Below are 127,548 nucleotides of genomic sequence, written 5' to 3' on the forward strand. Positions count from 1 at the left end.
AATCAACAAACTTTCGTACAAATTTCCAGCTTTGTAACTCGATTTTTTCAAAGATTTTCAATATGCAGTTTTAAACTGTAAGTTTGAGGTAGCTAGATTTTTGGCATTTTATTTTTTATTTTTCTGGTGAGGTTATGCATTTTCTTCCATACAAAGTATGTATGTATGTATGTATGACGATATTTTTATACGGAAGAATGTGCACAACAACGTCAGTTGTTATCATTATGAGTGCCACAATAAGTAAACATCTTTGTTGGCTTTGTTTGGCCCGCTGCCAACCATTAAAAATAATCAAAGGAATTGCTTTCATTTCGCTTCGTATTCGCATGCATATAAAGACGATCATTTATTTAATCTTCCACAGCCCAAACAAAATAAAGTATTCATTTTATTTACATAGACGTACATCTAGCGAGTATAAATATACCGATTATTTGTAAATTAGTTAAAATTCCACAAAGGAAAAAGCCGCATCTGTGCATTTTATCTGCCATCTCAATTTGAGTTGTTCCATAGATTTTATATGTTTTTTAATGTTTATTGCAGTGGCTTTTTCCTAAGAAACAAATATTTGGCAATAGCAGCAGAGCAGAGTCCACCTCCCTCCCAGTAGCCCACTTCCCACAAATCATTCAAATAATCTCAGATCAATTCAGTGCATCAGCTTGCATTGCACGTACCGCTACACGGCTACAACATAAACGCTTATCTACATTGAAATGCAAATGTATGCATTAAAACACACACATACATATTTATGTATGTATGTATGTACATATGTATATGCAAAGGTATGTACATTTGCATGCATTTATGTAGGTATGAATATACCCTGCAGAAAAAAATTATCAATAGATGAAAATAACCAACTTATAGTTAGCCTTTTTGCGGGATTTCGATAAATAACCAACTTTTTATTAGCTATGACAAAACTAACTTTAAGTGAGTTGTAAAGTCGTGCAGGAATCTTGCAGACGTTATCGAGAGTTTTTTTTTTCTTTACAAGTTTCTATTTAAATATACTCCTACAAAAAAGTTCTTTCAATACACTTTTCTTCTGCATTTCACAGATTCTTTTTCGTATTCAGGACGAATAAAATAAAGGACGAAATTTTATGCTATCATTTTGATGTTATGTCTGATGGAAGTCAAATGTGGGAACACCTAAAAGAGAACATGTAAATAAATAAACAAATATGTAATGTTAAAAAAAAAAAATAAATAAAAATATAAAAAAATTGAAGAAATATTTTTTTTTATTGATAATTTATGTCCAAAAGTAGATAGCTACAAGTCAGTTGACATCTAATGAAGAGGAAATCAGAGATCACGGTTAGTTATGGCCAAAGGAAATAGTTAATAAATAGTCTCCACTAGTCGACTGCTAGTTAGTTTATAGTTTAGCTACAAATTAGTCCCATTTCCTGCCGGGTATGTCTAACAAGTCCAAACGTAGCGGTGTGCCTTTGCCAAATATGACCATTCCAACAAGTTATTGTTGTTTGCCGTTGTCAACATAGAAATTTCAAAGAAAGCTAAGTTGTAAATAATGAAAATGTTGGATATAAATTATTTGCAAATATAAAGTAAGCCAACACCAAGAGCCAACTGACGACGATGGGCCAGCGCTGGCGATAGGAACGGGCGGCCGGGTGGCTTTGTTACAGTTGGCCGGCAATTTGATTCCCAGCGACGACGACGCAAAAGCGCAAGCGCAAGCGCAAGCGCCAGCTCCACTGCCCATATTAGCGTTTGTTCATTTTGGTAGCCGCTTATTCAATTGGCCCCCCCATTTGGTTGTGCTGCGCGCGCTAATTGGGCCTGCCGGCCTGTCTGGGGGACCATCGCGTCACTTGGCAGCACAATTTCTTTCGATTAAACGATTACACAATTTTGCGTTTAACTTTTTTCTTCGGCCGCATTTTGGCTTAACTATATCAACCGTGCTTGTGGTTTTTTGTTGTATATTTTACTAGTAAACAATGTTTTAAATTTCGAATTTGAGTCACTAAATGTACGTGTTATATTTAGTTACATAGTTACATGTATTTAAGTGTATGTTGTTTTGGCAAAAACATATTTACAACAAGTGTATGGGCAGTGGTTTATTGACTCACCCTAGGCCGTAGATACATACATATATATGTACATATTTACATATTTTGAATTTGACCTGCATACAAAATTTAGAGGAAAACATTGCTTTTCGAGGTACAACATTTGAAAAAAAACGCATATTTCCGCGTTTAGCCAATTTAGGCTGTCAATGTGTTGGGATGAATTTTAAATTCAAATAGGTGAATTTCCATACTACATGAAGTAATTACGTGTTTTGTTTGTTTTTTAAATACATTTATGTAACCTAGTATGACTCTTTTCACACATCGATATTTCAAAACAAATAAGCGAAGGAAAAAAATTATACCTACATACCTAGCCACATGTTTAAAAATACGTATATACATACAAATACAGTAGAGACTTAATACCAGATTCATTTTCCTCGCTGCAACCTTTTGCCAATGTAATACCCTACTCGGCTCCGTTCAAAGTTACAGTCCCTCGACCATACTCAATCCTGACTCTTGCGTGCCGTGCAGTAGGTATGGCTACAAGCGGGCGCCTTTAAAGCCCCTACAAGTAGTAAATTGTACGCTGGGCTTGGAGCCGGTCATTTGAAAAAGAATTCCAGTGAACAGGCCTCGGTGCCGCAGCTGTCGTGCCTCATAGCTTTCGCAGCATAGAGAAGGAACCTTAAGAGGTTGTTCTATAGGTAAACGAAGACAATATAAGTACCATCGGCAACACACAAAGTGTCTTACCATCACAGTGTCACTGTTTACAGTTAAAATTTTGAAATAGTGAAGGACTTCGACTACTTAGGATCCAGCATAAGCACCATCAATAATTCTAACCTGGAGTACAACCGCAGAATAACTCTTGGCTATAGGTGTTACATATGTTTGTATGTATGTCGTGGAAACATAGACGATGCCGAATAAATATGAGAAGGCCTAGAGGCCTGTCAAGGACACATTTCTTCGATGATGGTTAAGTAAAAATAGCCTTCAATAGGCATCCATGGGTGGACAAAGAACTTCATATGCTTTTAACGCTTCTATTTTTAAAGCGCGGATAGAGTTCAATATTCTCTAAAATTCTCTAGCCATCATCGATTTTTTTTTTGGTCTCCTATGTATGATCTCAAATTACGTTAAATGAAGTGACATCATCTATGTTGAAGTAGTCTGTAAGTAATTTTGTTGATATACATATGGAGATTTCTATTTGATAATTAAATATAATGGAAAGATAGATAAGGTTAAAAATGACCTCTCTCCACTTCGTGAATTTGGGATAAGAAAAAAAGAAGAAAATTATATTCATTTGAAAATAATTATTAATTGATTTTTATTTTTTCGCCCAAAGATAATAATTATTATTGACTTTTATTTTCTCTTTTAAAAATAATTATTATTCAAAACAACTCAAAACCTATATTCCCTACAAAAAAGGAATAAGTTCCAAAATTTTCAAGTTAAAATTTCAGTAAGTTGCGGCTGTATGGCCGAAAAAATAAAAATCATAAAGTAATCTTTATTTGTGACAAAAAATAAAAGTCAAATAATTGATTCCGTTGAGCGAACAACTAAAATTCAATAATAATTATTTTGTTTTTAAGCGAAAACAATAAAAATCATAAAATAATGATTAAATGCTGATTTAAATAATTTTACTCATAACGATTACCGTCCCTGGTTAATTCGTTTGAGAATTGTACATTGTACATTAAAGAATTATTCATATTTCCTTTTTCTAATTATATTTATGAGAAAATTGATTTTTTCTGAACCGCATATCGTAAATTTGTAGATACACATGAATTTGTTTGCATCTTGAAGCATTTTGACTTTAACAAAGTACAATGAGTATTCGCTAGAATAATCAACTAAAAAATGTAAATAAAAATGACTGCGCTCAAATTGGTTAAGATATTTCAAGCTGGAGGCGGCTTAAAATTAATTTAATTCTCATTGAAATTTTACTCCATATCAGCACATTATTTACTGATTACTTATGGAATTGAGGTGTGGTAAAGTCTGTAGGTTCTAAACTTTTTTTGTGTTCACCAATCAGCAAATTATTCATCGACATTTTTAGCCTGTAATTCTATCCGAATTGCTAGCTTTTACACACCCGGTTAAGCGGAACTTTTCTCCACATTAACTTGATTAATGACACTTTATTTTGTTAGACGTGCGCGGCCCACACTACTTTTACCATAAAAAGCTACTTATAAAAATTACAAAAAAAAAAAAAAAAAATCATTAAATAAATTAAGCCGAAGTTAGACATCGAAGACATAAATTTCGCAGTGAATTTGCGAACTAAGGCAAAAAGACTGAGGGAGTGACAAATACTGTTCGGTCTCTCCACACTGCAGACAATTAGCACCGAGCGGAGCAAATGGTCACCCACAAGCCGGTGGCGGCTAGTACGCCAGCCTACACCGGCAGCACAGCGATGGCGCCATAGATAGAAAGGACAGTCAGTTATCGCCGAAAGCAAATACGATTGACACACATGGCATTGATAGCTCTCTGAACACTGTACAAAAAAATAATGAGTACATATATACATAAAGTAGTTTTACATGAGGATTAATAAATAAACCTTTTCATTGTTGTATACAAATTATGTTTGTATTTGTGCGAGTTGGTACATAAAACTTAATGACGTCAAAGAATGAATGGATTTATTGGCGTACATTTTCTACATCTCTGTGTCTGCACGTATGTATGTGTGTGTGTGTATGTACATTACACGGTATCACGATGTGCTTTTGAGTCGAAAAAGAGTAAATTTTTCAACGCAATTTAGAGCACTAGGAGAGTATTTCAGGAAAGCAAAAAATTTTTTTCGTCACCCCGTTTTTTTATAACCTCCATATTTGATGTCCGATTTCTGTCTAAGGATACATCGTTGTAAATGTTTAAAAACAGTTTTGTGTATGTACATATATAACTATTATTATGTCTCATAAATTTTGAAAGCTATGTTCATTTGTCTGAAGACGACACCCTGTATGCAATGTTATGTATCAGAAAAATAATCTCCATGTAAAATTATAATCTTTCTGTTAATAAAATACTACTTATATTTTATTAAAAAGCAGTAAAAGTTCACATGTGTGTAATAATATCAAGTAAATATTTAATGCAGGACTCGTTTAGTAGTTTTTACAGGGTGCCGCCAAAAAAATGTTTATACTCTTGAAATACTCTCGTAATATCGTAAGTGTTCAAAATCAAATTAAACTTTTTTTCAAGCTTTTATTAAGTGGAATCAAATCTTGCGATCAATTTTTAACTAACTTTTCGATGAGCTAGGGCAGTGTTGCCAGAATTTTTTAAGCGATGCAGCTAAATGGATAAAAAAAGAGCTTAAAACAGCTAAATAAAAAATTTTTAAGGCTAGAGAAAAAGCTAAAAGTGTAATAAAGGCAACTATTCAAAGGTTTTATTAGTTTTTCACAAAAACACGGCAAAATAGGTACATATGTATTTCTAACATTCAATAAAAAATTAAAGATTATTTGCATGATACAAAAAAGAAGGTGGTTTCAATAAACAACTTTTTGATTAAAAATCAGATTTTTGACAATTGCTCAATTGTGAAAAATTCTGGATGGAGGCTGCTCATCCGTGGAATTGCTTGAGCTTGTATCGTCTGCCTTGATAATACTCCGTTAGGGTGCGGGCATATCAACTTTCTTGAAATATCAATTGAATAGTAATTAAACCCGATGATAGTACAATATAGGTATTCACCCAATTGAGCAGAGTACCAGGCCACTTACTCATTTTGGTGAATACCCCTAATAAAAAACATGAATTAATCTGCTAGGTGGCGCAGGTGTCGAAATATTTGAAAAATCAATATTTATGTGATATGCTTTATATTTGGAATATATTGAAAAGGAATAACTCCGTGAAATATGGCTGATAGGTGGCGCAGGTATTTAGAGAATCCTCCACAAAAAAATTACTCGTAAGGTGTTGCGGCGGTGGATTTTTTATGTTTTATTTACCAATTATGAAAGCTTGTCTTTTAAAAATTTTATTTAAATTACTTCTTTGTGCCCTTACAGATGCCAATCCAATCACTTGGCCAGTGACCTTGATATCGCTCATTTTTTTGGCGCTTAATCCGCTGCACCATTTTCAGTATGAATATCGATTGCCCAACAAGTGTTTGTTTAGCTAATTTCGCCGTAAATGAGAGCAGTCAATACATACATACATACATAAGTATTTGCTTTAGGCTATAGCGCGCCGCACAGAGTTTGGCCCGCAAGCTTCACTATCGGTGGAAGCAATCTTCCGGTGTAGGCATTTTGTTTAGCCCAAGCGACGGTGCAAAGGTACATATTTGCGTACAATTCACGCCCACGCACTCACTTGGCGTGCAAAGGTCTGAGTTTTAAAAAAATTCAACATTTTACGAGTACTGCAAGCACAGCACAGCAGCTGGCGTCACGCTTCATTATACTCTAAAGCGCTCGGTGAAGCATAGCAATGCGTGCTTGGGAAAAGTCTTTGTTCAAACGCCATCAAAATCGCGTCAACATAAAAAAAAAAATATGTATATAAATATATGATTGATCAGGTGATAATACCTATACATTTGTGTATGTTTATTTAATAAGACGAAGTTTTGGCGCCAAACCGAGTCTGCGCGCACAATTTCAAGGCTAAGTAAGCAAGCAGCAGCTACACAACATCAACAAAAACAGCTGCTGTGAGCGTAAGCACAAAATTCTATGATTCATGATGAAAAAAAAATTAACTAAATTAAAGGTGGATTTGCAGAGACGCCTACATAGCCGCGGCGGTGCAAGAGACAGTGTTGAGTGAATACCGTTTTAAATTCATTGAATTGGAAAACAACAGTGGATACGAGTATTTCTCATACTTGGCTCTGTGTAATTAAAGCGAAGTGATTCTGCAACAATATAAAAATTTGACAAGTATGTTGGCTGCTTGGAAATATGCAAATGTGAAGTAAATCAATGAAAAATTTATTTTACTAAAATATGTTATACCACCGAGTTACTAGAAGGGGTTGCAAAATGGAAAGCTAAGTGCTCTAAATTCGTTGATGGGAAACAGTTTGCTAAGGGGAAACTTTCCAATAAGGGCATTGGTTAAAGGGAAGGGCACCTCCCACCCATTTTTGGAGAGGGCATGAACCGTCATTGTTTAAAAAAACACTAGAAAACCGGCCCGGAGATCCTTAAATCTAAACATTTGAACTCCCTCGCTCACTCACAAACTTTGAAATTTTTAATATTGAATAGCATGTTGTTGTATCGGAAATTTGTATGTTCGTCACTAAAGTCAATATCGTCTAAAGGTATCGTTACCGTTAGTTTTATATTTCGTTACCGTTAGCGTATTGATATTTGTGTCTGCTTCTCAGATATATTTTATATTTGCCCTACTTAAATAAAATTTATTTCAAAAGTGCAAACTGAAAATTATGGCAATAGGGGTATTCTCGCAGTCTTGCAAAGTCCTTTCACGGTGCACGGATTACACACGGCTGCAAAGCTGTCCCATAGGAAAACCGGTTTTTAGCGTGCAACCCGTGCGCCCCCGTGCAAGGGCATTTGCAAGACTCCGAGAATACCCCTAATAATTTAAAAAAAATATGTTAGGATTAAAAAGCATGCAGTTTTCTGATGAATTTCAATTTTGTAATCTCCGTAGCGTTCATTTTTAAATTTCCGCAAACAATGGAATTGTCCAATGTATGTATCGATCTTCGTTCGTTCTTTATAAAAAATCTAACAATTATTTAAATAGATTTTAATGAGCCGCAGCACTGTTGTTGTTGCTGCATGAGGATGGAGGAGAAAGCCCGTTCCCGTACGGCAACCATCAACGAAAAGGCGCATTACGGGCACCAGCTGTGCGCATAGAAATGGCAAACAAAAAAAACTCCCACATTCCCGTCTAGATGTGTGATTATGTGGAGTATTGGATTTCGCACTGACTGTGTTTGCTGCTGCTGCTGCTGCTGCGCTGCTGCCGCCCGCGATCAATTCATTGTTGGCAAGTTTTCAGTTTTAAACTCAAAATGGTTTAGCTCAGCTTTTAGTGGCGTTTCAGCCAGCTTCGTTGACGGACGTGTGAATGCAATAATCTCGGCGCCGAGCTGTGTGGTGTAGCAAACAAAAGCGCAAACTACGCGAATATCGAATCACAGACGCGTTTTGTGGCAACCAGCAAGTGACGTACACGCTTGAGTAGTGCCCGCAAGTGCAGTGAGTGGAAAAGCGAACAAAAACGTAAAGGAGACCGAGCGACCGAGCGAGCGACCAACTTAAAGAGCGCGAACTAGCGAGCTGGTGATTTGCCGCCGCCAAGCGAGTGTTGAGCGTGCCAGCGTTTTGCTTTTTTAGAGCATTCACAGTGAGGCAAACAAGCGCGCCGGCGTAACATCAACCAAATCGAGTAGCTCAAACCTTTGAATTGGATTAGTTTTTAGAGTTTCGGTTGTGTCACCGCTTTGAAAGATTAAAATAAACGAAAGTGTTTGCATAAAAAGCAGATTACTTAAACTTAAACTTGTTGATCCTTAGATGCTTAGTTGTGGCGCGCATTTGTCTAGCAACTGAACGGAAGCGCAACAGACGAATTTTTGCGATATTGGAAAAACTTCGAAGTAGCAAAAATACTTACTCACATCGTTAGCTGCGTTTTTGCAATTTTCGCTTTTCATGCGAGCCGCGCAATTAAACGTTGCCTCGCGACTGGTGTTGCAAGTTGCGTGCAAGTAGCAGTTTATGCAACGCCTTTGTTGTTTTTGTTTTCCATTTTGATTTTGCTTTGGATTTTGCATCGTTTTATTGCTGCAATCGGCTTGGTTGGCTTTTCGCTATTTCCGCTGTACTTGAAAAGAGTTTTCAATTAAAAAATTCCCAATGCGAAAAGCATAGAAAAGATAATAATAAACTAAAAGAAGAAATAAAATTGTTAAACAAGCAGAAATAAGAAACGAAAAAGCGGAATAGATGTGAAAATTTTAGTCTGCCTTCAATAAACAAATAAAGGAAGAACAAATAAAAGCGGAAAATATTTAGAGAAAAGGCATCAAGTGAAAATAAAGGCTAAAAACTAAAACAATGTGGATGTATTGTTGGATTTTAACAGTGTGTGCGGTGAGTATTAACTCTGTTAATTTTCAAAACTAAAAATATCCTTAAAATGGAAAGATTGCGAGCTTGCTGGGAGAACGAGTCCTTCTTTTATGTTTTGAAAAAAAAAAACAAAATCTCAACGACGTCTATCAAATGTGTCTTATAAGTAGGAAATTTTTCTCTTTTTAGCCGAATTCATAAAAAGAAGAGGGTCGACGTAATATTTTTTTTTACTTTGGACCACGTTAACCGATTTCTATAATTCTTTTTTTTTTAAGGAAAGGTGGTACCCTTAGAGGTGGTCCCATATTAATTTGATTTAAATCTGATCATTGGATCATGAAGAAATTAAAGATAATCTTAAATTTTTATATAAGACTTGAAGTCGGTTTTGTTGTTTACTTAAAAATTACACTCAGAAAAAAAAATTTCTTGATGCTAGGAAAAAAGTATATTATTCTAGGGAAATATTACCTTGAAATAATAATATGAGTAAACGATTTGACTCAGTTTAAGGAAAACACAATTCCTTAATTTTTAGTAAAAATTTACTTGCCACCCGTGAAAGGAATAAGTATGTAATTTTGCTTGCGACGCTCAAACAGTGGCAATGGCCGACAGAGCAAAGCTCTGGAGTGCTAGTCGACAGATGCAAGGTTCGAGTCCCAGAGCAGGATTTTTTTAAATTTTCTTTTTTAATTTTTTTAATTGTCATTTTTTAAATTGTATTTAAATAACAAATTTATTTTTTATATTATTTGAGTATTTAGGTTTTTCCATATATGAAATAAATTTTACAATTTGTAATTTATATTTAAATTGAAATAATTGACTTACCTTACTCTAACCACCTCCAACCGGATTCGAACCTGCGATCACAGAACCTAAAGCAGGAAAGCAATTAAATTTGTCTTAACAGCACTGACAAAATTCAAAATTATTTAAGGAAATTATTATTTATATTGATGAAACTATTACTTATTTTGAGTAAATTTACTTCTTCAAATTAATGACGCCCTATTTTTAAATTAAGGAAAAATTTCTGAAATTGAGTAAATTTTTCGTAATATTAAGCAAAATACAGTAACTCTAAAATAAGGATTTAATTGATTTAAGGAAATGCTTTTTTCTGAGTGTACTTGTTTCTAGCTTAGAATTCAGCTCTCAAGAAACACTTTGCTTTTGCTATAAATTTTCTTGAAGAAATAAATAAACGAGCATTTTTTCTTGAGAGCTGCAAACTGATTTAAGAAATTTCGATAAATTTTAAATTAAAATTTTTTTTTTTATGAAATTTTAAATTAAATTGCTTGCAAATGTCAAGAATTTTAATACCGACCCTCAGCGGTTCTACCTTACCACATTTTTCTCATGAAGTTACCTAAATAAAAGCTCAAAGTATAAAATGATAAAATAGTCTGCGCTGATCCGTTCTCAACCTGATACCTACCCTGTGACGGAATACAATTTTAGTATGGTGTGTAAAAGATAATTACAATGGCGCCTCTACATACACATACATACATATATGTAAATTAAAAGTACCCTTAAACGCTTGAAAAATACGATTGACGATAAAAATAATTGGAAAACAACTTTCCATATCGCTTTAACGCTTCACGTCGATTCCCAAGCGGTTTCAAACAAATTAACAATTATTTATTAATTTTGAGCAAATCCAATTTACAACACAGAACAAATTACACACTTTTAATATCGGTGACCGACCGTCAAAGGTAAATGAGATTCTCATTGGCGTCCTATGCGCATTTGAATAATTTTAAAATTGATTTTCAACCGTATAATTATTCAATGCATAGATGCACAAGTGTGTACTTGAGTGCTTACACAAATACAAACATACAAACAACAACTATGTAATATGCATTAAACATTAACAAACAACAACAATAAAGCGGATGAAACTCGCCTTGCCTTTCTTTGCACATCTTCCTACCGCGGATGTCAACCAACGCTTGAGCGTAGAGAAGGGAGAAACAAAAAAAAAAAAAAACGAAAATTATTCACCTCCATGGGAAGTCACATATTTGTACGTGAAATTAATTACGATTTGCTATTGATTGCGTTCTTTACAAAATCCAATTAACCACACCACGTTCTTTGTATGTATGTATGTATGTAATTAATATCGATTCTATTCGCATTGCAAGTGTTCACATTTTACTATGCCAAGTACATTTACAATTATTTATTTAGTGTAACGTGCAATCATTGTGCGAACTAAACTCATTGGTCCTATAATTACGCTGACCATCCGTCCTGTATTATACGGGACAGTCCTCTTTTTCGACCCATTGTCCTGGTAATTTATTTATTTTATACGGGACGCCAAATGTTCTGTATTTCTTTTAATGTCCTGTATTTGTCCCGTATTCGGCGCTCCGAAGCCTTAACAGCTCATTAAAATGGCTTGCCTATGAACGAGTTTTAAGTGATTTTGGTATATAATGGCAATTTTCTTTATAAACAGTTATTATTTTCTAATCTGAATGCCTGTGATTCGAATCGAAGAATACATACAGTGACCAAAATATAAATTGAGACCCGACATTTTAGTAAGTTTTGGCTATTTTTCTTTAGTTTATTTAATGTTTATTATTTATTTTATTAAAGTAAAGCTCTTTTCCTAAGAAAAACTATAAAATTAATTCTGCGATGTTTCACCAAAATTTCAAACTTTTTAAATAGAATGTTTAGAAAAAAAATTGGGTTGCAGTTTTGGAACTCATTAAAATTGAGTTTAATAAAGTGCGAATGGAAAGTGCTGCTCATTTGCTTCTCTTTCAAAAAAGAAGGCCGAACATACATAATTTGTATGAAAAAAAGCGTAACACTGTCAACAAAAAAAAACAAAAAAAAATTGCCAACAATTAGTGGTAAGCCTTACCGACTTAAAATTGCACTTTCTGATACTAAAATTTAACGAATTTTTTTAACAAATTTTATGGGGTAAAAATCTCGAGAAAATTATACTACAAATTTGTGATGTTACTATAAGGATACTCTTTAAGGGAAAACAGTGTGGACAAAATTTGCAAAATAATTTTTTGTCCCGTATTCGGCTTTCATAAATATGGTCACCGTACCTATAATTTTTTAATAGAATCCTGAACATAAACAAAATATAAGGAAGCTGGGCTTTGAACTCGAACAGGAAATAGACGAATTGCGTTCTTTATGTATTTAGTACAAAAATTTGTGTGCCATTTTTTGCGCTGAATATTTGTAGTCTCAAGCTGACCATTTGGGGTGTCAGCGCCTAAATTGGTTGCCATTAATAATATTCGGATTAGCAGAAAAAAACAAATAACTTACTTCGTGCATAATTAATTTAGTTTACTACCATTTGTGTTAAAATACATAGACGCAAATAAAATCGAAGTCAACGCTGTTCGACATTTTCGATTGTTGTAGGCCTTTTTTTTTTTTTTTTTTTTTTAATTTTGGGACGGGGGGTTAAAAAATTTTTACGGGGAAAAAAGGAGAAAAAACGAAGAAGAAGAAGCTAGTGATATTTGACCCATATTTGGGTGGCTATTTTGGCGCATTGCCCGAATATTCATTGCCAGATTATGGCTCAGATGACTCAGACGCTCGCTCAAAAGAATAGCAAGCAAATAGTGTATCTAATCGGCTTAAATAATTCAAAGCCAAATTACAAAATATTTCTGTTGCTTTGTTGCTTTGTTGCTTTTGTTCATGATATGCGCCCCGCAGCGTTTTTGTTTCTCAGTTTGCTAAATTCTTTGAGTTTTTGGAATGTCAGCCAAGCAGAAAAAACAAAAAACGACCTTAACTGTATTAATAATCAGAGATCTCAGCGCAGTGCTTTGATGAATAGATAGATCGATGGATTGATGTATGTATTGTTGTAATTATTTTTTTTTTTTTTGGACCTTCATCGCCTGGCGTTAATGTGTAATTTAAACTATTCGCACTGAGTTCACGTACGCACTGAGTTAGCCGTCTCCCGTTATTTATTTAAGCTCTAAATTTGTTACATCAAAAATCGTGCGGCGATCGTTAGACATACAAACCATCAAATGAGAGAAGTCATCAACTGGATATATTTTTACGGTAATTAATTTTGCCATTTCTAAAATTTTTTTTTTTTTTTTTTTGACATTCGTGGAATGCCATTAAATCAACGCTAGAGTGTCTGTGTCAAGCTGCTCGCGCGTGCGTGCGCATATCTGCAGTGGTTGCTATTAATGTGATGTGAAAGATGGGCTGAAGTTATGAAATGTTGAAAACAAAAATAAAATTTGCATTTTCTAAAAAACAATGCCAAAGTTCAGTGGCTCCGATGTGCATACATACGAATGAACCCCGCGAAGAGTTGAATATTATTATGCGACTGCAAGCGCGAGCTTGTACACGCTTTTGGTGGCATGAAGCTGAAGTCGGCTAGTAGACATTTTTGTCTTTTGTTTGCGTTATTTGATATCACACGATTGTGTTTTTGTTATTTGTTGTTGGTTTGCTTTGGCGCTATGATTATTGTTTGCATTGTTGTTATCGTTGTGTGTTACACGCTGTAATACAATGGCAATCTTCGTAATCGTGGGCACGCGAATGAAAACAAAAAAACCTAAATAAAATAAAAGCAAAAAATGAAACGAAATAAAAAAATTCAAAAAAAAAGAAACCTGATGGCGTTAGTTTCCTCTAAATAGGCCAAATGCGCCATTGCTTTGGCAATTATGTCTCGACGCACAAGGTTAAATCGTAGAAATGATTTACATGATTTAGACATTCGAGAGTGGCAGCCTAGCGAGGGAAACAAAAGACTTTAGCAGCGAACCTGGCCAAAATCATTTGGTATTTATGCAATTTTCGGCCAACAAATGCAAGTCAATGAGGGGATTAATTTTAATGGTGAGAAAATGAATAATTTGGGCTTTCCCAATTCGAATTGAATGAACGCAACGGAGTAATCGGCATTGTACTAATGCGCCACACAAAAGTTGACACCTCTGCTGTTGAATTATTAAACCGTTTTTTTTTTTGCTAATTTTTTGCAGCAATAAATTTGTTATTGAAATAGTAGAAAATGCTATTTTTTCGGCAATATGCCCATTGCATTAGAGAGTCTAGTGGGTGGGAAGGCGATCAACCAGACAATACATCTCGCAAAGATTTGGATTTTTTATCAAAGCAAATTTATTTTAGCATTGGTTTCGTAAAGCCCGCCCTTTCTCCAGCCCTGGTATGTTTCAGTTTTTTAAATCATACTTTTGATCGATATTCTAAATATCTGATTTTTACATTGATTGTTAGTTTTAATTGAAATAGAAATCTAGCTCGTTCCGGCTATGCAGACCTGACTGTCGTGAAAATGATGCGATTCCCGAAGAAATACTTTGAAAAATAAAAATCCTAAAGAAGCAACACAGAGAATTTAGAAATTTTCGTGCTACCATCTCACTTTGTCATTTTCTTTAAATATATTGTTTTTGTTTGTTTTTATCGCTTTTGATGGCCACCCGCTTGCTATTGATTATTTTAGTTTACTATATAAATTTTACATTAATTACAAGTCGAACGCAACCAACATAGAAAGCAATAATAGCGAACACTAAGCTCTAGAAACATACATATGTATGTGTAACGCTACATTGGTTTTTGGCATACCAAAGGAATGACAAAATGAACCTAAACCAAAAATAGCAAAACACAAAATTTGAAATTTGAAATTTTCATAGGCAACTCGAGGAGGAAGCAGCCACACCAAAAAAAAAGCTTGGCCGCAAATATGTGGCTAACTGTTCGTAACAACAGCAAATTTGGGTTAACGCTGCTGGACTGCAATCGATCGGCGAGCGCTCAGCGGTCGATAAGTTCAGCGGTTCAGCGGTTCAAGCGGGCAGCGTGATCAGAGCGCGCGCGCGAACGGCATTCAAACAATAATTGCAAATTTTCGCAGACAGTGAATATCAGAGCGGCGAAACTACAAAAAAAAACGAGTGGTTAAATGGAATTTGTTAAACTTGAAAATCTTTAATTTTTGTTACCACGAAAAATGCGTTAAGGCCTTTTCAACAATTTATTTTGCAACTTGTGGTGAGTTAAAAAATTTTTTATAAATATGTATGCAAATTTAAAACCTGCTAAACAACTGGACCACAAAATGAAGAAATGGCGATTGGCTGAGCCACGTAAAGGAGGAGAGAATTTGGCAATTTTGAACTGTGCGAACAGCTTAATTTATGTATGTAATGGCCGTAATCAAGAGAGCTAAAGATTTGCAATTAAATACAAACATAAATTAATCGTTGATGGACAAGATGTTGCCACTCCTGCATTGGCATTGTTTTACCTCCTCTAATCGTCGTCGTCGTCGAAGCAGTCGAATCGCACATCTCAAGTTCGTACCATTTACTTTAATGCAGCGATAGTATCGGCCGATGGTTCGCGGGCTGGCCATTAAACCGCGAATCACTGACCCATTTTCGATTGCCTTTGGACTGGAGTGTTGCGTAATGCAAGCCGCTAGACTACGTAGCGTGTGACTATGCCGGATCGCGAATTTGCTCGCGAAATATAATCACTAATTGTCAAATGACCTCAAATCCCCTAATGACCCATACCGAACAACTGGTTAATTTTCAGCAAAGTGGAGTGCTGGAATGATTTCAAAATAAAAGCAAAATGCAACCCAAAAACAAATCTAGAGCGAAATTGGAGCAAAAGCGATTATGTAGAGTCAGTTAAGTTCGAATAGAGAGAATATTCAGCTATAGAAATAATAAACAAAAGCAAAGACAAATGAAAATTAACCACATCCAACTCGGCGTTGGTAAAGCGAACGAAGAAATTCATAACGGCGCATACATTTTAGTTAACAATTTTATGCTCCACTGCTATTGATTGTGACCGCTATTCAAGGCCGTTTCGTGCTTACTTTCTGCGTCTGCGGTTAAAACTCATCACTTCACAAGCGCATTAATTAACCGCTGCTGCTCGTCAGTCAAATAGCTCGTTCGTTCTCATTTATTCACCTTAACACAGTCGTTCATATCATTAATTAAAATTAATTGAGCCATATTAACCATTAAATGTCAGCTATTAAGATTTTGCTACTCCATCTCAGTTGCACTTTAAACTAAGTATACCACAGCGCGCGTGTTGTTTCTTTGACCCCACGTCAGATTTTAATGTGCTGGAAAAAGAAAAAAAAAAAAAACGTATTTGCATGTTCAGTTAATTTAGCAAAAATGGAAAATATGTATACTGCCAGCGCTGCTAAGTGAATTAAATTTTTAATTTGTTGTGGGTCTATTTTATTGCTGTAGACATTTTCAAAGTTTTTAAAAATGTTCTCAAGCATATTTGGTTTACTAGACATGTACATATGTATATACTGACTCGCTTACGCTTGCATAGCCACGGTGTGCACTCGCATCGTTGAGTGTGCATAGTAAAATGATATAGCCACAGAATTTGAAATAACGAGTTAAAAATGCTTATTTGAACAAAGTCATATTGTATATTTCTTTAGGCATAAAGTTTGCGCCTTAAGTCTTTCATTTTTTATGCGAATTTATCTGAGAGGAATCGGCCGTACTGTTCTTAACTCACCACCTGGCGGTTGAGCAGTTGGTGGCTGAGTTTTACCAGGGATTCGCGTATCCGGTGAGTTTTTAAGGCTGAGGTAGCTGCGGTCAGGACTATTTGTTGATCTACGTATGGATTTCGGTTGATAGAGAGTGTACTGCATATTTGCCAAACTCTTCAATGTTGTTGATAAAACTGATTAGATGCTTATTGTCATAAGATCGGTTGGTTTGGTATGAGAGGCCCTATATGAGTCAGTCAATGTCTTCTATATTTTGTTTTTCGCCGACACTGTGACAAAATACCACCACACTATGTACATTCGGGCAGCCTGTGAAGAATTCCTGCAGAGACCGAAGCTATTATCCCCGCTGAAGGTGGCTACATCGAAAAGTATTACCCTTTCCTTCGTTGGATATATGATTAACTGATGTTTATAAGAAAAAAAATAAAGTAGGCAAAACTATAGCTTTTTTAATTGGTACCATTTCGAGTGCCCACCCCTGTGCTTACTATAAATGGCGCTAGACCCATATTATCTTCAAATATGTCATCATTTACTCAACTACTCACTTGGCTGCACTTTTTATGAGCAGTGTGTCCTTCACGCATTTGCACTCCTTAATTTGACAAATACATACATACAATATGTATGAAACAGCCATTTGCTAATACTTATGTAGCTAAAAAAAAAACCCATTTGAGTTTACTTCATCATATTTTTGGATTCCATACCATAACTTTGCTGCACATCGGTGATTTTTGCGCCATCTTCACGCCTCGGCGCGCAATCAGCGATGCAACACCACCTACACGTTCAAACATAGTCATACCTTCTGTTTCTAAGCGACTTAATCGCATTCAGATTCAGATGCGTAGTCAAAATTTCCTGTTTAATGGTGGCTCATTATTACATAATTAATAAAATATATTTGATTTGTTGTCGTCGTCACGCTATGCATAGCCAAAAAAAAAAAAAAACCACCGCTCCAAGTTAAAAGCGAAAGTGTTTATGCTCATTGCCTGTTACGTGCCACTGGTGGTGGCCCTCGCCGTCGTCAGAGTCGCTAATGAAAGGTTTTGTTACTTAATTTTTACTTTTTAGTTAATTACATAATTTTAACGGCAGTTACATAGATAAGTGTATATGTAGTCATTTACATATGGATTTCAAATTGAAGTAAATAAATGTTCAAGGAAATTTTCAATCAATGAGAAATAGATTCTGGCTCACAACACCGAACACGAATTTGCATGCAGCAACACACTCGCTACTGTCGACACACATACATACATACATACATACATATGCACTCGGAGTCTAACTACATAAATGGCTATTGCTTTTATTTTGCATACATAAATTCACACTAAAGATTTTTCTATAATTTTTTATATTTGCATGTATGTGTGTATGTATGCAAATGCAACGCTCCAAAATCGATTCGCAGCTCAGGTAAAACATATGTTGAGCTTCATTTTATATACATACATTGTTGCTATAGCTACGGCATTGGTGTGGTGGCGTCAACTGCTGTTGTGTGTTGTCTGTTTTACAACAACTTGTAGCAAATGTTGGCAACAAGGTGGTACTTGTGCAAAATATTAATTACCTCCACCTGTTTTCGCACCTGTAAATTATAGTTTTCCGAAAAAACAAAATCGTTCCAATGAGTTGCCGCGTGTTTATAGTTCGATTCGATTTGGTGCATTTCCACTTTGTGGACAGGAAATGATGAAAAATATTTTTTTATTTTGCGCTAAGCTCTACTTAATGCCCGCAAGTGTACTTCCTCTTGTCGACAGTACTTTATGCAAGCAAATATGTACATATATGGTATGATTTTAATTTAAGTGTGTTGTGCCTCAGTTATAAGTTTTACGACTTTTGTACATTGGTTTATGAAAATACTCCTATACACACATGAAGACTAATATACTATATACAGTGAAACCTCTCCTAACGGACACCTCTATTAGACGGACACCTCCCTTGGGCGGACATTTTTTCCTATACCAAGTTTTAAGTATAAATTTCGGAACAAATTACTCTCTCTTAAGCGGACACTCTCTTGGCCGGACGCGGACAGTTATTTTGCATAAAATTGACACAAAAACTCTATTGGGCGGACGCGAACCTCTTATCAACGGACATTAAGATTTCTTTTCATAACAAATCAAACAAAAACCTCCGTTGAGCGGACGCGAACTCCTCATAGGCGGACTACTAAATGGAAAAAGGGGACTTCCCGCTCAAAATGTGATTGTTATGCACACATTTAGTTTGGTTTGCGCAGTGGTTTAGGTTCGTTATTTGAATTGTCAGAAACCCTTGGAGACTGATAAAAACATGAAAACTATTGATGAAAAAGGTACTGACACTGAAAAATATTAAAAATAAAATTTACGTCAATCGACAATTTCCCAGTTTTTTATGTAATGAAGCTATGATTTTATGTAGTTTATGGACTAAAATGTAATATTTATTTTTATCTTGTTATTACTTAATATGTACTTACGCACATAAATGAAATGTGCACTTTTGAAAAAATACATGCACATTTTTGTTTGAACGATGTAATATCAATATCTTTTATTCAAATAAGAAATAGTGACTATTCAATTAATTAAAACATTAAAAAGTTCTAAAATAGGCTTCCCCTCCATTAAGCGGACACCTCTCTTGGGCGGACAAAAAATGACTGACGGTGAGTGTCCGCCCAAGGGAGGTTTCACTGTATATATGTATATAAAAATAAACAAATTTTTAAATAGCTCAGGATGGTATATAAATACATATTTAGTTTGTAAATTTGCTGCATAGTAAAGGGTGATCCATACAGACCGTTGTTTTGCCGTTGTTTCACCAGCAATTTAAATGAAGACACATTCTTTATTTTCTGTCAATTTCCATATAAAATTTGAGAAATTAAAGTCATTTTTCACTTAAATGCCTTTCGTGAAATTGGCATTTAAAATCCGAAAAAATAATATCTAAAATTTACTTTTTAAAAATAACTGCATTAAAAGTGTTTTATTTGTTTCCATTTCCATTATGATTTTCCTTCGGATTCATCAAATAGAAATAATGCGTTTAAGCCAATTCATCATAACTCATACTCCAGTGGACTTTAGTCCCTAAAACTGAATTTTTTTTTGCTTAAAAAAAAATAAATAAAAATTGGAAAGAAAAGACGATACTAAAAGGCTTTTGTGTAAACCCGTCGCGGGACGAACTAAATTTCCCCATCTTCTCGTCCTCTAAGAAGAGCTAATAAACACAAAAAATACTAGCAAGATTCTTTCAAAATAAGCTATAAACATGGGGCAGAAATTACAAACTAAGCATTCTCGTGACCCAGCCCAACTTTCATACAACTAATGAGCACACTTTAATACTTTTGTAATTAAACTACTTTTATGGATACCAAATACCCGTATACTTAGTACTTAGACATGCCTAAATGCTAAAATAAAAGACTTAAGTTATTTGAAGTCCTCAATACCTAAGTATTTGAGTATTTGTAAGCCAAATGGTAAAATAATAGAGCGTTTACTAGATTTCTAAACTCTAAAGGTTCTGAGAAAAAAAAAAAAAACAATCCATAACTTCTCCTTTTTATAGATTGGCAATATGATGAATGTATTCGTGATTTTTCTAAACTTCTCTAATAATTTTTTTCGTGGACTCTTCGTGTTTTACTCTTTTTTTTGAAATATTCCGGGATTTACAGGGATGTTGCGGGACTATTTCCTCGTATTTGGTACTTTTTTATTACTTATCGGGGTTACTTTGTTATACAGTACTAGCAAATACCCGGTGTGTTTCACTGCGCCTCAAAAGTATTTTTGTAATGTTACTCCCTCCCAGAACTCGTATGGTCTCAGTCATAACAATTAAAATAGATTTAAAACGTTTTATAAAGTGGGATTTTCAAAAGAGCTTTCGATTTATGAAGCATTTTTTATTTTTCACGAATCGGGGTGTTAGTTAATATATTTTCGAAGATATTTAGAAAGTTGGGAAAGTTTCGACTTTATCCTGGAAATTAAATTTATAGTCTCATTAACCCGTATTGTATTATTTAATTTAAGTTTATAAATTTAATTGAATAAAATTCAATTAAATTTTCAAACAGGCGGCAAACTTCCAAAAAAATATTTTGGGCTGTAAGCCTTCTTAAACCTTTTTCTTTTGACAGTCGTATTGCAATATTTTCTTTATCTTATCAATTTATCATATTAAATCACAAATAATAGGTTGCTTTTTCTCAGAATAATTTTACATAAAAAAATGGCCTCAAGTTCAATAAAAATTGTTTAATCTTATCAATTTACTTAAACTGTAATTTTCATATAGGTGGTAACTCTCTAATTTTTTCTATATTTTAAGTAAGACCTCTGCCAATACAAACATAAATACCGACAGGCAGAATTCTAAGAATTGTTGATTTGGCTTCTGTTGCTCTAATAAAGCCCTTCATATTAATTTTTCTTTAATATCTGTAAAGTACAGACTTCGGCCTGTTAAAATGTTATTATAAGTAAGTATATAAGTATAAGTCTTAGTAGATACCTTTTACTTTGTGATAAGTAATATTTTATTTATATAGGTAGTGAATATTATTATTTAATTAATAAACTATAGAACAGTAATTACTAGACATTTTGCGATAATTTTTATGATCGAAAATGTGAAAAGAAGAAAGAAAATCGTGTCTATTTTGTTTTAAATATTGATTTTTAATTTGGCAAAGAAGGACAAAAAAAGTTTTGGAATCAAACACGTTTTAGTATGTTTCGATCGAAGTTCTGCTAAAGGCGAAAAACATATTGAACCATAGATAGGCACGATGTAGCAGGGACAGCAACCAACAGGGTTGTTGAATTACGTAACAATGATGGTAGCATAAAGTCAAAAGTTAATAGAAAATGTATAAAATGTATTAAGTATTGACACACTTACAAATCGTAATGTTGAAACCAAAACGATGGCATGATTCACCAGGAATAGCTGGTTTATATCGATTTGGAGCTGGTTGAAGAAAAAGTATTGATGTAACTGGAAATATCGAAAATATAATATAGATAACTTACCGACACAATTAAAGCTTCAGAAAATTTTCTTGCAATTTAATGAAAGAAGGCAGAGCAATGTTGCCTACATTATATTTTTATTGCACACCGTCAATTATACTAATCTCACCTCACTTTTATTTCAACGTGATGCACGTGTGATTTGCATAAAGTGTTTGTTGTTTTAATCAGAAGACATTCGAAATATTTCAATGACTGATTCGTATTGATTTTCTGCACGATCGATCTCGAGGTCGCAGTGCTCTATTCCAACAATAAGTTGCAAAAAAGCAAAATTGTTGACAGTCAATATCATCGTAAAATATTTTTTCTCAATAAATACTTTGTGATTAGTTTCCCTTTAAGGTGAGCTGTAATTATTCATTGTGTCATAAAGTCGAATTCCTTTCCACCATAATCAGCAATTGAAGTGAATCAAATGCAAAATGCTTAGCTTAGCGAAATCACAATTCCTATTGAATTACTTCAATAAAATTGATTGTTTATTGTAAAACCGTAAGAAAGGTAAATAATGACAAAAACAACAATAACAATATCCATAGCAATAACAATGCGACACGCAATCAGCCATCGTTTAAACGGTTTATATGTACGTACATACAAATGTACATTAGGGTGGTCCAAGAACAGTAAAGTCGGAATAGTAATGCTCTCACCCCCTAGGATTTTTCTATATCGAAAAAAGTATACCCCAATTTTTTTCATTTTGAAATATAAAATATTTAGTGGTCGCTCAAAGCGCTCAAAGTTTTCCATGTATTTTTATATGGCAAAAATACAATTTTTCTTAGAAATTGTATGGAATTCTTGAAAATCAATATTTTCCGATCGTAAGACTCTGTTTCTCTTCAACAGATTCCCAACAATAATACCCAGTTATTTTTTTAACAATTTTTTCTTAGTAACTATATTTTATAGGTCCGTCAAACCCAACAGAAAATGCCAGAAAATGCAATGGGGGGGATAAATAAAAAATCTTCATTATTAAAAAATGGTTAAATAAATAGTTGAATATTGTTATTGGAGGTCTTCTGAAGAGAACCAGAGTTTTCCGATCGAAAAATATTGATTTTCAAGAATTCCATACCATTTCCACGAAAAGTTGCTTTTTCCCCATACAAAATACATGGAAAACTTTGAGCGCTTTGAGCGATATCTAAATATTTTTTGATTTCAAAAAAAAAAAAAAATGGGGGTATACTTTTTTCGATATAGAACAATCCTAGGTGGTGAGAGCATTAAAATTCCGCCTTTACTTATTTTGGACCACCCTAATGTACATACTTTGTATATTCCAAGAATACAAAATTATTTGATTACCTTAAACGCACAACGCTCATAAACTAAACAACGTTAGGGCGAAAAAAAAGAAGAAAAACACAAATAGAAAACTACCAAATCTCAAGTTTCTAATTTGCTTTGGTTTCAGATAAATCCATTCCTACCCACACAGATCGAATTTCTGTCGCCAGCGCACACTGCTTAAGAGCATTTTCGGCCCAGCTGCCGCCCACGGTGCGTCGCAGTTCTTCAGTTCTGCGCGTACCGATCGTTGATGTTGGTTTAACTACAACACACACCACGGCGGCACCACTAATCTGGCCGACATGAGCCCATGATTTTGCAATGAGGCTCTGATTATGCTCTAATGTTACACTTTTGGCAGCAGCTGTCAGTGGAATCTGATACAGGGGGCGGCGCAGTCTGGCTTTGGCGGCCATTTTTTATATATATCGGTTTATTCTAATGCCGTTAAGTGGCTGGTGGCTGTTGGCTGATGGCTGTTTGCATCGCGAACACTCTTTCAATTAATTTTTGCTTCATATTTTACTTCCTTGTCGATTGGTGGCTTTTGTGCGCGATAATTCCAATGACAATTGATTGAAGTAGCTGTCTGAGCTAAGCCGAGTGCTCTTAAAATGACTCGATTTGAAATACCCACACCAGCCTACAGAAAATCCGTTTATTTACTTATAAGCTGATTTTAATAAAATATTGTTTGTTCTTATTTTCGTGTTGCCTCATTCTACATACTACTTATGTGTATGTATGTATGTACTCGCACATGCAAAAACTCTAAAGCCGCCCACACCGTTTCTCAACTTCGCGCTTGTTTTGCACATTGGCCGCCCCCATTGGCGAAATTGTTCACCTCACTGACAATAGTATTTGGCAAGTCTTAATTAACGACAAAGCGCCGTCAGCGCTACCTGTGTGAGATGGGAGTAAACGGCGGGTGGCGATGCAATTGCTCATACGCCTTAGTAACCCACATTGTAATTTCTATAAATACATCAACGTGAGCGCTTACTACTTACCTAACTTGCACATGCATACATACATATCAATTACAAAATTCTACAAAAAGCAACCTGCAAACGAGCTAAGATCTGGGTGGACGTGTTCGTGTTACAAATACAAAAAAAAAATATGTCATTCGACGGCAGCCGATGGGCGGCAGCTAATAAATTGCGTCACTTCGTAAAGAGTGCAAATAGTTTATGATTATATGAATAAATGTATATACTACATATATGTAGATGTGTGCATGTAAGTTTGTGTGTACCAATGCGCCATATATGTATACATATACTTAAATAATAGCAAAGTTAGTTTTGAAAATTTTATATTCTCCGGGAATCTTATATATATATATATACATACCGCGTTTGTTAGCTAACAAAAAATCCGCAACAGATGAATTGTGCCAACAAATGCGAAATTAAAGTGAATATCGTTGGAATGCAAGGTGTTTTGGTTGATTGAATAAAAGCAATTAAAGATTAAATATTACAACAACAACAAAAAACGCACAAAAAATCTTGACTTTGTAATTTCTTAATTCACTGGAATTCGACATTTATTTTCTTAATCAAATCTTTCTTAATAATAAATAAAAATAATAAATATTTCAAAAAAATCCAACGATAAATCGATGGCCAGTTCGAAAACGCCTTACTTCAGAGTTTGATTTCAGAATTTTATTGAGAAACATCCTCTCTCAAAATTTGCTTGAAGAACGCCACATCTCAGAATTCGGTTCAAAAACGACGTATCTCAAATGAAATTGTATTGAAAATATGCTGAGATAGGGCGTTCTTTAACCAAATTCTGAAAAGACAAAGTTTAACCTCAAGTGGGCGTTGTTTGAGCAAACTAAAATTAAGATTGAATTACAAAAAAAAAAAAAAAATTAGTAGAACAGATGTAATAAATACCACCAGAGATATGATTTCTATTAAAAATTTACACAAAGATACCCATCTACAACGAAAAGGTGTATTTTTAAGTATAGAAAATCAACTAAAATATTTTGAAGTTTCAGTATAATTACACGCGAAACTATGGGTAAATTATAGTAAAACTGCATATTTAGTTTTTCTATCTGACGTCAGGATTTTTTTTAAAAGGATTTAAAATTAAAAAAAAATTGATTATTTCAAAAAATTATTAAAAAAAAAAATGCAGTGCAATGTAGAATAACAATAAAAAATTATATAAAATTCTGCAGAATTATAAGAGAATAAATTTTTTGGTGCATAAGTACGGATGGGTATGGAAAATTCCCTTTACAAATTTTGTCCTTAAATATCCTTGAAAATTTGCAATATTTATTTTTGAAAAAAATTATTGTTTGAGGACTAATATACACACAAGGTCATTTTCAAAACCTATTCGCCCTTGTAAACCAAAAAACTTTATTGTTTTAAATTGTACAGAATTTTCTCTCTCATTTGGTACACATATTTTTATTCTACATTGCACTGATTTTTTTTTAAATAATTTTCTGAATTAATCATTAATCATTAAAATTTCAAAGTCCTTTGAAAAAAAAATCCTGACGCCAGAGTGAAAAGCTAAAAACGCAGCTTTACTATATTTGGCCCATAGTTTCGTGAGTATATCGATTGTTTCGTGTGTTTCGAAATTTTTTTGTTTTTGTCACACGGTGTTATAAATTGATTTCTGAACATTGTCACACCTCACATACAAAACTTTTCAGTCAGGGTTTTGGGGATATCCGTTATCTTAATGAGTTATCTTATTCTACAAATCCGGGAATGAATTTTGTTCACCTAGGTTGTTCCATACGATGCACTGTGCACAGCCCAATTTTGGGACACCCTAATGTATATTGACTCGGTTTTTCCAAACCGGTTTCCATCGGGGTTTTTTTTTTAGATATTTATAGGCGGTTTTTTGAAATTTTAATTTTTCGAGTTTTGAATAAACAGAATTTTTTGATCGAATAAACCGGTTTATTTAATTTCATACAAATCTCGACCTCTCAATAAAAGTTTTGATTTTTTCGAAGTTTTCAAGGCTTTTTCCAGTTTAAGAGAAACCCCTAAATAGTTTTTAAATTATATCCTAGGTGATTTGGGGAAGAACATATATTTGATTCCAATAAATAAAGGTTTGCGACTTAAGCCTTTTGTACGTGCTTGGCCGAACTTCTCCTTCAGTTCGTGCTCTGCTTTTTGATGTTGGGACACAAATGAACCACCTCCGAAGAAGCGTTTTTATGGCGGAAGTACACTCGGAGGTTTGCCATTGCCAAAAATTTAACCATGGACCTCCCGAGTGGCAACAGGTACCTCTAAGCACTTGGCTATGGTGGCAAGAGCACTACTGAAATCCGAAAAAGTCAGACTAAATGCAATAAAAAGTTGAAATACGATCAAACGTGAATTTACTTTTGATGTAAAAAAATTAGAACTTATATAAGTCCACTCTTTTCTAAATAAAAGCTATCCTTACTGTTAATAGTTTTTTTTGTGTTTTTTGGTCATGACTTCATACCAACATAGTCATTTTTACACTATGAAAACTATGTAAAATAAAACCGGTTTATCCGGGTTTTTCTTAATTTCAAAATCGGGAAGCGGTTTTTCTTTAAATAGCAATTTTTCGAACAACTCGAAATACGGTTTGATAAAGGCGAATATTCGAACACCCTAGTACATATATGTATATATAAGCACATGCACGTACACATAAATTGTATGTGCCTTTCTACACGCAAACATAAATCTATCCAGTCATAAATTAAAAAAAATGTGTTTATTACTGCCAGTAGCTGCTTTCCAGCTGTCAAAAAAGACACGGAGCCAAACAAACTAAATTTAAATTAAATTAAATCCTTCACTCAAAAAGTACATGATAATATTTGATGCGTATTAGCACACGAAAAAATGTGCAGAATTTTAATAAATGCTTACCTACGCCGTATTGGTGGTATCTTTTCATACATTTATATAAAAAAAATATTTTGTTATTGAAATTCAGCTCATCCGCAAAAATATATTTATTAACAGTTTCCCAGAATTTGAATTGAACTTGCACACGTACTTAGCTATAAATGTGTTTATTTATGAGGAGATTGATATTTGCCAATAAATCTTTTCCTTCACTCCATATTTGGTTGCAGCATTTTCTACCTACCCACTTTGCAGCTGCAGCCAATCAACAACAATCAAAATAATAAAAGCTGAACGCTAAACATTAAATATTACTTAAACCCGTCAGCCATAAGTCATTGCCAACAATTTCAATTCGTCCGTACATTTTGCGCTGCCACACGGCATTCTTCGTTTATGTTGCACTTTAGCTATTATATAGCTGCGATTGTTGCTTACATATCAGTGAGCTATCGGCATTTTACAATGCGAACAAAACGTGAATTGTGGCAACGGCACACACACACTCCAACACTCCAACAATGCTTAGCGAATATAAATAAAATGAAAGAGTGACACATTTCGACTGCCGGCACAACCCTTCAAGCCCCCTTCGATGAGCCAAATACAAACACACACACATACATACTCGTATATACGGTCACGCAGTACTCCCTACTTTACATTGGTGGTGGTGGCTGGCTTGGCGTTGCAATGAGCTGCTTGATTGCAGCGCCGGTAATTTCCATTGTCTTAGCGCCCCATACATTTGATTTTTATTGAATTTTCTTTCATTTGTTTCAACACATTAATACTGTAAATGTGTTAGTGTGCATTTATAGTTTGTAAAAATGCAGCTTGCGGACAATAAAATATGCCGGCCAAGCCAGCGTGTGAAGGCGAATGTGGCACTTAAACGTGCAACAAGCCGGCGGCGAAGGAGAGACCGAAAAGAGTGAAAGTGCCTCGTGTGCAGCAACGACTACAGCCGGAGCAATTGTGTTTGAGACCTTGTTGTTGTTGTTGTTGGTGGTAGCGAATTTTTCTTTATTTATTTTATTTTTTTTAATTTTGTAATTTGGCATTCTCATATACATACGTATTTTCTAAATTTTTTTTTCTATTTGCCGATTATCTTACATTATCGGTACGTTACGGTGCGATTCTCGTCGGCAAAATTGCATGTACGCATGCAATATGTTGGCAATCTAAGTGCATAAGTATGAAGCCGCAACAACCACAATCGGCCGCTAAAAACGCGCTACGCCAACGCTAACGCTATGACTGGCAACAATGTAACCAACGTATATATGTAAATGCATAAGTGCGAAAAGAAGAGCAAACACATTGTTTTTGTATATGTTTGCATATTTTTTTTAAAGCATTAACCTACCTGAAAAAGGCTGAAAGCTGTGCCAATGTCTACATTAAGTTGCAATTAAACCAAAATTACTTTCAAAGTATTATTGAAAAAATTGCATTGGAACTACGTTTTTGAGAACATTTTGTATTGTTACTAATAGCGTATTTCCATAGAGTCTTAGGTGTAGTTTACACTTAACATCAGCATTCATATAACTGTTGTTGTATAAAAGTGTCTTCACGTTCACTTCAGAACGATGTTGAAGTGGAAGCACACACTGGGTAACATTCGAGACCATATACATATGTACATATATATCTGTGGTCATAAGCAATAACCACCTAAGTCGACTTAAAAAAGAATTGAGTTATATATTCTATCGCATTCTGCAACTACTATTCCATGTGTATGTGAAATTCCCATCTCGCCAGCTAGGTTAGAGTGAAAACTTGCTAAGTCCATTTTTTATGAAAACTCATATTTTGATATAGGAGGCTAGAGAAATTGAATACGCATCGTTTCGAAAATTATAAAGGTACTTGTTTTATTTTTTCCTCTTCATAAGCAATAAAAGGAAAATTTGCTAAGTCCAAGAGAAGCACCACAAATGCAATAAGGCCAAAATAATACGATATCTTTTAATAAATATCGAATCCTTCTGATTCTTATGGAGTTTTGCTTTGCTTTAAACGCGCAAAATGTTTGATTCAAAGTCTTGCGAAATAGTAAAAAAAATGGCTATAGGAAGATTTTTTCCTCTCCTGTAAAATTTTTAAAATGGGACTTAGCAACTTTTCTTTCTAAGCTAGCGATATACATATTTTGGTTTCCCCATAAGGTTAGCATTACAATCCAAATGTCTAAAACGCTTTTTTTCGAATGCAGGTTTTTCGACTTAGGTGGTTATTGCTTATGGCCACAGATATATTGTAAAGGGCATTTTCAAAGCAAATTTTGGGAATGCTCCCCTAAAGATAATAAACACATTTCTTTTAATTTCAGGTGCCATATTGGATCGACCATTTTGGTTTTTGTTATTTTGACTTCAGATTCGAATTCAGCGACCTCAAAAGCCCCTGTAAACCTCAGTATGCCAATTATGGGCACAAAATGGGTATGCAATATTACTGCGCGTAGTTAGGCTTCCCTTTTCTTCTTTAGAATATTTTCTCCGCTCTCAGTAGCAGTGTGACCGCGGACTTGTGAAAAATTGTAGCACAGAGGAGACTTAAAATATTTGCCATATCAGTATCAGTACGTATCAGTTTTTTTATTTTACGTATCAAAGTATAAATATGGAATAAAACCAATAATTTTTGTGAAAAACCATTTTCCAAACTAACTTAATATTTATTGAATGCAAAAAAGGTACACCATTTGTTCTATTTGTTTTGATTAAGTTGAGATCTGAGAAAATGCGCGGTAAAGTAAACATAACAGATTAAAAATAAAAGAAGGTAGTTCGAAGAATAAAGAGATATTTAAGCATTTTTAAGTCAAAACTGTTCTATAAAAATATGACTGGAACGCCATCTGTTTTATTATTGGATTTTAAAAGTTGCCATTGTATTAAAACCTCCCTTTGTCGCTTTCTTTGTGTAAAATAGGAAAATGGTTTAAAACTGTTAAAAATGTCGAATTCACTCTTTCTCTGTGTGACAATGGATCAACACGTGCAAGCTTTTCAAAATTTCACTATTAATATCCAATCTCTTTTTATTTGCAAACAAAGTTCACTACATATAATGTTGCTGGGTATTTTTGTATTGTTAAAATTTGTATCTCACTTGAATGTGCTTTTGATATATAAATATGTCTCTGCTGCAGAAATAATCTATACATCTTTAAGAGGTAAATGATTATCTGGGTTACAAACGTCTATATCAGCTGGGTTGCTTGGCAAACAATTTGGTTTGAAAAAAAAAAAAATCGAAAAGTATCAAAATTTGTACCGTACAAAAGAAAGAAGTGTCCCTCCGAAATAAAATGTATCACTTTTCATCCATTTGGAACAAAACCGTCACACTGCTCAGTAGCACTCGTACGTGTTGCGCTTTATCGTAGCATTACTTTATTCAGTGGCATTCCTCAGCGGTAATTCCATAGTTTGTCCACCTGGCCCATCCCTGGCATTACATGGATGGCGGTGAGGTCAGCCTAAGATTTATCGATAGTTCTTAAGACCCTCGCGTAGTGGTTTCCGAACCAAGCGCACAGCCAGAACCTGTGCCATAATCCGTACTACTTTTTGGCCGCAATTCTGTTGTTAGTTCTGTGTATCAATCGGTTGACTCCTTTACCGGCTTCTATCCGAAAGTAAAATTCCATTGAGTCCCCCAATTAAAACTTGTTATAAAAATGTTTTTAAAAATTTTAGTATTACAAATACATACATGTAGTTATTGCAACTGTTTTATTGCTGAACAATTAAGTGCTTGTAGTTTATGCCACACTTGGGCGCTTTTATTGCGTTTTCGTTTCATATTTGTGTGTTGGGTTTCGCGTGATTGGAACGCGATTAAAATGCAACAGATCGTTTCATAATTGCTGCAGTTTAGGCCTAGACGGTGCCGCTAATACGAAATTAATCGTCGTAATTGTTGATAGCCGTGGGCCGTAGGTGACTGCACAACCAACACAAAAAAACCAAAAAAAAAAAAAACAAACCAAACAACTCGAAAAATGCAAACATTATCTATAAATGACACTAGCAGTTGTGGTGAAGGTGTTGTTGCTGGTGGTGGTGGTGGTGGTGGTGGTGGTGTCGGCAATGACAGTGCACGGACGGACGATTAGTGCGTGAGCGCCAAGCAAATGAACCCGTTTAGTTTATGCACTCAAAGCGCCGCTGACGTTTAACTCCTTTAAAACTCCCCGTCACTTAGTATTTGCTGACAAATGTTCGGTTGGCGCATCGGCGCAGGTGAGAAACTATTTGTAACATATGTACATACATACATACATACATGTATATCGTACTGCACTAAATTGTTTTGTATGTTCGGCGTGGCTGGCGTTAAATGTTAATGACGACAAGCGAAGCGTACAAAGTTCGTTTATGAGGCAGCTTGGCGTAAATATTTGCATTCGGCGCGGCGTCACCATCATCGTTGGTGTAGTTGTTGGAGCAGGGGAAGGGAAGACACGCGTAGAATTGAGTGCCACTCTCGGCAGGCACGTTCGCACCTGAAGTCTTTCGTTTTGACAGCGAACAGCGAATACTGAAGAGCGAACGTGGGCGAATTGCATTGTTTAGCTGCTAGTTGCCCGTTACCGCTTTCTTTTCACTCAAATAACTTCTGTTGTGCTCGTACGCATTAGTCTAGTTTACAATTTCAAATGACTTACTTACATGCTTTTATTTTTATTGCCCATGCATTTATATTTTATTGCATTTAACTAAATAAATGTGCAACCTAACCGGGTTAATGTGTTGTGCATATGCGAGCTGATTGCGGTCAGCCGGACTTTATTTACATATGTAGATACATACATATGTACATGATATACAAGTAAGTGCACGTATGGTGGTGTGTTTGTAAAAAAAATTGTGCAAGTAAGTTGGCAATTATGCAATTCGTAATTTAGTTGCAAATACAAGAGGACGTATGTACGTAACATCAAACGTTTAAAAAAATACAGAATTATTTCAAAATTTAAATTTTGTGGGAAAATGCAATCAAAGTTTGATCAATTCATACAGTTTGTGCATGGTACAATTATTACTGGTATTGGCTTCCCAGAGAGCGCATATTCCGAGCTGTCTTATTTGAAAAATATTATTGTTGCCCACACCAAAAGGTTCACTGCAAGGGAAAATGGATATTTCCATACCACATATACCATATATGTACACTAGGGCGGGTTGATTTGTATGGATGAAAAAAAAAAAATAAAAATCGTATAGCAAAAACGTAATCTACATTAAATTCAAAGAAAATTCTCTGAAGAAACCATGGGTCTAAAATCAAACCCTAATCCGCACCTCTCGACTTTAAAATTTTGTTCCTCTTCTTAGGCTAAAATTATTTTCTCTTTTTGAAATATATTATGTTTTATTATATTATATTATTGTTTATGCAATACAGGTTTTGTTTTGAGACTAATCAAAATATTCAATTATCAAAAAAGCAGTTGAACCCCAATATGCATCTCCTCTGATTTGCGTACTTGGGTGAATATTTTTTTTAATGAAAAAAAATTTTGAGTGTAGAAAGAATATAAATTGCAAAAGAACTACCTTACTAAACAATTTTATTCAGAAAATTCGATTTCTTTTTGGAAAAACCTACTTTTTCTAACATTTATTTTTTTGGCAAAGGCGGCCATATAAATTTTCAAGTCGAGAGGCGCGGATTAGGATTTTATTTAAGATACACGGTTTCTTCGGAGAATTTTCTTAGAAGTTTATGTAGTTTAGGTTTTTGCTATACGATTTAAAAAAATAAATCCACCCGCCCTAATGTACAAGTATTTTTTTAAACAAACGTTTATGCAGAGAAGTTATGTATTTAATTTACAAAAGCCGAAAAATAAACGTTTGCTTAGTAAACAAAAGCAAAACTCTCTGGGTAGACAATACCTGTGAATAATTGTACCATGCAGTTTGTATAAAAAAAGACAGATGGAAAGACACACAAATCTTCGCCATTTTTGGGAAATTCAGTCATTAGTTGGGCTGAACATATTATTCCCTTTCTCGTTTTTCTTAATGGCTGTCGTCCCCCGATAGGCAATTGCACACCTTCTAGTGTACTTCTGCCACAAAAACGCTCTTCATAAGAAACTATTCGGAGGAAATCGGTCAAATTTACTAGCTACGATGCTACTCAATTAACTGAGAGTTATGCAAAGGCTAAACGAGATACCGTAGGACGATATTGGACCTCAAACTGTTGTGAAATTGCATTGTTAAAGAAAGGCAAAAGAAAAAAAAAACGATCAAAGTTCATGCAAAAAAATGCTAACCGTTGCGTGGGCGCTCATGAATTGGCGCTACACTGCAGTAGTTAGATCAATAATACTCTATGGAGCTTTGGGGTGGTAGACAGCGTTGATGAAACAGTATATGTTAAGCCCTTGAAAAATAAAACATATGGCAGCCCTCTGAATGAGGTCACTGATAAAAACTGAACTTGTCGTCGATAGACTTCGAGTTACAGTGAAATCAGCTATACGGTTTGCGACGCCAGATGAATTTAAGCAAATAAACTGCGAGCATAGCTTGGTTGGCAGTAAAATGCAACACGAAACTGTGGACCAAATATAGTAAAACTGCGTTTTTAGTTTTTCTCTCTGACGTCAGGATGTTTTTTAAAATGATTTTGAAGTTTAAAAGATATGATAAATTCCAAACATTATATTAAAAACTCAGTGCAATATAGGATACAAATATAGGTATCAAATGGAGGAGAAAATTTTGCAGAATTAAAAAAAAATTAAAATTTTGGTTTGCAAGGTTGAATAGGTAATGAAAATGCACTTTTAATTAATTAATTTTATTTTTTTAAGTTAATAAAGTTAGAAGGATGAATTTCGAGGATGTGGGTTTTTCAAAAATAATTATAGCAAAATTTCCAGGATATTGAAAGATACAATTTTAAAAGGATATTTTCAATACCTAATCGTTCTTATGCACCAAAATATTGAACCGGCCTTAATTCTACCGAATTTTTGCTTTAATTTGATACTCACACCGTTTTTGTACATTCCGTTGAACCTTTTAAACATTTGTCAGATTTTTTAAATTTCAAAGTCCTTTAAAAAAATCCTGACGTCAGGGAGTTCTTCTATATTTGGCACACAGTTTTGCGAATATATTCATTTTGTTATGTGTAAAATTTACTGTCGCACGGTGTTATCATTTAAGCTGTGGCAAAAAAAGTAGTAATTGAGATCTGATTTAAATAAAATTTTCCATAGAATGAAGAAGTACACATAATGGCATAAATTAACGAAGTGGTAGAAGTTATCTGAATTTATTAATAAGTAACTCATGAGAAATCAAAATACTAATGATATTTTGAATCGCCTACTTAGTTAAAGAATTGACACCTCCATACACAGTTGCACATAAAATATTACACCCCACAAGCCCTGAAACTAGTTGTGATTACAACATCAAAAACTCAGGTTTTACAAAAATGAAACAGCGAGTCTCATTCATACATTTACATATGTATGTACAAACATATCGAGCCCTAACCGCCAAAATAACGTAAGCGATATTTTTTTCCAACATTTTTTTTTGATGCAGAAATGCATCTAGATGCTCTAGGAATATTTCTGCATCAAAAAGAAAATTTTGAAAAAAGTGTCGCTTACGTTATTTTGGCGGTTAGGGCTCGATATGTACAAACATATGTACACATATGAATGTGCATATGTACAGACATACATACATATTTTGAGCTAACTGAAATAAGTTGCTGCATCGCTGTTGTTTGCAATCATTGCAATATTTGCGGCTACAATTTGCTCATAAATAGGTGCACCAATACCAATACATGAAAAATAGCAGTATTTATGAGCAGCGTGGGTATTGCGACGGTAATCGCCAATCGCCTCGCCTGCAGCCACACTTGCGATTATTTTTAAAATATTACATCGGTTTTTGGAGCAAAGTACACACACACACACAATGGTAGACATTGATGGCTGCCAACTGCTTCCGACGACGATTTCGCTTGCTGACCGCTGCCCACTTGGCGTGTACACAGAGTGGAAAAGCCCGTTTGGCCAGTGCACTTTTTGATTTTCGCAGCGCGTTGTTACCATTTGCTTCCACACATCCTGAATTGAGGAAAAAAATAAATGAATACATAATTTTTATGGAGAAAAATATGCGAATCAAATAATCTGGCATCCGAGCATCGACTGTGTGCAATTTGTTGGAGCAATTTTGCAGCTAAAATAAATAATTGTTGTTGCGTGACTTTCGATTACGTAAGCAATGCTATAGTTACATGCAAGCATACATACATACACACATTTTTGTCTACGCTAATCAATGGCGAGTGAAAGATTTTCATAATTTGGTACAATCAACGATCCATTGTTCGAGTTAGCTCTCGACTTTGTGGTCTCTGAAGTCTTTTTGCAGCGAATTTTGGTTGCCCTAAACAAAGCGTTGAACAAGTTAATATTTGATCGAAGCACAAATACCAACAAAGCGATAAAATGTGGTGTAAACTCAATGTGTCAGAACAGCAATTCAGAAAAATGACCTCATAAATTTGATCTGTTTACGCTGGCGGGCATTAAGCAATAAAAACAATGACACAAATTGCCAAAAGACAAAATAACTGGCAAATGACAGACTTCAATATTAATAAGCTAAAATTAAAGAATTAGCAAAATTTAACAAAGGGGAAACAACTCATAAAGCATACAAATAAGGAAACGATTTTTTCACAGCTGTTAGCCAGCGGGCGATTATTAATTAAAAAATGGCAATATTTTGGGTTTATTTATTAAAGGTGCTATACTTTATGAAAATACGAAAATGCAGAATAATATTTGTCTTAGTTTTTAAGAAATAATTGGATAATGGGGAAAGGGAATGTTGTACATATGAATGTAGGCATTCGAAACAACTTTTCAATGACTCAATAGTTGTAGTTGAATGATCTGTTGTTGTTGGATTAATCGCTGGCTTTTTTCCACCTGCCGCCATATAGTCGAAACACTGTGCGCCGCTTTAATAAAGGTGTTCATATTTTGATTTGAGATGGTAGTTGAAATTAAATTTTACCGTACGAAATTAAAATAAAATATCAGACCATCAGTATCGAACAAAAGGTGTTTGAAATGGCTCCCTAATTAATTTCGATTAAATGCAATCGGCAAAAGGAGGCCCCAACACCGATGTTAAGAAATTCACAGTCAAAACAAAACATTACCACCCCCCACTTCACTTTACATACATACATACATACATACATACATCGTAGTTAACAAACTTGATTTATTATAAGTAGCACTTATCGCGGGTAGTCGCTCGTAGCCCCAGCTATTGACCACAACGTCAATTGCCATGGCCACTGTCACTACTTTTTGTGTTGTTGCCCTCCTCTCTCATTCCTCCGGCTGTTGCATAATTGTGCACTACACTCATCGCGCTCGTTTATTACTACTGTTGTTTGTTGTTTGTTGTTGTTATTGTTCGTGTAGTTACCACCATATAGTCGTAGCCAACTGCAACTGGCAAACGCAATCGCTCGGGCTAATCTTCACGACGACGACGAACGGAAATGATTTAATGCAAATAAAGGCAAAATGAAACCACCTTCCATATTCCATACAATGATCGACCGCAGACGATGCGCAGCAACTGGTTTGATTTTTTTTTTTTTTTTTTTTTTATTTGACGCTCGTGCGCCAATCGAGCGTTTCTTGTTTTCCGCTGGCGCCTCGAAGCCACAATGGCCAAAGTCAACAGCAGCAAATCACAGCAACAACAACAAAGAAACAAACCACACTCGCTACAGCAAAGCCATAAAGTCTGCAAGCTTTTTGTTTACATTCGCAACGGCTGCTTCGATCTCCGCCGCTTCTGTCTCTGCACTTGCCATCCCATCTGCCTCTCTGTGTGTTGCCATTTGCAGCTCATCCACTTCGGATTTTTTTTTTGTTTGCTGAAATAGTTTTGTGGAGCTGCCGGTTTTTATTTGTTTACATTTTCGAGCGCTGAAACATTGTGGCTGATATCGACCCTGTGATTGTTGTTGTTGCCATTGGCCGCATCTTCCAAAGCAGCTTATCCACTTGTTGACACGTTGACGTCACACCATAACCAATCAAGATGCCATTGCTTGCGTACAAATATACTCGTTCATACATACATATGTACATATGGAGTATGTGGTCAATAAGTGATGAAGCGTAGCGAAAAGAGGCATGTTTGGATAATTTTTGTGAATGAATGGCCATTTGACGGTAAATTATTTGAGTGGATGAGCGCCGCCGCGTTGATTGAGTGAGTCCTAATGGTGCGTGAATGGCCGATCGAGCATGTTTCATTATACTATATACATATTTTAATTGTGTATGGCTAAATATTTGACGCTTGTTGTCACATCTTGAGTTGCGTAGAGTAATACACGTCGTATGAGTGATTCGCCATTAAACGGACGGATGCAATTGTTTGCATTTGTGTGTGTGGTAGCAAATTGTTTCAACTCGAATGCTTGAAAACAGGCGATAAAATCGTTCACTGTTGGTGGGAAAAAATAAAAACAGATAAAAAAAAAACGATTGTTCAGAGATATAAAATTAATGGTAAATGCTTGGTGGTGCAGCTGATACGCCATAATGGCCGTATTTTTCACATTGGTAGTAGTAGGTAGGAACCACAATACACGTTTTTTTTCAGTTACTGTGGGCGAACAAGAATCCAGTGGCAATTTGCTAATGGCAAATGTTATACAAGTAAATAAATAAGAATATTGAAGTGCATGGCCTTAAAGTAAGGTAAATGAATAAAGTATGTATAGCTGATTCCGCGTTAATATATTTACTTACATATGTACATATTTATGTATCCACTTAAGTTGGTAAAAATATACATATGTATGTACATTTATTCTACATTATAGTTTTATTTGACTCTGAAAATGCTAAAGCGAATGTTTCTATACTTTTCCGAATTTGTTTTAAAATAAAGTTAAAAAATATGGCTTCAACAAGTATAATATATGCATACATACATACATACATACGATATTTACTACAGTACCCTGTCAAACGATTAGAAACAGTACTCAGATGTTTATAGTTTCAGCTGTCACGGGTGGGACACGCTTCACTGTTGAATTATTCTTAACTAACAATGTGAAAACGAAAATGCGATTGTGGTAAACATTTGCAATGAAGTTCTAACATTATGTAACAAACCCCAAACAAAACTTCAACTTTTGTAATTAAATATTAACAATTGTTGGCTTTTTTTGTTACGGGTGGAACAAGACCAATACTGTTTAATAATACTCATAACATAGATAAAATCACTCACACAATTTAATATATAACATAGTGTTATTAAAAGCAGATGAATTCTACTATATAACAAACACTTGAATTATGAATCGGAAATTATTTGACAGTACTTTCAACACAACCTACTCTAAGGTCACTCAAAAAATTTACTTAGAACTTGATTTCAAAACGTAGAAAAGATGATAAAAAATGCATTTAAAGCTTTAATTTGTTTTTTTTTTTTTGTTGATTCAAGATTTTTACATATGCGAAGAAAAATTGGATGAGCAAAGCCTTTTGGTTAAATCTTGCTCCAGTCTATTTCAAAAATTACTCTGGTGAATTTTCACCCTTTTTCTCGCTTCCCTCTGAGCTGCTACTCTTCACTTCGTCCTTTTCATCTTTCTTGCCATAGTCCGAAAATGTGAGATTCACGTCGAACGGGCTATGTCGAAATACGCCAATCGGAGTGTAGTTGTATGGTATGGGCCAAGGTAGCAAATCCGTATCCAACACAACCGGTATGCGATTGTACATAAGTGCACGACGTTGCACGCTGCAGTAGAATCGGCTGCACGCCAGCACAAGTTCAATGCGCTGCACCTCGGGCAGAAGTCTGTTGAATATATTTGCTGGCAAGAGTTCTTCCGCTTCGAGAGTGAGGCGGCTCCCTGGAGCAACTGTAGTACCTTTCAGCGAAGATGTGGCTGGGTGAATAGAGACTTCCAGTTCGTTCTGCACCTTTTCCGCCAGTCCTTCGCATAGCTCGTGCAATTTTTGCTTGATCGTCAAGTGTTGTTGTACCATTAGCTCAATGTCGGTTATTGTGTGGGCTGGAAACTTTTCATTGATGTTAATTTGTGCTGCCCGTCGGCTATGGAACGCTTGAAAATAAGTCTGCAAGAGTCACAATTCTCATTTTCTTTTGTTGGAATGTTGGAATGTTGGTTTGCGTTGGCACTTACCTCTCCGGTGCGATCTTCAGTGAGGAAAACTTTGTTGGCTTGAAAATATTTATCAGCAATTGCACTTAAATGAGCACAGAAGCCGCCGACAATGTCTTCAACGCACTCAAACACGAGTATAGAGTAATCGCCCATGTATATGAAACACCCAGTGGGCTTATCACCCGAAATGCTATCATCGGCAAAGAGCTTTAAAATCCGTTTTAACTCCGCTTGAAGGTATATCTTGAAGTCGGCTTCCTCGACTCGCGACGACGGGGGCTCTACATTCAAATTGTTCTTCGCTAGTATGTAGATGCGTTGGTAGAATAGCCGACGTGATAGTTGCTGTAATTCATCGCGAACGCAGTCGACCAGCGATTTGCGGACGGTGTAGGAGAGTTCCTGTTTCTCTCGGAACACGGGCTCGTTAGCACGCGTACCACGACTGTAGCGCGCCAACTTATAAGAAATTATTGACGCATGGTGAGTGTTGGCAGGCATTTGCGCGTTTACTTGGTAATGCTACGCGTGTGAGAAACTATAAAACGATACAAATTTGTTTTCATTTAAAATTTCTTATTGCTTTTTTGCTAACTGAAGTTTATTGATTCCAAAGGTTCGCTTGGCTTTGTTTATTTTACAAAAGCATTTGTCACTTAGCAATGCTCAAACAAAACCCAGTGGTAGACTGCAGCGTACGATCGAAACAAATATTTATGCTGATATGATTAAATTGTAGGGTACCGTTACATGGCAAGCAGGGGTGGTTTTACCCCAATTTCAAATATTTCTGATAGTATGTTGTATTTATTTTTAAGAGATTGTTATGAGTATCAATTAGCGTTCATAAATTTTGTGTGTTAAGTACAAGTTAATCATTCCGAGTTTGGAACAAATTGAAGGATCGGCTACCGTGATGCATAAATGTGGTCATAAGTAGACCCATTTTGAAAAAATTTGTTATAAACGTATTTTTTGCTAAATTTTTATGGCAAATATCGATTTCGAGTCAAATCGCTTCAGTATTTACTGATTTATCGAAGATTTCGTAATTATCTAAATTACCGTTATATGAGAGGTAGCCGTGGTATCTGTCCTTAACTCAAAAGAAATACAAGTTTCGTTAAGACATCTCAATTTTTGCTCGAGTTATCGTTTGCACAAGTGGACGCACGGACGGATAGTCAGGGCTTAATCTTAACTTTTTAACTTAACTTTTATTTAAAAAATCACTCTTCAACAGTTATTTTTTTACTTTTATTTGATTACTCCTTATTTATAAAAGTCATTCAATATAAATCCGTCACTGACTTTTATTTTTAAAATCATTCTGTTAAAAGTCACTTTTATAAGTCGCAGTAAACTTTTATACTCCAGCACCTTCTTAACTGCGAAAAATGATGATAACTTTTATACGTATGACTTAAAAAATAAAAGTCGGTGACTGATTTTTATTCATAATTTTTATAAAAAAAAAATATATACGACTTATAATATAAAAATCTAAAACAACTGTTATTTACAGATAAAATTCAAAAATAATTGTTATTTTGGATTTATAAAAAAAAAAAAAATAAAATAAAATTGTTCGTTTTTTAATTTTTCATAAAAACTACAAATAAAAATTTATTTTCAAATTTGCTTCTCGATGCAAAAATAAATTGATTGATATGTATCACTTAGTTGTATAACATTTCTTTCTTAGTGAATTTTTTAAGGACAGTTTTCATCAATAACTGTTATGCTCGGTTCCTGGTTTAATCGATTTATTTTTTATTTCTGAGCATTTATGTATGTATACATTTGTCTATGCCTATCCCGATTGTGAACAAGTGCGTTCCGGCATAAAAAGCAACCAAATCGCGCCATGAACGATATTTCAAATAAATGTCTTAACTCCAGCTGCTGGAGTCCAGCGCCATATAGCGGCCATCAAAAGTTTGTGTCATATAAATACTATATATTCTGAGAATTCGCACTGAAAAGTGCAATTATTAAAAAATCTCCGCACTCCCCAGCGAAAGACATTCTGCACTCCTTTTAAGGATGTGGCCATAGATGTTATATTCTGATATCTCCAAATCCGTTATCCAACTTCGAACAGTCTTCTGTTTCCGCGGCTGTCACTTTCGCATTCACCATTTAAAGCGAGGTGTTGGGAAAACGGTCCAATCAGAGCCAGCTTCGGTACGCATTAATCCGAAGATTGCAGAGTTACCACCACACGGTCATCACTTGTTGCACATAAAATCAAAATTTTGAAAATTAGTTAAAAATGGAATAAATATAATTTTAACAGCGCACATTTGTAGCTCCGTGGTTTTATGTATACACAACACTCCACATTTAACAGGCATCCATTAGAACATTCATATTTATTTAGTACTGTAAAAACTATAAGATGATAACGTAATTGCTATTATCTGTTTCAGGTTTCCCTTACTACTGTTGTGGAAGGTTCGTGGGGTTCGCCGGGCGATGGTCAATATCATATACAAACGGATGAAGGACCGGAGCGGTACTTTCGCTTCCAAACGGACAATGGACAATTTCGTAAGGAACGTCGTCTCCAAGACGGTACAGTTGTAGGTACGATCTTATTACGAAAAATGCAAACCCGAGAAACAAAACTTAAGTTCCCTCTTTTATCGTTTACGGTTTCCCCATTTAGGCACCGAAGCTTGGATAGACGCCGCTGGATATCTGCGTCAAAAGGACTACATCGCTGATAAAGATGGTTACCGCATATTAAAATCGAAAACCGTCTTTGTTGGCAATGGCAGACACATCGAGGTTAGTTATATATTTATATAGCAAAACCACAATCTTGGTTCCAAGTGATATATATACTAACATTTCGCTTTCTTGTTGTACCCTCAGGATGCCATCAAAGCAACCAAATCTGTGCCAGCCCAGTCCGGCGTTCTTCTTAATGGTCGCTCTGGACTCCATCCATCGAATAGCGTGACTCATATCGAAAAATCGAAGCAGACCGGCTATGTCTACTCCACCACCACTACAACGCCTTTGCCGCCTACAATCGGTGCGCCCGTAGTGGTTCATGATCCAGCTTCAGAAGCTTACGATGGCAAACTGAACTATCTCTCTCCAGCCGAGGCTGCCAATATTGAGCCATCTGGCAAGCTCGGTTTCGATCACTATCCTGATGAGCTGCCTCGTCTTCTGCATCGTGGACGCGTCCATGCTCAGCATATTCATCCGAGTGTAAACTCCTACGAAACTCCATCTAGCAATTCGATAACAGATTATAATCAAATAACTAATACCGCAGCAGCCGTGGCGGCGCCGTCTCTACCATCGCTCGACATGCAGCCGCCTTTACTCAACAAAGGTGCAACTCGCCAACGCTTGCGTCCGATTGCCGTCTACGATCCCAAACCGGCAGCTATATCGGGCGATGAAGCAACCAGCAGCTACGGATATTCTTCACCCACACCATTTGTACCAGCCACAGCTGGAAGTGGGTCCAACGCGAACGGCGGATATTATTACCAACAATCCGCAACGCAGCCTACACATGCAGACGCAGCGGCTAATGCCTTGGAGATCAATCAGCTCGAAGGTGGACTGCTGCCACCATTACCACCGCCGCCGAGTCGCCGTCACCGGCCGGCAGCACTAAGCAGTGGCGCCAGCGAGCCCGCGGAGTACGATGGAGTCAGTGCAACTGCCAATGGTTTCCGTTATTTCCTACCACGCCAATATCACGAGGAGGAACAATTCGGGGACGACAAGCGAGCCGGTAGCTTTGGCTATGTGGATCCCTTCGGCATTCGGCGAGTTGTTTACTACAATGCATCGCCCGGCCGTGGGTTTGTCCATAGAAACAATAATCGATACGTGGGTCTGGGAGCAACTCCCTACGATGCAGCTGTCTAAGATGAAGCGAAGTCGCAGCTATGCGGAACTGCGAAGCTAAGCAACAGAACTCTCAAACTGCGAAAATATTTTTACAAAAAAACGCCGTCTTAAGTCTAACATCAAACAACCCAGGAACCAATTAACCCAAAGCAGCAATCAACTAGCCAAAGACAAAGGAGAGACTTTGGAGTGATGGCTTAGCAAAATAAAAATGTTTATTTAGAATTACGTTTAATTACTACTGGCAAACAAATTTGCCAAAGAATTGCCAGAGGTGAAGAAAAGAAGTGATGCGAGATTTAAGATGGAATCGGCCGCCAATTATTGCCTGCGAAGGGGTGTGAAAGATGTGCGCCTAAATGCGATGTATTGTTTGTATATTGAGCACACACACACATGTGTAAATATGTGTGTGCGAGTATGTATCTGTAACTGTATTAGTGTGATTTTATTTAAAATATTATTATTTTTTAAACGAAATGCAACAGCTGTGAGCTGACAATGAATAACTGGGGAGTATACTGGGGTGTCGAACGAATACGACGATCGTAATAAATAATTACTTAGTTAATTATGTATGTATGTAGCTAACGGTATCACTTTCATGTATTAATCTTGCCATATTAACAAAAATCAAAGATAAACACAAAGCAGCTAACATATTTAAAGGGGAAACAAAAAAAAATAAAAATAAAAACACATAAAAAGCTAATAATTAAATTTATTAATTAAATAAATAGTACTAGTTGAAATAATTTATCTTAAATTGTAGCTTTAAACTAAACGTTAAAATTAATTTACAAAACTTATTTATGTGTATATGTGTATGTGTATATTATATTTATGTTAATGTAAAGCTAGATGCGATTAACCTGTGGACGCTATCGATTGACAAATGATTGCAAATCGAGTGACAATTTATAGTCTTATAATTTTATTACTAAAAACAAAGCGTGATTAAATATATTTTCTCCACACACACTTCCTGGCCAATAGATGTTTATTGTAATTTAGTCAATTTTCCTTCGGCTTCTAATAACTCTAATATTCGACTAACTCACTAGTGGAAACATTTAATTAAACAACACATTTATTACATATATGTATCTTATTTGTATGTGTACGTATTGGAATATAAATAATGGACATCCGTTGCCAGGAAACCTCCGTTATGAGCAGAAAATGTCAAATCTTGAATGTTGTAATAAATATTGCGAAATTAAAACACAGTAAAATTGCAGTTTTTTCTCTTATTTCCCAGCTGCATGGCATTGAATGGTAATCGTTTTTAAAGAGTGACAAATGCTACAAATGTGTACAGGGTGAGTATCAGAGTTGTAAATTGTGCTTCGACAGATGAATATCTAAAAAATATGTCGGGAAAGCAGGTGTTTTTTTTACATTGCATTCAGCATTAAGAAGGAATTTAAGCGAAGGTTTCTCCGTTTACTTTACTCCTCTGTCACCGACTGTTAAATAATCCTAAACAAGAAGTCGAGATCTTTTGGTGTAGAAATACACTCCGAATGTTTTTTTTGTAGAAGATCCAGATGCCAGTGTTGATCGGGATTAATAACGCGAATCAACAAGTCGCAAGGTCAATGGTTCAATTTCCACGGCCAGTAGAGTTTTCATTGAATTTTTCAATTCATTCAATTATTACTTTTATTTATTTTTTAATGTAATTATAGTTGTTTTTAATAAACTAAGCTTAAAAAAAAGCTGGGCTATGCCATAGGCCTCATACAATTTAGCTGTAATCTACTTATTGCATATTTAATTTTTAGCAAACTTGTTTTCTCTCTTTCTTCCTATTTAGTTATTTCCATTTCATTGAAAAACACCCTATCTCAGAATTCGGTTCGAAAACGCCCTATCTCAGCACATTTTCAATGTATTTTCGTTTGAGATAGGGCGTGTTTGAACCGAATTCTGAGATACGGTGTTTTTCAATAAAATTCTTAAATAGGGCGTTCTTGAAAAGTTTTCTGAGATAGGGTGTTTTCGAACTGGCTGCCGAGATAGGTCGGTCTTCCGGTACAAAGAAACCATTTCGCGTACGTCTGGAACGTAGCGAAATAACTTCGCAGGTGTGGGTAACTTGTCCAATAGCTTCCCTTCTTTTGTGAAGGGCATACAAATTATACAGAAGGGTAGTCAAATAAACATATCTGTAGTTGATTTCGCCAGATAGACGAAACATATTTCTTTTTAAAACGTCAGATCGCAGAACTGGGAGGAAAGTGATTCACCTTAACACAACATAGTTCTGTCTAGCACTGCTCTAAAAGATACTTTTCATGGCCAAATTTGTTGAATGTGAGTATGGTGACGACGGGAAAAGTTATCGCCACATTTTCTTTAAAATATACATACATATAAAAGCACATATTTACTTTTTAAGTACATTTATCTTCTTTCAGGAAAAGTTTTCCGAAAATCAGGTACAATTTAATAATTAAATATTCCATCCCTGATGGAATATCAGCTGTGAAAGAGGATTAGAAACACAAATTTGATTGCTCGCCAAAACTAAATATACTTAGCAGGGTTGAATGAAAAATTTCATTCAATTAGCATTAATAGGGCAATTAATTGGTCACAAAAGTCAACAAAAATGACCTCATGAAAGCATTTATTTTACCAAAATGGCGAAAAGCATCGATTAAATGAAATTAAAATTTTACAAATTTCTTATTTAAAATTTGTTCTCTTTCGAGCCTACATATGTACATACTTTTCGAGTGCGATATTGGATAACCCTGTTTTTACATTATAACTGTGTTAGTAACAACACTGATCTCTTTTTTCGCATAACTGTTGTGTTTGGACGAGTACTGCAAGGCGTGATTCTCGAATTAACTTTAAGTAATTTCACTAACTGACTCTTCATGCCACCGTCGTCAAACTCTTTCTGCAGCTCTTTGTCAGTTAAATCGCGCATTCCCTTTCCCGCTCGCTCACACTCACACTCACAACTTACCAGGCGGTTTCTTATCAATACAAATTAACTCCATAAGCGACCCTCAAAAACCGATAAGATAGGCTCTCTTTATGTTCCACAACCTTCGGCCTATGCTATATCTACTAGACCGCAATCGCCACCAGTAAGTAACAGCACCAAACACCGGCACCGGCATTCATAAACAATTCAGTTGTTCAGCGGATTCCACAAAGTGCATATTTACCGGGCGATTACGCGCATCGCACACACAATGAGATCCACAAATATAGTCAGCCTAATCGTGGCGCTCTTGCATATCGCTGGCATAGCAAATACTGCGAATATTCTTAGTTTAGTGGAGGTGTTAACAACGCCGGATCAACAAATTTGGTATAATTTAGCGAAGTGTGTTATTATTTATAGATTATATTGTAAAATTTCGTAATAGGCACGACGCCATCTACAAGGGCCTCATCGATCGCGGCCATAAACTCACAGTTGTAAGTGGCAGTAGAGGAGTTGCGGTTAAGTCACCAGCCATTGTGCAAATTCATTTGGAGGAAGTAAAGCGAACATTGGATGCTAATGAACCGCCCACATACTTTGCGAACACTTGGCTGAGTGCCTTTGAACGCGTCTTTCACTGGTACGATAAACAGATGAGAATCTGCCAAAGTGTACTTGCCTCCAGCGGACTACAAGAGTTAATCGAATTGTCTAGGGGAGCTGGAGTGGAAGAGCCATTCGATTTGATTTTATTTGATGCAACGTATGGGCGATCATGTCTGCTAGCGGTGGCACAGCTTTTCGGAGAAATTCCGATTGTGGCAATTAGTGCATCGTATATCACACCAGATCTGCTAAAAGTTGCGCGTGGAGCTCAGATTCAACCGGCTACAGTGCCACATTTTACCACCGTTCACGACGAGCGCATGAATTTCTTGGAGCGTCTACACAACACAGCTGTTTACACAACAGCCAATTTGTGAGTCATATGACTCATATCGCTCATATACACATATGTACATGTATTCATACATACACTGACAATCAAAAGTGAGTGCATGGTGTTTTTTTGTTTAATATTTGCAATGTTTCTCAAGTTAAAATTTTTTGTTATTTTTTTTTTTATAAAAATATGGTTCATGCTTTAATTAAAACCACATAAGTAAAGCTTTCAAACTTTATACAGAACTTAGAAAAATTCAACTATTTTTCGTCTAAATTTTGACCTCTTTAATCTGAAATTTTAGAAAATTTTTGAGTACGCAGATAGATCGGGTTTTTAATTCAAGTGAAGCAAGATCAAGTTTTAAGCGGCTAAAAATTGCGTTGAATTTTAATTAATATTTTTCTGACGGATTTTGCGGCTTTATTCATAAACAAGTGCAATTTGTAAAATATAGCGTTAATTTTTTTAATTTTGTTTGCAAACGGTTATGCGCATTTTATTCTTCTATATGGTAAGAGGATCAACAGGCCATCAGCAATAAAAAATCTCTGGTTTTATAAGAATTAAAAAAACCGATCTATCTGCCTAATCAAAATTTTTCTAAAAAATTCAGAATAAAAAGGTCAAAATTTAGACGAAAATTCGTTGAATTTTTCTAAGTTTTGTTTAAAGTTTGAAAGTTTTATTTAGGTGGTTTTAATTAAAGCATGAACCATATTTTTATAAAAAAAATAACAAACAATTTTTAACTTGAAAACCATTGTAAATATTAAATAAAAAACACCATGCACTCACTTTCGATTGCCAGTGTATGTATATATTTATATTTATGAGTGAGCAAACGTTAGCACTTAAACTGTACTCTCACTCACTTGCAGCTTTCGTCACTTCACTTCGGAGCGTGTTCAAGAGGCAATGTTGGCCAAGAGCGCGCAGCTACAGGAAGCGCGCATAGAACCTACGCTGGAAGGCGTTATTGAACGCGTCAAAGTGGTTTTGGTCAACAGTCATCCGGCCATCGACTATATACACGCATTGCCGCCAAATGTTATCGAAGTGGGTGGCTTACACTTCGATAATATCAATCGCCCGCTGTCAGTGGAAATGCAAACCTTCATTGACAACTCGAAGGAGGGTGTCTTCATTGTAACGCTCGGCATCCAAGGGAATTTTAAAGAGCTGACACCCGAACTCATCGAAGCATTATTAAACACGATAGATAGTTTTCCAGAATATGGTTTCATATGGGGAGTAGATAAGAGTGTCATCCTGTCCTGGAGCAGCAGGAAAAATCTCTTTGTGGGCAAATGGTTGAAGAGAAGCAATATCTTGGGTATGCATTATTTATTTCTTGGCCGGAAGCACTTAAACCTTTTGCTATAAAAGTTTTTACTAAAATAATTAACTATCATCCATATCTAATACGCAGCACAACGTAAGGTGAAAGGTCTAATTGCCACTGGCAGTCATATGGAAGTCCAAGCAGCAGCTTATCATGGAGTACCTATTATCAGTGTATCCAATGGATACAATCAGCCAAATGTAAGACCTACTTGCATATAACTTTTTTCGAGTATCATTCCCACTCATCATACGTTCCCTAATATAGACTGCTCGACGCGCTGTGGCATTGGGTTTCGGTGTCAGTGTGGATATCAGTACTGGCTCGGAAACGCTTCGTAATGCCATAAGTGCTATAACTATGGAGTTAACATTTGAAGAGAATGCAAAGTCTCGACAGATTGCCTTTCGCGGTCGGCCGCAGAACCCACTTGATGTGGCATTGTGGTGGATAGAATATGTGCTGGAGCATCCAATCGAAAGTGGATATCTTTTCTCGCAGGCAGCGGCTGAAAGCAGCTTCTTTGCTCTTCATTCTTTAGATGCTGTATCGGTGCTTGTTTTTATGATAGCCATGTTCTTGCTGAACTGTGTTGTTGTACTGAAACAACTAAAGGAAAACTTTGGCGCCAAAGCACCAACTGTTAAGGTAGACAAAAGCTCGGATCCAAAGCGCAAATTGAAAAAGGCAAACGGAAATAAAAAGAAAAGTGAATGAGATTTTTGCTAAGATAAAAGTGTATGAATAGTTGGTTAAGTAAGTGTGTTAGAGCGGCGCGTCTTAAAAGTTCAGTGTTAAAAATTTATTTAATGTAAGCTAAATTATTTGTTTTGGTTATTAAAATAAAGAAAACTTGATTATTATTGAAAGGAAAATTTATTTTCTAATAGAAGTAAATATGTAAAGTTTTTGGCTAAGCTTCATTAAAATAACTCCTGATTCAAATGGAGGCAGACTGTCCATTATGGACTTATTATAGATAGATAATGGTATTAATAATGAACTCCGGAAGAATGAACTCAGTTCCGGAAGGGCGCTTTGATTGTCAACGGACATTTCACCAATCCTTTCCCTGAATGCTCTTAATATCCCCACGCTGAAAGTCTCTGAGAGTCTAGAGAAAATAAATATAAACATACGGACCTATTTACTTGTTTCTCGTAACTGCTTGGCTGAGAGTATTTGGGGGATACTCTTTGTGGAGTACACCTCGTTGTCGTCGCATAAATAAATAAAAGGCCGAGAATTTTACGCTGCCTCCGAATTGTAACTGGTATTTATTAAAAACTTTTTTTAGAAATTCAAAGTTTTTATTTCGAAAAAGTATTCGACCTTATTATGGTTGTCGACCTAGACGTCGATTTAATTTTTTCATAAAAAAATAGCCATCTTGCGTCCAACTCTAGTTACGCTGACCACAGTATTTTACCGGAAAGGTGTTCCTCGCAGAAAGACTATGGTCAGCGTAGCTGGAATTGGACTTACAAGAGCTATTTTTTAATGAAAACATTACATCGACGTAGAAGTCGACAACCATAACAGGACCGATTTTTTAAACAAACTTAAACATAAGGTTGCTTGATCTCACAGAGTGGTATTGTCTAGAAATTTTTATTAAGAATCAGTTCAGATCAATAAAAGATTTCCAAACAACGCCACTCTGTTGTAACTGTGAAAAGTTTGTTTGATCGATCACAGAGTGGTGTTGTCTAGCAATTTTTATACAGAATGAGATCAGCTCAATAAAAAAAAAAATTAACAAACAACACCACCCTGTAACTATCAAAATGTACGAATCTTTAAAACATTTGAAAACCTATTTACAAGTTGTGGCTGTAGTTGAGTGCACAGAGATTATTGCTAATATTTGTTAGCTTTCAGGATGGCGCGGAAAAGATTATTTTTGTCCCAAGTGCGATTTGACGATTGCGGTTGGGTGCGCACAAAAGGAGAACCAGCTTTAACTTTAACTTTCAGATTGATGTACCGTTGGTAGGTTTTTGCAGTGAAGAAGCGAGAATGTTCAAAGAGACATTCGATTGCTTTAAAAGCAAGCACAGGTCATCAATGCCTCTTCCGAAATCCAATATCGAGCAGCCGTCAGCACATGAGAACAATGAAGCCACCCCCGCGGCTGAGAAAGCTTCGAGATGTAGTCGTTAATCATTAGAAAAAGAAATGAAGCCCGCGGGTGTTGTTGCTCACCTATAAAAGACAATAAAGCCGCGGGTTTTATTTCATTTGCGAAATGGCAATAACGCCCTTGGTCTTTATTTCCATAAAAATGAAATAAATTCCATGGGTGTTATTTTCTCTGACTTTTACTGAATCGTAATAATAATAATGGCAATTGTATTTTTATGAAAAGCTTTTTTTCATGGCAGAACTACACTTGGAGGTTTGCCATTGTCTGCCGAGGATCCGCAGTTAAGAAAAAAATATAGTTCTTTGTCAAGAAATCAAATCTGTGAATATGCCTTCCAATATGCACACAAGTAAACGTTTGAGCAGCTGTCACTACCACCAGCCTAAGTGGATGGTAAGCCCAGCCTAAAACGGCACTGAGCTCCACAAATTTTTAAGTGGGACTTAATGTGGATTTCAATCTGTTACACTTATCTCTGTTCTCATCTCTCTCTGTCTCGGGAAACATACATTTCATTAATTTTGAAAGGCCCTAACTCATTTTATTTTCAAATCCAGTATGTATTGTAAAAAATATTACTATTACTCACTAAAAACCTATTGCATTTAAAAAAAACCTACTATAGAATAATTTTAGTTACATTCTTCAGTAAAATCGTTTTTGAACAAAATTCACAGTAAACGGAGTTGATTTGCTATAGACTTTTTTCATCACTCTACAAAGAAAGAAAATTATTAAATAAGGCCTTTCTATATTAAAGTAACGATTTGTATATAGGTATGTATTGTGTATACAATGAACACATACATATATATGTATATATACATATGCACGTAAATCAGTATTTACTCAAATTTTTTTTACTCCTTTGTAATACAAAGCAGCAGATTTGTTAAGCTTTTGATTTTTCTTTAACATTCGTACACATAGACATACGTACGAACGTATTTACGAATCTTCAACTTCGCAATAAAAACTGAAACACCTACATAGAGCGCTTCAATGTTTTTAATAGTCAAAAATCATTTGTCAGCGTTAAGCCGTCTTGATCGGCGGCAGGCTGTAACTCAGCGACGCTTTCGCAGAGCAGCTCAGTATGGCTGTCTTTATCAGCAAATCACTGAGGAAGAGGTGTTTTTCGGCAAATGCAGACCCACCGGCTGCAAATGCATTCGCGAAACCGTTTAACAGCATACCCGGACCACGCGGCCCCTTTGGCCTAGGTGTTCTTTATCAATACTTGCCGCTCATTGGACGCTACTCTTGGCTGGAATTGCATAAGGCGGGTCGCGACAAATACGAGCGGTACGGTTCGATTGTGCGCGAAACAATGATTCCTGGTGAAGACATAGTGTGGCTATACGATCCCAATGATATTGCCACACTACTCAACGAAAGGGAGTTCCCCCAGCGGCGCAGCCATCTGGCGCTGGAGAAGTATCGCAAAGATCGTCCGCACATTTACCGATCGGCCGGACTCTTGCCAACGTGAGTACATAAATACAGAGCTAAACGATTTAATGCAAACAAATTCTGGGTTACCACTAAAGATAGTCACTTCCGATTATAGTAACGGTGCGGAGTGGTGGCATTTACGCTCGGAATTGCAAAAAGAAATAAGCGCACCCAAGAGTGTGCGCAGCTTCCTCGCTGACTTAGATTTGGTGACGCAAGAATTTCTAGAGCACCTACCCTTGCACCAGAGCTTCGATATTCAACCAAAGTTGGCGCGCTTGAATTTGGAACGTAAGTCAGAACTTAAGCGCTTCGATTTGATCGCCTATGTTAATTTATCATAGTTACGTGCCTGATGACCTTCGACGAACGCCTCAACGCCTTCTCACCCGAAGAGCAACTGCCCACATCGCGCTCCACTAGACTAATGCGCGCTGCGGAAACAACAAACAGCAGCATCTTGCCCACCGACCAGGGTTTGCCGCTGTGGCGATACTTTGAAACGCCCATCTATCGACGGCTGCGCAAAGCCCAAGAGTATATGGAGAGCGTGGCCATAGATTTGGTGTCCCAAAAGCTCGCCTACTTCAAGGACAGCAAGGAGGTGAGCGATGGCGCCAACCCTGATGGCGGCACCATGCAGCGCAGTTCGTTGATTGAAGAGTATCTGAAGAACCCTAATCTGGATCTATGCGACGTGGTCGGCATGGCGGCGGATTTACTATTGGCCGGCATCGACACTTCCTCATATACGACCGCATTTGCGGTATACCACATCGCCAAAAACCCCGAAGTGCAACGGAAACTAAGCGAGGAAGCGTGTCGTGTGCTGCCGTCTCGCAAAACGCTCCTAACGCCAGATGCGCTACGCACAGAAGTGCCATACGCCCGTGCTGTGCTCAAAGAAGTCTTTCGCTTGAATCCCATCTCAGTGGGTGTGGGTCGCATACTCAACAAGGATCTGGTGCTAAGTGGATATCATGTGCCGAAAGGAGTAAGTCAAAGTGGAAAACGCATCGTTGTTGTATTATAATTTAAGTAATATATAATTGTTTAATGGACTGGGTAGACAGTGGTAGTGACACAAAATATGATTGCTTGCCGGCTGGAAAAGTATTTTTCCGATGCATTGAAATTCGATCCTGAGCGTTGGCTGCACCGCAAGCAAGCAGTGCATCCCTACCTGGTGCTGCCTTTCGGACACGGCATGCGCGCGTGTATAGCGCGTCGCATGGCCGAGCAGAATATCATCGTCTTGCTGTTGCGCGTAAGTACCGAAGTGAATGCCTGAGTTGAGGTATTTAGCATTGATTTGTACGTCAATGGAATTAAATTTGAATTTGATTTGAATCTCATCTTTTTAAATTTTTGGATGGCAGATGATGCGAAATTTCGAAATTACTTGGACTGGCGACGACGAGAAGATGGGTGTGCGCACACTGCTAATCAATAAGCCCAGCAGACCAGTCAGCATTCAATTGAAACCGAGGGTGGATGGGTGCGGAGATTAACAGATACTTATTTAGGAATCAACTAACGATAAGCTATATAAATGTATCTTTGTGTTTGTATCTTGCCATTGTCGATTTGTAACTAGGTGGAATAAACACAAGTGATTTCAATGGTTTTTTTCGGTTTTCTGGAAAAGAATTAATAAATTTTTTTCTAAAATACATACATATTTATGTGTGTACTTATGTATGTATGTATATTAGGGTCGTCCTTAAATGTAGGAAGAAAATTTTTTCGTGTCGCACTAGGGGCAAAGTTCAGATTCCTCTACAGAGCCTAAAAAAATTTAAATATATTTTTTCCCATCTAATACCCAAAATCCATTTTACCATAGTCGAAGATATCACATATAATTTTTGGTCTCGATTGGAGTCGGTTAAGGCGTATCGCACAAGGGGTCAAACTTCAGATTACCCAATGAAAACGTGTTAACCGACTGCGTCTGGGACCAAAATTTATATGTGATACCTTCGACCTTAGCTGGATTGGTTTTGGGGTATTAAATAAAAAAATAATAATAATTTGTTGAGTCTCCATAGAGGCATCTGTCCTTTGATCCCTATGCGATACGCCTTAGCCGACTCCAATCGGGACCACGATTTTTAAGTGATATCTGTGATCGTGATATTACCGATTGAGCGGCTGAGAATGAAAAAAATCGCTAATTTGATTTTTAAGCACCACCCTAATGTACATATATACCGTTCAGGTAGGTAAAACCTTGAATATCCGCAAAATTTTCAGAATAAATGCATGTGTGTTGTAATAAAGAAATCTGAGTTCGGGTAAAACCGACTTTATATACCTTGTTCATGTATTAACAAAATATATGTAAATTTTTTCTGAAACTCGCCGTTCTATAACATTGGGGAAGACAAAAAAAAACCTACAGTTCGAATATATCATGTTTGATGGCTGTAATAAATACTTTTTATTAAATCATTTCGTGAATCAAATCCCCTCTGGAATCAGATGTTGCGATATTCTACTGGTAAGTCGCATTTAAACAAAAATAAAATTGAAATAAAAAAAAAAACATTCGTATGGTAATCCGCAGGTATTATAAATAATCGAATGAATTTAAGCCACATTTTTGTTTAATTGTGTTAAAGCGTATGCTTTAAACGCCAATGCAGCCAAAGGAAATGCTGCGTGGTTGATATTAAAGAACATTGATTTGCTCCAATTTGAAAAAGCAGGATTGGTATCCGCCCAAAAACTTTGCAAAAAACTGGCTAAAAACGGTTTGGGAAATCAATGCAATCACCCTGGTCTTGGAGTTGTTATTCAGTTCACTGAATGGGTGGGGGCCTTTTTCAGGTAGTTTTGCGAATATACCTATATTTCTCATTCAAAAAGGTACACCCAGCGAAAAAAATCAGGTAAATAAATTTCTATCAATACATGATTTGGCTGTAGTTGCATTATTTGGTTAAAGTTACCAAATCCTGTGTGGAGAAAAATATTTTTAGCTGACTTTTTGCTGTGTGTAATGGATTGCACTGGATTTTTTTTTCAACGATTTGTTAACGAATAGCTTTCCGGCGATTTTCCAACAATCTATTCAAAACACATTTATCAGAAAAGTTCCCTTCAAACATACATGTCAATTACATCTGCATACTTATTTAGTACTTAAGGTAATCTAACCATTCTATTGCCATGACTAGCTATCTGCCCTAGTAAACGTCAGTTAATCTATCATTCCAAATTTTACACTGGGATGCAAACGATCGACAATCTAAATCAAAGGTTCCTAAACTTTTTTTTTTCGTAGACCCCTTTTAAAAAGTTACTGGTTTCGGTGGGCCGCGCGCTTTCTTCTGACACAAATTTTATACCATTTTCTTGGAGCCAAATAACTAAAGATTCCCCAAATTACCAAATTATAATAAAACATAAATAACGAAGCGTAACTTCAACAATTCAAATCAACAAAAATAATATACATAACTTTATATCGAATATACAAGTTTTTACAAGAAAAAGTCGCTGACTTTCTTAAAGCAGAGTTCGTAAAGCCAATAAATACGCTCTCGCTCTGAGGAGTTATAGTATTTTCTGAGCACTTCAATTTTAAAATATTTGTAAAAGAGTTTATTCGTATTGACGGCATCACTTTTAGTTTCATCGCTCTGAGTTTTAAAGTGATACAAAAAATATTTATCACTCCCATTTTTAAAACACAAAACCTAACAGCTTTTTACGCCAAACTTTTATTTCAGAATCTGACAATATAGAAAAGAGCGAATCTGGAAAAATATATGAATAAACAACTAAGCAATGGGCGAATCAAATTTAGAGCACAAATAAAATTATTGCGCTCCCTGCTTCTTTAATAAGTTTGTCAACGATTAAAATTACATACTGAATTGTGTAAGCTAGATGAGCCAAAGAGACAAAACGCTCTTTTGCAAGGAGTTAATTAAACCTCAGCAATGCAAGACTTAGACTTGACTTCACTTAAAAATTGTATATCTGGTAAATGAGCAGCGCGTGTAGTTACCCAAAAAACCAACTTCACTCAGAAACTTGAAGAACTATAGATTTTTGATTTCTAAGCTATGATTATTCTTTCAAATAATAATAGTTTGATATGCTTAAATACATTTATCTCAATTGCGATTTTTATCCTATTTTACCCCAAACAAATTAAACGTTTAAAATTTTGCGTGTACAAATACTGAGGATAATAAAACAGACAGATGACACGCAGAGTAATCGTTTCTAAGCTTCTAGGTAAGTCAAGTCAAGGCTAAGTCTTGCATAACCGGGCTTTAATATATTGAGTGGCATAGGAGCGTGAGGTAAATATTGAGGGAGAAAAACGCTCTTTTAGTTTTAAAGCTGCCTTTACCCACACGAGTCGATTTCCTAGTCGATTTTTGTCGTTTAACCAAAAAATCGCCAGTGTAAAGGGCAATTCAACGGTAAAATGTAAGTATTTATTTTAGAGGAGAAATCTGAAAATAAGAGTCCTAAAGCTTTAAAATGCTTTTTTTTTTAATCACAATGCGACCATTTTTCACTAAAATACAGCCAGTCAAGAATCACAGAAAAATTTTAAATATTTCGTGCTCCCTTAATTTTTTTTTTAAGGTACTATCTGCCTCTATTAAATAGGAAAGCTAAGCCAACATTTTTGTTATTTACTATCGGAACCAGATACATTTTCGTGGGCCCTCACTTACAACATGTGAGCCTCCATTTCTTTTTCACGCCAACGTATACCCCCCGTCGAGGCCCCTTCGACCCCTGGGACTCAACCTTGGCCACTTTGGGAATCACTGACCCAAATGAAGCATCAACACACTTTTCATTGCATTTATGTGTATTTAACCTATTTGTTATTATTTTATTAAATATATGTCTCAATACAATATATGGAATTCAATTAAATACATACATACATTTTTATCAGCATAACTTATTTATTAATGTAAAACTCTACTAATGGTATGTGATGTCAGTTTATATTCTTCTGGGACATAGATCTTTTTCATTTGTTCTATGTAATTTCTAAACGAATACGTTCAACATTTTTACCTCATTTGCTTGGAATCATTTTGAATATAGTTGGAATATAGCTACTACATATATCAAAGTACCATCAATGCAATATTTATATAATTGTATTTTCAATGTATTTTCTACAACTTTTTTTTTTTTTTTAATGAAATACAAGGCAATTTCCAAATTCATTTAACTTTTTGAACCTATCAACAGTCTAATTATGCGCGTATGGTACAAATTATGAAATACGTGTGTATGTATACATAAATACGTACTAGTCATTATAAATAGCCTAAATATACATACATATGTCCTATGACATACACTTCTACTTAACTAAATCATAAAATATAATTGAACTAATAATAACGCGGTATAACAAAAAAAAAAAAAAATTCGGCAACTTTTTAAATAAGTTAGTGCGAGTGTTTGAAATTTTTCGAACACCTTGAAAATTTCAAATTATGTATTCCCAAAAATAATTTTCGCAAGACTACTCTACAATTTTAAGTTGAATTAATCCCACACAGCTATGATCTCAAAAAATTTCGTTTTACTGATGCACAGTTGAGTAAACCAACAGAGTTTTCTACCCGTTTATGTGTATGTTATTACAGAGTTACATATATATGTATATACTATAACACTATGCTGTGAAAATTCCCTAGAGATGTACAGTTAGTTGTCTTCATGTTCTACCAATAAGTGGAATAAAAAATAAATATCTTTGCTACACTAATTTGCCGGCGTTCACAAGCAATGGCTGACCTGATGCTGCGCTTTTTGTTGCCCCCTGCTTGCTGCATTCATCGGTCACAGCTTCTTAGCCTACATACATATACATTAACTACTGCATACAAACTTAAGACTAGCTTACTGGCGACTGTTTTTAGAGATACATACATACATACATACATAAACTTCGTACAAAAACACGTTCAATATTACACTATAAGGACTTTGGTTTTTTCAGCACACACACGTGCGTAGACATTTGAATACAAACACAATACATACTACATACATATGTAGAGTAGGGTCTCAATGGAAGGGGTGGCACTACGAAGACCTACGATCTACTTATGAGCCGCGCGTTCAACGCAACTACATCTATGAGTACCTATAAGCTCATCCTGTCGATGAGCTTCGAAAAAACCGCGCGCGAGTATTTCTTTTCGTCTCCATTCCTTTCACATTCATCTACATTATTGTGCACTCTGTTCTGCCTACTGAAATGGTAAGCTGACGGGCAACCCGGGGCCAAACTGCTTACAACTCCAGCAACAGAACCTCCTCATGCTAGAGTATATTCAGCGTTGAAGAGTCCATCATCCGATCGTCGTATAGGCTAAGCGTCTTCGAGGCTCGCACCTTGCGCACAGATGGCGGCACATCACCTGGCGTTTTGACGCGCTGACTGGGATCTCGTAGCTTTTCCGTGCTGCCTCGGCCACTGAACACCTCGCGGAACATTTCAAGGCTTCGCTGCCGCCTAAAGAGGATATCTGTATTGCTGGGCGCTTTGAGGTGACCGGTCGAGTTGGACACCGGTGCAGGCGTGGTTTCCTTAGGGCTGCTGTTCGTAGCGTTTATGGTATTCAGCTCGCCTTTACTCACGTTATTATTATTGCGGTTTATGTGTTTAATTAGACTAGAAGAGAGGGAACGTGGCACCACATGGCATGGCGTGCTAGTGCGTTTGTCTACTTGCTGAAGGTGTTGTTTGGCGCTCCTGTCGTTGCTCTCCTCCGCTATGCTTTGAATTAAATTTGACTTGTTGTAAGCAACAGGAGCATTAAGCGGGCCACTGGACTCTCCTACTGGTACGGCTGAACCGTTCATAGGACTCAAGTCAAGGTTGTTGGGTCGCCTTGTATGTGGGTAGACATCAGTGAGCATTGTGGTCTTGGTGGTGGCCGCACCGTTATTGCTGCGGTGCCGGTCATCTATGTAACTAATTGTTGCTGCCTTTGCCAACCTATCGCTGCCATTGTTGTCGAGCCCTTTAATAACGGCAGCGTACCGATTGTCCACCAAGTTAGACTTTTCATCTCCGTACCCGAACTGCTGCTGGAAAAGGTCGGTGCCAACGTCGCTTTTGCGGAAAAGTTTTTTTTGTATTAGCGCCCGAACGCCGTGCCAACCTCTCAATTTCCGATCGGTATTGTGTTGCTTAGGAAAGCCCTCTCCCATGCTCGGTGCATTCTCTGTCATGAAATTGTTAATTTTTTTCGAGCTACCACCAGAGATAAGGTCTTCGACTGAAACGTCGTCTTCTAAGCAAGAAAAACTGTTTTCTTGCCCGTTTTGAAAGCTGTGCTTCTTGCTTTTCTCAACCAAAATCTGGGGCGGTCGATTGGACACTGGTGCCAGGTTGCGCTCTTGGCATGGGTTGCGTCCCTGATATGGTTGTAGTTGTTGTTGGGTGTGAATAAGATGGTTCTTCTCTGCATGTGGTGCGATACCTAACTCACTGCCCACACTTTGGGCGCGCGGCAAAATCTTTTGGTTTGGTGGCGGCTGAAGCATCGTTTCTGTTTCCGAATTACACGTATCCATGGATATTTTCATGCTCCCATCCACCTGATCAGGCACCAGCAAATTGTTTGCGCTCAGCAAAGGACTAGGCGACTGTGCATGTGAGTAGCGCGGCCGCAAACCAGCTGCTTCTTGCATGCGCTCTTCGGCACAGAGCGATGTCAGCCGCGCTTCAGCATCATGATCCCAACAATCCTCGCATGTATCCTTTATCAACTTGGCCGCAGAGCCCCCACCCCAGCCTGCGGGAAACAAGGGTCGTGCCTTGTGCCGCACCACCAATGCCTGCATTTGGTCAAAAGTGGGATGTGTGCCGACCTCCTGTTCGTAGGGGGCTTTGTAGGATGGCGTCATTTGGGCAGGTGGATAGAAGTCCGAGCATCGAGTAGCCACCTCCCACAGTACCAATCCCAGAGCATAAACATCCATTTGCTTGAGTGATGTTTCGCAGTCACGCAAATTGACGGCGCCCTCCAACAGTTCCGGTGCCATGTAACGGAGCGTGCCCACTTCGTTGATGCTTTTTGTTTCTGCTACAGCAACTTCGCCGCGGTATTCGTACTTGGAGCCAAATACTTTCAAGGCAAAACCAAAATCCCCGATGCAGCACGTTCGATCGGCTTTGACGAGCACGTTACGCGAGTTGAAATCGCGATGCGCGACGCACGGCTTATATTCGTCACCCCGACTTATTTCTGTATGCAGATGCGAAAGGCCACGCGTGATGGACTTGGCCATGCTGCAGAACGCTTCGAAGCCCATGGTGTTGGCAATTAACCAATCCTGCAAGCAACCGAGCGGGGCAAGCGAAAGTACTAGTTGGTACTCGATTTTGCCATCCATTGTGTGACGCTCATCATAGCCTAGAGAAGCAATAAGTGAGTCCCGAATTTCCCTAGCGAAATGTAAATATAACTCGTGTACTTACCAAAATAAGTCAACAGCGAAGGACTGTCCATCATAGGCAACGAGTAGATATTGCGTTCGTTGATGTAGTACGGATAATGGCTTTCAGGAAATATTTTCACGGCCACCTCTTGGTCGTGCAACAAACCCTTCATCACTGTGCCGTATTTGCCATTGCCGAGCATACAAATTAAGTTTATATTGTCGACGTTTCGTAGGTTTGAACTGTAACCGGGACCGGAGGGTGCAAGTGGAGCCTCCTCAGGCATAGGCTTGTCCTTTATTTTATGTACATAGCAGTAGGCAGCCATGCCACTGACTGATAAACACAAAATCAGCACAAACATTGCCATTACAACAACACCAAAGCCGGCATCGCCAAATCTTCCCGGAATGTTTTCTCCGATAGAATAAATCGGCTTTGAAAGCTGAAAGGGAAATATGTCGAAAATTAAATGTAAATAAGTAAGAAATTTCTAACTGGACATTAGAGCAAATAGGTACCTGCAGTGGCGCTGGCTCAACCACAGCCACATTTTTGTTGCACGAATCGCCCGAACAGCAGCAGTAATAGAGAGAATTGTTACTTGATGTGGGCGCCGAACTTGTGCATTCCGTCTGACGGCACGTGACATTGCTTTCCGTGCTCTCCTTCCAACAACCTGTAAACAGAAAGACATCAAACATCTAGTTATTCTGAGTTTCCCCGAACGAAACGAAAGAAAAAGCTTCGTAGCCCACCTTGTTTCTCGATTCGAGTGCCGTTACGGGTTTGACGCCACAACGCGAAGCAGAACGTGTAGTCTGTCTGACAAATGCGTCGATGTGGCGCTGCTTGTTCACTGACAGGTGTGGATTCTGCATCCGGCGGGTTCTGATTCTCCGCGCTATACTGTGACTGCCCGCCGCCATTCGATGAGTACTCCTCAAAATCATCATCATCCTGAATGAACTTCTCATCTTCCATAAAACTCATGCAGGCGAATGGATTTTCAGCTAAAAATAAAAATTTCTGCGATTAATCATTCTAAATCAGGAATGTCGAAGCGCGCTCGAGCTTACGGGTAATTGCTTGGACCCATGCGAAGAGCGCCAAATAGCAGAGCAATTTTAGGGCAGGCATCGTTGGAATGACTTCACTATGTTATTGGTTCCAAAGAGAGTTTTAACAACAGATTGGCGTTGGCATTTTTTCGTACTGCTGGAAAATATAGAAACCAAGCACAATGCTGATCAAATAAGCAATTTTTTTAATTTTTTCATTAGCATTCGGTGAAAGATCATTACCCAGTTAGGTATTTTACGTGCTAGCTGACATACGCATAATAAATATGTTATGTAGATATATATGTAAATATAGGCTTAAACGAACCCACTGTGGCCTTGAATAAGATTAAATACGTATGAGTCATTACTATAACACAAATTGATATAATATTGCTGATAGCTCATCGGTCTACATATGCATACCTGCGAGTGACAGCATGGATTGGAGTAGGTAAAGAAGTTTGGAATTTTAATTTCTATTTTTAACCGACTTCCAAAAAAATGAGGAGGTTTTCAATACATAGGAATATATATTTTTTATGGTTCGGGTGAACCATTTTCGGTAATTATTTTTTTAGCCGAGGTGGTCACATATTGATTTGGTTTAGTGCCGATCATTTGATCAAGAAGATTTTAACGGTACTCGTAAGTTATATGAGCATATAAGTTGATTATATTTTCTGATTAACAATTTGTTGTTTTTAATTTGTCAGAGGACTACATACTGTTTTATTTTTACCTTTTAATATTTTTTACAAATATGAAATAATTAATTTTTTATACCCCCCGTCTGAAAAAAGGTGCGCGATGATCTCCACTTTATCCTCTTCTTTGTTCTGCAGCTGTGACAGAAACAACAAGTCTGACAAGTTCCAAGGTCTATCTTTTGAGCCGAAGTTATGTCCACTTTCGAAGCATAGCTTTTCGTGGATATTAATGAGCCTTTTCGCAAGATGGTATAGCCGTGGTGAGCTAAAACTCGAATCATTTATACCATACAGTGTGGGTAAAATTTGGTCGACCATTAAGTGCCTGCCCAACCGCTGAAGCGCGATGGTAGGGTATAAATTACATTTAAATTACATTTTGCGATTATGTCTCCTCTAAAACGAAGATACGCGCGAGCTATTGGATAAGACCAATAACCTCTTAAAACCAAATAACAGCGATGAATTTCGGGTAGCCATCGGAAAGGCAAAAGCCTCCAAAATCCGGACAGACTATGGGTGTTTATGCCAAAATCGTTAGAGTTTGCGCGTCAGCTCACAGAGCTTGCTTGTGCATGAAACCTCAGTAAAGATAGCGTCGGATTCCAAGTCTAGCCCTGTGGCGTTTTTCCATCTGTTCCTCACGGGGTTGCTGATAGAGAACTTGGTGTCAGAACACGTTGGATGAGTGGAAATTTCCTAGTATTAAGACTATGTTGAGCTTTCCGTAGAAATCGTCAGATGGAATATTTAATCTTAGTATGAGCTTTACTAGGAATGGAAGTAGAAAAGACCGGCCATTGCTCCAGAGGTTGTCGGGAAAACTGTAGAAAAGGATGAGCTGCTCCACAAATCTTTACACACGGGGTACAATAAATGGTTTAACTTTAGAGCACTTCCATTCCAGATTTCTATCTACATATTTGATCTCGGTTGAAAGATTATTCATTTATATTGGACGAAATTATTTCAAGGCTATTCTTTTCCTGCTGCTGTAACTGCTATATAGCTAGCTTAACTATATACATACATATGAGATGATACTCACAAGGCACACCTCTAGTACATATTTAGCCACCCTCATTCCCAAAAGATAGTTATGCGAAATTATTACCAGTTTGTGGACTTTGAACCACATTCGTGCCAATTGGAATGTAAACATTTCTTATACAAAAAAAGGCAAACATTAAAAAAATTAAAAGTGCTCACAAAAGCTCATACGAAACGCAAAACAAAGAACGTTCTTCTTTGTTTACTGATTTTATGATTACATTTGTGTAGGTGCTAGCTGCACACTCTTCGCACACATTTTCATAACAGATTACCTTTTTTAGTTGTTTCTGTTTCTTCGGTACGGGTGCTTCTATTTGTGCGCTGCATTCACATATTTGTGATTTTATTTGCATTTTGTAACGAAACTGGAATATCGAATCAATGAACTTTAATCACTTTCAAGGGGTTGTATTATGTGTAGAATGAGGGACAAGCGAATGCAATCCAGAGATGATTAGCAAAAGAAGAAATTTCGCAATATCTACCGAGGCAAAGCGTGTGTGCAGCGTTGACATGCAAAGCAAAAGCGTTGCGAAAGCTATGTTTAAAAAACTGGTTCTCAAATGTACATACATACTCCCCGAACTTCGCTTGCGCTTGTCTCTTGCTGCCGTCCCTAAATTCGAGCGCTAAGCGTAGCGTTTTCCATTGTCGTCAACGAGTGTCAGCGCGCGCTATCCCCAAATCAGCGCGGCGAAACGTTTGACGTTTTCTCATTCCCACTCGTTTTTATTCTCTTTTCCTCTTTCACTTTTTTGTTCTTTCTCTTTCTTTCCGTCTTCTGCATCCAAATTCAACACTTAACGCCCCGACAAAAATGAAAATTCCACTTGCTCCGCGCCAGCGCCGCGTTATTGTGGGCTGCTTCATAAAAATTGTATGGACATGAGGATTTTTGACAGTTGCTTGCCGCTTGACGCGCCAATTTAGGGATGGACGTTATGTAGATACATTGTAGCATTTATTCAGGCACCGCCGTCACTTAATTACCTTTATTGTCGGTGTGTGATTGTACACCACTCACAAACATACACACAAACACGCGCGCAAAAAATGCAATGGCATGTCCCATTGTTGTTTGGGTCTACGCTTGTTTCGCCTACCAACGCCTAGCTTGTGTAATACTCGCATAGAAAACAAGCCTCCCGGTGGGGTGCGTCTTCTCAGCGACTTGACTTTTGCAACATTTTCTTTGTGCCGCTTTGTATTGCACTTTTCTACATAGCTGTTAACTTCACCGTCGCCATCTTAACCCCCCTCAGCGTCTGCACATACAAATGTCTTTTCGACAGCCACTCAGTCATTTAAAGCGCCAGTCTAGTGGCGTACGACAGTTACGACCGTTACGACAGTTGCAACATTTGCGACAGCAGACTTCGTCTCAAGAGCCTGGCTCCTGGGCAGCGACCGACCGACCACCACACACTTAACAGTGCACTGCGAACCAAAGTCAGATTGCAACCATCGAAGGTGCCTTCTAAAGCGTCACTGTGTGTGGGGCATTTCCTTTCCTCAGTTCATATACCCCCAGGTCGGGGAAAGAACCAAGCGTCGCGCAAACGGTTGGGTGGTGGGTGGTTGGTTGGTTGGCTGGCTGCAGTCTGCTGGTGGCGGTTTGCTACACAATGTGCCACTCAATGTGACGCTACGACGACGAGGCATACATGGCGGGGTGGTGGTGACAGACAGCCTTAGCGGCAAAAGCAATGGCAGCAGCAGAGACAGTGACTGCGACCGCGACCGCGACCGCGACGCCAACAGCTGTGACTGCTGCGTCGGCAAGCGAGTGAAGTAGCAAAGAATTGATTTTTCCAAACGTTTCAAAAAAAAATCGTATACCCGTATTTCGTTCACATTCGAACAAGATTAAAAAAAAACCCCTTTGGACTGCGGTAGATACAAAAAGTACAAATTTTGCCAACAGTGCTTATCGATTTTGCATAAAACAAATCGCTGATAGGAAATTGGCATTTGCAAAAATTCAACTATTTGCACTCACTTTTACTGGTTCATTCGCGTTTGTTTCGCGTTTTGCATACAAATTTTCAGCTTTCGTCTGCGGCGTATTTATCTGCATTTATTGATGCGAAATCGTGCGATTACTTTATGCTATTATTTCACTGTTTTCATTGTTTTTTTTCTTTGCTTTTATAGTGCGAGTATACATATATATATGTATATATAGATTGTGGTTGGATTTTTTGTTGTTGCTGTCGGACTAAACAATTACCCGGCGCCAGTGATTTTTTAAAACTTGCTCGCCTGCGCTCGTCGACGCTGTTCGTCTTCAACTGTTTGCCGTGCCAGCGATTTCATGCTGGAGTTGAATAGCCAGTCAGCCAGCTAGAGGAATTTGCTCGTTGCTTGCTTAGGCAAACTCAAACATGTGGCGGGTAGTTGAGGGGTGTGGTGTAAGTTGGGAGCAGGCGCAGTAATGCATGCTCTCCGTATCTCGCCACTTTTCGCTCTTATTTTTACTGTCCACTCTCGCAAAGCATCTATTCGATACCAGCTTGTGCTCAACTAAAAAGGGCAATTGCTAATCCATACATGCTTCTGTGAATCTTGCGCAGCAAAAGCTTCCAGTCATCATGCAGTCACCCTGTCGCAAGTAAAAGTTTGAAAAAAGAAAACTTTCAGGCGCGCTTTTAAGCTTGTCCACCATCAGATACAGCAATTCCGGCAGAAATGAACCGGTTATCGGTTAGACAAGATTTCGGAATTAACAATAACATTGACTTCGTTTATCTCCATCTGTACTTCCGTCTTGATAAAACTTTTCTTCTCATTTGGGATATTCAGTAACAGACTTCAGAGTACATTTGAGATTGTAAGCGCAGAAGAATATGTATAGGAACAAACCTAACGCCCCTCCACTCTATCAGACAGAGTACCGGCTGAGTTGTTCAAACCTGTTAAGCGCAATTTAGTCTGATGAATATATGCCTGAAGATTGGAATTTCAGTAAACTTCGCAAATGCACAAGAAGGGAGATCCTGCTCTTTGCGCCAACTATCAATATTCTCAATAGTCCTTAGGAGGCCCTAGGGATGAGTCTGGGAAAAAGCTAAATCGCCTCATCAACCAACGGATTCGATCTTATCCTTACCGCAGTACGGACAGCGACTGGATGCCTTCTGATGTCGCCAGAACACCACCTGGACGACGAGGCGAAATTGCTCCCGGTCAAAGAACACAACACAATGCTCTGCAAGCAGTTTCTTGTTGGAAGCCATAGACGTGGTCACCCTAATGGGTAACTGCTTGCAGACGAGCCCTCGCCCACGTCAGGAGGCATCTCTACGAACCTCTGGACCCGTCAGCTTATCGACAGGCCCTGAACGGCATTCACAGGGAGTCAGTATCGAGTTATGTAGACTCCAGACCTGTGAATGCCGTTCTAGGCGCACAACCACCGGACACTGACGAGACGGAGCTTCATCTGCGTCGGAAGACTACAACCACAATAGCCCAACTTCGCTCTGGCTACTGCAGCAGGTTAAACTCATACATGAGGAGACTAAACTCAGATATACCAAATGAGTGTCCGGCATGCGGACAGACACCTCATGACTCGAAACATTTCTTCGTATGCCCGGAAAACCCGACAATCCTAACGCCGCTGCCCCTGTGGACCGACCCTATTGAGGCTGCACGCTTCATAGGGATGCCGTTAGAGGAACTTGACGACAACGACTGAGATATCAACCGACCGCTACAACAACAACAACAACCTTATCAGTAGAACTTAGTATCCCGCAAATGCCTTCGATAAACCAATGTATGTATATACACCACCTTTTTCCGATTTTACAGCTACAGTCTGCAGCAAAAAAAGAAGATGGCTCTACGAAGCCATGCGTGAATTTGCATAGTTATTAATCCGAGTGAATTCCATATTGGGGGCAATAATACGTTACATTATTAAAGCACTCGTCTTTACTTGCCCTCAAATCCTAAACTCGACTCCAATTTAACAAGCAAAAGGCTGAATTCAAGAGTGCCTCCCGCAATGTCCTCGTACCCAGCATAGTAATACCGTGTTCCTTGCTGACAAGAGTTGAATAGTGTCAAAGCCCTTTGCCTGGCTCCCGCTCTGTCCTCCATCTTTGATCCGTCTGTGTACCAGTGTATATATCTGGGATCTAATTGTGGTAAACCATTTCACCAGATATATAGGTCTGGAATTTTGACCTGCAATTTCCTTCCAAAGCAGATTTCCTTTGGCATATCGTCGGAGATCTCGCAGATTCTACCAGACTATAGAGGCATAAGTTATAATCGGACGGACTATAGTTCGGTATAACTATTTTATTAGTTTGGAGTTTAGACCCCATGTTGGACCGAAAAGTCTTTGACAGTTCCACTTGGCTCGGGTGGCTTTGCTAAGAGTTTTCTCTAGATGAGAATTCCCACTTGGTGTCTTATTCAGGGTAACCCCGATTATTTGACTTTGTCAGAGTATTCAAGTGTATACACAACATACATATATTTATGTAAATAGATATTTAATAAAAGTGTTTATTACTACATTTTAAGCAACATATAAAAATTGACGAAAGTGAACTGAGCTCTTCAAAGCGGAATGGCAGGCAAGACCTTTCCGGCGCATTCACCAAATCCAATTCGCACACCATTTCGTTCGCAGTGCCCACGAATAATCACCTCGTCTCCGTCTTGTAGAAATTTTCGCGTGGCGCCACCGCTTAAGCTGATAGTCTTTGAACCGCGCCAACCTAGTTCCAACATGGATCCATACGAGTCCTCCGACTCACCGCTGATGGTGCCAGATGCCATTAAATCGCCGGTACGAACATTGCAACCGGTGAACGTGTGGTGGGCAAGCTGCTGCAGCGCTGTCCACTACAGATATTTATAGTTAGACTTGCTAATCACTGTCCCTGCATTGGCTTCAGCTGAAATAAAATGAAAAGGGGAACGTGTAAATTTTACTATAGCAATGTTAGTGTCGAACACTAAGTGGCATTACGTTTCAACGACACCTCCAAATGTATGTCGAAGTTGAAAGGGCGTTCGTGTTTTAGATAAGGGAAAACCTCTGGTTCTTGCGGAAAGTTGTCCACTAAAAAAGGTTCCAGTGCAGCGACGGGCACACCCATGGCGATATGGTGGTTCCCAGATTCTTGGCTGTAAACGAATACGTGCCCCATTTCTGTATATCGCGCGCACTCCAGTCATTCATCAGCGTAAAACCAAAGACATTCTTCCACGCATCATCAGCTGAAACTCGTTCACCCAGCTGATTCCCTGGGCCGCCTAAAAATAACGCCACCTCCAATTCGAAGTCTAAGAGCTTGCAGGGGCCGAAAACAGGTGGTTGGCCATCCACAGGCAAAGTTTGTCCCAAAGGTCGTCCAATAGGTGTACCGGAGACCACAATGGAGCTGGCTCGTCCATGATAGCCAACTGGTATGTAGCGCCAATTCGGCATCAATGCATTCTCCTTGCCACGGAACATGATGCCCACATTGGTTACATGATGAATGGACGAATAGAAGTCCGTGTAGTCCCCGATATTAGCTGGCAGATGCAGCTCGCACTCCGCTTGTGGGAAAAGAACGCTTTAAATGAAAAAAAATTTAAAATTTTTAAGTGAACTATAAAAGAGGGAGCGCAAATTTCACATACCTTTCAGCCAGTACTAAATTTTCCTCCAGTGTGGAACCCTTAAGCAGTAACTCGCGTGTTCGCTTCCGCGCTACGCTCCACGCCGAGTGACCAAGACTCATCTCAGCAAATTGAACGAATCTGAGTTGAGCGCATCCTGATGAAATCATGGATAACAAATTCCAATAGAATTGAAACCTCAAATTAAAATTTGGAAAATACCTGCACTTCGAGTGGATAATGTATTGCTACCCCGGCAAGATCGAGCACATGCTGGCCGATGGCTCCACCAATACGCTTGCGGGGCTGAAAAGATAAAAAAATGCTCATAAATATTAGGGCAAAGAAAATAAACGTAGATGCCCGCATAATACACCCCTTCAGTACTGCTGGAGTCAACAGGTCAAGCAGGACAAGCGAAAACAATTCAGTTACATATTTCAAAATATTTCTCTAAAATATTTTTGTAGTTTAAATAGCCATTAAAATTTTAGGGATAACTTACATTTAAATTTGTTGAGAATACGCCATATGGCAGATTTTCTAGTGGAAAATCACTTCCTTCTGGTACATTGACGAAGCTGGTCATTATTTTGCCCTGCTTTCCAACGCTATATCCACTTGAATCTTTCACTAATTTATTATTATCCTCTTTGAATTCGGTTAAAATTATGGCCAAAATTAATGAGGCGCCAGCGAGGGTAAACACTACAACTTGGTCGATCGCCACTTCAGCGATAAATAACAGAGCTAAACTTGAAGGCCTAACATTTACACTCTGCTTATCGATCACGCTAGCGTGCTGGAGGTGGCGGAATCCCAGAGAGCTATTTTCTCTCTTGTTAACTTTTGTGTCTCGTTCTCTAAGACTACTTTTATTTATTAAGTCAATATTACTGAAAACTTTTAATTATCTTTATTACATATGGATGTACATATAAGTATATGTATGTATGTATTAGTGGTTCTTGGGAGGTGAGTATGCACGGGTCTTCACTCTCTCTGTACTCTCTTAACTTTTCATATTTACTAAACTTTATATTACACTACGAGTAAAAATTTGTGAATTGGGCCACCATTTTTTCCAAGGTCGAGCTTTTTTTGTGCAATTTGCTGTTTATGCCTCACAACGATAAAAGAAAAGTTTCACAATTTTTCGAAGTTCGAATTATTTTGGAAGTTATAGCTATTGACTTTTTTCAAAATTGTTTGGATTTTATTTGTTCTCTCGCGATTGGTAATAACGATTCTGTTAATTTTTAAAAAAATTAAGAATGATGATGGTTTCTTTCCATTTTTATTTTTTATTTGGTCATAAATTTTTTTTATAAAAGTTATGAAAATTTTTTTAATAGTACTTACATCTCGATGGCTTTAAAATCGCGTATTGGACTAATATTGTTGTATGTTCCATTAACAATTATTTGCAGAAAAAAAATTGCCGGAGATGAAGTTATTCAAGCTTTTCTCTTGACGCCCAATGTATTTTGTAGAATTCACTTTCTGTGTTGCCGATATTTTTACACAGGGGTTCGTGACCGCAAACACTCATTAGAAACATCACTATTTCCCATTAATTTCGAATTTTTTACAAACACATGCTGATGATAAAGATGGAATTTGTTATTTTTAAAATAGGTAGGATGTATAAGGAAATGGATAAGTAACGAGAGCTTACGAAGCGTGCTTCGTTGAGCGCTTAACAGGCTCACCTGCTGAAGTGTGGAAATAAGTCTTACGAAATGGCAACTACAAAATTTCCTAATTTCTTTTGTTTAATAATTTTTCCTAAAAACCAATAGCGGCATAAAGCTCAATAAAACTGTTTTTAAATTAAGTTTCACATACTTGCGTTACTCGGTTTAGACAGCCCATACTTTCTTCTTCTTCTTCTTGTTCGGCACCATAACCGTTGGTCGGTTTGGGCCGTGACCAAAAAGCTTCGCCAGTTGCCTCTCTCCTTTGTGGATTTGCGCCAGTTGTTCATCCCAAGTGGACCTGTCCGCACTCTATGCACTTGGTCCTTTCATCGTGTTCGCGGGTGACCCTGCTTTCGTCGTCCACGCATGGGTGCGAAGTCAAAGGATCTTTTCCCCGAAGCGCGCCGTCATCGCTTAACCATGTTCATGTCGTTAAAAAGCTCGTACAGTACGTCATTCCATCTTCGTCGGTAGGCGTGATTTCCCTTCTTGTGGATTGGACAAAGTACACTGAGATGCCAATCTCTGGGCGTGTATTCATCAAACCAAATTCTGCTTAATAGCTGGTACATGCGCTCTACCAGCACTTCGCCGCCGGCTTTAAACAGATCAGCCGGTATACCGTCAGCTCCGGGGGCCTTGTAGTTTTTATGCCGCCTGTTTGCTGTTCTCACCTCATCTTGGTCAAGTGGAGGAACGTAAGCTTCGTCCCTATACATTGGTTCGGGTTCCTCATCATCAAACGCGCCACATGTGTCGCCATTCAGAAGCGTTGAGTAGTGTTCACTTCACATGTCAAGTGTACCATGGACTTCTGTTACCAGATTTCCATCTTCAGCTCTCTTTACAGGAACCAGCCACGGTCTTGAAACAATTTTATTGTTGCCTTATTTTTTTTATAGAATTTTCGAGCCTTATTCCTGTCTACAAGCATCTCAAGCTCTTCGAATTCGCGTCTTTCTGCCTCTCGTTTCTTACTTTTCAACAGACATCTCTCCTCCCTACTCATCTCCCGGTATCGTTCCACTCGCGCTCGCATAGCTATTGACCGCTGGGTGGCATTGTATGTTGCGTATTTCTCTGCAGCAGCAGCACGGCACTCTTGGTCATACCAGCTATTCCTGCGTGGGCGGCATGAAGAGATTGGAAGATGAATTGCCCCTTCGCGATGAACATTTTCTTGTTTAAGCAGAATTGAGAGTCGATTGCCAAATTTCTCGGCTGTCTGTTGTGACTGCATCTTCTCGACGTCGAACATTTGTCGCGTTGCCTGACGCACGTTCTTCATTGCACAGAGGCGCACATGCGGACCTTGGCTGCAACAAGGTGGCGATCCGAGTCAATGTTGGCTCGTCGGATGATCTACTTGTTTCTTCGTTCATTGATCAAGTGACACCCAAGTGGCTTTACTTTACCTTCGTCAATAAGTTTGCGAACAAATTTTGAGCAAAATGTGGTTGGTGGCACCACCCTGTACACACTGTAAAAACACTTACCAATAAACGCTAATAAGAAATGAAAAAAAACAACCAGTGCATCTGACTTCACAACATTCAACTATGTAATTGTTTATTAACTTTTACTCGTTTTATATATATTTTTCTTGTTGTATATGAATTAATAGGCGAACAGATTTTCGTAACACTCCTCCTTTCGTGCCTCTCTTCATTTGCCTAGTTTTGTGTTGTGTAGTCACAAAAAGGACAATTATTTTTTTATACATATGCATGACTTTTATTTTTATTATGTATATCAGCTACACACACATATGTATTTATAAAGTTTTTATTTATTTATTTTTGCTTTTAAAGATAATATAATTAATTTGAAGATAACTTCCTTTGGACAACAACTAAGTTGACTTGCTTCGGACTAAACGATTTCTTTCGAGAGAAAAACAAAGTCGAATGGCAGTTAACTACAATTAGATTACAATACAATTACAACAAGTTCAAATACATTCATTTTTCAATTACATACATATGTATTTACTATAATCAACAGACAAAGTGCATAATTAAAGTGAAAATGATATTTTTTTTTGTTGATTTAATACATAAGTTTACATATAGTACATATATTATATCGGGATAAAGGGTGCGTGCATTCGGGATTTGTTTAAGTGCTTTAAAATACAATTTTTGACATACATACAAGTTACTGAAATTGAAAACGAATGAGTTAAGTTAGTGTTGAGTGTGCATTTTAAGAGTTAAATTTCCTTTAAATTTTCATTTTTGTTTTTTTTTTTTTTGTTTGGCTACATTCCAGTAAATGGTTGGGTCATAAAATGTTGTCGACATCAAAAATTGCTGCTCGACTATCTTTTGGCTGTGCTCTGAAACTTTGCCTCCATAAAATTGTGGACAAACGCTAACAAAATTTTTGAAATCAAAAATGGGTTGGTTGCTATGTAAATAGGTACTTTCTCTTTTTTTTTACATTTAAGATTTATGCTAAGTTATTGCGTTTGCTCTTTGCTTTGAATGCCATTGTTGTGATCTGCTTAAATAATGATTTTTTAAAAACTTATTACATTCACATAGAAGTATATGCGTTGTCTTACTTTACTTAGTCATATGCAGCTAACATTTACACATTTTTTTTTAAATAGTTTTTTTTTATGTTTATTGGGTATTTGTGTGTGTATTAGTTTGCGCTATGTCGAAATGGAAATTCTCTGCAAACGCCTCCTCCTCCGGACATTGGCTATGAAAGCCGTGTGTGGAGTGTGTTCGCCTCAAGAATTTGCCTTTATTGTCAGTCACAGCGTAGATTTAAGCCAAATTAAAACACCCGCTTTGCTTCTTCCGCCTGCTGGATCGTAATCGCGGCAATTGGCGGAAAGCTTTGCGTGCCTATTGGTTTGAGCTTTCATCGAAGTGAAATGAAAATTTTAATTTGTTTTTGTTTTTTTTTATACATTTAACGGTTAAAATTTATAAGAATTGCGTTTTTTTGTTTATTTATATGTACGCATATATATTTTTGATATTTTAATAATTTGGCTAAGTTACGTTAATATTTTTTGTGTAATCCCCCTTAAGCTTTTTTTTCTATGAGTGTATGAATATACAAGTTTTACCGTTGCTTGGGTCAAAGATTTTCAAGTTCACGGCTTTGTCTTCCAAAATTTATAATGACACAATTATTTTAAAATTCACATGTTTTCCGAAAAGCTTACTTATCGTAAAAATGAAAAATGTCTTCCAAAACGATTTTCTGATTTCCATTAATTCCTACTTACTATAATTATTGTTTTTTTTTTGTCTTCCAAAGTAGCTTAATAGTACTACAAAATTGTTTTTTATTTATTGGATTTAAGCTTACTCCAGCTGGTTGGCTAAAATAATAGACCTATTTTTTTGATTATACATTTTTTTTTCGATACTTTTTTATACATATTTATATGTGCAAAATTTCGTAATAGAATGGTTTAAAATATTTTTAGCAAATAAATTAAAAAAATTTGTAAAAATTTAAATTAGTTGCTGTAATCTATTTTGATTTTTTACCAAAGTAAAATAATCTACCGTCTCAGATAGTTGCTGAACACAAATAAAATATTAAGTCATTCCCTTAAACTGAAAAATGTTTCGAAAATTTCAAAAAGCTCGAAACTGTGGCATGGCATGTAATATTTGTCGAGTCTCGAGTTTCCCCCTTTATTCAAGTTTAAGAGAAACGCCCAAAAATTTGTACCAATCCAATGAAAACCATTAAAAAAGTTCAAATAATAATTTAGTGTTTTCTTTTTGTTTTCGTTTTTTTTTTTTTGTGTTTTGTTTTCACTGTTGCACAAAATCTCGAATCATCGCACTTTTAACACGTTTAGTTTTATTAACCTACTTTTACACTCTACACTTTGAGTTTTGTATGCCAGCTGGATTTTTGCTTTCCCTAAAGAGACAAGACTCAAAAATTCCAGGCTGGCATCCTGGAAGCCCTTTGGTGATTTTGTTGTTGTATTTTTTTTCAAATTTTTTCTTTGTTAGTTTCGTTTGAAAGTTGTGCAACAACAACTTGAACAGAAAAACTCGACAACTCTGGATTAGATATGTATGTATGCAATTAAGTGCTTGTTTGCCTGCTTGTATTATGTAAGTATGTATGTATGTTATGCATGGAAAGCACCTTATATATGTATGTATGTATAGATGTAGTATGTATATAAGCATTTAGCCATGGATATGTGTTTGTATGTATATATATATGTATATTCGTCTACGTCTCTTCTAGTATATACTGCAGCTTTATGTCTATAATTGTTTTTGTAGTATATTTTTGTTACTTAGTTAAACTCTCTCTTTCCTTTAACTATAATTCAAATTAATTATAAATTAATTGATTCGCATAGGGATTAGTTGATTTAGTTTTTTTTTCAATTTTTATTTTAATTTGACACGTCTACTTTCTCACTCTCATGCAACGCTTGCCACACCTTCTGGGCTTTACATATTTATGTATTTATGTACTGCATAAACTGAGGAAACAAAAGCAACTTGAATTGGCTAAGGTTTCTTCTAACCATGAAAATTTAACTGAGTTACAATTTCTGTAAGTCTGTAACATAAATTATTCTCACATGTATGTATGTATGTATGAGTTGTAGTTTATTTCTTTAATAACATACCCTCTTCGTGTTTATCTACATATGTATGTATGTATACATAAGTTAAGCCAATTAAAACAGTTAACAATATACTAACTATAAAGTGTTGTCGTCGAAATAAATTTCATTTAAGAGACTTCGCAGAGCAGCTAAAAGTCAGCAACATTTCACAGGTAGCAAGGACCCCCTTTGAGTCTCTTTGGCTAGGTCGCTTTCAAACATCCGAATGTTTAATGTTGCCCACCCGTGCTCGCGCCCTGCTAGATCTTTAAAAAAACGGCGCCAAATCACAATTGCACAAAGACCCGCCATCGCCAGTTTTACATAAAGCGACACACAACTCCTTCCAGTCTGGTGTTGTTGTTTCCACCGTGGATCGCATCGAAACCTGCACTTCCGCGTCGTCCTCCATGCAGATGCTACAGCCGGTCAATGTTTCTCTGGAATGTTCACAAAAGCTGTTGCAGACTACATTGCCCCATTCGTACTGGGAGTTCGTAGTGTTTTGTGACATAGTGGTGACCGCTTCGTCAGCCGTGCAGTTGCAACTTTGATCACCTGTTTATGAAAATTTTAAAAGGAGAAGGTAATATGAAATTCTTGTGGGATACTAAGGCAAGTTGCTGGTGTATTGATTTTCTAAATTTTCGCTTCCAACTGTCTATAGAGAGTGATGCCTAGCTATTTGATTGCTGTATGGATATGCTATTGATTCATGATAGCGATTTTAAAAATTTTTATGTACATTAGGGTGGTCTAAAAATTAATGTGGGGAAAAAGTAAAGTCGGAATTTTTATGCTCTCACCCCCCCATTCATAATACCTAATTATTTATTTAACCATTTTTTTATAGTAACTATTTTATAGGTCCGCCAAAACTAGGTCCCAAAAAATTCCAGAAAATGCAGTAGGCGAATAAATAAAAAAATCTTTAGTATTAACAAATGGTTAAACAAATAATTGGGTATTGTTGTTAGAAGTCTCCTGAAGAGAACCAAAGTTTTCCGATCGAAAAATATCTATTTTGAAAAATTCTTTACCATTTCTTAGAAAAGTTGTTTTTTCCCATACCAAATACATGGGAATCTTTGAGCGACCCCTAAATATTTTTTGATTTGAAAATAAAAAATAGGAGTATATTTTTTCGATATAGAACAATCCTAGCGGGTGAGAGCATTAAAATTCCGACTTAACAATTTGTGGACGACACTAATGTGCATATATTTTTCATATCTGATGCAGTAGATAATACAACGTACATTTACACGATCGGTTCCAAAATGAACGAATGAGTAGAAGCTGAGCTTCACTATAACTGAAGCAAATAAATCCGTCAAGTGAGCGAACAAACATTTACATATATATTGGGAATCATACAGCCACTAAAGCACTATTTTCATACACTACCTGTATGAAATTATGGCGAGCGATATCTTCGAGCCAACCTCCTGCCGCTATAACGAATCGCTTTGAGCAGTCTTTGCGAACCACCCTCATAACGAAATATGTATGCACGTACGCACAAACTTTGCTGAGAGTTCTGCTTGTGGATTCTTCTTTCTAGATATGTACATACATACGTACATATATATAATGCATATACGTGCAGTTTGGCAAAATAACGCGTGATTCTATTTGAATTACCGCTACCCATTTAATTTTTAGAATTGTTTTCTATAGTTTTAGGTTAACAAATAATTGTTAGCAAAAACAAAACCGACTTTAAATCTCATATAAAAAATTTTGGAATACCGTTAATTTCTTCATGATCCAATGATCGGACCCAAACCAAATTAGTATGGGACCACCTCTAAGGGTACCACCTTTCTTTAAAAAAAAAAAAAAAGAGTTATAGAAATTGGTGAACGTGGTCCAAAGTTATGCGGTAACGTACATACAAAAAAATATTCCGACGAACTGATAACCTCCTCCATTTTCGAAATCGGTTAAAAAATGGCGCTGATTCTCTCATAACCCTTTAATCCAAACCAACCTCAATCTTTACTAGGATGAATATATTTCATGCCATTTGAAAAACATATCTATAAATCTAGTTACGGGTATATGTATACAAAAACTTGAAGAAAAAATTGGTTTCGTTGCTAGGAAAACAGCGGTTTTCAAAATAATCTCGTAAAAATAATAAAACTGAACCAATTGCCTTAGTGTAAACACTTCTGCCTACTCCACACACCCACAGGTCTAGAATATACATAAGCTGGGAAATAATGTGATGGACATAAACCAGATTAACAGCTTTTTTCTACTAATTAACCGAACCTTAATTCACCAAAAATTGTTGATCCGAATCGAAAACAGAACCACTTTTTTACTTTTTACTGGGTTTTTAGAAAAACTGAGCTTAATTTTTTTCTGGAGTTGGTCTATAACTACCTGCAATGTAAACCACATTGCGTAACTGAGGCTATAAATATCTGTAGATGAAATCTTTGCACACTTGCTTACACAATTTTGCCTTTGCCAAATTTAACAATTAAATTGTTTATATTTTGTAAATTATATTAATTGGTGTATACTTAATGACTAAAGGATGTAATAAAATATATATTCATTTGTTTAATCACTCACCGAGCTGTAGTCTACAAAGATCCTTGCAAATATTTTGTTTGTAGCCGGAAAACGCTGGTAGAAGCGACGGTTCCTCGCTGCTGTGGCAGTGGGAATCGCACGGCGGACCGCCCAGGCCAGCTCTGCAAATGCGAGAGAACACACCAAGATAAGCATTAGACCACATAGTTTTTGGATTTGCAGACACTTTTTGAGCAACTTTTATTATATTGGCAGTTACAAAAGATTATATCGCTTTTATATGAAATTTGCCCTTTTTGAAAATCTATAAAGCTTTTCATATTGTCACAAAAGCACACACGTAAAATTAAGAAAAAAAAAAATTTCCGTATCACTTCAATTTATGTAATTTACTGCACTCCGAAGTGAAATTTCCTTCTATTCCTACAGAACTATTTGTCACTTTGAGACTTACCCGCAGAGCTGCTGGCACACCAAACTCCAGTCCTGAACTACACTCTTCGGCGATCTGATGTAGACAGTCAAAGCGATGCCGTTGCCGTCGTCCTCGAGCCTCAATTGTCTTTGCCTTGGATGCTCCAATGCTGGCTGCGGCTGCGGCTGCTGTGTTGAGCTGGCGTTTGCGCCCTCTACCGCAAAGCTCGTGTTGTTATTGTTGTAATATTTGAGAATGCTCTGCGTTTCAACGCTAGCAACCCTTGTGCCCAGTGATGACGTCACTTGGTGTTTTGCCAATTCCTTGGCGAGTAAATGCCGCGTTTGCGCTATTCCTATCGAGGCAGCAGCCAATAGCAGCATTTGGAAGAGAGATGGCGTCATTTTGCATGCAATTGAACTGTGGAGCAAAGTATATGGGGAGTAATTAATTAGTTTAGTGCTCAGCGTTGTGTGACGCCAACAAAATGTGGGCGTTCATTCTGTTGGTAAAGTGCTATGATGGGGGATATGGAATGGAAGGGCATGATGAGTGCAGCAACATGGCCGCCTGCGGAAACGGAACTGGGAATGCTGCAAGTGGCAAGGGCAACCAAAACTAGGTGCATAAGTTCTTGCCTGCCTGTAGGTATTGATCTGCATATGTATGTATGTATGTATGTATGCAAGCCTTGGCACTACGGGTGGTATGAGTTATGGATGCGCATTAAAATCGCGTTATAATAACCTAAATGTGAAGAAGGTATGTGTGAAAACAACAAAATATTAAGCACGCTGCAGCAAGAAACGTGCAAAAGACCCTGCAGTGAAGAGCCAAACTAGTTCATGAATGGAGGCCTAAAGTTCGGTAATGCGCTAAGCGTACGGTGACCAGATTTCTGCGAACAAAAATTGGGACATTTCTAAAGCATCGAATCCAGACATATAAATTTGTTTTTTTTTTATAATAAAATGACCTAACATATTTTAAAGGAGTTTTATTTAAAACAAAAAGAGAAAAAAAACACAAAAATGTATAGACACCATATCGCACGTTTAATAATATAACGAATTATTTAAAAATTTCAGGTTTTTGGCAAAACACAAACAAAGTTTGATGAATTCATGCAGTTGGTGTATCAAAAGGCAGATGGAAAGACACATATCTTCGCCTTTTTTGGGAAATGAAGTCATCTGTTAGGCGGAGGCTATTCTACTTATCAAGCTTATTAATTGCATAATGAAATATCCAAAAAAGTAAATTTTCAGTTACATCTCTATATTTCAAACGTGCGATATATCTACAGCTTTTATTTTTTTCATATCCACGCATTTTTTGGGGAGTTAGTATTATTTTTTATAAAAAAACTTAAAAAATAATTATGAAAGCCTTAAAACTAAATTTAGACAAGGATATAACGAGAATACCAGTTTTACAGGATAAAACATAACCATATATCATAGAAAATAAGTACGAAAGTGCTGCCACGTTTGTCCGAAAATGGTTTTTGGACCAGAATACAGGGAGATTCTTGTTAAATTCATAAAGAAAATACTGAATATCGGTATTTAATTGGTATAAATATAAAAAATCGTGTCCCGCCTTTTAAAAAATATTCAGCGTGACAATTTTCTCAAAATCGATACTGCCCCGCCAATATCGGTACGAATGGTCACCGCAGCTAGGCGTTATCTGTCTTCAAATTGTGAAAACTGCAACGTATGTATGTATGTAATTGCCTTCTTGCGAATATCGACTGTGTGACGTTGCGTGACTGCTACGCCTTCTCATTCTGAGAACGCAGATTCAAGTCGGCTTGGAGGTGGTTGAGGTTTTCAAATTAAATAAGCCTTAGTTATTGTGAAATATGTACCTCAGCTTAATAATATTATTAGAAATTTAGATTAAATAATTTGCAAAATAGTATTAATCGTACAATGTAAAAGTAGTCGTGCCGATTGTCGAAAATACTATTCGAATCCTCTCTAATATGGCACCCCCCAATTACGTAGTTTGCTCTCTCATTTGTAATTCGCACTCCAATTTCTCTTCGAATTACTTAATACGCCATACCATTTGTTGGTAATTCAGATTCAATTACCATCCGAATTACGAACAAACCGATGCCGTCTCTAATTTTATCGGAAATTTATCGAAACTAGCTCACAAAACGAAAAGTTAAGTTTATCAATGTGTATGTATATCCCTAATTCATTACGGAAACTTATAAACTTTTACGAAGAACCAATATTTTGCATCAACTTTACAGCTAAGAAAAACAAAAACAAAACGCAGACTCAGAGAACTGCCAAATCGAATTAAGATTGGGCACGTGGGAATGGGGTAATTCGCGATCGTAATTGGGGAAAATGGTATAATTGTGGCATATGATTTTCTTATATATAAAACATCTTGACTAACACTCATATGTATTATTTATTTATGTTTTAAGGCAAAAATGGATGGCAAAGTTTGTCTGATATTTTTGACATACGAGAGGTTTACGCATCGGACCAATGTTGTAGTTGCACGATCATAGAAGAGGCTTGGCAAACCATTCAATGAATTCCTTGCAGAGAATCAGACAGCTGGAAATAAGACAGTGGTCAGAGCTCATAGCACCGAAAGGGATTAGTATTCCATATGGTATCACAGCGCTACTATTCTTGCCCTATATTTGAGGAGTGTTTATTGTGCACTTCAATCGTTTCATCCTAAACTATTTAAGAACTACTAACTTTTGCATTTCAACGCGATTTGTGCATTGGCCTAAGTGGTACTTAGTATTCTAGCTCATAACTTGTAGTTTTCCTACAGGGTACGCATTTGTACACAAATTAGCATTTATGTATATGAATGTGTGCATGTGTGCCCAGCAGATCAGCTATGTGTTTGTGCGTAATTGCCGTTCAAATGCAATTATTGAGCGATGCTGCATGCAAATGGCGGCGCTTCTTTTGTGCCGCCATCCAATTGACGCCATTGTTCGGCGCCACTGTTGCGCAACATTGCAAAACTCAACGTGGGAAAATACTTTTTTTTTTAACTTTATACATATGTTTATGTGTGTGTTTAAGGAAGCGTGGATGTAGGGCCTGGGTTAATAAAGTATTTTGGTCCACCGCCACACACCCTACGTCAGAGTTTCCATTTCACTGCTAGTAGATACTATGTACAGGTACGTAGGAATGTACAAATGTTCATATTAGGTACATACATATATGATTTTATTTTCTGTGCAAAGCGATCGATATTCGCCAAAATATATGTATGCAGATATGAATGAGTATATACATAGGTACACTGAATAAGCACGTGATAAGCAATAGGGTTTGAAATTGCAAATATTTAATTAGATTTAACATTTCTAAAATATATCCGCTTTGTGTGAAAACATCAAGCCGCACGCCACAAATCGGCGGAGAAGCTCGGCCAAACACTAACGTACATATGTATGTGTGAGCGCCAATCTATTATTATTATTATTATTAAGAGATATCGATTTCAAGGTACATATATGTACATAATTTTTATCTGATTTGAAGCCTTTACTTATTGGGTAGCATTTTAAATATATAAGTACAAATGTGCATGCATGCATATCTTAAGAACACCTTCGACGAGTTTTAAAGTGGCTGAAGTAATCATCAATGACTATCAATTTATAAAATTTGCAATGAAATTTACGGGGCCTTATAGTTCGCCTTTTCTCCTATGACGTTGGCGAATAAAGTATGACAAGAAATATATAAGTCGCTTATTTCTTTTTCTGCTTTCATTACACCTGATTCTACAGTGAGGATATATGCCATCTTTAATTCACGGGTACTCTGCGCTAAAAATCCTTAAGTTGTTCGGGGTTGGAACGCTATTGTTAAGCAGGGACCTGTATCTACAAACAAAAATCAAGCTTCAAAAATGTCCTACTTTATATGGATCTGGCTGGATGAGAAGGCTTTGCGTGCGGAACTATTCGCATAGGGCCTATGCCATATATCGTTACCTGCTCATATATGAGGATTAGGGATGTTTTTTTTTAACATTTTTCTAAGCCCGTCGTTATCACAATCCCGGGATTAGTCCCGGCATTTAGATAATCAGTATCTTTCAATAACTTAAATCCAAAAAATTGCTTCTACATATACATAAATATCGCTTAAAAAGCTCTCCAACCATAAAAAAAAGGAACAGTCCAGCGCCTTCGTCTTGGTCTGCAGGCTGTATCGGAGATACAGCCGCTATATTTAAACGTAGAATACGTGGTATGGTTAAGAGCATATCCAAGTCAAAAACGAAATCACACACTAAGAAAAAAAGGGTTTTTCCAAAATTTTACAAATTTAAGCGAAAGCCCTATTTTTATTTTTATTTTATACCATTGTTTTTTGTGTTTATTTTTACCTTGGCCTTTATCCTTTTCTTTATCTATGTACGTCCTCACCTTTACTTTTATTCTTGGATTGGACTTTTTCTAAATGTTGTTTCACTTCGAAAAGTCTTCACGTATTATGCATACATGTGTTCATATATGTATGTACATATATAATATGTATGTACATATGTATGTATAGACATACGTAGATTACTAAAAATAGAAACAGATCCACATTAACTGCAATCAACATATGTACGTATGTATGTATTTACATATGTACACACGCTGCGATTAGGTTATAAATAGCGCGCCTCTGTTTATCAAAAGCCGCATTACATACGCATACATACTTTTTGTCTCCTTCCCACACTTCCAACATATGCACGTGTTTGCAAAATGATGACGAGGTGATTTTGTATGGAAAATCATTTATGCCCATATATTTGAATAAAATAAACATATATAGAAGATATCAACCAATACTTCCCATATACCAAACGAAAGGAAAACTTTTGAATTTTTGATTAAAGAAAACAAAAACAAAATCATTTGAGCGGTTTTCGAGCATTTTGGTAATGAAAAAAATTTGCAAATTTTTTCAACAATTTTTTGCCTTAAAATGCTCAATATTTGTTAAATTTATATAAAATTTGTACCCGATAATATTTCTACTGCTCCAAAGAACCTATATCCCGAAAATGAAAGTTATATATGCCAACAATAAGTTGCTAGAGTACTTTAAAGGCTCAAAATTGACCCCAAAATAAGGCAATGTTTACCGTTGTTTTTACGACAGAAACCGAATTGGTTATTTACAAAAATGAATCTGTCGACAGGTTTGGAATTTTATCTTTGAAACGCCACACTTTTCTTTGAAATCGCTTTATTAGTTCTCGTGCAATAAGCGTTTTTGTGAAGCTCTAAAAATTACAACTACAACATTTGAACATAGCCCCCATACCTTAAGGTAAGACGTATTCTACGTCAAAAATAATAAATAAATTACTTTGAAATCTACTTTTTTATTTAAAGTGACGTTTTTATTTTTTCTCTCTGACGTCAGGATTTATTTTAAAGGTCTTTGTTATTTCAAAGATATGATTAATTCCAAAAATTATTTAAAAAATTTAATGCAATGCAGAATAAAAGTATGAGTACCAAATGCAAGAGGAAATTTCTTTAGAATTTAAAAAAGTGTAAATTTTTTGGATTCACAAGGACGAATAGGTAATTTGATGAAGTTAGAAGGACGAAATTCGAGGAGGTTATAGAGTTTACATAAGTCCCTAACATATAATTTTTTTCAAAAACAAATATTGCGAAATTGCAAGAATCAAATTTTTAAAGGACATTTTGAATACTTACTAGCCCTTCTGAACCAAAAAATTTAATCTGCTTAAATTCTACAGGATTTCCTCTTTAATACTTCTTATTTAAGGACATTTACTGACGTCAGAGTGAGAAACGAAAAACGCAATTTTACTATATTTGGCCCAGGGTTTCGCGAATATGTTGATATTTGTGTGTAAAATTTACTATCGCGTGGTGTTATATGTATAATGAGTGGGGCAGACAAAAATATGCAAATGCATATTATGACACAAAATACATATTTTGGCGAAAAAGCATAAAAATTATTATTTTTGTAATAAGTTACTTAATTTTCGCATAATTTTGTCTGAAAATACCTTTGCGTAGATAGCCAGGGTTGCTGACTAGGTTTGTTTAATTGACAAAAAGAAGACTGGCAACAATGAAAAGTCCCCTTATCTTCTAGTAAACAATTTTAATAGACTAGTAAAATTTTTTCGACTGTCGTTTTCCAATAGTAAAGTTTCGCGCGAAACCAGTTTCGGTGATTGAAAAATTCAATGAAAATTTTTCGTTTTTAGCGAAAGCTGTTTAACAGTTTCCAGGTGTGTTGCGAACTGGGCAGCGAGTTTTATTCTGCATCTATTGTAATTTCTCAATATCAGCAAAAATATATTTTTATGAAGCAACATTTCAATAGAATGTTGCAATATTTTCACCTGGCAAATTGTCATCTTTCAAATGCTGTCCAACAAAGCCTTGTGACGTAGAGCATTCATTTTCAATACATAAATGTATGCACAAAAACCCTTTATGCGATAACGGAAAAAATTTGATGATCATATAATTAGGTTTTTTTGTGCATATTTTTGTCTTCCCTAATAATGAGCTAAACATTTATAAAAAAAAATATTAATTATTAAATAAAAAAGAAATATAGCCAATACTGGCCAAGGAAAGGAGTTTCTGTTATTGCCATCAGTGCAAATTACAAATCCCGAAAATCCCGGGCTCTAGTAATGCGTTTTAAGCTGTACCTAATTTTTTTTTAATACCAGTTAGACCCTGTCCACATTTTAGGCGCTAAACACGTGTGACAACATTATTAGCAGGCAGATATGAATACCTCTAATGCTCAGTGCCGCCTAAATGGACGATAATCGAAAAATTCGTTGTCTGCAATGTGAACGTGTTTGGTATTTTTGTAAAGGTAATTTATCCACTAAAAATAATTAATTAAAAGTAATAATAATAATAATAAGAATTTTAATTAGAGTATAGCCATGCGAAAGCTCTTCACGGAAATAAATGTCAAAAATGCATTCTTTGAATTTTAATATTTTTATTGAGCTTTGTGCCACGATTATTTTATTAGGAAAAATGGAAAAAGCAACAAAGTCTAAGCGGTAGAAGTTGTAGCAGCTATTTCGGAGATCACCACATCTCCTCATCAGACTTCTTTTATCTAGACTTCAGCAGGGATCGAAACTGCGTCATCGATGTGCAAAGTCAGAAGCGTTAACCGCTGAGGAATGGATATGCATATGTATGTACATACATACACACATAAGTATAACCTACTAGGCACAAAGATACCTTTGGCGTTATTATTTTATTCTTTTTCCTTGGTCAACCATCTGACAATAAATGGCCTTGTAGTAAATAAGAATCGATTTAATAACACACCTCCAAAATCGTATTACAAATTTATTGTACATTAGACCGATTCGTTCCCTAAATGAAAAAATTTTGCAATTATCCTTCTCTACAAAAATTTTAAAGTTTTTGCCCAAGCAGCCAAAATTACGTCTTCTTCAAAACTTTCAAGGCTTGCTGCATCGATAAAAAGGTGTTTTTTTATCCATAAATTGGCGCGTTTGGTGTTTCTTTGAAAACTGTTGAAATGTATTTTTCTGTTTTAAAGCCGATTTTATTATTTAAGTATTTGAAAAATATTTTTAAGCTGTTCATCATTTCCCCAAAATTTTCGTTTTCTACTTGAAGGCTGTGAAAATTACTTAAATCAGTATGCAGCTCTCAAGAAAAAAATGTTCGTGTATTTATTTTTTTAAGAAACTTTCCAGCTTCAGCAAAGTATTTTTTCAAGCAACAGAACTAACGAAAAATATTTAACTACGAAAAATATTTATCTACATTTTTATTTTATAAATTCGAAATATTTTAGTAATAGTCATTATATGAAACAGGCGGAATTTCATCATTCGCTTGAGGAATTATCAAATTTTTCAACGATATTTTCCTAAAGTACACACACTCACATACCCCTGTTTGCAATAACAAAGTTTGATGGTTGCACCTGCTCGAGGCCGAGATTTAAATCTAGCACAAATTACCAACGTCAGCAACAAAATTCACACACAAGGTCTACACTCACTAAAGAATATATATCCCGAGCAAATCGGCCAAGCCAAGTAATGTAAAATAAGTGTACATATAAGTGCAGTGAAGTGAAGTCAGACACAGTGACCAAAATTGCAATATCGAGTGCTCAAAAAACAGGGGCAATTCAAATTCCTGGTTAAAAGCCTAGAAGGGTTGCAGAAACTGCAGCTCTGACAGATGCAAAGTTAAAGCGCATATTTCAGAAAATATATGCGTAAAGCCAAAGAAAAAACACACAGTGCTCAGTCACAGGAATTAAATTTTTTTATTAATTTGTATTGGCACTGCCCACTTTGGTCGCATCATTTTTAGTTCACACACCACTACAGCCCCACCAATGCCACAGCCCCACCTCCACTTGCCGAAATTCGTATTATGCGTTTTACACGAATTCTCACTCCTGTTTTTCAACGCCGCCAAGTGGGCAGCAGCGCAGCGTGCAGTGTAAGCAGCTGTGTGGTGGCTACACCATCAGTGTGGTACATAAGTCCTGGAGCTAGTCGTTGCTGACGCCATATTCGCCACATCCGTTAAGCCAGCAGCTTCGAAAGCGGCAGCAGCAACTGCGAAGTTGACAGTCGAAAGTATTTTCGCGAGTTATTTGTTGTATTGTTATTGTTGCTATATTTAAGTGTTAAGTGCATGTATTTTGTTGTTGTTGGTGTAAAGTGTGGCGTACATAAATGTTTTTAGTATTGTTTTATTAAGTGAAAGTGCTGTTGACATCATTATGCAATAATTATTGTTGTAAATGTTACTAATGTATGCACTTATAATTGCTTTAAACTGAAGAAAAATTTTAAGTGCCAAAACAAATTTGTTGTTGTTGTTGTTGTATATATATACATAAATAGTTGGTGGACATATAACTAATAACACCAAAGTTTGCAACTATTTTCGCTTATCTAGGATATAAAGCTTACCTGCGCTACCTGAGTCCAGATCGAGGTAAAGGTTAACAGAAAAAACAAGCTGTGTGTAAATAGATATACATATCTGAAGGTATACGAGTAAAACCCCATTTAGCTATATAGTACAACTAGTTATGAACTGTGAAGTTTGCTTATATTATAACAATTAACCACTGGTAAATACCAAAACTCTTATAAAGGCTACCAATTTCGAAAAACCCGGGTTTTAGAACCAGTTACCAATTTTTAGAAAAGCGGAGTGATCACACCCGTTTAATTTATTATGGTTATTCTAAAAATGAAGTCGGTTTTTTTGTACCGGTTACCAACTTCGAAAAATCCAAATTTTTGGTACAGGTTAACGATTTCGTAAAAAACGGAGTGGTCTCGCCCGTTCTTTAATGTGTAAAGAGCAAAAACGAATTTAACAATTTATTAAACAAATATTCTTATGGTTTATTCATATTAAATCATTAAAAATTGCTTATTCGCCACTCCCACTATTACCCGATCCTTTCAATCTCAAAAATCATTCAACGAATCTCTTTATAATATTGGTAAACGCATGGTTCATGGTATTACTACGAAAAGTGTTTTGAAAGTTTTGAAACCGGTTCATAACTACGCCCACTTACCATATTACAGTATTTAAAAAAAAAATGGCAACTGTGATAGATAGTTCAATAATTACTAAGCGGATATGAAGAGAAATCTTTATGCAAACTATAACTTTTTTAAACTAAAAAATGGGTGGAACTACTCCGCTTTTTAATAAATTGGTAACTGGTACTCGAATTTTGGATTTTTCAAAATTAGTAACCAGTACAAAAAAGGCGACTCATTTTTGAAATAACCATAATAAAAGCAATGGGCGTGATCACTCCGTTCTTTTTTCGAAATCGGTAACCGGTCTTAAAAACCCGTGCTTTTCAAAATTGGTATCCGGTACAAGAAAACCGATTTCATTTTTGAAATCACCGTAAAGTAGTCCTGTTATTGGTAAGGTTTTAAAAAATTACGACCACTTCTTACAAATTTTTCCATTTGTGCGTCAGTGCTAGTAGTAGTAGTTCCATTACCCTGCAGTGAAATCCCAAACTAGTCGGGAAAAATACTAGTTTACAACTAGAATTTCCTAACAGAAACCGAACTAGTTCGAAAATGACCAGACTTGTACCAAGTACAAAACGATTTATTCATGCCCTGTTTTATTTGACTTCGCCAGTTTAATAATTACAATAAAGTACACAAAATATTATAACTCTTATTTGGGTATATTGTAAACCATTGAATCGATTATGTAATCAATTATACCAGACCTGTCAAATAATGATTAATATTCATAATGATTATTAATTAAAGCATGATTTTTTGGATAACCGTTTAATGATTAAATACCGATACTACCACCTGATTAGTTACTTTAAAAATTTTAATTAATTCATTAACTTTAATTACGTCATTATTTTGTTATTTTTGATCATTTTCAATTATTTTTGACTTTTTTTAATTACGCGATAAATATAATTATTTGATTAATTTCTACCAATTTTACCAATCAACAAGCCAAACTGTAGACAAAAATTAAGAATATTTAATAGCTGCTTGAATTATTTATTTATTTTATTCTTATACAAATCTCAAATTTTAAACATTAATTTTTACTTTTATAAATTATTAAAAAGAATATACTGAAATGTCAAAAGTTAGTGAATTTGATTTATTTTAATGAAAACTTTTATTTTTTATTTTAGTTCACTCAAAAATGAACTAAATATTAATTTTATTTTTAACTAAAATGTTTACTTTTGCATATTCAATATTATTAAAAAAGATAAAAATTTAGATATTTGTTGTACCTGAAACTTTTTACCTTTAATAACATTTAATGGAAAAATCATTTAAATTTATGTTCGAAAGTTTAGAATATTTATGTATTTATTTTTGCATTTAATTTATACTCAAAACATTTAACACTAATTATTGGCAAATCTAAGGCTGCTAAATAAAAATGTGTAATACATTAAAGTGTACTTAATCAAAAGTTTTTTATTGTATATTCATAAAGTCATTTTATTTCTTGACTCCCAAAGTAGTGGTTTTGGTGCATAATTGGACTAGTCATTTTCTGTATATTTTAAACTAGTATGTGACTGGTATTTTTCTGACCGAAATCTGACAATTGCCATCGCATGGAAAAAAAAGATAGTTGGCTGACTAGTTGGGCATGCGGTTCATACAAATTGTGAGGTAGTTTGCGACTAGTTCATTTGACTACAGGGTAACTAAAAATATTTCCCGTCAAACATGAGATATACAACATTTTGTTATTTTTATTAAAATTGTTTTCTAAACCGCATGGTACCATTTTAATCCTGTGTGGAATTTTTTCCAGGTACACCTATGCACATACTTATAGAGCCAGATTGACTGTACTTTACATATTTTTATTTTTTTTTTGCTTGAAAAATTATCGATGTAAATTTTCTTGAGAAAATAAATATACGAGCTAAGGCATATTTGAAAGGTAGTAGCAGTAGAGCACCTGATTTTTTTTTTTTTTTAATTATTTGGTCTCTGAAATGTCAAATGTAAATTTTTCCCACAAAAATTCTGAATTGTGAAAGTGTATGTGCCAAAACCTTTCTTCATAAAAAGAAGCGAAAGAAAACCAGGTTTCGGTTTGTTCGCTTGACTCATCAGCTCAAACGCTGTTTTTTTTTTGCCTTGTAAAGGATATTAAAAAACGCAGAACATTTTTTTGGCACTTTAGAGACCAGAAGCAACAACAAAATACACGTAAATGAAGTTTTGGCTCTAATGCTACAACTACCTGTTTCATAAGCCTTGATACGAGCATTTTTCTCTTGAGTGCCACAGATTTATTTGAGAATTTTGGATAGCAGAAAATTGCGTTTACATTTCTTGGACGTCATTTTATATGCAATTTTTTATTTTCATAATTTTCTATGTAATTGTAAAATGATGTATGAAATTAGTTCACTAAAATAGAATGTTCGCCCGAACGCAACTAAAAACTTCATATTTATGTACGTTCAATGAAAGAATCCATTTTGTTTCATCAAATCGACTAATTTAAACTACTATTTAGTCTTATAGTTTCCCCACTGATAAGCACAAGTATTTTCTGATTACCGGGGCGTATGAGGAACGTGAAAATGAGTAGCGTTTGCCTAGATCTGTAAAATAACGGTTATGTTTTGAGATCACTCTGACAAATCAAGGGACTGCAGAAATTAAAATACATATCATTTTTAGACTTTTGGCCAGCTTTTTTCTTTTTTTTGATTTTCCACCAATGTGGGCCGGTGTGATTAAAAATACGAGATCTAGGTTGCCTGAGTGTACTCTTGGTCCATGGTAAGTTGGTACAGCGGATTTTTTTTGAAGTAGATCTGCTCTACATTAAGTGCAGGAACTTGGTAAACTGCTCAAACATTTTTTTTTGGAGTATTACGGTTATAACTAATTTTTATAAAATTTTGAAAAATGGTTATCACAGCTACGCACAGACAACTGTACGCTTTGTAAATGAATTTTATAAACCTTTAGCTCCATCGGTTCAACATTTAGTCGGAGTAATTCGGATTGCGCGTGTGCTGTAAGAACGTCACTATGGTTATCAGCCATATCTCTATTTGATAAAGTTAGGAATCAAATGAAATTCAATGACAGCCTTATACTGCGGATGCAATTTTAAGATTATATTTGTTATATTGGTTTAGCGTTTAGCGATTTTTGTTCAATGCGGAAATACTAACTGAAAACATTTCCCCGTATTTTGTTTTCATGAGTTACTACTTTCTTCCCGCTAATGACTAGTATGTATTTTTTACAAAATATATACAAAATCTTCACACTAAAAAATTAAATTTTTACAAATGAAAAAAGTCCAAAAGTTGGTTGCTTTATCGTAGTATTTTTTCTATTGACACTGCCTGCTTAGACCATTTTTAAGCCAACAAAGCGTATTTAAGCTTGCACTTATACTTACTGAAAGACTGTCTTTAAATATATTAATTAGATATTTCAACAGCGATTGATGCGCTTCGCAATAATTTTCACTTCCAACTGATCAAGATTGCTGTGTCGTTGGATATTTAAATACCCATATCAATGCGCCCTCGCGTGCCAGAAAATTTTATCAGTCGGAGAGAAAAAAAAAAAACAGAGGCCAAAACTAATAATATTCTGGAATTATTTAATTGCAATTTTGTTAATAAAAGCGGAATTAGCAAATATTTTAGTTTAAGTACGTAAACTTTTTTTAACTATACTAATATATATACTATTTTGTTTAAGTAGCAATTGGATGCATATTTATTCGCTGCTGTTAATTTTTTTTTCAATTCAATTATCTTACATCCATTCATGAAAGGTGCGCAACTCTCCAAATTTATTGTCAATAACAATAATTACATTTATACAGAGTATGTATGTATGTTTGTACATATATACATAAATATGTTTGTATGTAATAGAAATAATAAAAATTTGGCGCTTACACTTTTGCTATGCCTTTGGCCGAGCTTCTCTTCTAATTTGATGTGTGCGTCCTAATGTTATAACGCAAATGTGTGGGGACCTACAGTGTTACGCCACCTGCGTTTTTTAAGACAGAAATACACTCGGAAGTTTGCAATTGCCTGCTAGTCAGTTTAGATGTTGCTCAGACTAGGGATCGAACTCAGATCCTATGAAATGGTAGTAAACACCTGTAACCACTCAGCCACAGCGACCGACGTACATACATATCGCACACCATCTCGAAAAAGAGTCACAACTCAAAATAATACGTTTGTCAGAAAATGCGAAAAACTATTACTTAGCAAATGCGAATCATATGAGCAAAGGCGACTTTAACTTAGGTTTTTTTTTTTTTTAACAAATTATAATAAAAATTTGCTCCAGCTTTTTCTGAAAGGTGAATAAAAGCTCTGTGTACACTTTTAGCGCATAATTTCAAAAATGCTAAATTTTGAGTTGTGACTCTTTTGAAGACGCTGTGCGATATGTGCATAAGTACAAATGCAAAAGCACTCTGCCTGCGCAGCAAATATTTGCGTGGCGTACCGTTATCAGGTAAAAGGCTTTTATCAGTCCATTTTTGCACACTTGTCTAATTTTTGTCACGCCACTTTCACCTCCACCTCCGTCAGTGGTCCAATTGGTTTTTTGGTTTTTTGGTTTTTGTTTTGGTAACACTGTCAACTGTTGTGCTCAAAATCTTGCAGATGTAGTATATATGTACATACATATGTATACTTTGAGAAATTGTTTACTTTATTTATTTATTTATTTAGTCAAAGAACACACAAGAGTTCTCACTGACTACTGACTTAGTGCTAATACAAACGATTCAAATTAGTTCATAGATAAATTATGACTAAAATAAAAATTGCTCCATTGGTTGGTCAAACGAAATGGAATTCGAGATCTCATTAAATTCGCGAAGCGCCCGTGCAATTGGTGCCTTGGATTCGTTATTGGTTTTAAATGTCTTAAGATAAAAAGGGTAATTCATTATGTTCAATTCTTGTGATAGCAAATTGGTGATATTTAAGGTCTCCAAATGAATGAAGCATATTCCAACCTGGACCGAAGAAAAGCAGTAAACAATAATTTAATTGTGTAAGGATCTGAAAAGTTAGCACTATTTCGTCTAGCAAAACCTAAAATCGAGAAAGAGAAATGTGAGTCAAAAGTCACTCCAAGGTCTTTAATCTCATCATCCACAGGTTGAAGTACATTATTAGAGATATTCAGGCCGATTCTGCACAGAAACTCCCAGTGGTTTTTCTCTTTCCTCCTATCATTAATAAAAATTCCCGGAGGATTTTTTTTATTTTAAATGGCGGAGTTGAGCTGTCAAAAAAGTGTCAATCAGCTCTTTCGAAGTTCGAATTTTCTCCTCCCAAATTTTCGGGGAAAATGCTACTCCCAGGAAGTTAATTATTGGAGGATTTCTTTCTCGGGAGAAACAAATTCCGGGAGATTCAACTCAACGGAAGTACATATGTTATTAGCAAAAATTTTAGAAAATTTTAAAGAAATACTGCAACTGAGCTAATAATATTTATGATGGAACTTTTTGAAGCTATTTAAATTTTTTGGTCAAAGTCACCACTATTTTTTGTACCATTGAAAAACTGGGATGACGGTTCAAAGTAATAGCGATGTCAGTTTAAAAAAAAAAAACCATCGACGCATCGATACATCGACTATTTATACATCGAGTAGAAAATTTTCCATGCATCGCAGCAAAACATCGATATTTTCGATGCATCGATGTTTTTCCGACATCCCTAACAGCATTTTTTCGAAATTGTTGTCCGAAAGCGTTCCACCGCGTGGGGTATTCAGCAATAAAGCAAATGAAAAAAGCCTTTCTACAGCAGCCGAAGATGGCAGGGGTGTGTTAAACCGAGACGCGTTCACGGTCCCTAAAAAAATTCAAACTACTGCGAAAAAATGGCTGAAATCAAGTGACGTAACAAGAAATTACTAAAAAATGATTCGTGAATCATAAATCTTAAAAATTTCGAGTCCCCGTGCCATCTAACGAATGAATTATTTTTTTTTTTTTGTTAAAGTGACTCTTCTAACTTACATACCTAACAAATGTTCTAAATACGAGCGAAATCGAACAAAAATACTAGACTTTTTTTTTAATTTCCTGCTACTTAAAATGGCTGTGGAATACGGTGTTAAAATGTAGTTGAGATTCATCCAGTCATTTTTTGAGCCATTTGTATAGCAATTTTTGGAGTTTTTTTAGAATAGCTCGGTTTAGCCGAATACTCCTTATATTTGTATATAATACTATACTATATATCGTACCATATATCGTACAATACTATATATATCGTATGAGTGCCAATATTTAAACACCACCACATCCGGAAAAGTGAAATTGCAATTGACCACATTTGATGGTAGCAATAGAAAATCAAAGACAACATTTGTTTTGGAATTAATATTAAGTAATATTGCATGTTTGAAGATAACCGTGATATTTTTGCCAGTTGAGGCCAACCATCATTGTGTCGTGAAGGGTGGTTGGCACTGATAAATGGTGTCGGTGTTATTAGATATAGCGATATTCACCATTTAATAGATAAAAAGCTACGTCAGAGGTATGTAAACTAGGGCTGGGACTATCCGTATATTCGGATAGCCGGAAAGCCGGATATCCGTACAGCTATTCGCGTATGTGGATTAAGATACATTCCTTTTAGTTATTCGGATATTCGGTTAATATCCGTTCATTTGGCTATTCGGATACCCGGATATTGTAAAATGTGTTTGAACGATTTCGTAAGATTTTTCTAAAAATTACAGAATGTACTGAGTTTTAAAATAAATAATAGAACAATTCATTAGTACACAAAAACAATCCGGATATTTAAATCAGGTATTCGAAAATTTGCTGTGCAAAGGTTGTTGAAAAAATACCCGTTTTTTAAATAGTTTGTTGGTATGGAACGCGCAATACACATTATTATTATATTATATATTATAATTAACAGTCATTTCTTCAATTGCATAGCGTTATTTATATTTTTTGAAATTTTAAATAATGTTTATATTATTGTAAAAAAATTTTAAAATAACTTTTTTTTAAGCAAATGAAATGGTTTGGCATTGATTTTTGTATTCAAGACAAAATGTATGGCCTATTTAGTAATATTAAAAAGAATGACCCGTAGTCATAGAAAAGTTAGAAAACTGTTTTAACGATTAAAATTCTATTTTATGACTAGATCGCCATCACCCGCTCCGCTTAGTGTATGAAATGTCTGCGTGCTACATTAGAGGTAATTTATTTCAATAAATCTCAACATACCTTAAACTATGCCAAAAACAGGAGATTTACAATTTTTTTTAACCATCGCTAAAATATTTTCAAACTAAAACTTCCTTAAACGTCTCTCTTGTGATACTTTTTCATAGAGAATGTGAATGCAAAAAAAAAACTCAATCATGTTTGATTGTACGTTTATGTGAATGCAATCTGTCATTATCATTCAGTACTAAATAATACTATTTGTTGTATCAGGGTTGAGATTTTTATACTCAAAATTTGAAACCAGAAGATTGCCATCTCCCTCAAAATAAGTAAACAAATAAATATTTGGTGCTAAAATATTTTTCTAAGTGTTTGGCCGAGCTTCTGCTCAAACTTGAGGTATGACTTCTGTTGTTGTGGCACAAATGGAGACACCTATGTACATACATATTTAAGGCTCACTCAGAACACCAAATAATTTTATAAGAAGAGTTTTCAAGGCAGAAATATACTCGAAGGTTTGCCACTGCGTGCCGGAAATGTATTTGCACTTCAAATTTGTCTTTTAATAAAGTCTTAATTAAATAAATTATTATTGTTAACTATTATTTGAATAAATAGATACAAAAATGTTTATACTTGGCAACTCTTGGACGTTTCTTCATTTGTAACAAATGACAGATGTAAACAAAATAAAAAAATAGTTGTAATTTTACAAATTTAAGGCAAACGGGCGTTCTTCACAAAAAAATGTAGTTAGGGATCGAATTGCGCAAATTTTTTTTCCAATACCAAGTGCCCCCAAGAAGTGTTAAACCACTAAATAACTTAAAAAACGCAAAACTTGTGCGTGTGTTTTACTTATTTGTAGAAATGTTGCCAAACCAAGACCCCCGCTTCCCACTGAACAGCCCCCCCTTAACTAACATGTGCTTGTTTTTGTGCACGCGCGGCCAGTTAAACAGGCATGTCTGAATCGATTTACTTCATCATTCTTAGCAATTTGATGTGCATTTTTATTGTTTTGTGTTGCAAACAGACATTTTAGGAACTAAATAGGTTCTACACAAGCGCACTTATTTTTAACAGTTTCCAGTTTATGTAATATTTATTAATCAAAACAGCTTTTATTTATTTTACGTATTTATTATGTGATTTCTGAAAGCGTCGAATACAAAACAGGGCTGTGACTGGGTTTATGTAATTTGAAATTGTATTGATGATTACTACATATCGATGGGCCTCTGCAATAACGACACAACTCAAAATTTCATATATTTCAGTAGAGCCAATTAAAGATTTTTTGTTTCGTAATTTAGCAATAATATGTCTTGGAACGTAATTATTCCGGATTATTTGCAGTCATCCTGTAAGCTTTCAAATTATGTCTTTTTATAAACTTGAAATTTTGAATTGTGCCGTTATTGCAGAGGACCGTCGACATATGTTGGTGTTTGGCCGAGCTACTCCTCCGATTGTGGCATGCGCCTTGATGTTGTCGCACAAAGGGGAGGGACCTACAGTTTTCCGCAGACTCCTGCCGGGGGCCGACCTCTATTCCAAAAAACATTTTATTTTTTTATGTTGGCCGGAACTGGGCTCGAACGCTCACCCTGCGGAATGGTAGTGCGCACAAAAGAGAAAAGGGATTTTCTTCAAAACTTTTGAATGACGTCTTGACTGAACTTACTAATTCGGAATTTCTACTATTACTTATAGAGTAGGCTATTCATAAAGTCTGGGTAATGAAATACAAATTTTTCTATTATATGTTCCACATATATATTAGGAGACTTTTATTGTTTAATTTATTTTTTGCATATAAATTTGTATCCTGAACTTCTTTTTCCAAAAAGTGAGGATGTCAAAATTTTAATAGAAGGTCTCTTAATAGATTAGTTCATAAAAATTATTCCAAACGAAAACTTAAAATTGATAAAAAAAATTTTAACTAAATTTAACTAATTTATATTAGAAGTTTTAAGTTTATCCCACTGTAAGTGTGAAATCAGTTGCTATGTGTTTCCATGACATAAAAAACCACCTGCCAATTAAGCATTTTGTAAAATTTCATGCTACCATACGCAGCATCTAAAATTCTTCAAATTTTATTATTAATTTTTCGTTTGTTTAAAAACATTTTATTCTTAGAATCGAAATTTTACCAAGCAAAATGGCTTGGCTAAATGTTAATACAACTGTTTTATATATAATCCCAAATTTATGATATAAAATCCCCTCTACCAAAAAAACTTAAATTGGGTAACACCGCTTCGAATTTTTACAATTGAGCAATTGTCTAAAATCTGCCTTTTTATCAAAAAGTTGTTTACCAGCGTATCTTTGAACTAATGATTGGTACTGAATTAAAGAATGCACACACATAAAAGATTGCAGCCATTTCAATACTCATTCCGAGTTAAACCTTTTTTTTTTGATTTGCCATTGGTGTTTTCCATCTTGCTATGAATGCTGTTGATGTGTGAATTCATAATGGCTTTGAGTGAATGGAAAATTTAAATAATATAAACCTCAATCTGAAGCGAGGAAATAAAATGGAAATAAAGCCTTTTCAAAACTTTCAATTAATACCTACTTTTGATGTAATAACTCATTTAACTTATAATATAATTGTATTTGAATCTAGTTTTAAACCAGCTCTGGTAACTCTCCTCAAATATTTACCTCAGAAGATTCTACATTTTCAAGCTAAACATTTCTAAGCACTGTTACGTTTGACACTTTAATTTGAGTAGAATTAATTTAAATTCGACTTTTAAAACAGGTGGCAACCCTCTCCAAAATATTTTCCTACTAAAACTTTATTAAACCCCTGTGGTCTTACACCCATATTGCGATACATATTCCAATTATCTAATTCCTTTAATTCAATTAGAATTTGATTTTTCAAACAGGTGGCAACAGCCCCTTATGTAAAACCCTTTTCAAAAATAGTTCGGTTGAGCCCCATATTGCAAAAATTCATTTAAATTGATTGAATTTAATTGTTAATCTCCTCAATAATAATTTAAATGTTCAATGGAGGTTTCTTAACAATCCTTCCCTTGGCACCCATATTTTAATTTTTCAGATAACTTGCGCATAATTAATTTAAATTTAAATTATCAAACAGGTGGCAAGCCTTTTCAAAATATTTTCAAACTATAATTTTTTAAGCCTCTTGGTATCCATTTCAAATGGATTTGGTGGCAGCCCTCATCCATGAGTGTGGAATTGATTTTAAATATCTCCATACCAAGTTCCAGTACTCTATCACAAATATGTATTTCTAGTGATATGCAGTATGAAAAATTCCGTATGTATGGGAGGTGCCACGCCCCCTTGTACAATCGAAATTAACAGCCAATTTCTCGAAAGCAGTTTAAGTGTTTTAAGTTGGGCTAAACGACATCAGTGTAAAAAATTTCATGATGATCGGTTGAGTAGTTAAAGCGTTAAAGTGTAGCAAATAAACAAACCAACTTTCGGATTTATAATATTTTTAAGGATTAAAGATAATCGCCCTTTTAACTCTGTCATAGTCAACTTAAAATGCACACAAAAACATAAAAACAGAGTTTTATTTTGAAAATTAGGAGAACGTGATTTTAAAATGCTATATGATTCTTAAAAATATTATTTTATTTTTGTTATAGTTATAAATATTATTTTATTTTATTTTCCTTTTTTTTGTTTATGGTATTCCACATAATTTTTTCAAGTTAATCTAAATTTATAATTTTAATTAAAAAGGTCACAACAACTATATTTACATAAAAAAAAGCAAAATGATAATTAAAAGTGCAAAAAACGGTACGGCTTGCTAAATTCGCAATACTGTCGCGGAAACAGGGTGAACTCATTAAAGTACTATATTTCTTTATAATGCCGAGTAAATTTTTTCTCTTCATATGGATGACTTCTGTTCTCTCTCATATCTTAACAAAAAGCTGTTTCTACGATGTCTATGATTGACAAAACTTAAAAATTTATTTTAAACTTAAAACTGCATTTTAACAAGAAGGAGTTTTATCTTCCGACTGTGACTATGACCAATATATTTTTGTAGCAGCTTAAGACAAAAAACCAAGTATTTTTTAAACAAAAAATACAACTTAACCAAAGTAGTATCTGACCACCCTTGAGGTACATACCACCTTTCCGATAAAAAATAATTATCGATCACGGTTCAGTTGTTCCAAAGTTATGCGGTGACATTCAGTAAATAAAAAAAGAAATATTCCCATGAATTGATAATCTTCCTCCTTGTTTTGTAGGCGGTTAAAAAATTTGATATTTCCTTGTTCTCTGAGTAAATTGCATAAGTCTTGATTGAGGTCAAAGAAAAAGTAGTACCTTCGAAATACATGCAATGTACTATTCAAATAAGCTTTCCTCAATGCCTTCGTAAGAAATATCAATTCTGTCGCTGATTTATTCGTTGCATTTGCTTTTGAACATCTTCTTTAAAATGACACTAATCGGATTCAGAAACTTTTGCAATTTAAAATTTTAAATTCTTACTTTAAAGCCACTTTTTATTTGCTTCTTTAAGGCCATTAGTTATGCAATGCCAGCAAAAAAGTAGCCATTGCAACAAGCAAAGCAGAGACATCAAGAAGGCGTGTTCAGCACCAGAGCCATCCACCACACCAGCTGTCTCTAAGCGCCACCATTTTAGCTAACGCTCGAACACGTCTCAGCATTTTAGCTCCGCCTACATAGAAAATATGGCAACTATGACGTCATTCACGAAAATTCATGGGGAGCTTTGATGCTCCCCAAATTGCTGAAAATCGCAGAGTAAGAGCGGGAGGGAGCTCCACCATACGCGCAACGCAAACCGACGATGCTTGTGGGCGGCTTTGTGGGTGACTTTGCTTTTGTCTTTGAAAAAAAAATGAAATCAATAATCACATTGCATTCGTTTGGTCGACGATGTCGCCACGAAGCTTAAACACGCATACGCATACACACTCAAGGCAAGGCAAGGCAAAGTGCCCTAGCAGCCATTTTGAAAAATCGGCTTCTTAGGCAACTCGAACAGATGCTCTGGCACATAGCGCCGCCGATCGTCAGACAGTGAAGCTGTATTCGCGTTCTGTCCGTCCTGGCTAAACGTAGCTTTTACTGGTTGAGTTGATATCAGAACAAATCAGACAAATCCTGAGCTGAGCTAGAAAGGACTAAGTGTGTTTTTGAAAATTCGGTAGAATTAGTTTGTGTGAAAAATTGAAATTCGTGGAAAACGGTTCAAAACGTGCTTGTGCTTGAAAACATTGTAGCTGAAGTATCCATTTCGAAAACGTTGTAAGATAAATGTAGAAAACGCAAACAGCAAAAAAAAATTAAAAATATAAAAAATTAGCAAATAATCACAAAAGGAAGTGTATCCCTGTAGTTGTTGCTGTATATTTACGTAATTTAAGCCCACGCTCCACGCTCTACCATCAGCAATTTGAAGTAGTTAAGACATCACCAATACTACCGCATCTCGCAGACACTTCGCAACAGTCACCAGTCAGTCACTTTCTTCATAAAAATCATATATAGTAAACCAAAAAAAAAAAAAAACAGTCAAAGTGATTTTCCTAAGGCAATACATCGAAGACCTCCGCAAGATTATTGGTAAGCAGGCTGCACCAATACATACATACCGACATATGTACATACACACGCATAAATTTATATTGCTAATTTTTTTTAGTTCCATAAATTAAGTGGGAAAAGTGTGAATTCTAATTTCCCTTATTCAGAAAATTATTGATTACATAATCGTCTAAAGCTTGTCCTCACTGTGGCACTGCCTTGAAAATTTCGAAGTTCCTTCTGGCAGAGGCTTGGCGCAACTTGCAGCGCGCAGTTGCAAAGCGACATTTCATTAAACACTTTCAACATGCACGCATACATACACATCTACATATGTACATACACATACCCCGGTTTTTTCCCCCCCCCCCCCCCCCCCCCTTTTTCCGATATAACAAACTTTTCAGCTGCCATTACGTAAAGTTCAAGTTTTTACAGCACTCTACCCATCTCCTTCTCTCCTAGTTGCACGGAAGTGGATTTTTGCGTGTCTTCACCAAATGCGCATTTCAAATTTGTCCTTCAGTTGTCCTTCGCTACTCGATTATCCGAGCCACTTGCATCGATTTTGTCTTTCCACAACCCATAAAGAACTCCAAACTCTGAAATTGTAAACTGTACGGAGGCTTGAGACCTCCACTTTTCTTAAAATTTCTTCTTCTTCTTATTTGGCGCTGTAATTTGGCTTAAAATTTGTATTCATTTTTTCAATTACACTGTAGAGAAAATCTCAAGTTTTGAAATGACACAATAAACGCCGATACACTTACCATGGTTGTACTCTGACATGTTCCTCATGGCGTATGAGTAACATTTTCCATGGTTTGAATTTTTCTCCATTCGAAATTTTTCAGAACTTGAGGGTGATACATATGTATATGCAGAGCTGGGTAAATGCAATTACATTACAATTACAATTACATTCCTCAGTAATTGTAATTAGGATTCAATTCCTTTAGTTCACTGCAAAGGAATCGATTACTTTTTCAATTCCTTGAAGTAATTTCAAATGGAATTGTTTTTTCTTTAATTCCATTACAAGGAATTTCATATTGTAATTGGAATAAATTACGTGCTAGTAATGTAATTTCTTTTATTTCAATTCCTTTGAAAGGATTTGAAAATGTAATTTTTTTTCTAATTCCTTTGAAAGGAATTGAAAATGTAATTGATTTTTTTCCAATTCCATTCCTCGAAGTAATTTAAAAAGTAATCGAAAAATTTATAAAAAAAAAATTTTTTACTGTTGAATTGCAATAGCTTTGTTAAATTTCCTGCTAGTATTTCATACAAAAAAATTATTGCACTTTCACTTAACCCTTGCAAACTTGTTTATTTATCCATCGATTTTCATCGGTAGTAGTGTTTTAACCCGCAAAACAAGCAGAGTTTGGCTAGTCTGTACTAATATATATTTTGAAAGGCGTTTTTTTCTGTTCGCAAAGCTCGAGAAAGTCCGTACCGATTTTTTTGAAATTTCGGAATCTACTGCAGGCTTTCCAAGGATGGTTATAGCTAAAAAAAGTTTCGATATAGAAAGGGGGCGTGGCACCTCCCATACAAACCGAATTTTTCAAACTCCATATATTTGTGGTAGAGGACTAGAACTGGGTATGGTGATATCTATATACATATATAAGACCAATTCCATACTCATGGAGAAAAATTTGCATGGTTGGAGAATGGCGTGTGGCACCTCCCATATAAACCGAACTTTTCATATTGCATATTTCTGGAAGTGTTCATGGTAGACTGTAAGCCTTTTTAAAACTCTTTAGTTTGACACCCACATGTCAACATTGCATTTACTTTATCAATTTAACTGAGTTACAATCTCCAAATAGGTGGCAGCCCCCTCAAAAATATTTCCAACAGTTATCTTTCTCAAACCTTTTTAATTTGATACCCATATTGTAATATTTTATTTATTTTATCAATGTAATTTAGTTAAATTTTCAAACAGATGCCAACCCTCCTCAAACATATTTTCGGCAGTAAGCCTTCTTAAAACTCTTTAGTTTGACACCCACATGGCAATATTTAATTTTTTTAACCATTTGACTGAGTTTAAATTTTCAAATAGGAGGCCACCCTCGTCAAAAATACTTCCAGCAGTTATCTTTCTTAAACCTCTTTAACTTAATACCCATATTGTAATAATTCATTGATTTTAAATTAATTAAATTTTAAAATAGGTGGCAACCCACCAAATTTTTGCGATATCATTGGTTCTGGTATTATACCGAATAATAAAAAAAATATTATTCAAATCGGTTCAGCCGTTCTCGGGTTTTGATGACCGTGACATACGAACACAACATTTATATATATATATATAGATATACATAGAAGATGTCCAATGTGTGCTTTCGATTTTAATCTTTGACCACAACAAAAATTCCACATTGTATATTCGTGAATGAACTTTCAGTTTCTCGATTACTTTTACAATTCCTTTGAGTAATTGGAAAAACTAAAGTACTCTTGCAATTCCAGGTAATGGAATTGAAAAAAAATCAATTACATTTTCAATTCCTTTCAAAGGAATTGGAAAAAAAAATTACATTACTAGCACGTAATTTATTCCAATTACAATATGAAATTCCTTGTAATGGAATTAAAGAAAAACCCAATTACATTTGAAATTACTTCAAGGAATTGAAAAAGTAATCGATTCCTTTGCTGTGGACTGAAGGAATTGATTCCTAATTACAATTCCTTGTAATCTGTAATTGGGAGTAATTTAATTCCTAAAGGAATCATTACGACCCAGCTCTGTGTATATGATACCAAAGTCGAGTTAAATCGACTTGTTGGCTAAAAAATGTTCCAAAAATTTAGTTAAGTCAATTTTGATTGTAATGATTACCTTTTAAAGCTCTAAAAAAATATCGATACATTGCGGAGCTTTCTGGTTTTCACACGAAGCGGAAATACTAAGGCATATTTTTATTTAAATAATTTGGTTTCCTGCAAGTAAACTACTTTGTCGACATTAAAAAAATACTTACCATGAAGTTTTTGCGGAATTTTTGACTTCGTAAATGTCGTGTAATTTATTTCTGCGATACAAAAATATTTATGGCGGATGTGTAAATATCCGAAAATAACAATAAAAGTATATCACAAGAAATGTTGCCAGATATTTTTTTTTATAAAAACTGTAAATTTCCGGAAAAAATTTGTGCTTTCTAACCATCAAAAAAGAAACGAGTTTTTAAAATATTAAGGTTTTTTTTTCATTTTATTAAACATTAGAAATAAAAAAACGATGCATTACATTAAACCAAACAACATAAACCATTCAAATTATACTCAACTGAACATATAAATGACATTTTGTTTTAATGAAATTCAGTTTTGTTATTTTTCGTAAATTGCTTAGTTAATATTTTTGAGTATTTGATTTGTTACCTCAATTTTAGTACGCCCTGAAGAATTTTTGTTTTTTTAATTTTTAGTTCTTAAAATACCAGCAAGTGCTGATGAGCTTTAAAAAAGGCAAAAAAAAAGGCATATATTTTTTAATTTTGTTATGTGAAGGTCCAATTAAAGATATAAAAAAATACATACAGTGGTCAAAAAATTATAGCCGAACCACTTTTTGCCTAATTTTAACGTATTATTTATGTTGAACTTTTGTTATTTTTTTTATAAAAATAAAGTGCATTCTTTAACAAAACCCGTGTAAATCCAAGTCAATTCCAAATTTGAGTAGTCCACTTGCAAAGACGCTATGTAAATTTTTTTAGATTTTTAGTTTTTGGTAAGTAACGTACCAGTATTTAGAGTAGTTTCATGTCCACTAACAATACAGTGTAAAATCTTTCTATTTTCTGAAAAATAGCATCAAATATTAACTACTTTTGCAAAAGTCGCTATAATACTAACTGTAAGTATATATACACTTTCAAAAGTCTCCATCTTCGGATGCACTCGTAAAAAATAAGCAGTCCAATCGTCATGGAAGAGTGAACGCGAAAAGCTTAAAAAAGCTGGCTATATAAAACTTACTGTTTCAAAACTCGCTATATTAAATGTGTTTATATAAAATTTGCAAAAACTACCACACTGCGATTTTGATTTTTAATGTTATTAGGCTCTTATTTATCCAAATTTTCGGATAATAAAAAGAAATATACAATTTGGAGGTTACTTGTTGTTGTAGACGTTTTTTTTTTAATTTATGGCTTACAATTATAAAATCACATAACGCTGTTTGCAAGTGCAATATTAAAAAAAAAAAATATTCAACAAACTTTCGTACGAATTTCGAACTTTTTTAAAAATTCTAAAATATTTAGCCATTTGAAACTTGTACTTTATGCTACTAGAATTTAATGGGCTACAAAACTGCATAAAATCTGTTGAATTTTTTTTTTTTTATTGCATAAAATTTTAAGGCAGTGTCACTCGGATTGGTACATTTGTTCACATTTGTACATTTTTATATTGGGCTATTGCTACAAAAAAAATGTGATACATTTTTTTGTAGTCAAAACATTGTTCTATTGAAAATTTTCAACAAATTAATTTTCGTGATTGGGATAAAGAAAAATATTTTAGGTGGTCACACAATTGAGATCCGATTTGCACCAAATTTGCATGCCACAATCGGAGGAGTAGCTCGGCCAAACACTAACATATGTCGATGGTCCTCTGCAATAACGGCACAATTCAAAATTTCCGGTTTAGAAAAAGACATAATTTGAAAGCTTACAGGATGACTGCAAATAATCCGGAATAATTATGTTCCAAGACATATTATTGCTAAATTACGCAACAAAAAATCTTTAATTGGCTCTACAGAAATATATGAAATTTTGAGTTGTGTCGTTATTGCAGAGGACCATCGATATGTAAGCGTTTTTCTATTATTATTAGTAATCATCAATACAATTTCAAATTACATAAACCCAGTCACAGCCCTTTTTTGTATTCGACGCTTTCAGAAATCACATAATAAATACATAAAATAAATAAAAGCTGTTTTGATTAATAAATATTACATAAACTGGAAACTGTTAAAAATTAGTGCGCTTGTGTACAGAGATTTTAGAACCTATTTAGTTCCTAAAATGTCTGTTTGCAACACATAACAATAAAAATTGCACATCAAATTGCTAAGAACGATGAAGTAAATCGATTCAGACATGCCTGTTTAACTGGCCGCGCGTGCACAAATACAAGCACATGTTAGTTAAGGGACTGTTCAGTGGGAAGCGGGGGTCTTGGTTTGCTTATTTTTAAAGACAAGGGGCAACATTTCTTCAAATAAGTAAAACATTAATTACACACGCACAAATTTTGCCTGCAATTTCGATCACAATTGAACACTGCACTTCACAATAGCATAAACTGTCAAAATCTGTAAGAGTGTGTGTTTGAAATTCAAACAAAATTTTTCAATTGGATATCAGAAGCCGTGCGGCCATGCCGTGCGGCGAAATACATACACAACATCAGCTGAGCTAGTAACACCACCTTATATAAATTCGCCTTGAACGCCCGTTTGCCTTAAATTTGTAAAGTTACAATTATTTTTTTTATTCTATTTACATCTGTCATTTGTTACAAATGAAGAAAAGTCCAAAAGTTGCCAAGTATAAATATTTTTATATCTATTTATTAAAATAATAATTTACAATAATAATTTATTTAATTAATACTTTATTAAAACACAAATTTGAAGTGCAAATACATTTGTAAAACTATTTCTCACAAAATGTTATTAATTGTTTGCAAGCATACTATAGTTTTCATGTATTTTGAGAACAAATAATCTAATATGTGTACATACATATCGTCGTTTAAAGTACAAAATCGCATTCTGCAAAACCGCGTAACTGACATTTGCTGTCAAAAATTGGATTTGCTCACACAAGCTCTTGGCTCAATCCTTATCCATTCGTCCTGAAATATACTAGCCAGAAATACGATTGCTTTATAAAAAAGAGAACCATTTTGAAATATGAGTGTTTTTACTCTTTAGAAGATAATTTATGCAACCTCACATGCGCGGTTTTGCATTTTCTTGATATGCGGTTTAGTACTTTAAACGACGATATGTATAGCATGAACTGACGGCGGCCGCCGTAGCAGACTGAATACATTTGCGTACTTCCACTCCATAGGACCATGGTTAAATACCTGGTCAGATCATAACCCAAAATAGCAGTCGTCCTTCGGCACGCAATGGCAAACCTTCGAGTATATTTCTGCCTTGAAAACTCTTCTTATAAAATCATTTGTTGTTCGGAGTGAGCCTTAAATATGTATGTACATAGGTGTCTCCATTTGTGCCACAACAACAGAACTCATACCTCAAGTTTGAGCAGAAGCTCGGCCAAACACTTAGAAAAATATTTTAGCACCAGATATTTATTTGTTTACTTATTTTAAGGGAGATGGCAACCTTCTGTTCTCACATTTTGAGTTTAAAAATTTCAACCCTGATACAACAAATAGTATTATTTAGTACTGAATGATAATGACAGATTGCATTCACATAAACGTACAATCAAACATGATTGAGTTTTTTTTTGCATTCAAATTCTCTATGTGAATGGGTGTCAACCATTCCATAACACACTGCATATTTTGTGTTTACAATTTGTAACAAATCTCAAGAGTGGTTGTTAAATTTTTTAAATCAAACAATCACATTTTTGAAACGACAAAAATGAGAATGCACACTCAATTGATTTAATCATTACACAGCTCTGATATATAGATAGAGGAGATAGATACATTAAAAAGCAAACCTAAGCAATCAGAGGTATGGAAGATATACCTTACCAATCTAAGTGATTTTCACTGCTGTGTGATCGGTATATAAACCGGTAATACAATTTAATGTGTTTAGCTTCCTACATAAAGGAGATACATATATCACAAAAACTGGTATCTGAACAATCTGTGGTATAAGAGATAAAGCTTATACAGCATCCATTTTGACGATTTTCTCCGTATACTATGTATTATTATTTATAAAATAGCTTACAAAATTTGTCGGTTTTAGCAGTCCAAATAAAGGGGTTTTACAGTAAAATCCCATATCTGAACAACCAGTTGTATGGGAGATATATGTTATAGTGACCCGATCTTTGTAATGTTCACTGTAAGTAATCTTTTGATAATGAGTTACAACACTGCAAAATTTGATGTCCCTAGCTACTTAAATGGAGGAGTTATAACGAAAAATCATATATCTGAACAATCAGTTGTATGGGAGCTATATGCCATGATAAAAATATAGTAAGGTAGAACCGCTGAGAGTCACTTTTAAGATTCTTGACGTTTCCAAACAATTTAATTTTTAAATTTACTCACAAACTCACACACACATTTTCATTTTCAATCTCAAGCAACAACAATTTCGAACAATTTCAATTTTTTATTTTCACTTTTATATGATTTTAAATGTTGGCAAACTTCATAAAAAATCGTGGCCGACAAATTGTTATACCTTGCTATGTTTTTATCATGCTATATGCTTTAGTGGTCCGATTCTTCCGGTTCTCCGAATGCGTAAATAGAAATCGGCAGCTTTATACCATTAGAGAGGGGTCATTGACAAGCGATGGGACCTTTGAGAAGGCGGTTTATTTGCTTTTTTAAGCTCTTATTAATCCATTTCTTTTTTATGGTAACCTTGTTCGTTTGAGCCCAATAAATACGTAGCTGGGGAAGGTGCCGAAAAGTAGCCAGTGAATGGAAACACATAGATAAGGTAACACATAATATGTACCCGTACATAGAAAAGCGTTGTCTGATTTTTTCTTTAGGGAGCTTAACGCAAGCCCAAGTTGTTTTAATGTAATAAGAGGCTTTTAGTGATTAACCGACCAACTTTCGTATAAACTGGAGTTTGAATGGAGTTTAATTAACGAAAGAGGGCAATTACAAAGATTTTTTAAGTTGTTTACATGTTTAGTGGCGGTCGCTGTGGTGTAGTGGTAAGCACTGCCCGCTTCCACTCCGCAGGGTCTGGGTTCAAGCTCGGTCCAACCCAGCACCAAAGCAAAAAAAAATTGTTTTTTCTAAGGGCGGTCGCCCTCGGCAGACAATGGCAAACTTCCGAGTGTATTTCTGCTATAAAAAACAGCTTCACAAGAAAAAATACAATCGCCGTTCGTAATCGACGCAAAACTGTAAATAGGTTTGTGTGACAACATCAAGGTGCACATTAAAAATCACTAACATACATACATATGTGTAAGCGCCAATCTATTATATTAGCATGTTTATATATTTACTTTTCTTAAGATTACCTATGTATGTGTTAATTTGTTAACGTATTTATTCTGCTGTAGCTGGTCTCAAATTAGAATTCCCTGAGACTGGTTTTGTCATAGCTAATTAAAAGTGAAGTATTTATCGAAATTCCGCAAAAAAGCGGTTATTTTTATCAATTAGTAGTATTTTACTGCCGGACATGTACAAATGTGACACATGCACTCATACATACTACATTTACGTACATATGTACATAAGCTCGTAACTACATAAAAATGTGTTTTTGTTTTTTTGCAGAGGAGAAGATGTCGATCAATCCAAATGGATATAAACTGTCCGATAAAACGGCGCGGCTCACGGCACATGGTAAGTTATATATTCACATACATATATACATATCGTCGTTTACACTGCAAAACCGCGTATCGTCGTTCTGCAAAACCGCGTAACTGACATTGGCTGCCAAAAATCGGATTTGCTCAAACAAGCTCTTGGCTCAAACCTTATCCATTCGTCCTGAAATATATTAGCCAGAAATGCGATTGCTTTATAAAAAAAAGAAACATTTTTAAAAATGAGTGTTTTTACTCTCTAGAAAATAATTTATGTAATTAGGCGGTTTTGCATTTTGTTGATACGCGATTTAAACGACGATATATGATTGCATAAAAATTTGAAAATTGAACATTTCGAAAGCTTCGTTATGGCGCCGGCCCTCCCATAGCTGGCCAAACTTTCGCAAAACCCATTCGCATACCAATCCTAATCCCAATTCTATCCGCAGCCATTACCTGACTTGTATTCGAATGTGTAAATACTTACATTCAAACATACTTTTACTTTACACACATACATAAGGCTCAAAGTAGAAACGTATGTTTTTAGCATGTTCAAGCACTGGATAAATATGTACTCCTGTACTTAAGTTGTGCCCACACACACAGTTGGCAAATGACATACTCCATATTTGTTAGTTGTGTGGCTCAACTAATAGCAACGCTTAGGCTGAAGTTTGCCAAAATACTGAATTCGCATTTACTTACAAATGTGATTCACAGATTCACTACATACAAACATACAAACTGTTTGTATTTCTAAGTGCAAAACAAAAAATATACCTACTTTTGTGCACCAGAAGCTGCCGGTGTCGGACACACTCGTCCACTGAGGTGATAAATTGCTCTACAATTCGTACCCCCCTCCCGCCCCCCTCTGTGAGGCGGCAGCATTACCGACTCCTCCTCCTCCTCCACGTTTCGCTCGCCGCCCGCATGCAAGCAACGTAGCAGCAGATTAGCCGCGGATGTGTGTGTGTGTGTGTGTTTGTGTGGCAGGCATCCCCAGCAGCAGCGACGCGACGTTAAGAAGTCAAAGTCATCCCCTTTCCTGTGTGCGGCGAGTGAGTGTGTGTGCGGCTGAAATTCAATACACGGCACAGGCATAAACCGTTTAGTCACAGGATATTACGTTCGTTTACATGTCACTGGAATTCCGCTTATTTATTACGTACGCACTACGTATGGCTGTATACTTACGTACTAATGCAAAAGCTATGCGATGTTGGTTTTCCTAACTGGGGGAGTTGGGTGTTGGGTGGTGGTTGTGTGGTGTGTAACAATTTTTGCAGCTCAGTTTTACTTTACATCGTCGCTCATTCTTCGGGCCTAAAAATCCTTATCAGTCCATCAGTCTATCAGTCGTTGACGTGCGTATGTGCTGCTTCCTCTTCCTTTTGTAAACAATCCGATTTTTATCAGTCGGTGCTTATGAGTTTGTTCGTATGCATGTGCGGGTATGGCATAGCGAATGCGACCATCAACGTGTTTTTAAATTGAATTTGAAGAGCAGAGTAAGCAAATAAACGATTTGGTAAGGATTCACTGGAATTTTTTTTTCGAGCAGAAAGAGGCAGATACTGTTGATTATTCGAGAAATAAGGACATTTGTGAACTAGCAGGGTGGCATATTATTTTAAATTCTCACGCCACTACAATTGCACTAGGAAAAGAAAATTTAATTTCTCGGGCGATTTCATTTCAAGAATGCAAATAAAAATTAGTGTCTGGCAATTAAGTTTCACTGTTGAATACAATTTCATGGACTTGGCATCTAATTTAAAAAAGGTGGAAGGTGCATACTTACGTATGTATGTATGTACGTATTTTCATACATATGTATGTATTCATTCTTTTACGAAAGAGCGCAAACTTTATATCCTAGTTGGATCAAAAATGTTCGCCATTTTCCTCATCACATTGCGATGTTATGCCAATTATACATACACACAAGTAGACACGTGCTTCTTCCGAGTCATAGGATCTTTTCATAGCGGCGTACGACATATCCAGGGTACTGCGGGTAGATTTTGGAGCCCTCTTTTTTCAGCCGAAGAGGGTGTGGTTATCCTTCAAAGGGGCTACGAGGATTGCACACCAAGATCTTGCAATTAAGGCTCGCTAGAGATTCCTAAAGTCAGCTCACAAAACCCAGACCATCGCACAAATTCAGCCAGATCCATTCGAAGAGGATCAGAGATCCTATGGTGAATAGTTCTGCTGCATATAAAGGATTCTGCTCTTCATTCACTACTTCAAACCTATAACTGCCAACAGTGTTAAGGATTACCATGTCATTATCATCTGCGTACGCCAGCAGCATCGTGCTTTTGTTATATAAAGAGCGACTGCGATTCATATAAGCAGAAGTCTCCCTTGTTGTGAAAACCGCGTTTGGTCTCGAATGGAACGTCGACAGGGCCTTGCTAATTTGAACGGAAATGAAAGTTATACTCAAAGTCCTTATTCATATGATCTCTAATGGATTCCAAATTTAGACTTGCATCGTATAGGGATATGGTGTTTGCCCTAACAGCTCTTCTTCACCAGCTTCCAACAGCTTATACCGTCGGCCACGGGGGCTTCGTTGTTCTTAAGTTGTTTTATTACTATTCTCACCTCTTCTTCGTCTATTTGAGGAATATCTCTACACACTGGTCAGGGTTCTTCTTCACCCCAAACGTGCCAGTGGTGTCGCCATTCAAAAGCGTTAAAAATATTTTCCACCATATCTCAAGTGTAGTCTGGATGTCTGTTAACAGATTTCCATCTTCCCACTGAATTCTTCTTTTTGATGTCTCTCTCCTACTTCCTGTATCGCTCAATTGTCGCTCGCGTCGACATTAGCCGTGAGTAGGCTTTGTAGGGTGTGTATTTTTCTGCAGCACCACAAGACACTCTTCTCTACCTCTTTTGCTCATTTATTTCCCGACGCTCAGAGGCCGGAGAAGCCATGTTTTGCGCGAAAAATGAGAAGAGCTGTTACAATAATAACATAACTGCAGGATCGTAGTATTGTTGTAATGCTAAATCCGAAAATGGCATAAAATTTATAGTTTGACAGTTGACAGCTGTCAAATCAACTGCCAATTTCTGCAAAAATAATAAATCTTTTTGAAAATATAAGTGGTTAGGTTTTTGGGCACGCTAGACACGAACTTTATGTCAAATTAAAACTTTGACAGTTGACAGCTGTAAAATGGACTGAATTTTTCTAAAAATAAGACAATCTTTTTGAAAATGCCACTTATTAAGTTTTTAGACATGCTGATCACGAATTTTATCTCAAATTAAAACATTGCGAATTGACAGCTGTCAAATGGACTAATGGAATCAGTTTTCTCATTTTTAAATAAAGTTATTCAGATTTAAATTTTTGGAAAAATTTCGGACGTCACATTGGATTTGCATTTTGAATTTTCAGTAACTAGTTAACAATTTTTAAGTCTTGGATGCCATATTGGATTTTTGAAAATTTACTTCAGGTTTATTAAGACACACCTTATAAATTATATGATGCTTAATATAGAATAAATTACATTAATCACTTTTAATACAATTTATGTTATTTGGAACAACTGCTAAAGTTGGTCTAGTGAAATAAAAATGGCCGCCACTCTTTTTGGCGCCAGTGTGCGCGGCTTTCCTTTTTCGATGCCTTTGCAAAACCGCCTAGATATGACCTGGGTCGAGTCACTTTTGAAATCTAAATTCGAATTCGAAATTTTTAATTCTTTCAAAAACATAATGTTTTAATATCTCTGACTTCGGAGCTCTAGAATTTCGAAAAGGAACTCACTCACAAAACTGATTTTAGGGTTAGGACTCCTCCTTTATTTACAACGACACTCTTTTTTATTTGCACTCAAATGCGCAAGCAACTTGTTCAGCCCTTCTGTTACTCTAGCAAAACCAAATTCTTCAAATAACTAACTTCAACAACTGAGTAGAAAAACACGAAATTAATTTTGAATACGAAAGCTGATGAATGATGCTTCCCATTCCTCATTTTGGGCGCCAGCTGTACGACCTTGCGTGGGTCGATTGCCATATTGCCGCACTCGTCGCCCACTTCGGGGCTATACAAAACTACCACCTCCCACTTCCAAGCCATTTTATGCCCACACACACTTACTCGCCAAACACATACACACACACTTTTCTGTATGGCACTCGCCTTATTATTATTGTTATACCGTTGTTTATGGCCCAACCACATTCGATGGCACAACAACAGCAGCTGCCACGGACGATCATCCAACATCAAGGGGGAGATTTTCAATCAGTACGCGGTAGCCGCAATTTCCTCCAGCAAACTAAGAATATTTTCATCTTTTATGCTCTGTCCGGTGTGTTTGATTATCGTAGCGGGTTTGGTAAGAAAGAGAAAAAGAAAAGCTTTAAAATGCAATCTGATTTTTATGGACGGCCAGGAAACGAAAAATCAGATCAGCCACACTTAATGGGCAAAATTTGCAATTTTCTTTGGTTTTGTTTTTTTTTTATTGAATAGCGTGTGGAGGAGAAGCAGGAGGACAAGTCATATTCATATATCATGAAGCGGTAGATAAAAAAAAAACGGAAGATATGTGCATATCGCTTTAAGAGAAAGTAAATAAAACGGGGCAAAGAGAATTATGAAAATATTTTCGTCATTGCTTGATAAAAACACTGTGCAATAATGAAATGAAGTCTTCAGGTGTCCAAGTACAGGTAGTAGGGCTGACCGAATATTTTCATTTTATTTAGTCAATGGTAACAAACCTTACTGACTAGATTAACAAAGTCACTTAATAATAATTTAACAACTAAATTAAAGAGCTGGTTAATTTGCTAAATAGTAAAGGCAGAACATCGTAAAATCAAGATCATTAATTAATTTATTCTAGAAGCTATTGAACTCTCAAAGGGAACTCGTCCAATTATTCTGATTTTACTACACCATGTTAATTTTTTTTCTTTTCAACTTTGACCTTTGGTCACTTTATGAACGAAATCTCGTAAATTTTTCATCCCCTCGAATCTCTTCATTGAAAAACTATAACTTTTTCTTTATTTTGCCTTGCAGACCTGCTGCCGACTACAGTCAGCGCCACTGCTGAAACCCGAGAGTTCCTCCAAAAGGTCATCGATGTCCTCTTGGATTTCGTGAAGGCGACCAACGATCGCAACGAGAAGGTGCTTGAGTTCCATCATCCAGAGGAAATGAAAACGCTTATCAACTTGGAGATACCTGATCGCGCAGTGACGTTGCAGCAGTTGATTGAGGATTGCGCCACTACACTCAAATATCAGGTGAAGACTGGTAAGTACGCCAACTACCGAATAACCAAAAGTTTTTATACGAAACATGAAAGTTGAAGAAAATCCTAATGAAAGTTAATTGAATAAGTAAAGTTAGTTGATAAGCGCGCGGTGTTTTTACTTCCACTGTCAATGTGATACCGGGCGGGAATTGGTGGGCGCTCACTTTGTACATATTTTGCTTGGCGTTAATTTTATTTGGAAGCAAAAAAAAAACAAACAATTGCAGCAGAATAGAATTCATTAAAAAGTTTTGCTCACAAAATAAGCAAATAAAAACAGCAGCCGATAGCCGCCTTACCGTCCGGAAGCCAATGTCAACGCTGACACTTCCGCAGCAAGACCAACAAATCCGGTTGGTGGTGGAACGCTGCGTTTAAGTGTCTGCCTGTGGCAAATATCCATGTTTGTTGTAACTATGTATGTATGTGGCACGTCCCGTCTTCGAAGTGCCATAAATACGCTTATTATCGCTACTTCAAACAGAATTGCGGTCACGTGGCAAATTCGATTAGGAAGCGCTCGCAGGGGCGGGCAACGACACAGCACGCAGCGACAATAGAATCAGTGTAGCATTCAACGACGCAAAAGTTCGGCGCTTTGTGGCTGCCACACGACTTTTGGCTTTCAATCCTTTGGTGGCATGCGATTTTGATTGATTTGGCACTTACGACAACCACAATATTTGTCAGCAAAAAAAAAAAACTAAAGTAGATGCTCTAAAATCCACGAAACTTTTCCCTACGATACAAGCGTTTGTGTGGTTGTGTGCCACGTCTGCAAATGAAAGGTGTAAATTTAAGAGTCTGGATTCAATGGGCCATAAAATGGCATTAGAGCGTTGATCTGGTTATCTACCCATTGTTCGCTGTCCACATTGTGTTTGTGTCTATCTGCTACCCTAATGCGACCGCAAAGCAGCCAAGCACGTCTTTCCAACAAAGAGACATCATGCCGCGCTTGGCGGGTGGGAGCACCAAGCATATGCTAGCTGGTGACTCTGGTAATTATTATTCAAATATTATGCAAAGACAAATTTGATTTTGAATGAGTGTCGAAACTGTAGTCTCTAAACAGCGGATGATTTGCTCGAGAAGCCACTGCTGTAAATATAATCGGATGTTCTCGTCAACCTGTTCAAACATTTCACAGCGAGATAAGCTCGGAATTCAATTATGCAAAGGCGAACAAAGCTTGACTCTTTCAAAAAAAAAAAAAACAGTAAATAATATTAGCAAAATAATAAGTTTTATTATTACGTTCGTCCTCTTATTTCTTCTAAGAAAGAATTATGCCAAAGCCAGGCACTCCTTCTATCTTTACATTTCGGGAGGTTGAGCAACTAATCTTTTACAAATAGAAGCATTTACTCCATATTGACTTTCTAAAGGCGAGCTAATTATTACATACCCAAGACTTTCATATCCTATAATAATAGTAATAGATTTGCGCTTACACATACATATGTCAGTATTTGGCCGAGCTTCCCCTCCGATTTGTGACGTGCGTATTGATGTTGTTACGCAAAGGGGAGGCATCTACGGTTTTACGCCGACTCCGAACGGCGATTGTATTTTTATGAGAAGCTGTTTTTCATGACAGAAATACACTCGGAGGTTTGCCATTGCCTGCAGAGAGGCGACGGCTATTAAGAAAAAACCTTTTTCTATATTTTTTTGCGATGTTGCTTTGACCACGGCTTGAACCACTACATCGCAACGGCCAACCATATCCTATAATCAAACAAATTTAAATGCTTATCTAGCTTAGAGCATTTTTTTTTTTCGTTGGAGGTCTGTGCTGGACATGGACTGATCGCCAATGATCGCATCGCAGGTGAGAGTTGCACTGTGCTCTTATTTTTAGAGCTACAAAAATTGTGCCTGAACAACGTTCTACACTGAGGGAAAAAAATATTAAAATCAAATAGAAACGTAAATGATCTTACTATAAACGTCAACGAAAGTACTGTATATTGGTAAATATTCAATTCAATTACGCGCATATTAAAATGACCGCGTTCGTACTGAAAAAGCAACCTCGAATCAAGACAAAAACTAAAAAAAAAAATTTAATTTGCATGTTGCCTGCAGTGGAATTCGAACCCGACCATTTCCGGATATCAACAACTTGTGGCAAGCATCTTTGCGCACTCCGCTACACCCAGGCATATAAATCTGCTTTCAAATGTTGAATATCCATCAACACCACAGCACGCGATTTGTACTATGTATGCACGTGTGTATTGTCGTCGCTCTCAGAGCGGCGCTCTGCATGCTTGGGGTGCGTATACACTTACATATACATAGTCAGATGTGAACAGTCAAATACGTGCGTAATAAATTTTGTATGAAAATATTATTTTTAAATACGAACATTTTTAAACGATAATCAAATATAAAGTATTCATTTTTACTATGCATTATTTCCCTCAGTGTAGGGCCAAGAAAGACTCCCGCTATGAGGCTACTATTAAAATAGTGCTTATGTATATACGAATTTGAACACCACTACGAGAGTATTTCACGAAATTTATATTTTTCAGTAAAAACAGCTAAATCGCTTTTTTTCTATAATTGTTTTGTTCGACGTCTATACATCGTAGTTCAGTAAAAAAAGTCTAAAGTTGTACATGGGTACATACATATAACTATTCTCATGAATCATAAACTTTGCAAGTTATGTATGTTCATTTGTCTGAAACAGACACCATGTACGCAATATTATGTGTCAGAAAAATTATCTCCACGTCAAATTAAAACCCTTCTGCAAGACAAAATTTTAACCAATTATTGTTAAACAATAGCAATTGTACAAGAGTTCACTTGTATGAAATCTTCATCATGGGAGTGTATTTTTAAGCTTCTTACTATTGATTGCCGTTTTCAGAAAAAAAATATAAGTTCTTAATTTGACACGTTAGTATAATCTGGGGAAAGTGTGTAGGCTTTTTTAATACCTTTACAGCGGACATCAAATAAAGAAGTTATAGAACAACGATTTAGCTGTTTTACAGGGTGCCGAAAAATATTATTTTACCCCCCTGAAATACTCTCATAGTGAGTGTTGAAGAAGATTGACCGTCTAATGTACAAACATACGAACATTGGGGCTATTTTTTTTTTTAAATACAAATACCTGTGGTGGCAAACTATCGGCCGTTGTATAAAACTCCCGAAAATAAGATTTTATATAGTAAGTACGAAAAAAGCTCCCGGCACCGGTACAGCGAAAGAAAAGTTACCAAACTGGCAAATGACTGAAGGGAATATCTGATTTTCACTAACCTTCAATGACAAAAGTACGAATATCAACATGCACAGGTTTTTACATACATAAGTTTTGGCAACATGCAGCCTTACGATGCCTTACTCTCTTTGCTGGGCGCAATATTCTTCCAGTTTCTGATGATAACTGCTTTCGAAAAATGGAGTTCCTGGTCTGTACCCTCTTAAGCCAAATTTCTCATTATTAGGCACTCCTGCGGGACCAGTTACCCAGAATAAAACAACAGAAATTAAAGCTTATCCCCATATAATACAAACTCCAGATCCTGAACCGATGCCAATTTTTGAGCCATTAGAAAAGATTCGACAATGTGTAATGCTCGGGCCTAGTGTTGGGATTAAGCCAGCACACAGCCTCAGTTAACTCACACAAAAGGTGCAAAGTGTCGCAATACCCGGCGTTGTGGCGAAGGCTCTCGCGGATTTCGCCCGATGTTCATAGAGATCATAGAGATATTGGGCCGGAGGATCTCACTTTGCAACTCATCCTAAAATACTTAAAAACATAAGTGCTTAAGTGTTATTGAATATATACTAGGGACGGTAATCATTATGAGTAAAATAATCAAATCATCATTTAATCATTATTTTATGATTTTTATATTTTTTCGCGCTCAACGTAAATCATTATTATTTCATTTTTATTTTTTCAATCACAAGTAATGATTTTAGATATGTATATCAATTATTATTGAGTTTTATTTTTCGACCTAAAAATAATGATTATTATTAAAAATTTAAAAAGTCCTACAGATGCAACCAACTGAAATTTTGACCTGAAAGTTTTGGCCCTTATTCCTTTTACTAGGATGTCGCTGCCTCTGAAAAAGATACATCGGAAATCAAGCTGGTATAGCTTTTGAGTTTTTTGAATGGTCATTATTCTTAAGTGAAAAATTAAACCTAACCGATAAGCATTGTGGCGAACGTGCGAAAATGGTCTTCGATATCCAATATTAATCGAACTGAGAACGAACTCATAACCAACCTTAGTTTTCCAACGTTTATAGTATATTGGAAATACACTCGAAATGCATTAGAATTGTTAACCAAACCTATTGTTTATTGGGCAATAATAATTATTATCTTTGAGCATAAAAGTAAAACTAAAATATTAATTATGATTTTTAATCTTTATTGGTTAAACTGGAAAAATAATAATCGTTGTAAATTCCAGTAGGACGTACGAACACCAAGTACGTGAGTATAGTTAAAAAAATATTTTTTCGACGATTACAACTTGTAGATTTTTCGGTCAAAATTTAAAAACAAATGACTATTTCCCATCCCTGATATATGTATACCTTAGAAGTCAGCCAATCTGAGTATTTTTGTATTTAGTATCCAAAACAAGAACTTAAGTATGCCCGTCACTGGTTTTCACCAATTGTTAAAATTTATTAGGCAAAAACTTATTAAAAAAGGTTTCGTGAACAATTAATTATGAAATCATTCTAATTGAAACTAAAGTATTGTATAACGCAAAAATGTTCGCAAAATATTCCAAGTATAAAATTCTAACTTCGCTGCGAACGCAAAAGTAATCCGACATTGACTTGTCTATTTTTCAATGACTTTTACGTTTAACTTTAATGCACACGTCATCCAATCTCACCTAACCACTCAGAAGCTCTTACTTACTCTACGGCAGGCATACGAATTCCCTTGCTTTCATTTCGTAACTGCGATAAAAATCCCATTTATGATCCATAATCCCACGTAATCCCCCGCACTCCATATTGGCAACATAATATTCTGATGCCACGCCACACTCCCAAACGACCATACATACATACATACATACATACACAGGTACATAAACACAACCCAACTGTGTGTGCGCGCATTCGCCCTCCATAGCCTGGCATCAAGCAGACGCAAATGTCAGTATGACAATGCGCCCGGAGTTGGAGGTGTTTCAATGTCAATGTGTCCGTACATCCGTATGTGTGCCGGAGAGGAGAGAGCTTTAATCAAAATCCGTTGTTATTTTCTGACTCGCTGCACGCTGATCCTTTGATGCGAATGAATGGCCGAATGCTCGAATGAATGACTAGCGAAGGCTGCGGGAGGACGCAGAGGCCAGCAGCAGAGACTGGGCGAAAGTATTTGTCTGTGTGGCTGTGTGCATTTGGCCAACTGTGCCACTGCCACAGCGACACCCCGTGCAAATTGAAATGTTTGCCTTCGTTAAACCCTACAGATCCCGTCAAGACAAATGGTACACTCCATGCTGGCCTCAGCTGGTCCGCTGCTTGGTTCGCATGAATGGCGGCAGCTTTCAGGGCTTCAGGCAATGGGTTTTTTAATCACACGACTTATGGCACCCAGCGCATTTGAAGAGACAGCCAGACCTAAGACGAAGGGTTCGCTTTGGGCCCATCATCCCCCTATGAAGTTCAATGTTTACCCTTCCTTCTCCTTTTCTTGCTTTGTTCATTCAATACCGACGGGTTCATGTACCGAGTGTTATCCTTTGTTTGCTATTTGTATTTTTGTTTACTTTTGTATTTGTTTCTTATTTGTTTGCGAATTCATTCAGTGCTCTGCTGGGGATTCCGCCCGCTTCTCAGCTGGCTGCTGTGGTGCAGTAATTCGCAATTAGCTACAATAAATGAGCAATTTATGAACCCACTAACACAGCGCAAGTGTGCAGTGTGAGCTTCAGAGTATTTGGAGCACTAAATACTGGGCATTACTTTCACTTGTAGTCAGCAATCAATTGTGCTATTTTATATAATTTTTTTTTGTTTAGGATTTCTACATATATTTACATACATACATACACACGTACATAGGAGCGAATCCATATAAAGAAGCTGTATCGATTTAACATTTGAAATAATCAAACGAAAGCGGAAACGCCAGATGTGCCGGAGTCTGTCGGCCGTTGGCCGTACCGCGTTGACCTTGTTGTCTCGGCTGTAGCCTCGGCCTAGAATGCGCGCAACTGTATTGAATTGCGCTCATGCATGCTTCCCGATGCTCCACAAAAGCCTGCAATTTTATAAAACATACAATAAAAATATGAATACTTATTCTCGTTCGTCGATGTCTGGACCGTTTATTGTCTCAGCCGTACAGGGTGGGCACATTATTTACGCTTCTTGGTTGCATTTAACGCATTACTCAGAATGGAATAGAAACAAAAATTGCTCTTTTCTGTTTGACAAGAGTAAGCCCGTTCATTCACCAGATTCACTTTAGTGGGGGCAGAGTGTACATGAGTATGTATGTATGTTTGTACAAAGCTGCCAAGCGCATCTGTTGCCAGTCGAAGTCGCATTGACGCTCGTCTATCGTCTGTCTCAAACTGCTGCTCAAAACAATTACGCTGAGTGACGTTGTGACAGACAAGCGGAAATAATCGAAAAGCTCGCTTAGGCTTCCTCATAATATATGTGTATTAAAATATTTCACCGGCAATGAAGAGTGAATTTAAAACTAACTAGTGAACCCTCGTTAAAGCGCCCCAAATTGAATATAACTTTTTAAAAATTTCATCTCAATCCGTCCAGCCGTGTCGGAATGAAGAGAACTCTCGCTTGGTGTCGGTTTATCAATACTTCAAATTTGAGACCACCCTGTACCGCTGAGGAGTTTTAACTTCAAACAATAAAACCTTATTGCACATTTATGAGTCCTGTTCTTTAATTTGACATTTCATTTTTTTTTTTAATTCAAATTAGCGGTGCAAATCTGACGTCCTTCACAAAAAATGCCTTCGCTTATTGGTTGATTTTTGTTTTAACTGACAACGTGAGCCATATTTCAATTAACTGATTAATTTAATTGAATTTTAATTTTTGAAACACATGGCAACTCTCCTAAGCACAGATCAGAAATAAATCAATTTTAAACCCATTACGATTGATACCCATTCTCTGGTAATTCATTTAACGTAGTAAATGATTTGAATTTAACTCTTTTACCAGGTGGCAACCCTCTTCCAAAACCTCAAACAATTTATAATTGTTTAAACTAAAAAATTTCTTAATACGCTACGCTTTGACAGCCCTTTTTCAGTTTTTATATTTCATATAATTCGTGAAGTTAACTTAACTCGACTTTTAAAACATGTGGCAACCCTTTTCAAAATATTTTTAGCTACAACCTTCTTAAAGTTTCATACATCCGGTGCCACCATCTTGGCCTAGTTATTGATTCCTTTCATTAGTGCCATTTTCTAGGGTTTATTACTTCTTTTCAAATAAATGCATTTTATATTCCCTATTCTCTAACGCAAAAATTTTTGGACAATTACAACTACTACTAGATTACAACTTCTTCACAACAATTATCTGAAAACAATTCGCCTCATTTTCCTCATTGTACTTCACAGGACATCCACACTTCTTCAATCAGCTATCATGTGGATTGGATATCGTCTCCATGGCTGGCGAGTGGTTGACTGCAACTGCCAATACCAACATGTTCACATACGAGATTGCTCCCGTTTTCATATTAATGGAGAATGTGGTACTATCGAAAATGCGTCAAATCATTGGCTGGGAAGGCGGTGACTCAATATTGGCACCAGGCGGCTCGATCTCCAACTTGTATGCCTTCCTGGCCGCGCGTCACAAAATGTTCCCCAACTACAAGGAGCACGGAGCCGCCGGCCTGCCCGGCCAACTGGTAATGTTCACCTCTGATCAATGTCACTATTCGGTAAAGTCTTGCGCTGCCGTGTGCGGTCTCGGCACAGATCACTGTGTGATGGTGCCCTCAGATGAGCATGGCAAGATGATCATCCCGGAATTGGAGCGTTTAATATTGGAACGAAAGGCCAAGGGTCACATTCCATTCTTCGTAAACGCCACCGCCGGTACCACAGTATTGGGTGCCTTCGACAACATCAACCAGATTGCGGATATTTGTCAAAAGTACAACTGCTGGTTACACATTGATGTAAGTAAATACATACATACATACATACATATTTATGTACATAACTGAGCAAAGTGAAAACAACGAAAATTTGTAAAAAGGAGAAAAATTCAACTTTGTTTATGGAAATGTCGTTTCAGGCCGCTTGGGGTGGTGGTCTGCTCTTGTCGCGCAAATATCGTCATCCCCGACTCTCTGGGATTGAGAGGTACGTATTAAGAGTCATGATGAACACATACTAATTTGCATATGTCCGTATGTTTACAAATACACAACAAAGTACGTATTGTATTAGTAAAAATATGATTTTTCAAAGAATTATGTATGTACACTAGGGTGGTCCTTAAATGTAGGAAGCAAATTTTTCTCCAATCAGACCAAAGTTTATATGTGATATCTTCTGACCGTGGTATTCTTGATTAAGGGGCTGAGACTAAAAAAAAATCGTACATTTGATTTTTTAATGACCACCCTAATGTATATATATATATATGTATATATGTCTGCAGAAATTTCAAGCGTGATTGATTAAGAGCGCAGTACTGCATGGCCGCAGGCTGGTGTTACTTTTGATTTGGATGCTAAGACTTTCTTTTTGTATGGTGTGCTTGTATGTACATTAAAGTGGTCCAATTTTTGTATGGGGAAAAAATTTGCATCCTAGAAAACGGAGCACCTCCTTAGTTTTTTCCTTTTAATATTTGAAATATCTGCACCAACTTTCAGTTTTCTACTGCAACCAATACTGGGTGCTCAATGTTCTTGAATATTTGTGATATTTTTTTAGATAATTTAAATTTGAGATGTTCTTAGGTTACTTAACCAACTGTTTGATTAATACACATATGTACACAATATCTTCTCAATTGAAAATGAAATGACACAAATTTGCCTATTTCATTTTTGCTTGAACAATAAGAACAACTTTTAAATTTTACAATTACATACATAAGTAATAAAGCATAAAAGTGCACAGAGTCACCCAGTTACATTTGACAAAATTTTGGAAATTGCCATTATGACCACATTAATTAAGGGGCTTTATGTCCGTTTGAAATGGTCATAATGTCAACTGACTTTATGGCCGCTTCGAATTCGCTTTTATGGTCATCTACTTCATTTTGGGTTGACCTCATGACAATTTTGAAAAATAATAATAATAAAATATCACTACTAGTTCACTGCTGAAAATTTTTAAGTTAACAAATAGAAAGTTTCAACAAAAAATTAGTACAACAACAAGTTAAAAAGACGAACATGTAAGAGTAAATCTCACGAGTGGTTTTTTATTGTCACTCCCCTCTCGGCAGAAAAAACGTTAAAGCATAAACAGACGGCAGTGTTGATCGGGATCAACTCGGGAGTTAACTGCGGTTGATCCGAATTAAGTCCGAGTTAATCCGGATCAACGCTGCCGTCTGTTTAAGCCTTTAGGCGAAAAAGTACCGAAATTAATAATTTTTTTCATTGTTAAATACTTTTAAATAATATGACTTTTAAGTTAAGGCGTGCAAGTAAACATGTTAGATGACTTTTTACGGTGCTACGAGGCGTTTACGTTACATACGCAACTACGGCTATATGAGCAAGAGTGGTTATTTTTACTTTTTGTACCCGAGCGCACTTGTGCACAGGTGTATTATAACTTTGTTCACATAACGGTTGTTTGTATCAACCAAAACGAATCGAGATAGATATAGACAAATGTATACATAAATGATCAGAATGAAAAGATAAATCGATTAAGCCGCGACTGTCTGTCTGTCCGTATACACGATAACTCGAGCAAAAATTGAGATATTTCAACGAAATTTGGTATGTAGATTGCTCTTTACCCAAGGTATGTTGGTATTGAAAAAGAGCGAAATCGGACCATAACCGCACCCATTTCCCATATAACGGTGATTTTCAGAAATACGAAAACTGCGATATTTTAGTAACTACTGAAGGTTATTCTCTAAAAATTTACATACATTTACAATGGTATTAGACGAAAAATAAGAATATTATAAATTTTTGGAAAATGGGCTCAGCCACGCCCACTTAACCGCTATACCAATTTCTCCCGTACTTAGCAAAGTTGTTAACAACCTTGGTACTACATACCAGCCGGCTGAAAATATTTAAAATCGGACAATAACCACGCCCACATCCCATATAACGGTAATTTAGAGAAATACGAAACCTTCGATAAATCAGTCAGTTCTTTATTCAAACTTGATGCCTGCAATAGCTCTTTAGCAAAAAATTGTTACGATTACTTGGTACGATTATTTTGCTTACCACATAAAAGCAAAACGTTAAAAATTATTGAAATCGGACTAATATTACGCCCACTTCTCATATAACGTTATTTCGAAATTTAACGACACTAATTTACTCAAAATTGATACTAACAGCAATCTCTGGAAAATAAGTAGCATTATTATGGGGTTTTGGAGAACGGGCGTAGTGTAAAGGAAAGTCAAGATTCTTCGTATGCGGTAATCTCGAAAACTACTGAACGGATCTCGATAGGAGAGTGACATTTTGTATTTAGAATTTGAATAGGGTTGCCGCCTGTCTAAAAAAAATTTAGATCCGCACCGTTCATTGGATTACAAAAGATGAGGTGTTAAATGAAAGGGATTGGCCTCTAGAAAATCACTAATGTTTTATTTTTTTGAATAGGGTTGCCACCTGTTAATAAAATTACTATATTCAATAATAGTAAGCGTACGCATCAGTTCTGCACCGTCACTGTCAAACGGATGGACTTAGCCTCTACATGTGTAATAATGTATTATTTTTCTGATTAAGGTTGCCACCTTTTAATAAGTTTAAAATATTCGCCGTTTGTTGGATTACAAAATGGGATACCAAATCAAGCAGCATAGTCTTCACATGTCGGAAAGCTTTCATTTTTTGGAGAGAGTTGCCACCTAATCAGAAAATTACTATCTTCCTTACATAGGATAAAGGAAACTCGAGATATTTCTCAAAAACTACTAAGCGGATTTAGACCAAATTGTTTAAGTGTGATCTATATCGCAAGATATATTATCTTTAGTACTTTAAGTTCCTATAGGGTTGCCACCTGTCTAAAAAAAATTAAGATCCGCACTGTTCGTTACAAGAAATAGGGTGTCAAATAAAAGGGCTCGGCTTTTAGATGTTCAATAATGTATTACTTCTTGAGTAGGGTTGCCACTTTTTAAAAATTATAAACTTGTTAAGTGTCTCGGCAACCGATCCAGACAAGAAACTTATTGCCTCCTTTTGTCTTTTCTTATTTGCAATATTTTCTTTTTTTCAAGAAGTAGGTTCGAAGCTTGCCGAGCGCTTTGAGATAAGAAGGAACTGAAAAGTTTGTTTTAGTGGCTGTCACTTGGCAGGATATAACAATTATGCCAGAAAATAAATAAAGCGGCTAGAGTGGCGTTTAACTTGCGCATAGACGGGCAAATTGTGCAATTCTAGTCACCCAAAGTCAAATGTTTTATGTACAACAAAATGTTTGCTTGCCCATCAAAATTCGAATATTTCGTTTACTCACGAAATATACCTATTGGGAGTATTAGAAATATTTTAAATTAAGTAAACTCAAATAAGTTTCATCTAATGTGCTTTAAAAATTATCGACACCCATCGATCCCACTGAGTATCCATTAATCAAATGTTTTGCGGTTTTCTTAAACTTAATTTGAGCCGGAGGCTTGATGCTTGTCATGCTGCCTCAATTAATGGTACGCTTCGAATACATTATTTTGAAAGCGTCAATTAAAAAAACGTCGCTACATTAGTAGTAGTGGCACACAAACTCTCAAACAACAGATTCTTGGAAGAAAAGCGATTGGCCAACTTGCATAACCGCAACTTAACATAATTGAACTGTGTGAAGCAGCGAAGGGCTCATGAATGCCTTCAGATTAGTGGTTAGACTCACTCGAGTTACTGCCGTGGAGTGAGCTAAGTACTATGCTCCTTTATTCTTCGAATAGAGAAAATAAAATAAAATAAAATAAAAGCATAGCATTAGGCGCTCAACGGCCGTTGATGGATATGGTAATCAATTTGCGAGTACTTAGGCCATTTAAGGATTAGCATAGTCTAGTGCTGTCGCAAGCTTTCAAACTGCGGCGAAAACAACAACAAAACCAACAGCCTCCATGGCATTCGAGTTTTTACTTACTTACTCAAGTTACGTAGTTGCATACATTTCGGGAGCGGCAGCTTCTTCAACGAACTGGGGCTTAAGTTAAGCTGACAGTGGTTGAGACAGCTGGATGGAGAGAAGTGCATTTACTCTGCTACTATACATACATATCTACATACTCGCACATATATACATACATACATACATAGGGAAGATATCGAGCTCTAACCGTCAAAATACCGTAAGCGACATTTTTTTCAAAATTTTATTTTTGATGCAGAAATGCATCTAGATGCTCTAGGAATATTTCTGCATCAAAAAGAAAATTTTGAAAAAAATTTCGCTTACGTTATTTTGGCGGTTAGGGCTCGATATGTGCACAGTTTGTTTTATTGCATTCCACTGTTTACGAATTTAACATTCCATGCCGTCGGAATTATTCGAGAAATGCCTCCCTTCTACACAAATGCGCAACAAATTAAACTTTTTAATCGAAAATTCCTCGAGCCTTTAAATGTAGCCACCCGCACCACCGAACAGCAAACTGAACTGATGAATAGGTTTCGATGCATGTGCAGAGAGATGTGTGCGCAATGGATGCCGCAAGTGTTTTCCCTTATTTTACATACTTAAATTCATCATGCCACCACCACCATCAGCCTCGCCACCATCAATTACTTTACAATTCACGCCTCAATCACTTCACTCGT

General features: G+C 36.1%; 8 protein-coding genes across 16 annotated transcripts in view; 4 read left to right on the forward strand and 4 right to left on the reverse strand.

Annotated features, from left to right (window-relative positions):
* Positions 1–8,125: 8,125 nt before the first annotated feature.
* LOC118747997 lies at positions 8,126–44,459 on the forward strand (the record flags this gene model as incomplete). Its single annotated transcript, XM_036482253.1, is given in 4 exon segments — positions 8,126–9,229; positions 41,781–41,937; positions 42,020–42,141; positions 42,229–44,459. Coding segments are annotated over 4 exon segments (1,335 nt in total). The 3' UTR covers positions 43,249–44,459.
* Positions 38,646–39,866, reverse strand: LOC118747998. Its single transcript, XM_036482254.1, has 2 exons — positions 39,367–39,866; positions 38,646–39,298 (listed from the first exon to the last, which is right to left on the reverse strand). The coding sequence occupies exons 1-2, from the start codon at positions 39,847–39,849 to the stop codon at positions 38,732–38,734; spliced, it is 1,050 nt and encodes a 349-aa protein (XP_036338147.1). The 5' UTR covers positions 39,850–39,866; the 3' UTR covers positions 38,646–38,731.
* A 1,906-nt stretch (positions 44,460–46,365) lies between the features above and the next one.
* On the forward strand, positions 46,366–49,188 carry LOC118747999 (UDP-glucosyltransferase 2). Its single transcript, XM_036482256.1, has 5 exons — positions 46,366–46,564; positions 46,623–47,159; positions 48,005–48,459; positions 48,556–48,668; positions 48,736–49,188. The coding sequence occupies exons 1-5, from the start codon at positions 46,446–46,448 to the stop codon at positions 49,183–49,185; spliced, it is 1,674 nt and encodes a 557-aa protein (XP_036338149.1). The 5' UTR covers positions 46,366–46,445; the 3' UTR covers positions 49,186–49,188.
* A 2,432-nt stretch (positions 49,189–51,620) lies between these two features.
* On the forward strand, positions 51,621–53,691 carry LOC118748000 (cytochrome P450 302a1, mitochondrial). 2 transcript variants are annotated; one of them, XM_036482257.1, is made up of 5 exons: positions 51,621–52,102; positions 52,185–52,360; positions 52,414–53,063; positions 53,139–53,336; positions 53,449–53,691. In XM_036482257.1, exons 1-5 carry the CDS (start codon positions 51,711–51,713, stop codon positions 53,578–53,580), a joined length of 1,548 nt encoding a protein of 515 aa, XP_036338150.1. In that variant the 5' UTR covers positions 51,621–51,710; the 3' UTR covers positions 53,581–53,691. The 2 variants fall into 2 exon arrangements, with proteins under 2 accessions (XP_036338150.1, XP_036338151.1); XM_036482258.1 differs by having other exon boundaries at positions 51,632–52,102; positions 52,169–52,360.
* A 3,543-nt stretch (positions 53,692–57,234) lies between these two features.
* Positions 57,235–65,734, reverse strand: LOC118748001. 4 transcript variants are annotated; one of them, XM_036482260.1, is made up of 6 exons: positions 65,345–65,734; positions 61,601–61,736; positions 61,280–61,534; positions 61,043–61,200; positions 60,561–60,966; positions 57,235–60,495 (listed from the first exon to the last, which is right to left on the reverse strand). In XM_036482260.1, the coding sequence occupies exons 2-6, from the start codon at positions 61,659–61,661 to the stop codon at positions 58,394–58,396; spliced, it is 2,982 nt and encodes a 993-aa protein (XP_036338153.1). In that variant the 5' UTR covers positions 61,662–61,736; positions 65,345–65,734; the 3' UTR covers positions 57,235–58,393. The 4 variants fall into 4 exon arrangements, with proteins under 4 accessions (XP_036338153.1, XP_036338152.1, XP_036338155.1 ...); XM_036482259.1 differs by having other exon boundaries at positions 61,601–61,739; positions 65,345–65,733; XM_036482262.1 differs by lacking the exon at positions 65,345–65,734 and adding an exon at positions 63,618–64,188.
* Positions 65,735–67,878: 2,144 nt separating this feature from the next.
* LOC118748004 (fumarylacetoacetase) lies at positions 67,879–69,865 on the reverse strand. The gene is given in 7 exon segments (XM_036482264.1): positions 67,879–68,261; positions 68,336–68,461; positions 68,464–68,927; positions 68,995–69,095; positions 69,098–69,130; positions 69,196–69,279; positions 69,479–69,865. Coding segments are annotated over 7 exon segments (1,233 nt in total). The 5' UTR covers positions 69,563–69,865; the 3' UTR covers positions 67,879–67,920.
* Positions 69,866–72,210: 2,345 nt separating this feature from the next.
* LOC118748002 lies at positions 72,211–78,664 on the reverse strand. 4 transcript variants are annotated; one of them, XR_004994009.1, is made up of 4 exons: positions 78,290–78,664; positions 77,875–77,996; positions 75,383–75,843; positions 72,211–72,556 (listed from the first exon to the last, which is right to left on the reverse strand). XR_004994009.1 is itself a non-coding variant. In XM_036482263.1 (3 exons), exons 1-3 carry the CDS (start codon positions 78,652–78,654, stop codon positions 75,554–75,556), a joined length of 777 nt encoding a protein of 258 aa, XP_036338156.1. In that variant the 5' UTR covers positions 78,655–78,664; the 3' UTR covers positions 75,064–75,553. The 4 variants fall into 4 exon arrangements, 1 of the variants encoding a protein (XP_036338156.1); XR_004994008.1 differs by having other exon boundaries at positions 72,211–72,591; XR_004994007.1 differs by lacking the exon at positions 72,211–72,556 and adding an exon at positions 75,064–75,307 and having other exon boundaries at positions 75,344–75,843.
* An 8,528-nt stretch (positions 78,665–87,192) lies between these two features.
* LOC118748006 (glutamate decarboxylase) overlaps positions 87,193–127,548 on the forward strand; it is a 90,266-nt gene continuing 49,910 nt past the window's right edge. The window contains exons 1-5 of one of the 2 annotated variants that reach the window (XM_036482268.1): positions 87,193–87,287; positions 109,185–109,253; positions 114,291–114,527; positions 122,156–122,724; positions 122,844–122,911. In XM_036482268.1, the coding sequence (XP_036338161.1) occupies positions 109,193–109,253; positions 114,291–114,527; positions 122,156–122,724; positions 122,844–122,911 (935 nt within the window). In that variant the 5' untranslated portion in view covers positions 87,193–87,287; positions 109,185–109,192. Of the gene's footprint in view, positions 87,288–100,020; positions 100,689–109,184; positions 109,254–114,290; positions 114,528–122,155; positions 122,725–122,843; positions 122,912–127,548 lie in introns of those variants that run through there. The other variant, XM_036482267.1, reaches the window with a different exon arrangement.

Source organism: Rhagoletis pomonella, unplaced genomic scaffold, assembly GCF_013731165.1.
Source record: "Rhagoletis pomonella isolate Grant_MI unplaced genomic scaffold, Rhpom_1.0 Rhpom_scaffold_00012, whole genome shotgun sequence".
In the NCBI taxonomy this organism is placed as follows: Eukaryota; Metazoa; Arthropoda; class Insecta; order Diptera; family Tephritidae; genus Rhagoletis; species Rhagoletis pomonella.

Bases quoted from the DNA above. Each gene is read 5' to 3' on its own strand.
- LOC118748000 (XM_036482257.1), top strand. From the start codon at position 51,711: ATGGCTGTCTTTATCAGCAAATCACTGAGGAAGAGGTGTTTTTCGGCA. The intron at 52,361-52,413 runs GTAAGTCAGAAC...AATTTATCATAG, and splicing joins GGCGCGCTTGAATTTGGAAC to TTACGTGCCTGATGACCTTC. The intron at 53,064-53,138 runs GTAAGTCAAAGT...TGGACTGGGTAG, and splicing joins GATATCATGTGCCGAAAGGA to ACAGTGGTAGTGACACAAAA.
- LOC118748002 (XM_036482263.1), bottom strand. From the start codon at position 78,654: ATGACGCCATCTCTCTTCCAAATGCTGCTATTGGCTGCTGCCTCGATA. The intron at 77,997-78,289 runs GTAAGTCTCAAA...TCGCATTTGCAG, and splicing joins GTGTGCCAGCAGCTCTGCGG to AGCTGGCCTGGGCGGTCCGC. The intron at 75,844-77,874 runs GTGAGTGATTAA...TTTCATAAACAG, and splicing joins TCTTTGTAGACTACAGCTCG to GTGATCAAAGTTGCAACTGC.
- LOC118747998 (XM_036482254.1), bottom strand. From the start codon at position 39,849: ATGCCTGCCAACACTCACCATGCGTCAATAATTTCTTATAAGTTGGCG. The intron at 39,299-39,366 runs GTAAGTGCCAAC...TGACTCTTGCAG, and splicing joins CTGAAGATCGCACCGGAGAG to ACTTATTTTCAAGCGTTCCA.
- LOC118748001 (XM_036482260.1), bottom strand. From the start codon at position 61,661: ATGCCTGCCCTAAAATTGCTCTGCTATTTGGCGCTCTTCGCATGGGTC. The intron at 61,201-61,279 runs GTGGGCTACGAA...TTCTGTTTACAG, and splicing joins CACTCGAATCGAGAAACAAG to GTTGTTGGAAGGAGAGCACG. The intron at 60,496-60,560 runs GTAAGTACACGA...TTGCTTCTCTAG, and splicing joins TTCGCTGTTGACTTATTTTG to GCTATGATGAGCGTCACACA.
- LOC118747999 (XM_036482256.1), top strand. From the start codon at position 46,446: ATGAGATCCACAAATATAGTCAGCCTAATCGTGGCGCTCTTGCATATC. The intron at 47,160-48,004 runs GTGAGTCATATG...ACTCACTTGCAG, and splicing joins GTTTACACAACAGCCAATTT to CTTTCGTCACTTCACTTCGG. The intron at 48,460-48,555 runs GTATGCATTATT...TCTAATACGCAG, and splicing joins GAAGAGAAGCAATATCTTGG to CACAACGTAAGGTGAAAGGT.